We start from the raw sequence: 101,302 nt of genomic DNA on the forward strand, positions 1-101,302 counted from the left end.
TAGGTGAAAACATCTGGAGGGCTGAAGGTTGGGGATGCCTGCTTTTGAGCCTTCATGTGGTCTGAGTTATAGGGGATATGATGGGGCAAAGGTGGGCAGGGGAACCCCTTGATTTCCTCCCACCTCTTCCTCTACAAAGAGAGTTGTTCTTTTTCCAGTTGATTCTGAAACAAGCAGGGCATACCCAAGAGAGTTTGCCCATGCCCAACTTTAAAAAAAGAGGGTTAGTCCAAATCGCCCATCCATAGGAAGGCTGCTTGTGGCATCTGCCCGATTCTCTGGACTGGCCTCCTTGCCATCTGGGGATGGATCCTGCCCCAACCCTATAGTATAGGTTATAGTATAGTGAGGTTACAGGGAACCATGCAGAGGGCCTTCTCGGTAGTGGCCCCTGCCCTTTGGAACGCCCTCCCAGCAGATGTCAAGGCAACAAACAACTATTTTACTTTTAAAAGACAACTGAGGGCAGCCCTGTTTAGGGAAGTTTTTAATGTCTGGTGCTGTATTGTTTTTAATATTTGGTTGGAAGCCGCCCAGAGTGGCTGGGGAAACCCAGCCAGATAGGCGGGGTATAAATAATAAATTGTTATTATATTGTTGTTGTAGGGGTGGACAGGACTTTAAATCCCTGAAAATGTGGGTGTGCAACATAATTAAGTTTCCACCAAAGTGGAACTCCCATGGGGCTTAAAAACAAACCACTACTCTAAGGCATGCTGTGTCCCTTTGCAAGATGCAACTTCCTCTTTAAGGCATGGGGGTGTGCCAAGTTTCTGTGGCGTCCAGATGGCCTTCTGCACTCTTGAGCATGTGCAGCCTGTGTTGCCTTTGAGGGGCAGATCATCCTTACTCGAAACATGTTTGAGTGCAACTGAATTGGACCTGCAACTTTAATTTGGGAAGTTTTAGCAGAGATTTGAGAAAACGGCTCTAGCACTTAGGTTTGCTGAGCTCAACCAAGATCAGGTCTGGAGCCCGGTGGTGCTTCTAAGTTAAGCATGACTTGAACACTATTTCAGTGGGACTTGGCCCTAGCCAACACCTGCTAGATTATAGGGGTTTTTTGTGCCGTTGTGCTAATTCTTGCTGTGTACGTTACTCTGGCTTTGCGACCTCTCCAGTTAGCCCAACCTTGGCCAGTTTAATTCCCTCCAGATGTTTTGGGCTACAACTCACAACAGTCTCAGCCAGCACTATGCCTGTCACTTGGAAAAAGGGGAATATGCCGGGTGGCTTCTCTCCCATAAGCTCTGCTGGTTGCACTTCAAGAACATAGGAGGAGCCTGGCTGCTGGGTCAACCTAATGGGATCTCATCTAGTCCAGGATCCTGTTCTCACAGTGGCCAACCAGGTGCCCCTTCTGGGAACTCCACAAGCAAGACCTGAGCCCCAGAGCCCTCCCTCCCTCGTGTATTCAGAAGCATTTCCTGCCTTCAGCTGTGGAGACAGAACAGAGCCGCTGCTAGTAGCCATCCTTAGCCTTCTCCCTGAACTTGCCTGATCCTCATTTAAAGCCTTCTAGGTTGCTGACCATTACTGTGGCAGAGAGTTCCACAGGTTACGTGCTGTGTGAAGAATTCCTTTTATCCATCCTGAATTTTCCAACATTCTACTTCATTGGATGTCCACGAGCTGTGGTCATAAGAAGGGTAAAAATAATAATAATCCTCTATCGACCTTCTCCATGACATCCATTATTTTATAAATTTCTATCATGTTGCCTCTTCCTTGCCTTTTCTCTAAATTTAAAAGTCCCAACACTTGGGTCGCTTTTTCCCTCTTGCAAGATTTTGCTCCGAAGCTGGTCTGAAGCCTGCCTTTTTACAATGAGCTCTCTCAGCGCTGAGCTCCACGCCTTGCTGTGATGCCCTTAAATCACTTACTTAGCCTCTGTGACCACTGCAGAACGCCACAGCCGTCTCCCCAGTCAACTGACCCAGATCGCACAACAATAGCAGAAAGAGGCTTTTGTGTTACCTTTTTTGTCAAAAACATCTTCCAACCTCCTTCGAAGGGAGCTGGTTGTGAATTCTGGGTCAGGGCTGCGTTCCACAGACATTTTGTTCAGTGCGGAATTTTTTTAAAAGGGATTTCTTCTCCCACCCCTTTGAAAATCCTTAATTGCCCCTACGGCAGAAATGCGAAGCCAGTCTCACCCTTCACCCTAAGTCCCTGAGATGGGTTGCAATATTAGAACACACATTTAAAACAGTTCAAAACAACTTGTTGGCGTCCATGTGCCTCCAGGGGTGAAGTCAAACTGCTCCATTAGCAGCACCAAAATGAGGGTGCAAGCCTGGGAAGTGTGCGTGGTGGTCCAGGACTGCCTAGATGACAAGACCCCCCCCCCCCCGTCTTCCCCATGTGGTCCAAAGGAAAGCAGAGCGGTACTCCCACTCCCAGTACTCCCACTGCACTGGCTAGGAGTAACAATAATAGTTACTATTTTTAATTACAATTACAGTTATATAATCTGAGACATTTTGGATTGGAGAGTTCCAGTCCTCAGTTAACGCCCGCCTTATTTCAGTGGAAACTGTCTCTCAAAATTCAAAAATCTGGAAGCAGGAATTTTGGGTCACTTCAGAAAGTGCAAAAGGCTCTCAGCTTGACACCTGGTTGTGTAACTCTGGGACCTCCCGAAATGCGCTCCCCCCACAACCTAACCCCCAAAAACGAATGTCCTCAAGGAACCTGCTGTGGCTCACATCTCCCCCCCTCCCTCCACACTCCAGCTGCAGATCCCCTGTTTAAAAAGACACGTTAGGTTTCTGCCTTTTAGGAGGGAGGAATAATGAGGGCTCTTTTATTGCATTTCTGGCTCCTGATGGTGGTGGCTTCTGCGAAGAGAGAGAGGCCCATTTCTTCCCCTTCCGCCCATAAACTCCAGCCAACGGGGAGGGCGGCCTGGCGCTCCGCCACCAGAACTGGCAAGGAATGTAGCTTAGAGAAGAAGACGGCGGGGGGAGTAAAAACTAAGGGGGGAAAAACAGAAACACACTGAGCTCGCTTGGAGCCCGGGCTGCAGGCCCCGCAACTCGGACAAGATGGAGTGCTGGTAGCGGTTCATTGGGGGGTCTGCCCCGCAGGGTCCGTCCTCTCTGGAGCAGGTAACTGCTTGCAAGCTGGCAGCCTCCTCGGCCTCCTTGCCTGCCTTTCATTCTTCTCGCCTGGGCGGTGGTTTCCTTCCTTGCTTCCTTCCTGCTGTGCCAGCTGTTGAGTTATTTTAAAAAACAACAACTAACTTTTGAGCTTGCCTTGGTCAAAAGTTTTTCAGGATGCAGCTGAAAATCTTTCCGGGCGCATCGATGTGCCTGGTCCTCACAGCCTTGGCACTCTGGACCCAGTGGATCTCAGCCTGAGGTTGGATGGCTGTCTATCAGGGATTTATTAGCTGTGATTGCAGGGGTTGGGCTAGATGACCCCTGGGGTCCTTTTCTTCTCTACAGTTCTATGATTCTGGCCTTAAGGTCCTGGCGTAGCCAGGCATTATCTCAAGAAGCAGGACTTTAGCAGGCAGAGTTGAGAAAAAGGAGGAGGAGGATCAAGCCGCCTGCTCTGCACCAGCCTGGTCCTGCGTCCATTCCTTAGCAGAGAGCCTCAGTTTACTCAGCTCTAAAATGGGCTTAAATTTGAAGACAGTGCAACTTTTGGGGAGGAGAGGGAGATTGGGATTTTTTCTGTACAAATCAGTGCAGCTGTGCCCAGCTCAGGAGAGAGGGAACCTACATCCCCAGAATGTCTTATCCACAGCTGCTAAGCTTTCAGTATCCCTTTTAGGTGGACCAATGGAATTAGATATAGGACTTAACTGTGCCCCTTTTGACTGCTGGTACTGAATTTGGATTTATCCGAGCTTTTTTGGTCCATTAGCTGTGAGTCCCTGATGTGATTCCTCTAGCATTAAAATTTCAAAACTAGTGTGTCTTGTTCTGGTCATCCCATAGATGGGATGGGGTTCGAGCAGTTCCCCTGTGTGGAGAGTCTAAGGCTATTGGGGGCTTTTTAGATTGGGGGGGGGGAGAAAGATAACTGGGGGTGGAGGAGTGGCCGGCATGAAAGAAATTTATAAATCAATGGTGTGATTGATCTATGTGACTGATCCACAATTTCAGACAACTGCATAGTTAAATGTGATGATAGCAGTGGGGTTTTTTTAAAGTGGGGGGTTGGACAACTCACGGGGGAGCAGATAACTGTTCATAGTTATCACCTACGAGAGCCAGGGGTGGAGAAGTGACTAGGACTTGGAAGACCTGGGTTCAAATCCCCACTCAGCTACGAAGCTCAATGGGCGACCATGGACCAGCCACTATTCCTCTCAGCCTCACCTCGCAGGGTTGTTGTGGGGATTAAATTGAGAAAGGGGAGAAAAATACGGGCTACAAAGGCAATAAAAATGAATGATAGGGAAATGGAATCTCCATGTTCAGCCCTGAAGGCCAGATGCTGAGGACAAATGATAAGGGGTGGTACGTCATCCCTATGCCCTGCTTGGGAACTGCCAGAACCAGCCTTCACTCCTTATCTCATAAAGAAGAGGAAAGTGAGGGTTGGAGTCAAAAATCAGATTTTCTAGGCATGAGAAGCCAGTGTGTATGGAGAATGCCAGTGCCATCACTCAGGAGGGACTTGGGGTCAACTCAAGGTAAGCATCTGAGGGAAATATCCACATTGGATGTTTGTGTTCTGTTCTGCGCAGCTATTAGGCTTCCTTTGTCTTTACTCAAGATGGACTAGAAACTTGGGGTGGGAGGACGACTTGCTTCCAGCTCAGCATGGCAGGAATGAAAAGCAGTGTGGTAAGCAAAACTGTTGACTTGCCTTTACCATTGAAAAAGAGGTCCTTGGGTCTTCCACCCAAATGCCAGCTAGCAGCATCGGCGATTCCTAGGAGAAGCTGGGAGGCTTGGGGATCTGGGGCTGTGGACCAACTGTTGAGGATCACCAGGTATTTCATATACCCATGTGTGTTTGTATGACATGTATGACATGAGAACATGGAATTTGTGACAGCTATAAAAGCAGATTTGCGCAGGGGGTTGGATTTAGATGACCCTTGGATGATTGAAACCTGGGAGTGGGGGGTCCTAGGTGGCTTTAGGAGAGGATTAGACACATTTGTGGAGGAGACGGCCAGTGCTTTTGTTCCTGGGGGTGTGCAGGGGTACGCACACCCCTAAACGTTTTGTGAATCTTTGTACTTTTGTCCATTTACTGTACAGTGGTACCTTGGGTTACAAACACTTCGGGTTACAGACTCCGCTAACCTGGAAGCAGTACCTTGGGTTAAGAACTTTACCTCAGGATGAGAACAGAAATTGTGTGGCGGCAGCGGGAGGCCCCATTAGCTAAAGTGGTACCTCGGTTAAGAACAGTTTCAGGTTAAGAACGGACCTCCAGAATGAATTAAGTTCTTAACCCAAGGTACCACTGTAATTACTTCTAAATTTGCATCTAACACACACACACACACACACACACACACACACACACACACGAAGCCTCATACCCAGTGGAATTCTAAGACAGTGTTTCCCAACCTTTTTTGGGCAAAGGCACACTTGTTTCATGAAAAAAATCTCGAGGCACACCACCATTACAGCCCCGTGACGTCAGCGCACAGCGTCACGCCGGGAGGGACATGAATTGCTAGCAAATTACATAATCACCTCCTTGAGGGCTGGCTCATCTTCTCCGAAGGCAGAACCCCATTAATTAACAGCACAGACTCACACCATAGCCAAGACGAGGGGGAAAAACCTCAGTCATGCACAGTCATGCACATGTGGGGGCTAAATGAGGACGAAGACCGGGCAGAGAGCAGGGTTCAAATCACCCCACCTGGCCAGGACAATCCCTGGGTGCTCCCTTGGGCCACTCGCCTGACCCACCTCACAGGGCTGTTGTTGCGAGGATAACACGGGGAGAACCACACGCGCCCCCGGGAGCTCCTTGGAGGAGAAAGCGGGCGATGAATGCAATGCACGAAATATATGAGAGGCGACCAGGTTTTGCAGGTGAGGGGCCCCCGCCAGCCTCCGCTTCCCACACCCGGCGCAACGACGCCGAAGTTTCCCCCCGGGCTCGACTCGGGGAGCAGCGCTGCTCCCCCCCGGCTCCCCTTCGCCCTCCCGGCTCTCTCTGCCGCCCACTGGGGACCCCCCTCACCTGCCAAGTCCGGAGCGCCGGTGGAAGTTGCATGCATGCATGCAGGGCGCCGCGTTGCCATTGCATTGCACTGCACTCCATGCAACGCCTGCACGCATGCATTGCCTTGCACGTCCGCCAAGGGGTCTCCCCGCGGTCCGATGCGTCCCCTCCGGCGCGGATGCAGCATTGCAAAAATACACACACACCCCGACGCAGCCCTACCTGGGGGGCAGCCTCCGCCTCCGCCGCTCCGCCTCCGCGGGGATCCCCGGGCTCCATCCTGCCGCCCGATCTCCGTGGGGGCGCAGGCAGGCTGCGCGGGGTCTGCGCGGAAGAGCCCCTGCCCGCCCGGCCGCCGCCGCCACGCTCATTCCATGGCCGGTAGAAGAGCGCTTCAAACAAAACGCCCGGCCCGCCAGGCCACGCTGGGAAACGTAGTTTGCGCACCCCGCGCGGGCGCGGAGCCCAAGGGCGAGGGGACTACGGATCCCGGCAGCCCCCGCGCCGGGGACGGAGGGGGAGAGGCCGGGTGCAGGGATGGAGGGACGGGTGGGCGAGCGAGTGAGTGAGTGGCAGCCGCCAAGCCTTGGCCGAGAGCCAGGAAGGGCCTCCCCGGAGGAGGAGGAGGAGGGAGGCGCAGAGCGGGAGGGAGGGAGGGAACCCCAGGGGTCATCTAGTGACGGCGCCCCAATCGAAAATTTGACTTAAAAAAAAAATCTTTCGAATTTTTTAATTTTTCCCGCGGCACACCAGGCAACATCTCGCGGCACACTAGTGTGCCGCGGAACAGTGGTTGGGAAACACTGTTCTAAGAAACCAAATAGCTTCCTCTGCTTCCATCTTGATTCAAAATGACATCCAATTTTATCCAACCTTGCAACCTTGGCATTATCAACACAATGTTCTAACCAACTATCTTATGTTTCTGTTTAAATGACGGTATAGGTGGTACCTCGGGTTACAGATACTTCAGGTTACAGACTCCGCTAACCAAGAAATAGTACCTCAGGTTAAGAACTTTGCTTCAGGATGAGAAGAGAAATTGTGTGGTGGCAGCAGGAGGCCCCATTAGCTAAAGTGGTGCCTTAGGTTAAGAACGGTTTCAGGTTAAGAATGGAACAAATATGGTTTGTAACCAGAGGTACCACTGTATTTATTTTTCCCAATTTGAACTATAAAATGGTGATTTTCTTTAGTCAAAATGAGAATACCCCTAAACATTTTTTAAGGGGAATAAAGCACTGGGGAGGGCTATCAATGTCTGCCTCCACAGTTGGAGGCAGAAATGCTTCTTGAAGCCTGGGAGCTGCAGGAGGGGAGAGGACTCTTGCGCCTGGGTCCTGCTTGCGAGTTTCCTACAAGCATCTTGTTAGCTGCTGTGAGAAAAGGATGCTGCAATAGCTGGGCCCATTGGCCTGATCCAGCAGGCCCTTCTTACCAATGCAGAATTTGGAGCCCACAGCATCATTTGCAATGATTACCTTGGAGGAAGGGGATTTGTTTTGTTCTTCAAAGGAAGGCGGGTGGCTTCAATTAGCTAATGTCTGCTAAGTGCTTTTGAATATGGAAAATCTCTTAAGCGCTAAAAAAGCTTTTGCTGCCTGAGAAAGCCGGCTTTATTATATTTTTCAAGGTTTGTTGTTGTTTTTTAATTGCCAAATACCTCCTTAAAACCTTGCCTGTGGCAGATGCGTGTATTGGGTAAATCCAGGAGAAAAATGAAGCTCATTGTTGGGTTTCAAAGCAACTGCTGTTTTCCACAGGGGTGTTAGGGCTTGGGGATAATTTTGTTGGGGTTCTTTAAGTGCATGGCTCCACTAGATGCGATGTGTGGGGAGGGGTCTCAGGCCTTGAGCACTACTAGTGGGGACTATTTATTTAACAAAATTCATATACTTCTGGTTTGTGAAGCAGGGCGAATCAACAGTAGGTAAACAGAAATAAAGCACATGCCACTTCTACGTGTCTGGATGGGCTTTACCTAAACCAGTGTTTCCCAGACTTGGGTCTCCAGCTGCTTTTGAACTATTTAGTAAGTTTAAATGCTTTACTTACAAACTCCAAAGGTCACATTCATACGCTATTCCATGCGGCAGCAATAAGAACACAGGTAGAAAGTTATTGGGTTGTAAAATACCAAAAAATACGGTACTTCTGAGCATGTGGTCTGGGCTTGAAGCGGTCAAGCTCATACACGTTGCCTGGTGAGCTTCACATAGTACAAGAGAGTAAACAAAGGAAGCTTCACTTCCTTCTTCAATGGAGGTGAAGCGGTATGACCTGAGTCTAGGAATACAGTTCCATGGTCTTAACCCCTTCATGCGTTAACTAGCCCTAAGCTTTCTAGTTATATTTGACTGCAATATCCCACAGCGAAGAGCTCCAAAAGGACCTCCCCAAAGTGGGTGAATGGTAAATGATGTTCACTGTGAAGTGATGCATGTTGTGGCAAAAATAATAATCTTAATTTCAAATATGCACTCATGGGATCTAAACTGGTGGGGACTGACCAGGAACGAGACCTTGGGGTCATAGTGGACAGCTCAGTGAAGATGTTGACCCAATGTGCCGCGGTTGTAGAAAAGACAGATTCCATGCTAGGGATCATTAGAAAAGGAATTGAAAGCAAAATTTGCCAGTATCATAATGCCGTTATAGAAATCTATGGTGTGACCGCATTTGGAATATTGTGTGCAGTTCTGGCCTCCTCACCTCAAAAAGGATCTTGTAGAGTTGGAAGAAGGTTCAGAAATGGCCAAGCAAAATGACTGAGGGGATGAAGCGACTCCCTTCTTGTGAGGAATAGTTGCAGCCTTTGGCAAGAGAAAAGGCGAGCAGGAGGTGACATGGTAGAAGTTTATAGAATTATGCTTGGCATGGAGAAAGAGGATAGAAAAAAGGGTTTTCTCCCTCTCTCATAACAATATAATTTGTGGAAATCCAATGAACTGGAACATTGGAAGATGCAGAACAGAGAAAATAGTTAAACTATGGAACTCCCTGCCACAGGAGGCAGCGACAGCTACCAGCTTGGATGGCTTTAAGAGAGGACTGGACAAATTCATGGCTGTCCTCCACAGTCAGAGGCAGGAGTGCTTCTGAATCCCAGTTGCTGGAAACCACAGGAAAGGAAAGTCCTCTTGTGCCCAAATCCTGCTAGACAGGCATCTAGTTGGCCACTGTGAGAACAGGATGCTGGACTAAGTGAGTCACTGGCCTGATCCAGCAGGGATCTCTTTATGTTCATTTTCCCTTCTGCTCCCAGCTCCCAAACCCACCACGCCTTCGAGACCGCGCTTCAAAAAAACATTGCTAGAACGATGGAAAGGGTGATTTTATCTCCCAAGAATTCAGCCTTGGCTTGGGTCTTTTTCAGCAAGAAGGGAGCCCAGTGCTGGTTGGCACACACCGGACAGAAAGCAGGAAGGGAGAGAGGCAGGGCCAGGGTGGAAGAAGAGGAGGAGTGTTTGGGATGATGGGGTGACGGGGAAGCACAACTGGTGATTTTTATTGGATGCAACATTTTGCCAAACTGGAAAAATGGATAATGAGATGGTGGGGGAGGGAACCTCTTCTGACCTTTGAGCTTTGGGTGCCCTCCCATCTTTCCGGCGGGTTTTTCCTCAGAATCTTTTTTGTCTGGGTTGGTTACAAAGAAGTAATTAATCTTTTATTTCCATCCCTGCCGAAAGCCTTCATCGTTTTGCCTTGACTCCTCTGTGGTCAACCATGTGACTCAGAGGGCCTTCAGCTGTCAATGGTGGCCTTGTGCGAAGGAACAAAAGAGAACTTGATTTCTAGTTTGGGGGGAAATGGGGGGGAGAGAGAGATTTCTTCCCCCACCCCTGTGCATGAAAGGTCTCCTTGGTTGAAAGGGAAAAGATTCTGGAGGGAGAACTGGGGGACAACTCCCATGTCCCACTCCTCTCCCCCCCCCCATTGTCAAAATAGAGATGGTCACCGCTTTACATGGACCAGAACTGTGGAACTCCTTGCCTCATGAGGTTCGTTGCGTTCTTCTCTTGCTGTTCTTTGCTGGCTCAAGCTTTTTTTAAAAAAAAAACAAACCAGCAGGCTTTTGTTTTAGCGGATGCCTATTGTTTTTCTGTCTGATTTTTCTGTTTTATCATTGGGTCCAATTTTTGAGGGAGGCCTGGAAGGGGATGGCAAGGGAGAGGGCCTTTTCAGGGGCCCCTCCCCATCTGTGGAAAGCTCTCCCATAACCCTCTAACATTTCTCCGATGAAAATAGGGACGTCCCATTCCATAATGATAATTTTACTATTTATACCCCACAGCAATCTGGGCAGCTTCCAAAATAGATAAAAACACAATAGAACATTAAAGCCTCTTTTTTAAAAAAAAAAATGCTTCCCTATACAATATTGCCTTCAGACGGCTCAGGGGTTGGATAACTCCATACCCTCCAACATTTCTCTGATGAAAATAGGGACGTCCTAAGGAAAAGCAGGACATTCTGGGATCCAGTCAGAAACTGGGACGGCTTCTCTAAATCAGGGACATTCCTGGAAAATAGGGACACTTGGAGGGTCTGCTCTCTGCCAGTAAGGTAAGCCTGGGTCCTTCGTTTGCATTTTTTCAGGGCCAGATAAAAAAACTTTCTCCCCCCCAACCCCCGCCAGATTTTTGGGAGACTCCAATGATGATGCTTTTAGGCAGAGCCACACATTGAAAGTGCATGATTTCCCCCCAGAGAATCCTGGGAACTGTAGTTCCCCTCAGAGACCTACAATTCTTAGTACCCTCAACAAACTTCAGTTTCCATAATTATTTGGGATTTAAATGTATGCTGTGACTCTGTGTCCTATGCTGTTTGTGGGTGGCCAAAACTTCCTGCTGCTATGGCAGATGAAAAGAGTGATGTTTTGTATATATTTTTCTGAACTGCATTTGTCAATGTGTCAGCATTATAATGCATTGATGTTCATGTTTTTAAACACACTGTAAGTCACTAGGAGACCTTTGTGCAACAACTCAAGTACTATGACTAAATAATCATCTGATGAGCCTGTCTCTGTTTTATCACATCTTGTGGTTTTATGATGTGTTCTTGCATGATGCATCTGGCTTCAGTTAATTTATTTCCAATATTTCTCCGCCTCTCCATAACTCTGAGCTTCTCCAGGGGGGCACACACATGACAGAGTTTAAAGCACAATATGGTATAAATGCATTTCCTGTCTAAATTGTGCCGCAGCAGAGATAAAAGCAGTAAAACCAACCAATTCCATGCTGTTAGGGTGTCAAAAATTGAAGCTCATACACAGAATTGGGCCTGGAAATGGACCAGAAGCTGTTTTGTTGCTGGTGTGATCAGACCAGGACATCCTGCCCCTGTCAACAACCCTATTTTGGATGCTACCCCCTTCTGCACACAATAGATCACTGCAGTCTGCCAGAGAGTCTCTCTTGCAAGTTCCAAACTTCTAGGGTGGCTACGCCTGTCCTGTGGAACAGCACCCCACACTTTCAGGAAACAGTCAAAGATATTGCTGTTCTGGCAGGTTTTCCCAGCAGGAAAAATGGGTCTTTACCAGAAGTCGCACAATAAAGGAGAAACAGATCCAATGTGACTTGAAAAGTTTTATGAAGCTTAGAAAATGATAAGTTAAGGACTCATTTGTGGGCCATTGCGACCTAACACATGAACACACACTTCAGAAGCTTCTGGCCATTGCGCTGAATGGGGGACGAAGACTGACACACCCAGCAGCAAACCCTGACCAAAATATCTCTAAACTAGACATACCGGTATATCAGTGTTTCTGTTCTGTGAATCAGGAAACCCTCAGAGAACCCTTGGTCTCCGTCATGACCTCGTAAACAACTATTCCCCTGGGCTTGGCTTTCTGGCGTTTGCTGGCTGGGGGGTCGTGTTGCTGGCCTGCCTTACTGGGCTGTTTTAGAGCTTGCAGCAAGATAATGCCTAAGAAGTGCTTTTGAAGCTCTCCCAGGTGCTGAATTGCCAGAAAATAGGAACAGCTGGAAGGCCTCTAGGTGGTCCCCTGGCAGAGTGAGTTTGGCAGTCCCTGGAGCTGGAAGGGAAGGGGGTCCCACAGCCTTCTGGAATCACCCCCCCCCCCATTCTGAGGTGCATCAGGCTGCTGCCGTTTTTGCATTCAGATTGACAGGTCTGGACACAATTCTCTGCCCCATGATGGCGGCGGCACTTTATATAAGCTGTTCACCAGTGAAAGGGACTCCCTCGGAAGGCGGTGGACTCTGCTTCATTGGAGGTTTTTAAACAGAGGGTGGATGGCCACCTGTCAGGGATCCTTTAGCTGTGCATTGCAGGGGGTTGGATTGGATGACCCTTGGGGGTCCCTCCCAACCCTACGATTCTAATGATTCTATTTCTGCTTCTGCTCCCTGTTTTATTTGTGGCTGCTTATTCATTTTATGATGTCGGTTTATTTTGTTTTATTTATCGATTTATCGACAACTTCTTAATATACCTAAAAGACCACTGTAGACTGTTAAAATCATTAGCAGGGATACAATGACACTTGTAATGTGAAATGAATTCTGGTAACTCTGATTATATAATAGATGGATAATGGTAAAAAATGCAGGAGAAAAAAGAAAAAAGATTTATTTTTTAATGGAACCCATGGAGGGAGGGGAGGAGGTCCAAAGGTTCAAAAGAGCCTTTTTATTTTTATGTTGGGGAACGTTAAAGTTGTTGTGTATAAATATATTCAGGTAGGTAGCCATGTTGGTCTGACGCAGTTGAAAATTGATTCTGTGTATCTGAAGAAGTGTGCAAGCACACTAAAGCTTATACCAAGAACAAACTTAGTTGGTCTCTAAGGTGCTACTGGGCATACATATATCCCCCGGACCCATCCTCCTTTTTCCTTTGTCATTTTAGGACACAAATGTTGACCCCCTTCCCCATCTCCAGAGCTACCTGGAGGAAGGGGGTTGTGGACTGCAGCTGCCCAGGACCACTTGGCAAAATCTCTCCCCACAAGCAGAGTTGCCTTTAAAAACACATCTCCAAGAGAATCCCGTGCGCTGTGACTGGAAATGCTTACAATAAAGCTGCCTCAGATCTTCAGGGTCCACCAAGTACCTCGTGTGAGTAAATTATCCTTCCAGTTTTTACGATGTAGGGGCCATCTCCCCCCAACCCAATCCCACTATGCATGGTTCTGTCCAGGAGGGTCTCTTAAAATCAACACACCAGGGTGGCTAATCAGTCAAGGAAACTGCACCAGTTGAATTTCTGCCACAGGGTGGTTCTCTGTTTGAAGGCTGGCTGTTCCAAGTCGCGCTTAAAAGAGCATGAACTCTCTAAGCATTTTCACGTTACATGCGAACGCAGCCTAACAAGTTGAAAGCCTCCTGTTTGGATCGTTTCTCTGCTTATAGACTCTGGGAATGGGATAGAAGGTCGTTATTGGCCAGGGGTGTTTTGTTAAAATGTGAAATAGGGAAGATATAAAATGAGAGTCTTTGGAGCCAGTGGGGCCCATTAGGAATTTGGAGAGTATGCCGTGGGCGCCAGCCACAAAATGGCTGCTCTGCAGGAGTGGCATAACACAAAATGGCTGCCGTGGGGCCGTAGCATTATGGCTGCTACATTTGAATGAGCAGAAAGAGAAGCAGGAGGACCACAACATGGTGTGGCTGTGCCCTCCTGTCAGTGGGGAGAAAGACCCCTACAGCAGTCACTGCCACCTTCACTCTTAGAGACAAGCTCTTTGTACCTCTCCTCTGTTCAGAACGGGAGGGAGGGAGGGCGTCCATTCTTGGCACCCAAAGAAATGTGAGCTTATATAGGGGGACATGTTCAATGCAGGAGAGGCTGAGCAAACAGAAGCAGTTGTGGATTTTTGAGGGGATATCTACTGAAACCTTTTGTGGGTGCCAAAGGGGGTCCTGGTGGTCACACTGGTGACCTTTGACCTCCCAAATGTTGCTGAACTACAACTCCCATCACCCTTCCACACTGACCATGCTTGCTAGGGCTGATGGGAGTTGTAGTTCAGCAACATCTGGAGGGCCAAAGGTTCCCTACCTCTGAACTAACAGAACTAAAGTTAAGGAGAGTTTGTTGCTGCAGGTGGAGTTATAGTGACGCGACACTTCAATAAAGCTTTTCATGCAGGCCTGAGATATACTCAGAGTCACAGAGTGATTTCATGCTCTTTATTCAGCTCATAGTGGTGAGGAGGAATGAATGAAAGTCCCCTCAAAGTATCTGCTTTATATACATTATTTACACAATGGGCTGCACATGATTGGTTAATTCTGGAATTCTACTGTAAGCCAATCAGGTTGTGGATTCACTTATATCTGGAGCATGATTGGGTGGTTCCTGCCAACCAATCATACTGCTGCATTGTTCTTGGACCAATCAGACTGCTGCATTCTGAATCCTATTGTTCTAGGACCAATCAGACTGCTGCAATTTGGATCCTATTGTTCTAGGACCAATCAGACTGCTGCAGTTTGGATCCTATTCAACTAAGTACATAACACCGCCTCACTTCTGCTAAATTTCTGTCTTGGCAACTCAAAAGTGTCTCATTGGGCAAATCCTGTCCTGTAGATCTTCTGGGAAGATGGGATCATCTCTGGCTACCGTCACCCCAAAAGCTCTGCCTTGGATTGCGTCCTCAGCTCTTTTCAGCTGAACAACGAAACCATCAACATTTGGACACATTTTTTGCCGACGTGGTAAGTCTGCAGCGTCTTTCAGCCGCGTTCTGTGTAGTTACTTATCTCCTTGGCTTGCGGGTCACATAACTCCATACCTTCCAACATTTCTCTGATGAAAATAGGGACATCCTAAGGAAAAGCAGGACATTCGGGATTGAATCAGAAACCAGGATGGCTTTTGTAAATCCAGGACTGTCCTTGGAAAACAGGGACGCTTGGAGGGTCTGTAAATGACTTTGGAAAGCTGGTACCACAGGATCAACTTCATCAATTTTGTTGAATCGATTAAATAGTTTCACTTGGATTTTGAATAAAGGATGCAGTTTAATTGTTCCTGTTTCGGATTTCATTGTGTTGTTACCTTCCTTACTGGGTTGTGCAAACTACTATTCTGAACAATGCTTTTTAGATAAGGTCACTGGGGATGTGTTTATGGAACCAAGGGGACTATGGGCTGAAAAGGTTTGGGAACCTCTGTCCCGTTGTCCTTCTCCTGGATGCCCTTTGCCCCTTGCAGGTATTTTCTGTGGCGCTTCCTGATGCTCTCCCACAGCCTGGACTTCTGGTGTGACACCTACAGCTGGCCTTTCCTGGCCTACATGGTGCTGGTGTGCCTCTACCCCTTCACCTCCAGCTGTGCCCACACGTTCAGCACCATGTCCACCCATGCCAGGCACATCTGCTACTTCTTGGACTACGGAGCGCTCAGCCTCTACAGTTTGGGTGAGGCAGCTTTCAAGTTGCTGGTGGGAGGGAGTTCCGTAGGTTAACTATGTGCTGCATTTAGGACTCCCTTTAATCTGTCTTGAATTTTCCAACAGAGGTTGCGCAAGTTTCTTCTCTGTTTATTATAGGCTGCGCTATCACGTACGGAGCCTACGCAATGCCTGACGTCTGGGTAGATGGCCCTTTCCACCACTGCTTTGTCCCCCTGGCGGCCCTGAATTCCTTTATCTGCACCAGCCTGTCTTGTTACTCCCGGTAAGTAAGGCCAGTGCTTTTATTTTATTTTATTTTTAAGGAAAAAGAAGGAGCCGTTCCTCACCATGAAGTTTGTACTGTTATTGCCACACTTTAAACATTTGTGGGGGTGGGGGTGGGGAGAAGGTGCTGTTATTTCATAGCCTTGGGTGCCCCCAGAGGAAAAAAAGCACTGGGTAAGGCTTTTGTGCCGTGCCGAGGTCAGAGCTGAAATGAAAACAGTGTATCTTGCACAGATGTGAAGCTGTGGCATATCAGATTTCAAAAAAGGCTGCATTTTGGAGCTCAGTTTATTTTAAAGCTCTTATTGCCAGCAAGGCAACCGTGGGCCAACTATGGCTTCAGATCCAGCGCTTTCTATAATTCGGAACCTTGTCAAAAATCAAACAGGGAGTGAGACTATGCAGTTGATGTTTGCTAGCAAATATGAGTCAAAAAGCTTCACTCTTTCCCCAAAACCACTTCAGCTCAAACCAAGAACTTTGCTAAATCATCCTCGCAGGATGTCTGTAGATTCACCTGCCACCAGATCATTAAATAACCTTCAACCGCAAATAGTTTTGTATGTAGATTTAAAAACACAGAAGTTTCCGCTTATGTGACAGGAGGGATTTGTGGCAGGTGGGGGTGGATGGGAAGAGAACAAGGGGAAACGGAGATGTCCTGTCCTACCACCAACCATATACCTGGGATGGGGGGGGTCCCTTTGCTGTTAAAAAAGAAGGAAAGAATGCAAAATAAATAAACAATAAATCACCAGGTGAAAGAAGCCTGGGGCAAGGGTCCATTAAGGTGGACATTACAAGTCCCTGGCCTCATATCTGAGTTGCAGAAGTGCAACCCATCCACCCTGATTTCAGGTGAGGGTGGAGTTCTAGGACTGAAAGTGCTGGGGTTAGGATTCCTCCAGCGAGTTTGTGGCTAAGAGGGCCTTTTGGCTCACACATTTGCAGGGGGCTGGACTAGATGACCACGGGTTTCTTCCAAATCTACAATTCAATGGCTCTATGACCGCAGAGGTCCCAGAGCTTACTCCTGTGCAAACGCACTGAGGTTTATAGAAGACTCCTACACACGTCTGCTCAGAAGTGAGCCCCATTGACTTCAGTGGGGTTTACTTTTAGGTTAAGTGGCAGCCTAAGTCGTCCTGGCCCTGAGTTTGCTGCGTGGCTGCAGGCCTCCATTTTCTTAATCAATGCCTATCTTCAGAATGTAGATTAAAAATAATAATGATAATGATAATAATAATAATAATAATAATAATAATAATAATAATAATAATAATAATAAACAACTACACCTCTCAAGGAGCCCCAGGTAGCAAACAGATACACAGTTTAAAAAAACAAAGCCAAAGCTTTCTAAAACAGATCAAGATGTTCTTAAAGCAATTACAATATGAAACCATTACAAGCAATTACATTTGAAAACATCCTTCTGCCCGCTGATCTTGAGGTTGCTAGGAGCAGTATCTTTCAGCCACCAAGTGTCAAGGCAAACAGGAATGTTTTCAAATTCCTCTTGCAAGTTATATTTATTCATTCATTGTTTCTGAAGGCAGTCCTGTTTTAAGAAGCTTTTAATGTTATTTATTTATTGAAATATACTCTGAGTTGAGAGTGGATTTCATGCTCTTTATTCAGCTCATAGTGGTGAGGAGGAATGGAAGTTCCCCCACAATATCTGCTTTATATACATTATTTACACAATGAGCTGCATGTGATTGGCTAATTCTGGGATTCTCCTGTAGGCTAATCAGGTTGTGGGTTCACTTCCACCTGGAGCTGGATTGGGTGGCTCCTGCGGACCAATCATACTGCTGCATTGTTCTAGGACCAATCAGACTGTTGCATTCTGAATCCTATTGTTCTAGGACCAATCAGACTGCTGCATTTTGGATCCTATTCAACTCAGTACATAACATTTATTATTTATTTATTTATTTATTTATTTATTTATTTATTTATTTATTTCCCACCCACCTTTTTCCCCACAGAGCTCAAGGTGGCTTTCATGGTTCTCCCTCTCATTTAATCTCCACAACAACTACCCTGTGAGGTAGGCTAGGCTGAGAGTTAGTGCCTGTCCCAAGACCACTCAATTAACTTTATAGCGGAGCGGGGGATTCGAACCCTGGTTTCCCAGATCCTGGTCCAACACTCCAGCAACTACGCCACACTGAGTGATGGAGACAGACACATTGTGCTGGGAAGGACATTCCGCACCTGGGGAACTCAGACGGGTAACTGGGGGGGGGGGGCAGGCGGGCACAGTGGCTTGGGCGCCTGCAGGCTCCACACTGACCGAAACAGCAGCGTGGGACTTGCGTCCTGTGGAGGCTCCGCACCGCATGCTCTGCCCTGATTTGCCCCGGCCCATGGGCAGCTTGCTCCACCCCCATGGGCGGCTTACCCTGCCCCCAGATGCAGGGTGTGTGCGCCGCCCCGGGCGCCCGAGCAGCTAGCTACGTCGCTGGGGGAACTACCACTGAAAAGTCCCCCGTCACGAGGCCAGTGCCAACTGGGCAGCTGCCCTCTTACAAGGTTGTTGTAGATGAAGTGCCAGGGGGCTGTTTAAAAGCCCAATCTAGATGCTCTGTTTCAAGCCAGAGATTCAAAACTGATAATAATAATAATAATAATAATAATAATAATAATAATAATAATAATAATTTATACCCCGCCCATCTGGCTGGGTTTCCCCAGCCACTCTGGGAGGCTTCCAACAAAATATTAAAATACAGAGGTCTGTTAAACATTAAAAGCTTCCCTAAACAGGGCTGCTTTCAGATCTCTTCTAAAAGTCTGGCAGTTGTTGTTCTCTTTGACATCTGGTGGGAGGGTGTTCCACAGGGTGGGTGCCACTACCGAGAAGGCCCTCTGCCTGGTTCCCTGTAACTTGGCTTCTCGCAGTGAGGAAACCGCCAGAACCACTACTCCACCCTACCCTGACTTTTTTCCTTCATAGGCTGTTTTCACCACCTTTTAATTGGAACTCCTCCTCCCCCCCCCCTTTGGTCTCCTGGTCTAGATTCCTGGAACTGGAGTATCCTTCTTTGTGCAAGATCTTGAGGACTACAGCCTTCGCTTACCCTTTCCTCTTCGACAACATTCCATTGTTCTACAGGGTAGGATGACGGTGGGGGCAATGTAGCCACGGGGGGGGGGGGGCTGTGCTAGGAGAGGGTTGTCAATGGCTGCTAACCACAAGGGCTAGGCCAGGGGTCTGCAACCCGTGGCTCCGGAGCCACATGTGGCTCTTTTACACCTTTGCCACGGCTCCGGGGCAGATACTAGCGAGGGGAGGAGGTGCATTGTGCGCCCCGACACTCCCCACTGTGGCGGGCGCTGTACTGGCTGTGATGTCGCATGGGGGTGGTACGTGCGTTAGTCACGCACCGTCCCGACGTCACCTTCCTGCCCGCCCGCCAGCTACATTGTAAGGGGCATGTACGCTGGTCACTGTTTTGAAGGGGAGTGAAGAACACACACACACACAAAGGTAACTTGTTAATTTAACATTTATTTCTATGAGGAGGAGTAATTCTGAGGAGTCAAACAAAGAAATAATAAAAAAGTGACAAAAAGTTATTTTTATAATGATGAGTTTTGCGGCTCCCAGGTTTTTTTTTCCTTCGGAAACGGTTCCAAGTGGCTCTTTTTGTCTTAAAGGTTGCAGACCCCTGGGCTAGGCTTTGCCCTCCCAGTCAGAGGCAACACTGCATCTGAACAGCAGATGCTGGAACCGCAGGAGGGGCGAGTGTGGCTCTTATGCTCAGCTCCTGTTTGCTGGGTTCCCTGGTTGGCCACTGTGAGAACAGGATGCTGGACTAGATGGGCCACTGGCCTGATCCTGCAGGGCTGTTCTTGCTTTCATATATTTTTTCACTTTGGCCTCTAAGGACTGAATGTGTAGTTTCCCCTACCTTTGCAACTGCATACCAATAATCCAGATTAGTCCTGATAGTTTTTGGGGTGAGCCTCCCCACACCCAAGTCTTGCTGTGCCATGCAGATGCAAATTCCTGCCTTCATTTCTTTCCTCTCCTCATGGTGCCACAGGAAGCAGGTGGCTCCACAGGAAGCGCCCTTCAGCATGGAGTCTGATGTTCCTCCCCTCCAGGGCCACCCTTCCTGGCTGACTCATGACACTTCCTTACCTTTCAGCTCTTGTTCTGCTTTGGCGAAGACTGTGCCTGGAATGACTCCGTCCCTGGTTACTTCTACCACCTTATTTTCGCAGCCCTCACTGGCTTCCTCTTCGCTTCCCACCTGCCGGAGCGCCTGGCCCCTGGGCGCTTCGATTACATTGGTAAGAGAAGGGGGGATGGGGTGGGCCGGGGTGGAGATATTTGAATCCCTGCAATGGGGTTGCTCTGTCCCAGCTCCTGCCAACCTAGCAGTTCGAAAGCACACCAGTGCAAATAGATAAATAGGTACCACTGCGGTCTGTGGACAAACGCTGGCTCCCTCGGCCTGAAAGCAAGATGAATGCCGCAACCCCATAGTCACCTTTGACTGGACATAACTGTCCAGGGGTCCTTTACCTTTACCTTAAAGGTAAAGGTAAAGGTACCCCTGCCCGAACGGGCCAGTCTTGACAGACTCTGGGGTTTGTGCGCCCATCTCACATCTATTGGCCGGGGGCCAGCGCTGTCCGAAGACACTTCCGGGTCACGTGGCCAGCGTGACAACGCTGCTCTGGCGAGCCAGAGCCGCACACGGAACGCCGTTTACCTTCCCGCTGGTAAGCGGTACCTATTTATGTACTTGCCCCCGGGGGTGCTTTCGAACTGCTAGGTGGGCAGGCGCTGGGACCGAGCAGCGGGAGCGCACCCCGCCGCGGGGATTCGAACCGCCGACCTTTCGATCGGCAAGCCCTAGGCGCTGAGGCTTTAGCCCACAGCGCCACCCGCGTCCCTTTACCTTAATCAAGTCCAAAGTCAGAAGCAGGAGATGCTTCTGAATACCACTTGCCGTAAATCACAGGAGGAGAGAGTGCTCTTGGGCTTAACTGATAAAGGCATCTGGTTGGCCACTGTGAGAACAGACTGGGTGGGCCATTGGCTTTATCCAGCCCCGGCTCTTCTTCTTCCTCCCCACGGAGGACCTTAAGGTCCACAAATGACAACATTTTGAAGGTCCCAGGTCGCAGAGTGGTTAGATTGGTCTCAACTAGGGCCAGGGCCTTTTCAGTACTGGCCCCAATTTGGTGGAACGCTCTGTCACAAGAGACTAGGACCCTGCGGGACTTGACATCTTTCCACAGGGCCTGCAAGACAGAGCTGTTCCGCCTGGCCTTTGGTTTGGACTCAGTCTGACCCTTATGTTTCTCCCCCCTTATGGTCTTGATTTACCGGCTTCTTTTAAAATGAGGCTGCATTTTAACCTGTATTTTAATTTTTTTCTTTTTCCCCTATTATGATTTTATTGGTGTTAGCCTCCCTGAGCCCGGCTCTGGCCGGGGAGGGCAGGGTATAAATAAATTATTATTATTATTATTATTATTATTATTATTATTATTATTATTATTATTAGGTTACAACCATTTTCTCTCTCTTGAGCTTCTCTTATCGCCCCATCTCTTCTCTCTCCCACCTCCCTTCCTCCCGCCACAGGACACAGCCATCAGCTCTTCCACATCTGCGCTGTCGTGGGCACCCATTTCCAACTGGAATCTGTTTTATGGGACTTGCATTCACGCCGGGCCTGGCTGAGCGCTCACGCCCCGGCGGCCACCTTCACCCGGACTTTTGCCATCCTTGGAGCTGCCCTACTGGGCAACCTCGCACTCGTGGCTGCCTTCACCATGGCCCTGCTCCGGTCCTCCGGCACGACGCTGATTCTGCAGAGCAACGTCCCCGAGGTGGAGCGGCCCAAGGAGCAGTGATGGAGCCCTTTCTGGCGGTGCTCTGTGGCTTTGGTTTCTCTGAGGGACCTTCGTTCCACCTCCCTCGGGCGGCAACTCCTTTGGGAGCCCCTGGGGTGAGCGTTTTCTCCACTGTCGCACTTTATACCTCAGTGTTCTGTGTTCCAGAGGAATGTGGCGCGTGCGTCAGAAGGGGGGGGGGACCCTTTTGAATGTTCCTTCTAAGTTTGAGCACTTTAAACATTTGGTTGGGACTCAGCTGTTCGTGGGTGTGCAGCGTGGAGACCCACAACTGAATGCCTCCCCCCACAGTATGTCAGAGAAGTGGACTTGGGTTTCTGCCGGGACGGCCATTGCTGGCTCTCTCTCCTCCTACACAGAGCCTGATTTCCACTTTCCATTCAGCTCTGCTTCCAGGGGTGCTAAATTCTAAATATCTGGGCACCACGTCCTTTCTCTTCAGATCTTCTCCTCAGGAGAGTTGCTGTTGCACTGAGAGTACTGCTCATGGGCTTCCTGTTGTGGGTATCTGGTCAGCCATTTTGAGGACAGGATGCTGGGCTAGAATGGGCCTTCAACCTGATCCGGCTCCAGGCCTCCTCTGATGTTCTTACATAACTCTTGTCTCCAACAATGGCAAGCAGATACCTCCAGGGAGAGGGTGAAGGCACCCTGTATTTTGAGGGAGGCTTCCCAGAACATGGAGCCTAGACCTGCTCTGCATCCATTTCTCTCACCCCCTTTTAAACCGCCCACACTATCACCACACCTCAGGGCAACAAATTTCCATCCATTAATCCTGAATCGTACGAGGAAGGCCTTCCTTTTTATTCGTCTACCGCCAACCCAGTTTTCTTGAGCGACTTTCCTCAAACTTCTTGCATTCTGTCTCAGATTCTCCGGCTGTGGCTCCTGCGTTGCAGGGACACGGACTAGATGAGAAGGTCCCTTCCGATTCTACGATCCTGTGATTCTCATGTGACACAAGAGGGTGGAGGCATCCTCTGTGGGCCAAAACCCCAGAAAGAGAGGATTCTCTCCGCAAGAGAATTGCACCGCCCACAAGAGAACTAAGCGTGTGTGCCTTTCTTTTGGATTGCACGAAAACCCGAAAGGCATCTCTCCCCACCCCAAGTTGCACTCATTAATTGTTAACCAATTATTGGGAAGTTCCCCTGGGAAAGCCCTGTCAAGAGAGAGGAGATATGCAAGAAGGGCCCAGCCTAAATCCATTTGCTGTAAGAAAGGAGAGCAACAGCAGGATGAGAATTCTCTGTGCCTCCTGTAAGCAAGATTAGACAAAGAAAGGGCTCAGATTGCAAAAGACGGTTGGATGCTGGGACGATCCATAAAGGTGCACAACTGCGATGGATTAAGCCAGCGGTTCCCAAACATATTTGGTCCATGCCCCCTTGGCTCTATAAACTCATCCCCAGAGGCCCCCCCTCCATTAAAAATATCCTTCAGAATAGCAGTTTGCACAGCCCACAAAGGAAGATCATAACACAATAAAAATCAAAGCAGCAGCTATTAATTGCGTATTTATTCAAAATCCTATTGAAACTATTTACGTAGTTCATTTGAATCAACAACAACAGCAACAAAATCATCATCATCATCATCATTTAATTTATATCCTGTCCAGCCATTCTGGGCGGCTTACAGCATATATAATCAAACAGAATATACTATACAGGCAACAAACAAACCAATAAATCAATAGAAACCAATAATAACAATAATAGCAACAATAGTAAACAGTTTACAGTTATACCCAAATTAAAATAACTGCCAACCCGAACTAAACATTTCCAGTGAGACCAGCTTTTCACAGTCTGATAGTCATTTACACCTCCAGCACCCTCTGCCACATGCTTGTTTCTTAGCCCCCCCCCCAAGTAATCCCCCTACCCCACCCCCCACAAAGGGGGTGTACCATCCACTTTGGAAACCATTGTCTAAGACACCTGTTTTGCAACTAGTGGGTTGGGATGACCTACAGACCTAGTTGGGTTGCACCAGCAGCACAATCGTGATAACCAGTTGCTGGCAGGGGCTTATGGGAGTTGTAGTCCAAAACAGTCAGCAGGCGGAAGATTGAGGGGAAAGCTGCAATATACAATTATTATTTTTAAAATACTAATAATTAAGAAGTGGGGTCTCCCAATGTATGTCTGGGCTAAAGATGGGTTCTGGGTCTGAGAAGGTTGGAGACTGCTGAACTCAAAGTATTGTGGTCTCTCCATCGCTAGAGATCTTTAAGCGCAAGTTGAGGAAACATTTGGCTGAGTGGCGCTGACGTGGATCTGATTCATGAGGCAAGATGGGTAGCTGGATGAGGCCAAGACTCACTTCCGTTCCTGTCTTTTCAGGCTGCCCATCAGTAGGGATGAAAGATGGAGATGTTGCCAAGACCAGCAGAATCTGAAGGCCACAATGCTTAGCTTGTGGCTGGTCTAGGATGACGACTAAAGGAAACTAGTTTCTGCAAACTCATTCCTTTCACTACAGAAACCCCAAGATGTCCCATATTTTGTACGAGGAATGAGATCCAAACCAAGGAAACCCCAGACTTGCAAATCTGAGGATGTAGAATTGCAGATCCTTAGCTGTCCTAGCAAGCTTATAAGGAACACAACCCTGGTGGGACATTGTGTCTGGACATTCCCAAACCTGATAGGAAATTCTGTCCAGATGTTCCCAGAAAAATGAAAGTCCAAAGGATGTAGTGGGTGATATACTTTTGAGCGTTTGAGGCTGTTTTTAGTGTGTTCTTGAAGAGGGTGGAGCCTGGATAAGGCCAGTGGCTCATTAGCTGATGGCGCTAATTGTTTGACTGTTAATTATCAGAGCCGGGGTGGCTGAGAGGCATGAGGGTCCTGATGATGGAGATGGAGTTTTAATACGGTTTCCTGGAGGTGTTTTTAAGAAGGATCTAGCGTTGGAGCAAATAGTTGTGGTATCCAATATGGAAAGTGGGGCCCTGTCTTCACTTAGCTTGTTCCTTGCATTACACCCAGTTCAACCAACCTGGGCGATGGACATTTGCAGGCTGAACTTGAGTGACCGTGAACTGGATTTTCTAGATTGATCAGAATCAGCATTTGTGGCTTTGGGCTGGTAGTGGTATAAATTGTCCAAAGCCTTCCATTATCCACTTTACTGCTAACTAACAATTACCGTATTTTTCGCTCCATAAGACGCACCAGACCATAAGATGCACCTAGTTTTTGGAGGAGGAAAACAAGAAAAAAAAAATCTGAATCCCAGAAGCCAGAACAGCAAGAGGGATTGTTGCTTTCGCTGCGATCCCTCTTGCCGTTCTGGCTTCTGGGATAGCTGCGCAGCCTGCATTCGCTCCATAAGACGCACACACATTTCCCCTTACTTTTTAGGAGGGGGAAAGTGCGTCTTATAGAGCGAAAAATATGGTAGGTAGCATGCAAACTCAACAAGCACAGTTTTTGTGGATGGCAGCAGGCAGGGGTGAAAGCCACAGGAATAGAGAGAATTGCTTTTGTGTTCAGGTCCTTCTTCCCAATTTCACCACAAGCATTTGGTTGGCCACTGTGAGAACAGGATACTGCACTGAAGGAGCCTGGACTAGATGATCCTTGGGGTCCCTTCCGACTCTGCAATTCTATGATTCTATGGCTAGATGGGCCTGATCCAGCAAGCTCTTGTTATGCTCTTATGTTGCCTTAACAGCAATGCCACTGCTAATGGTGTGGAGCAGTTCTGTGGTTGGGAGAGAAGCCAGGCAGAGGAAGAGATCTCTTTCTAGAACTCTCTGTGCCTCCTTGAGTGATAAGCAGAGAGCAACTCCTTAATTGTGATAAGTGAGGCCTTCTCTTTTACTCTGTAAAACAAACTACCCAAATCAGACAGAGATAAGAGCACAACCCTGCTCCTCTGGGTTTTAGGACCTTGGAAAGAAAGTTCATTGAACCCTTGTAAGTTCAATGGCAAACAAAAAAGGCCAGTAACAGATTACTCTTGGTCACCTCTCTTTCCCAGCAGCGGCAGAGCAAGCCAATCGGGCGCCTGGGGTGAGCCGGGGCAGGACGCTCCGTGGGGCCTCTAGTGTCTGTCTGCCTCTTCCCACTCAGCTGCCCTACAGCTGGGGGGGAGGCAGCGGGCGGACCATTTGGGGCAGCACGGAGCCTGCAGGTGCCCAAGCAACCACATCACTCCCAGGAGAGATGTGTTGCTTAGGCATGCTGCCGGCTCCGTGGTGAATGCCGCCCAGCATACCGCCCCCACCTTACCCCCTTCCTCCACCCCTGCTTCCCAGAGATGTCCAGTTACTACTTGCTTGAATATTGCAAGCTGAAGCCCTGCATTAAGGAATGATCAAAACAGGCTCCAGCCCTCAAGCACCAGATTGAGACCTTTAGAGGCCCTGAGCACTGAAAAGGGGCTGCCACTACGTAATTCAAAATAAAAATGGCATGGGGGAGGACTATATAACTCTTGGGGTCCCTTCTAACTCTACAATTCTTCTGGTTGTTTTGTGTGTGAGGGAGTGCTTTGCTGGTGCCTGATTGTGCCTACACTGTTTACTAGGGAGCTGAGGTCAGTGGGCCTTACTTCTGAGTAAACATGCAGAGCTTTGCGCTGTTAATGTCTCAGTAGGAGGGGGAGGCCCAGGAACAACTGGACTAAAAGGGCTCTACTTTTTGACAGCCACACTCACCCTTTTTAAAAAAAAAACCAGTTCTGTTTATGTTTACAACATTAGTCATTGTTCTTGCTTTCTGTTTTTCACAAAGCTTTTCATAGACATTGCTGCTTTGGTGGGTTAACATTTAAATGTCCCCCACCTTCTTTTTGTATTAACATTAAAAACACATATATGTTTGCTTTGGAGGGGGTGGTCTGTTGTACTGGGCAGAGTGCAAGTAGGGAGGGAAAGCTTAATTAATATTATTTGTTCTTGAAGAGGCTTCAGATTGCTCATCTGGGTGTTCTTTTCTGCTCCTAGACTGTGCCTGAGGGCTGCCATTCCTGTGCCTTTAGATACATGCAATGGACAGAAATTCACCAGGTGCATCACCTGTTGGATTTCAGCCTGCTGTGCAAGGGAAAAGTGCCTGAGGGTTGCCACCCTTATTCCTGGCAAAGTTCCTGTGCCTTAGATGCATGCAGCAGACAGAAATTCTGCCAGTCATGAAAGAGGAGAGGTGGGGAGAAATAGCAATTTTTTAAAAAATGTTTCCTTTGAGGATAGGGGATGTCCCGAAACCTTAGTCTTCGCTGACATGTGCCTTTTACTGTGTTTTGAATGTGTTTTGAAATATTTTATTGACCTCTCCTTGTTCACGTAACCTTAACAAATCTGTGCTTGCTGCTAGGAAAATCCTGAATTCCGCAGAAACGAGAGATGCCAAAATTACATATTTATTCCCTGTCCGAGAGAAACCACTTTTTATGGAAAAGCTGTATAAAATGTTTTGCTTCCTTAACTGAATGATGCTGTCTCTTGGTTTTCTGTTTTGTTTTTTTAAATAATAATAATAATACCTGTATTTGAAATAAAACAGCTTTAATTCAAAACTGGAATGACAGAACGATAAACTCTGAAACCAACAATGCCCTGCTTGTCTGCTGTTCTGTTCTTTGATTAAGATATTTAGGTGCTTCCAAGATGGAGCATAATACTACAAACAAGTAAATCAGATATTACAAACAGATGACAACTGGTTTGGTTTTTTAACAGACTGGCTTTCCCCTAGAAAGGGTAAATACAAATTAAAATAGCGGGGGGGGGGAGTGTCAGCTGGCAGTTTGATGCCAACATTGCGGATTCCACTTCTGCCACCAGTGCTGCGTGTACCTCAATTTCCAAACAGTGACACCTGTGTGTGCAGCAAAAAATGGGGGGGGGGCCTTTAATAGTGTCCCTGAAAATCTGCCTGAATCAGTCTAGTTCTCGGAAAACCAAGGAGGTTTTTTCAAATACAACTATACCTTGTATTCTCAGACACAGAGCTCTTGGCCTTCTTTTAACACCATGTTTGAAAAACTGAGGTGTTGAAGGGCACCAAGAGGTCTGAGCTGTCACAGGTGGGGACTATTTAAACTCTTCCAATGTTCAAAACTCCCATTGTACTAGGCGCATTTTGCATCAGGGTATTTCATTGGCGCGAGCAGTTTCTGGGCTCTGGGTGCAGTACTGAGCCTAAGATTTCAGATTAAAACTGCAGAATAGAAGGAAAGGAGGGCCTTTTTCTGCCTCCCCTCTTCCAACTACTTTCTGAAGACTGGAGAAGAGACCCTCTTAAGAATACTAGGGGGGTGGGCAGGGGAATGACTAGACCATGTGAAAAATGAACATAACATTTTAGCCGCAGTTCGTTCATTTTCATCTTTGCATTCTTGTTATAAAAAAGCGCACCTAGACATTCTGTGGTTGGGCCCATAACCTAGGCTTAAGGTGCCATTTAGCTCCTAGCTTTCATATCTCAGTTTCTAACACTGAACTCTTCCATCTATGATCTATTATCCACGAACACTTGTACATAAAAGGGGTTCTGTCTAGCTCTGGAGCTTGTTGGTTCCAGAGTTTTGAATACTATTGGGCTTGACATGGGGCTGGCTAACCACCCCGTTTAGGGGCCTGATCATAGGCGCCGACTCCATGGGGCTTGAGGGGGCCCGAGCCCCCTCAAAAATTTTATTGGGGGGGCAGAGCCCCCCAATAATCTCGGGCGCCCCTCCAGCAGAGCGCCGCCGCCGCGCTGGCTCTGCCTGTCGACGCTTGGCGCGTCCGCGGCTTTTATAGGGCGCCCGGCGCGCACCAGCTCGATAACGGGCACCGGCGCGGCGGGGGGCGCCGGGCCGGGGGCGGGGGGCGGGCGGCCTGTCTCCTTGGCAACCCCATTGAGCAGCGCCGGCTCCCCCGGGAGGGCCATCCCCCCGCGCCGCCGATCGCCAACACCGCCGACGCTGTGGCTGCCCAAGCCGGAGCCCGAGCCGGAGCCCGTCAGTCAGTCAGGAAGGAAGGAGAGAGAAATGGGGAGGGAGACGAGGGAGGAAAATTGCGCGCAGGGTGAAGAAAGGAGAAGGGCGAACGAGACAGCTTCCAACCCAAAAAAGGGCTGGAAGACTCGGAGGATGAAGGATCGGGAAAGAAAGCGACGCCTTCCCCGCCCGCGACGTCGCCCACTTGTCATTGGCAGCGCAGTGGGCGCCCAGAGGGGCTGGGCACTGGCGCAGGGCCGCTCCGCAGCCGCGGAGGACAGCTGCACGGCTAGCAAGGTGCGCCGCGTAGAGCGCGGCCCTTGTGTGGCCCGGTGGCCAGGCAAGCTCGGGCGGGGACCCCCATGCGAATCTAAGACGGGAGAAGAGGGCAGAGCAAAGGGGGTCCCTTCCCCAACCTCCGGCTCTGAGACTTCCCTGCGCCCCAGAAAAGCGAAAGGATTTTCTCTTCTTCTTTTTTTATAAATATTTTATTAAGTTTTCAAATACAAAGTTAGAAACATACACTGAAGAAAAAAGTAAAAGAACAAGAAAAAGAAAAAAAGAAAAAGAAGAAAAGAAAACCAACCATTCAACACATTTTTTATATAACTAACTGGACTTCCTCGCATCTCCCTTATCCTGCATTCTTTATAATAAAGATATCAGCAAATTATTACCTTGTTTCGTACCTTATTTTGTACTTTTCAAATACTATACCTCTAAATTTAACATACTTTTCATCAGTTACTTATATCTTAAATTAAACATAGTATTACCTTAGATTTTGACCTTTTCTTACTTAAAATATAATTTCCTGTTTCCCAAATCTAATTGCTGAAGCTATAGTTTCCGAATCGTGTAAATTTTTAACATTCATACAACTTATATTGTTTTTGTAAATAGTCCTTAATTTTTTTCCAGTCCTCTTCCATTGTTTCTTCTCCCAAATCTCAGATTCTGCCAGTCATTTCAGCCAGTTCCATGTAGTCCATCAATTGCGTCTGCCACTCTTCCAGTGTGGGCAAATCTTGTGTCTTCCAATATCTTGCGATAAGTATTCTTGCTGCTGTAGTTGCATACATAAAGAAAGTTCTATCCTTCTTTAACCCTTTCTGGCCAACAATGCCCAAGAGGAAGGCCTCTGGTTTCTTGGGAAAGGTATACTTAAATACATTTTTTAACTCATTATAGATCATTTCCCAGAAGGCCTTCACTTTTGGACAAGTCCACCGGAGGTGAAAGAATGTCCCTTCAGCCTCCTTACATTTCCAACATTTATTATCAGACAGGTGATATATTTTTGCAAGCTTGACTGGGGTCATGTACCACCTATAAATCATTTTCATAATATTTTCCTTCAAGGCATTACATGCCGTGAATTTCATTCCGGTGGTCCATAACCTTTCCCAGTCCTCAAACATGATGTTATACCCAATATCCTGAGCCCATTTTATCATGGCTGATTTGACTGTCTCATCCTGAGTGATTTTCTCTTCAACCTGCCCTCCATCCTCTTGCGGAAAACTCTTTGTCTGCCCTGCCCGTATCTCGTTTTTGCTTTTTAATTCCACACACGCACCCTTCGGACTTCGTGGCAATCGGGCGCGCGGGCGCGTTTCCTAAGAGAGTGAGGACCTCCGCCTCCTCCCCACCTGCTCCCTCGCCAGCCAGCCAGCCGCGCGCCCTAGCCGGAGAGCCCCGGCCGTCCCCGTCGCGCAATCGGCTGGATCTCCCTTCCGCAGGTCGTGCTCACAACTCGGCCCAGGGACCCCCCAGTAGCGGATCTCCGGCCCAGCTGAAGAATCCGACAACAAGCCCCCTCCTCCCCAATCGCTCCGCCGAAATACGCTCCAAAACCCCCCAGATAGGCCGCCGGCCGCCAAGTCTCGTGGCGCCCTGAGCGAGGGTCTCTCCCCAACACCGCCACCTCGAACTGCGTTCTCCCGGCTACCTGAGCGAACCAGCGGCAGGACCCCTGTATGGGCCCCCCCAATATTTTTTATAAGTCGGCGCCCCTGGGCCTGATCTGCCCACCCCCCACCCCAAGCAAAGGTCACACTGCTTTCAAAATAAAGGAAGCCACAGCCTGTCTCCTTTTTAAGGTGGAACGGAAATATCCTAACAGGGACCCCATGGGGATGCAAATGTATATAGGCATTTCTTTCCCACCCTTTTCACCAAGGAGCTCAAGGTGACATACATGGTTCTCCTCCCCATACTGATTTAATCCCCACAACCACCCTGTGAGGTAGGTTAGGCTGAGAGGCAGCAACTGAGCTTCATGGTCAAGTGGGCATTCGAACCCTTGTCTCCCAGGTACTAGTCTGACTCTTAAGCACTAAAGGTAAAAAAGGAAAAGGACGCCTGGACAGTTAAATCCAGTCAAAGGTGACGATGGGGTTGCAGCGCTCATCTCGCTTTCAGTCCGAGGGAGCCGGCGTTTATCCACAGACAGCTTTCTAAGTCATGTGACCAGCATGACTAAACCGCTTCTGGTGCAATAGAATGCTGTGACGGAAACCAGAGCGCACGGAAACCCCGTTTACCTTCCCTCCGCAGCGGTACCTATTTATCTACTTGCACTGGTGTGCTTTTGAACTGCTAGGTAAGCAGGAGCTGGGACGGAGCAACAGGAGCTCACCCCGTTGTGCGGATTTGAACCACCAACCTTCTGATCAGCAAGAGGCTCAGTGGTTTAGATCACAGTGCCACTCACTACACCTAACTGGCTTACAACAACTCTGGGGCAAGTGACATTGAAGCTGAGTCCAAAAGGGGTTGCAGGTACCATGGATGGGCAGGGCCTGCGAGGCACTTGAAAGCCCCATCAGCTGGTTGTCGGGCCTTCAAAGCGCAGCAGAGGGCTCTCTGCAAACATCCATCTGCTTAGTTTGGCTGCAGTCTTCATGATTAGTTCAGGACTCCCATGCAAGGGAAGTTGCCTGCACATGTGACATTTTAAATGTACCAGATGCTCTTTGCATAATCCATTAAACCACATGACACTCAGAACAACCTATTCATTAAAATCTAGTCAAGGCTGGCTTTTGTGAACCTGTCACTTCGTGCTTTTTACACAACCACCAATGCTCTCAGTAACTACTGATCAACATACCCGGAAAGGGGTTGTATTTTTTGTGGGTTTTTTACACCCTTTATTACCTTGATTTATGAACTCTTCTTTCTTAGAACCAGGATCTGATCAGGAATTCTATCTTTAAATAAATAAATGAGTATTTGACTTGGGTCCCCCCCCACACACAGAAAAGCACTGTAATATATATTTTAGTGATCCAATATGCAAATATTTTTTCTCCTAACCTAACCAAAGATTTTATTTTGTTTGGATTTCATTTTCCTCATTATCCTGGCACTGTTTCCATGTTGCACAATATGCAAACACATTTATGTCTGCAGAGGACTTTCCCCCTTTTTTGCCACAGCAATGTTGTTCATTGAATGTGCGCATGGGGCTATAGCAGAGCTCTCCAAACTTTTCATGTTGGCGACACACTTTTTAGACATGCATCAATTTCGCGACACAGCAATTCAGTTTTAATAGCAACTGGAGGTTAAACTAACCCCTTGTAAGAGATACAGACGCATACATAAACTGCAATGACAAAATGTACGGGGACACAGTTACACACCACAACTGGCACACAGCTGGCAGAGTTTGGAAAGCTCTGGGATATCAGGTCCCTGACATTTCCACACTTAATGTAAAGCTGTAGATAAAAGAGTACAGGCCACTAAGTGATGGAAGTAGGAAGTGCAGGGGATAACATTGCGCCCAAACCCAAGCCTGCTGCAGGTCTGTTTCACGCTGAATAGAGTTGCAATATAGCTACTGGAATAAGTTACTGGACAGATAGATGGATGCCTGGGCCATTTGTACCTCATTGTCAGCTAGCTCCTTGGCACCCAAACAGTGTGGCTGCTGGCTCACCCCAAGAAAAACTGTCTCTGGATTAGGTGTTCTTGGTGGGCATAGGCACCAACCCCCAGGGGCTGAGGCAGTTTCAGCCCTCCCCCACTCCATGTATTTTTTTGAGCCCCTCCATTGTGCCAGGCCACCTCAATCTTCTGGAGAAGTTGTAGCCTCTGGTGGTGGGGATTTTCTTATAGTGAAAGAGGGAAGACTGCAGGGGTTAAGTAGTTTTGCACAATCCTGTTTTAGAGCGGCAGGTTCCAAGCTTTTCTGAGCTTCCACCCCACTGCATAGATTTATACCCAGTGGCCCCCTACCCTAACTCTATAAAAAGAGTTAGCGGTTTGGAAAACCCACTAAGAAAGTTTAATTCAACAAAATTAATGAACTTGATTTAGTGAGACCAGCCTTTCAGAATCTGAGAGTCGTTTACACCTCCAGCACCACCCCGGCTAGCAAAAGACCCTAAACCTCTTAGTAGCATGTGTAGGAAGACACTTGGGTCAGCTTCTGGTTTATCATGTCTGACAAAGTTCCCCCAAAGACAGGGCTGCAACTGAACACATAGCAGGAGGCCAGTGATATTGTTTTGGAGGTTTCTAGGTGCAATTTTAATTTCAGTGATATGCAACTCTGGAATGCAAGGCATCCAGTAACTTTCACTTCTGCACCTTCTGTTGCAAAAAGTCTTGACTTCCCACCCAACTAGAAAGTCAGGCTTGCAGGGGATGCCCCATGTCTGAAAATGAAGTCTTTTCCCGGAAACATTGCTGAAACTGTGAAACCCTTCATCTGCTGCTCGGCAAACTCACCCTGCTCTTTGTACAAACAATTCTGGAGTCTGATAGTTCCTTGATGTTATCCCCCTGGCTGTTGACTTTTGTCAGCAAGCTGCTAATAAAAGGCAGGACAGAGGCGACCTCTGCACATCAGAAGACCAGAACATCGACATCTCCTAACCAGGTGAGCCAGGAACTTTCCTTCAAAGCATAATAGTGTGATAGAATATGGAGGGAACAAGTCACACTCCCTTTGAACACAGAGAACCCACCACTGTAGAGCAGTAGGATTCAGCGGTTGCTGTGTTGATATCAGTTTTGGACAAACTTGAAGACCCAAAGGGAGACAAGAGGGTTGTGGTGTATCAGTGACTGGTCTCTTTGCATTGCGGCAAATAGCAGCTGCGGGTGGGTGATGTTCCTGGCCGCTGCTGCTGGTGGTAACAAGAATAACAGTGGTGGTCCTGGTTGATGGGGTGGAGTGTTACTACTACTAGGTTGGTATCAGTGCTTCCGACTGGTACTGTTGCACAATACCCCAACCTTCAAGTGGTGCAAGATCCCGTGGGTTACAGGGAATGAGGCACAGCAGAGACTACGGTGTCTTTAGGATATATGGTTTATGTACAACCTGAGCCTACAAGGGAGGGATTCACAGCATCAGCACCACCAAAGGGGCTTGTTTCTCCCATAGCTGCAGCCTGGATTCAAGCAGAAATCAAACATCGTGGTCTCGATCTCTCTCCGCCTTTTCCAGCCAGCAACTTTCCCCAGCCTTCTTATCACACATCACAGCCAATTCTCAGCTCTAGTTAGGAGGAGCTGAAGGAGGGTCCCCCCCCCATTTGCCTCTGGCAAAGGGCCCCCTCTCATTTCCTGCAGGCTGTCAGATAACGCCACGTCTGGCCCCAGGCTAGGATCCGCACCTGTGGGCAGAATATTCAGAGCAGACGTCCTTTGGTCTTGCAGTTATGGCTGTGATCGTGGAAGAGCAGACATACAACGCTGCTCGACTTCAGTCATGGAAAACTTCAGATGGTCTCAAATGCAGGGGCCAGATTACTGATTTGGGTTCCTATTAGATCTTATATAACCCATTGTTTCAAAACAGCGGCACTGGTTGCCCGTTCATTCCCGGACCCAAGTCAAGGTGCTCATGTTAGCACTCAAAGCCCTAAATGACTCAGGCCCCAAATATCTGAAAGACTGTCTCCTTCCCTGCAGACGCTCCAGGAGGTGGTGTGGTTAAGATCAGCAGGGGGGGGGGTGTCCTCTTGGTAGTTCCTTCGCCCTCAGATGATCAGGGGTGCGGGTGGCCCAAGGAGAGAGGGCTTTCTCTGTGGTGGCCCCTAAGTTGTGGAAGTCCCTGCAAAAGCACATCTGGCACCTTCATCCTACAGCTTTCGGAGGATGCTGAAGACGCACCGCTTTGCCCTGGCTTTTGATGCTTGAGGGATATATTATTAGGACCCACCATATTTTTATGGTTGTAAACTGTTTTTTTATTGTTTTTAATATTGTTTTTAATGCTGTAACCCACCATGGGACCTTAGGGTGAAGGGAGGGGAATGGATGGATGGATGGATGGATGGATGGATGGATGGATGAATGAAGGTTGGTGTGGATGGGCCATGGATAGCTCAGTCAGTAGAGCAGGAGACTCTTGATCTCAGGGTTGTGAGTTCAAGGCCCACGGTGGGCAAAAGATTCCTCATTGCAGGGGGTTGGACTAGATGACCCTCGTGGTCCCTTCCAACTCTACAATTCTAAAGCAAGTGATGAATCGTGTTGATTGTGGGGCGCTGGATTAAGAGAGATGAATTGTTCAGTCCTTTGACTAAGACCACTGCTTTTCTTTCTGGGGGGATGCATAACCTTAAACATTTTGTGAATCTTTGTACTTTTGTCCATTTATTGTATTTCTTTTTCCCGATTTGAACTATAAAATAGTGATTTTCTTGAGTCAAAAGAGAGTACCCCTAAACATTTTTTTTTATTTTTTAGGGGGGGGAGCACTGATTAAGGCCCACCAGTTCCTATGGGTGAGCCACCCCTGTCATTGACTCACCAGCCCTCTCATTTTCACCCACAGAAAGAGCCCACCATGAAGCGATTTGCTCTCCTCCTTTTACTCTTGGCTGACCTCCCAAAGGGGGACCTGTGTGGTAAGTATATGCTGGTGCCGGGGGGGGGGGACACTGTGCCAGGATGTTGTGCTTTTCTTTGGTCTTTTTTGGGGGGGGCAAGGGGCCTTTCCATACACATTTGGCAAATCTCGGGGCAAACTCTTGGAACCTTTGTGTTGGAAGGGCACCTCCAAAGGACATCTAGCCGAGCCCCCTGCCAATGAAGAAGATGCACACCTGCAGCACCCAGTGATAAGTACCTATCCAGCCTCCGCTTAAAAGCCACTAGTGACTGAAGAGCCTCTCACCTTCCAGGACTCTGTGTTCCACGGCTGGACACCTTGTGCCATCAGGAAGTTCTCCCTGCTATTGAGTCAAAATCCTATTTCTCGTAAATCGAAACTCCTGGTTTCAGCCCTCCCCTTCGGAGGAACATAAATCAGATCTGCTCTCTGTGAGTGCTCTTCAGATGTTTGAAGGCGGTGGTTGTATCTTAAGAACATAACAAACATCTCCTGGGTCAGGCGGCCAACCACCCGTCTAGTCCAGCATCCTGTTCTCACAGGGGCCAAACAATTGCCAGTGGGAAGCCCGCAATCAGGATCCGAATGCAAGAGCCCCCTCCCTCCTGTGGCTTCCAGCAACTGCTAGTAGCCATTGATAGTCTCCTCCTCCTCCTCCTCCTCCATGAATTTGCCCAATCCTCTTTGAAAACCATCCAAGCTGGTGGCCACCACTGCCCCCTGTGGTAGGGAGTTCCATAGTTTAACTACCGGTATGTACTACGTGAAGAAGCCCTTTTGTTTCTCCATCCTGACTCTTCCAATATTCCACTTCATTAGATGTCCCCCGGGTTCTAGTGTCAGGAGAGTGGTCGGTGTGTGTGTGTGTGTGTGTGTGTGTGTGTGTGTGTGTGTGTGTGTCTCAGCCTTTGGTCTCTTCTCCAGATTGAACAAAGCTTCTTAAACCTTTTCTCAAAGGATTGGCTTCCCAGGCCCTTGACTGCCCCCATTTCCAGTTTGTTAATATCCCTTCCTGACAACCAGAACTGGAAACAGTATTCAGGTGAAATCTGACCAAAGTAGAATGGAGCAGTACCAGTGCTGTTGGGTTGTGTGTTTTTTTAAAGGGTACTCACGGGTACACAGTACTGGCACCTCTTTTTTGTTGTTAAAAAGTGTGGCACTTACTGTAACAACTTCATGGTGAGTAAGGTAAAGGTAAAGGGACTCCTGACCGTTAGGTCCAGTCACGGACGACTCTGGGATTGCGGCGTTCACCTTGCTTTATTGGCCGAGGGAGCCGGCGTACAGCTTCCGGGTCATGTGGCCAGCATGACTAAGCCACTTCTGGTGAGCCAGAGCAGCGCATGGAAACACCATTTACCTTCCCGCCGGAGTGGTACCTATTTATCTACTTGCACTTCGTGCTTTCGAACTGCTACGTGGGTAGGAGCAGGGACCGAGCAACGGGAGCTTCCTCCTGTCGTGGGGATTCAAACTGCCAACCTTCTGACCTATTTTTCCAGGGAAAAAAGTACTGACCATTACTTCTCACATTCTGGACACTATACTTCTTTTGATACAACCTAGAATTGCACTGGCCCATTTTGCTGCCATACTACACTGCTGGCTCATGTTTTGCTTATCCATTAAAACCCTGGAAGCCTTTTCCTAGGTTCTGCTCTCAAGCCAAGTTGTCACCCTTCCTGTATTTTGTCCCTGTGAGTCTGCCTACGTAAGTGCATTGATCTCTGTTGAAATTCATGTTGTTAGTTCTGGCCCAGTTCCCCGTCCTGCCAAGGTCACCCTGGATCCTGCTTCCGTCTTCCAACCTGGGCAACTCCCTCTCCATATGTCTGGGTAACTCAGCCTGTTCACACCTATTGTCCTGCATGCAGATAGCAGCTGCTGCCTCAGCTCCGCAAAGAAAGATGTCCTCGGTCTGCTGCAGAAGTGGGAAGAGGCGTCATCCTGCAGCACAAGCAATCCACACGGTCTTCACAAGCTTCCAAGGAGCTGCAAAGAAATCAAGAGCTCCTCACCAGGGTGCACAGGTGAGGAAATAAGCAGCTGTTCCGTGGACTACAACTCCCATCATCCCTAGCTAACAAAGACCTGTGGTCAGGGATGATGGGAATTGTAGTCCGTAAACAGACCCAAGTTTGGGAAACACTGATCTAAAGGTAGCCAAGTCTTCTTAAGACCACCCAATTGCTTGATCCTGTATTGATCCTGAAGGAGTTAAGACAGTTATGATTAAATGGGCGCAAGATTTTGATCACAATATTGAATTAGAGATGTGGGAAAGATTATGGACAAAAACAATTAAATTCACTGCATGTACGGCATTAAAAGACAATTTAATGAAGATGATGTATAGGTGGTATTTGATGCTGACTAGCTAAAATGTATAGAATTTAAGATAAGGTATGTTGGAAATGTAAGGAGAAGGAAGGGAATTTATTTCATATGTGGTGGGTGTGTCCTAAGATTAAAGCCTACTGGGGTATGATATATAATGAACTGAAAAAGATTTTCAAAAATACCTTTAGTAAAAAAACCAGAGGCTTTCTTATTAGGGATAATAGGTAAAGAAATTCCCAAAAAAGACATAAATATATTTATGTATGCTACCACGGCAGCAAGGATACTTTTAGCCCAGAAATGGAAGCAACAAGAACTTCCAACGTCGGAAGAATGGCAGACAAAGATGATTGAATAGGTTAAGCTGGCGAGATTGACGGGGAAAATCCGAAACCAGTGCAACTGTTTGAAAAGGACTGGAATAAATTTGTACAATATATGAAGGAACATTGCAAACATTTGAAAACATTTCCAGGATTGATTTAAAATATTTTGTAAGGTTATGATTTGATACCTGTTTATAAATATTAGAAGTAAGTCTTTTAAGTATGAAGATAAGGTAAATAGGGTGATGATTTAGAAATGCGAAGATAAAACTGATTACATATAGAAGTCAGGGAGGGGGAGGGGAGGAAGTCAAAGCTCAATTTGAGCAAAGATATATGTGATGAAGAAATTTTATTTGGTTGTTATAAAGGAAAAAAGAAAATTTAATAAACATTATATTAAGGGGCGGGGGAAAGGTCCTGTCTTGATCCTGTCTTTTGAGCAGATGGGTTGTATTTCCTGGCCACGGAAGACGGAGAGATCTACCAGACCTTCTGTGACATGACCACCAACGGAGGAGGCTGGACTCTGGTGGCCAGCGTCCACGAAAACAACATGTATGGGAAATGCACCGTGGGGGACCGCTGGTCCAGCCAGCAAGGCAGTAACGCCAACTACGCTACAGGAGATGGAAACTGGTCCAACAACTCCACCTTTGGGTCAGCTATAGCCTCAACCAGTGATGACTACAAGGTGAGACTGTCTTTGTAGTGGCGCAATAGGTGAACGATACCCTTTGTCTGCCTATTCAGAAGTCCACTGCTACTGAGTTCAGCAGAGCTTGGCCCCAGCAGTAATGTAAAGCATGTGAAAGGTTAAAATAACAAGAGATGGAAACAAATTAAAATCCGCGTCAACTTTCTAAACATCTGGGGAGGGTTGTCTAAACTGGAGGCTCCGAGGAAAGGTACAATGACAGCACTGGCTGATATCAAGAGGCAGGGAGTTCCAAGGTTTCACCATATTAAATGACTGAGTTCTTACAAATGTGGGTCTTATGCGGCACCTGTATGAGAATGGCAATTCTGCCAATTGAAGGTACATCGGGAAATGTTTCAAAGACATCCCCCTAAAAGGCAAAAACAGGGACAAAAATAGACTGCCTGTACAGGCCACAAATATACCATATTTTTCGCTCTATAGGACGCACCGGACCATAGAACACACCTTGTTTTAGAGGGGGAGAACAAGAAAAAAAATTATCCCCCTCTCTGCTCAGCGCCCCTTCAGCGAAGTGGCAAGAGAAACGGAGCCCCTTCCATTTCTCCTCCTGCTTGGCTGAAGGGGCGCTGCGCAGCTCTCCCTCTCTGCTGAAGCCAGGAGAGTCTTGCTCTCCTGGCTTCAGCAAAAGGAACCTGAAGCCTGCAGAGCACAGCGGGAACTCACGCTGCGCTCCGGAGGCTTCAGGCGGCTATCCCTGAAGCCTGGAGAGCGAGAGGGGTCAATGCACACCGACCCCTCTTGCTCTCCAGGCTTCAGCGAGAGCAACACAAAGCCTCCGGAGCGCGGAGGGAGCGCTCCCTCTGCGCTTCGGAGGCTTCGCGTTGCTATCGCTGAAGCCAAGGAGCCTGCATTAGCTCTATAGGACACACACACATTTCCCCTTAATTTTTGGAGGGGGAAAAGTGCATCCTATAGAGCGAAAAATACGGTAATCAGTGGAACTTGCAAGGGGGGGAAATACAGAGGAAGAGGCTCTTTCTCGACAGTGTCTCCTGTTACTGTAAAAGACACACACACACCCCAATTTAACAACCAAACCCTCCTCCCCCTCTAACACCCCTGATTCTCTTTCTTTCCAGAATCCTGGCTATTATGACCTTGAAGCAGCAGACATGGCCATATGGCACGTCCCCAACAACACCCCCATGAAGAAATGGCGCGAGTCTTCGCTCCTGAGATACCGCACCGAAACCGGGTTCTTGTCTGAGCTTGGAGGGAACCTTCTCAGGCTCTACCAGGTAAGCAAGTCAGGACTCAGGATTTCTGCCGGCTGACTCGGCATTTGGGATTTGGGTGGTTGAGCGGGGCAGGAGACCTCCCCCCCTTTTTTTTTAGTAATCGGGACCCAGGAAGCTCCCTCAAAACCATCTACACTGACAGACAGCAATGGCTCTCCAGGATTTTAGACAGGAGTGTCCCTCTAACCTCACCTGGGGAGGCCATCAGCAGGGATTGAACCTGGGACCTTCTGCTTTCAAGGCAGACCCTCTGCCACTGAGCTACAAGGGCCCTTCCCCAGGCCTCCAGGTTTCCCTAGGAAAGCCCTGCTGTGGCGGAGACCCCAGATCAGGGCCCCATCTGAGCCTGGGGCCTCCAGCAAGCCCACAAGCAGGGCAGGAAGGCACCCCCTGGTCACATACTGGGGTCTCACGGACCCTCCAAGTGCCCCCATTTTCAATGGACAGTCCCAGATTTACAGAAGCCATCCCAGTTTCTGATTTGGTCCTGGAATGTTCTTGCTTTTACTTAGGTAAAGGTAAAGGGACCCCTGACCATTAGGTCCAGTCATGACCGACTCTGGGGTTGCAGAGCTCATCTCGCTTTATTGGCCGAGGGAGCCGGCGAACAGCTTCCAGGTCATGTGGCCAGCATGACTAAGCCGCTTCTGGCGAACCAGAGCAGCGCACGGAAACGCTGTTTACCTTCCCACCGAAGCGGTACCTATTTCTCTACTTGCGCTTTGACGTGCTTTTGAACTGCTAGGTTGGCAGGAGCAGGGAGCAACAGGAGCTCACCCCATTGCAGGGATTTGAACCGTCGACCTTCTGATCGGCAAGTCCTAGGCTCTGTGGTTTAACCCACAGCGCCACCCGCATCCCATCGCTTTTGCTTAGGACGTCCCTGTTTTCATCAGAGAAACACTGGAGAATATGGAATAGTGTGTCCCTAATTTCATCCAAGTCTGGGATGAGGCTGGGTGGGAGATTTGGGGGGTCTCTCTGAGGCAGAGGAGACAGAAAAAGTGGGAGCAGCTCCACCCTAGAAGGGGCCCAATTCACCCGCTGTCTTTTTGTACTGGGGCTCCCGTCCCCTTGGCCTGTGTCACATTCCTGTGCTGAGAGTAATTAGATGTTCTGGATCTCCTTTCCTCCCTTATGGATCTTTTCTGCATGAGCATGAGGAACCCCACAAGCCCAAAGCGAGCCTCAGATCCCTTCCTGCTTCTCTTTTCAGAAATACCCCGTGACCTATGGGATTGGCACCTGCCAGACCAACAACGGCCCAGCCGTCCCCGTCACCTACGATGCAGGGAGTGCCCAGAATACCTCGGACTACTATTCTCCAAACGGGCGAAGTAAGTCTTGCTTCCTTTGACCAGACTATGGCTGAGCATAAATAAGAAATGGGGGGGGGCAGATGAGGGCTCTGGTGAGGTCTCTCCTCGACCTGCTGCTCAACTCACTCAGGTACCTAACTTGACTGCCTGCCTAACTATTTGCCAAGATGCTTTGTTGCAAGGCCTGAGACACATTTATTGAAAAACTGGGTTTACTGAAGAACCGGGTTCCCTCGCATTCTCACCTTACCTGGCTTATTTTTAAAAAAATACTGTATTTTTCGCTCTATAGGACACACTTTTTCCCCTCCAAAAATGAAGGGGAAATGTGTGTGCGTCCTATGGAGCGAATGCAGGCTGCGCACCCCGGGCTTCAGGCAGCTATCCGCAAGCCTTTGGAGCCCGGTGGGAGTTCCACGGCTAAAAACGAAGCCAAGACAGCGAGCGGGATCCATCCCGCTCGCTGTCTTGGCTTCTGCCAAAGCCGCGCGCAGCCTCTCCCGGATGGAGAGGTTGCGTGCGGCTAAAGAGGAAGCCAAGACAGCCAGCAGGATGGATCCCGCTTGCTGTCTTGGCTTCTTTGCTCTTTGGGGCTGGGGGGGGGAAATAATAATTCCCCCCTTTATTTCCCCCCTCCCTAAAATCTAGGTGCACCCTATGGTCCGGTGCGCCCTATAGAGCGAAAAATACGGTAAATAACAAATTATGTATCTCTTCAACAAGGGTTTAGGATGCGGCAGTGCGACTGAGGCTCAAGTTACGCAGTTATGTGTGGCACGGAGAAAGCAAATAGAGAAGTTTTTGTCCCTCTCTTGTTTAACACTAGAACTCATGCACATCCCATGAAGCTGAATGTTGGAAGATTCAGGACAGACCAAAAAATGAGGGCTTCTTCAGGAAGTGCATAGATAAATTATTGTAGAATTTGCTCCAACTTGGATGGCTTTAAAAGAGGATTAGACAAATTCATTGGGGGTATTGGTTTGTGGTTTTGGTGTTGTTTCTATCATGTGTTTTGTGCTTTCATATTGTATTTTTATGTCGTGAACCACTCTGAGTTCTGCTGATGAAGGGCGGTACACAGATTTTAATAGTAGTAATACTAGATGGCTATCCTCTGTCTCCATGCTCAGAGGCAGTAATGCTTCTAAATAGCAGTTCTTGGAAACCACAGGAGGAGAGAGGGGCTGTTCTGCTCTGGTCCTGCTTTTGGACTTCCCAGAAGGGGCATCTGGTTGGGCCCTGTGAGAACAGGATGCTGGGCCATAGCTGTCAACTGTCCCTTATTTGGCGGGAAACTCCTTTATCCCAGCGCCGTGTCCCGCTGCTGTCCCTTATTGATGATGTCCCTTAAATTTCCTGGGTTTCAAAGGAAGCAGCTCATCTCCCTCCCTCCCTGCTGGCCAGGGAAGAGGGGGACGCCAAGTGTGTTGCTTGGCTGCGTTGCTCACCCAATAAGGAGTCTAAGAACGACTGGGGGGGTGGAGCTTGAATGCCTTGTGCCAATCAAATCGGCCGCGCTGCCTGGGGACTCGCCTTTGCTCAGCCCTTCCCAGCGGAGAGGCGACGGTGGTTTTCCTTGCTGCGTCCCCTTTGCCGGGTTGCTGCGAGGGGAACCACCGCTTCAGGCTTCGTTTGGCTGCTGGCTGGGCTTTCTGCCTTTGGCTCGGAGGGGCTCAGAAGTTGAACATACCTGTGCCCGGAAAATCCCTTGTTTTGGCTGCTGTTCCCTTATTTTCAAATCTGTAAGTTGACAACTATGTGCTGGGCTAGGTGGGCTCCTGGCTTGATCCAGCTGGCTTTTCTGATGTCGTTACACCCAGCTGCTGGCCAAGGTTTTCCACCAGAGGGACTAAAGACACTTCTGCTATTTCTCCTTTCTTTTTCTCAGCCGAATTTGTCGCTGGCTTTGTGCAGTTCCGAGTGTTTAATCACGAGAAAGCCGCCATGGCTCTGTGCCCTGGTGTTAAAGTCACAGGATGCAACACAGAACACGTGAGTCTCCTCACCAGCCTTGAATCCACAGCAAGACGCCCTCTTGTCTCTTCTTGGCTTCTGCTAGTTTCCCCTCCCAACAGCCACTTTTAAAGGATTTGAGTAGTCTCTGCATGTCCTCCACTTTTAACTTAGGATACTGAGGGTTTCCTGTATCCCCTGAAGTTCCTTTTGCCAGCTGAGGCCCTCCTCTTCCACAAAACCCTCAACTCTTGCTTGCCTTCTGTTATAAAACTGCTCCTTTTCCCTTATGGGGTACCCAAGAGTCCATATAGAGTCCTTATGTAGGTTCTCTATCGGTAGGAGAAAATAACAGAGGCCAACCAGAGAATATTGAGAAGCAAAGCAGCTAGTAAGCCTGATCTTTATTAAACTGTTGCAACAGGGTGCTCCCCCCCCCCCACAGGAGGGAGGAGGAACCCAGAACAATGATGTGCAAGCCCTTATACAGTGGTACCTCAGGTTACATACGCTTCAGGTTACAGACTCCGATAACCCAGATATAGTGCTTCAGGTTAAGAACTTTGCTTCAGGATAAGAACAGAAATCATGCTCCGGCGGCGTGGTGGCAGTGGGATGCCCCATTAGCTAAAGTGGTGCTTCAGGTTAAGAACAGTTTCAGGTTAAGAACGGACCTCCGGAACAAATTAAGTACTTAACCCGAGGTACCACTGTATAGACTTTTGAAATTGCCACCCTGTAGATCAAGACACGGGTGACGCTGTGGTTTAAACCACTGAGCCTAGGGCTTGCAGATCGGAAGGTCGGCGGTTCGAATCCCCACGACGGAGGTCCCAGCTCCTGCCAACCTAGCAGTTCAAAAGCACGTCAAAGTGCAAGTAGATAAATAAATGTTGCATTCCAAAAGCAAGGAAGGATTGGATTAATAAAACACACACGAGGCTTGCCCAGCAAGACTCTGGGAGGAAGTGCCAATAATAATTTGTGCACCCCTTGGCCCAGGTCGTTTTATTCACAAAAGAACTTTTTACACAGTGTTCGTAAGAACCAATCAGATTTCCTCTGAGCATTTCAAAAACCCCATGTGGGACAAAGTCAGATCAGAAGAAATCCTTTTAACTACAAAGAAACTATTTCCTACTTGAGCATGCATACATGGTTAAGCTAAATAAACAGGAACCAAGGAGGAATGCATTTAGTACCCCACCGGAGGTCATAAACCCATAGGAAAGAAAGACACATTTACCATCTCCATGTAAACTCTGTTCCTGGCTCTTAAGATCTATCTAAAGATTAACAAAACTAACAAAAGCTACATAAAAGCTACCTTCTACCTTTATGGCTCAGGATGCCTGGTGAACAACTGGCCTGTGTTTAGAATGCTTTTACTTGCCTGTCAGGCGTAGAGAAAGAAAATGGCAGAGGTGCAGAGGCTTGTGGGATTCGATCAGAAATTACTGTCAATGACTCAAACCCAGTCAAGCAATGCTTTCATTGCGACACAATGGCTTGTTCCATTTTTCATAATTCCTCATAGCAATCCCACCTGACCCCCACATACCGCTCCGGCGGGAAGGTAAACAGTGTTTCCGTGCACTGCTCTGGTTCGCCAGAAGCAGCTTAGTCATGCTGGCCACATGACCTGGAAGCTGCCTGCAGACAAACGCTGGCTCCCTCGGCCAGTAAAGCCAGATGAGCGCTGCAACCCCAGAGTTGTTCGCGACTGGACTTAACTGTTGGGGTCCTTTACCTTTTAGATCAAGACCACCCCACAATACATCATACATACATCACAGACGGGACAGTCTACAGCAGAATCCTGCCTGGCAGAAAACTTGTTAATGGGTTTACCTGGACAGCTTGGCCATTCTTTTGTGATGATATATACTTACAATAATTCCTGAGTCCAGGTCACAGGCTCACCCTATTCATACCCAAATGTGCCCTTAAGGCAGGATTTGTGAGCACAGAGACAATGGCAAGGCTTTTCCCATTTCCATCCAAACTGCGGAGGAATATTTGAGGTCACTGAAAGAGTCAAAATGGCTTTCAGACATGTTGTTTATATATTTATGTATGTGTTTGCCTGGTATATTTATGAACATTTATTTTATATCTTAGACCTTATAATTCTCACAACACCTTCCTTGTTATAAACAAACTGGGGGTGACCAAAGACTGGGCAGTCAGTGCATTTAGTAATGCAGCTCAAAAGTGCCACCACCTTGGGTGGTTTTTGCTGTTGCAAAAACTATCCCATTGCTGGCTGGCTAACAAGTGGCCTGATCACATTCTGATCCCTAAGTCCATCTCTCAGCAGAGTTCACAAGACTAGGTGTATTTTGTATGTGCCCCCTGAGTTTCTTTTTCTCCTTTGCTGCTGAGCTCTGCAATCCATCAAGCGCATTTCAAACTGCTATCCCATCCTCTCCGTAGGGCTTGCATCCCCTCCCAATTTGTCCCACCTCTCTGCCCTTGTTCTTTCTTCCCTTTCCTAGCATTGCATTGGGGGAGGAGGTTTCTTCCCAGAAGCCAGCCCTCGGCAGTGCGGTGACTTTGCCAGCTTCGACTGGGATGGCTACGGGACTCACAAAGGCTGGAGCGCTTCCAAAGAGATAACGGAGTCTTCCGTGCTGATCTTTTACCACTGATTCCAGCAGAGGCCGGTGCTGCAGAAACAGATGCGTCAGAGCCACAACTCTGAAGACGAGAAACTTCTATTTGGGGGGTGCAGCGGGGTTGGGGAACCTGGAGCCTTCTGGGGGCTGTTGACCAGCATGGCCAGTGATCAGGAATGCTGGGAGCTGCTGCAGTCCAACAACAGGCCCCCCCTTAAAATAATGTTTATTCATTTTCCATAAAAAACCAACCAATTATTAACAAATCAAATTCCCAACCTTGAATACCGAAACCTCAAAGGCAATAAAATTGTAAAAGCACTGCATTGAGATAGTCCCTGTGGGGTTTGTTGTCTGTGTGACCTAAGGAGATGCATTCCTTTGGAGAGGGCTTCCGGGTGAACATCGCCCTAACCTAAGAACATAAGAACAGCTTGGCTGCTGGATCATGTCCAGCCTCCTGTTCTCACAGTGGCCAAGCATCAATGGGAAACCCACAGGCAATTCTCTTTTAAAGCCATCAAGGTGGCGAGCACCCCTTCCTCCTGTGGGAGGGAGTTCCATAGTTCAACGGTGTGCTGTGTGAAGGACTTCCTTTTCTCTGTCCTGAATCTTCCAGCACTCAGCTGCATTGGATGTCCACGAGTTCTAGTGTTACAAGAGAGGGAGAGAAACTTTTATCCATCCACTGTCTCCACGCCATGAATAACTTTAGACACTTCTATCGCATTGCTTCTTACTTACCTTTTCTCTAAACTAAAAAGTCCCACATGCTTTTCTTCATATCAATCCCTGGATATCCACACAGGAATTTTATCTGCTGATCCCAGCTAGACTTAGTGAAGGGTGTAAGAATCACATCATCATCATCATCATCATCATCATCATCATCATCATTATTAATGTTGCACTTCTGACACCAGTGTTGCATGTAGCCCAAACTCTGAGTAGCCAGACTCTAGGTGTGCCTGCATTCACCCAAGGTCCAGTTTCCTTAGAATGAAACCATATAGAGACCATGGTATCTTTGGGATATATAGTTTTATTTACAGTACACATATACAATATATAACCTGCTCTCAGTGTTAACACCTCAACAGATCTTTCTTCCATGTTAGGGTTCCAGGGAAGCCCCAAGCCACAGCTTGGGGTCCAGGAGAGAGCAAGACAATATCTCTGTCTCTTCATATTCCAGCATCAACCCAACTCACACACAATTCCCCACTTTGTCCTATTGGTCTCCATATTAGGGTGACGGTGGCATCCAGCCAGGTGGAGTGGGAAAAGCCCACTCATTTGTCTCTATGGCAACAGAGCTCACTTGGTTAAGATGCAAATGACAAGTACTGTACTTAGCTTTCCTGACAAAGATACTCATAGACAGAGGATCACAGAGGCTAGCTTTCCTGACAAAGATACTCATAGACAGAGGATCACAGAGGCCCAGGGTATCATTCAGACTGACCCCCCTCACTCTAGCTAAATGAGGGGTGTGTATTTGGGTTAAATGTGGGTCTGGAATGGTGGGAGGTGACTGGCTCCCACTGGCAGCAGCTCTCCAGAGTTTCAGGCAGGGAGTCTCTCACAGCCCTAACTGGCAATGTCAGAATTTGAACCTGGTGCCTTCTGCAATGCAATGGGGAAGCGCCACCACTGAGCTATGGCTCTTCCCCTAAACTTGGGAGATATGAGTTCTCGACTGTATTTAAAAGGGCGGGATAGGTTCTCAGTAGAAACATTGCTTAAAGGGGAACCGCCTGGGAGAAGCTTAAGCTTCTCAAAGTGGAATGAAAGTGGAAGAGAGATGTTTCAGCCAGCTGCCAGACAGAATGGCAGGAGCCTCAAAGTTCCAAAGAAGCGTCAAGACGCAGGAGGCGCAGGATTGGCCCAGGGCACAAGTGGGTGGGTTGTCAGGGTAACAGTGACCCACCCTCCTTTGTGACATCTTATTTTTCTGCTCAGGGTGGGAGTTAGAAGCGAGGTAGTTAGTATGGGAGAGAATAGAAGAGGCTCTTGGTTTTGATGTTTACATATATATATATATATATATATATATATATATATATATGCAGGTTTTGGTGTCTTCGGGTGTCTTCCCGTGTAAGAGTCGGGGTGTCTGTGCGACGTTTCGACGAGGTCTCACTCGTCATCTTCAGGCTGGTGCCTTCGGCCTCTTGTTACCCCGGCGCGCACGTGCGGGCGCTCCAGCCGCTTCCCGGCTCGGCTCAGCCCGATTATCCATAGTGAATTGTATTTTGGGGTGTAGGCTGTTGAGATGTGTGAGGAAGCTATCTAGTTTTTCTTTCCCGTGTGGCCAAATTACAAAGGTGTCGTCAACATATCTGAGCCAAAGTTTGGGTTTGTGTTCTGACTTGTCTAAAGCATTGGTTTCAAAGTTTCCTCACACATCTCAACAGCCTACACCCCAAAATACAATTCACTATGGAAATAGAAGACAACAACCAACTCCCCTTTCTTGACGTCCTAATCTACAAAAAACCTGATGGCTCCCTAGGACACACTATCTACCGGAAAAAAACACACACCAACCGCTACTTACATGCACAATCACACCACCACCCTGCACAAATAAACTCCGTAGCCAAGACTCTCATCTCCAGAACCAAACGCCTGGCTGACAAAGACCACTTGACAACTGAGTTACAGAATCTCTCAAATGTGTTAATCGCCAATGGATACCAGAAAAACAAGGTTACGAAGCTAATCCAAAAAGAAACACCCCCCAAAAACCAAGACACAGAAGAAAACAATGGCATGGCCCTCCTTCCTTATATCAAGGGCACTACAGACAAAATTAGCAAAATCCTCCATAAACACAATATCAAAACAGCCTTCTGCACCAACCAAAAAATAGCCAATATCCTCAGAAACCCAAAAGACAAAATCCAGCTCGAAAACCAAGGGGTCTATGAAATACCCTGCAAAGTCTGCCCAGCCACGTACATTGGACAAACAAACAGACGAATTTTGGCACAAGGCACAAAATTACAGCTCGCCCCTATACACGAAGCCAAGCCAGAGCACAACTAAATGCAGCACAGCCATCTTCTCAGAAAAACTCTTCACAAGCTCAAGAGGTCAAGACACGAAAGCTTTAGCAACTAATCTACACTTAATGACCCACCCAGTGGTATTCAGAATATCACTCATGAAATCACTCAAGATATCCCTCAAGTAATTAAGGAACAAAAGAAGAAAAGGCACACTAATCTAGGAACTTCCTCTCTGCCCAGAACGTTGGAGGCTATACACCACACCCCTCAACAATATTTATAGGAACTCAAACACCAGATTCTGCTCTGTTCCAGTAACAAGAAGCCGAAAGCACCAGCCTGAAGATGACGAGTGAGACCTCGTCGAAACGTCGCCCAGACACCCCGACTCTTACACGGGAAGACACCCGAAGACACCAAAACCTGCATTCCTGTACCCGTGTGTCAGGGGTTCAGGAGCAGAGACGCAGAGAAGGAAGGAAACAGAGAGCGAGGGGGAGGAATCCGAAGGGAGAATGAGTGATGATGACGACCCGAGATCTCCAAGCCTAAGCAGTGAGTCAGAGGACTCCCAAAAGGGAGCCCCAGTGAGCAGAGCAAGGGGGGGATCCGGGGGGGACACCCCAGGAGGAAGGGAACAGAGGAGATTCAGAGAGCAGCAGCTGGAGGTCGGGACCCACGCTCATAACTGAGAGCGGCAGCAGCTGGAAGTCGGGACCCACGCTCAAGACTGAGAGCAGCAGGGAGGAAGGTAGCCAGGCATCGGGTTCCGGAGGCTGTCAGCAGGAGGGAGGGCACGAGTCAGGGGTGGTCACGCCCTCCTCAGAGAGCGAGGCAACGGTTAAGAGGAAGGCAGGGAGTTGGGCGCGCGCGCCAAGTTCAAATGCAGAGGAAGCTGGCGCAGCAAGCAGCCCGGAGAGGGAGCCGGGTCCCAAAGCCCGCCGAAAGGAGGAGGAAGGAAGTGGGGGGTCTTCAGCGTCGGAGGAGTCTAGGAGGGAGGAGACTAGGAGGAGCAGTGGGACCCAGAGACGCAGGGAGAGGCGTAGGAGGTGGAGCAAGGCTAGGGTATTAAGCTGGTGCACAGGGGGCGGAGAGTCAGACGAGACTTCGTCGACCTAGAATGGAAGGTGTAGAGCTGCACGCTGCAGTTCGGACATGAAACTTGTAACTCAATAAAGACTCTTATAAAGTGAACGTTGGCTAGCGTGGTCCTGTGTGAGCGGGGACCTGGTGGCAGCTCTGACAGTAAGTCTCGTCTCTCCTACAAAGAAGTTCCAGGCGCCTGAAACACCGCAGCGGGAGAAGGCGCAGCGAGGGGTGAAGAGGGGTGCCTGGACTCAAGCTCACAAAATCGGCAGGCATGACGGCTGAACAGCGAATCGCAAATCTGCAAGAGGCAGTGACACAATTAAACACAGAGATATTAGCATCCCGAAAGAGGGAGGAGGAAGCAGCGCTCGCCTACAGAGATCTCCAAGCCAGGTTTGAAGCGTTTGCCAAGCAGGTACAAACGGGACCCAAGCCGGAGGGAGTTGGGTTGGCAAGGAGATCAGGCGGTCTTGTGCAGCATTTTGATGGGAACCTGCAACAGTACCCCAATTTTCGAGCAGATGTACTGTGTGCACTGCAACTGCTGGCAAAGGACTTTAGAGATGAGGAAGAGAAGGTGGGGTTTATCCTATCCCATTTGCATGGAGATGCTAAAGCTTGGCTGCGCAATTTGTGGAGGGATAAGGATCCAGCGCTTCAAAGTGCGGATGCCTTCATCAAAGCGATGGATGCATGCTTTTTATCTAGCATAGATGTGGATCTTGCGCGACGGGAGATACATGGACTTAAACAAGGCAGGGCCACGGTACGACAGTACCACGCACGCTTTTTCGCACTCGTCAGCGCTTTAGAATGGGACCGAGATTCGCCTCCAGTAAGAGATCTCTTCTGGGAGGGTCTCAGCAACCCAGTTAAGGACGAAATTGCGAGAGGGGAGAGACCCAAGAGCACGCAGGAGGTGGTCCAGAGGGCGCTATCTGCGGGAGTGCGGCTAGAAGAACGCCCATGGGCCAGGGAGGAGGGGCGTAGTGGGCGCGAAGCAGCGAGAAGTTTTTCCTTCGTTCCCAGAGAAGCAGAGCGTGCGCAATCCACGCCTCCGCCAGGAGGGGGAGCAGAACCTATGGAGGTGGGAGGTGCCAGGGCTCAGTCAGCAACCAGAGCCCTAGCACCAGGAGCAGGCAAATCTAAGACTCCTAGAGGGACCCGGAAGTGCTACATCTGCGAAAGTCCGCAACACTTGGCGAAAGAGTGTCCCCAGAGGAGCCTGAAGCACACTGCAGCCGCTGCTAAAGTGGAGACAGCTACACAGCACAAAGAACCTCTGCAGGGAAACGACGATGTCTGGCTGGAGACGGAAGTACTGGGGCCCAGCCAGACGTATCAGTGAAGCAGTCCCCAGAGATCTTGCAACCCACAGACCCCCTCCCGCCCAAACCGGTCGTGCAACTGACCGCATCGCTCCAGCTGCCCAATGGACTCACAATAGACGTCCCGATCACTGTGGACTCTGGGAGTAATGCAGATTTTATGGCGCAGGATTTTGTGAAGCGACACGCTATACAGCTACTGCCTGCCACTCTGCCCCTGCAAGTCGTCACGGTGGATGGGAGAGAGTTACTAGGGGGGCAAGTGGTGCAGCAAACGCCGCCAATGGTGATGCGATTAGGTAACCACAGAGAAGTCATCAGCTTTAATGTCACTCAGTTGTCGGACACTCCCATCGTCTTGGGCATGAGCTGGCTGGACAGGCACAGTCCGACACTGGCGTGGTACCAGAGACAGCTGATCTTCGGTTCTTCTTATTGCGCTGAACACTGCATTATACCCAGAAGGGAGGGGGAAGAGGAAGAATCGCAACTACAGTTGGGGACGCTGCACACAGTTCCCCACAAATACGCGGACTTTTTGGAGGTCTTCTGCGAGAAGGAGGCGGACAAGCTACCCCCTCACCGGCCATATGACTGCAAGATTGACCTCCTGCCAGGGGCGACGCTGCCTAAGGGGAGGCTATACTCCATGTCTGAGGACGAAATGCAGGAACTCAAACAGTTCATTGATCATAATCTGGAGCGTGGCTTCATCAGAGAGTCCAAGGCAGTGGGGGGCAGTCCCGTTTTCTTCGTGAAAAAGAAAGACACGCCCCAAAAAAGACTCGTTGTGGACTACCGCCTCTTGAACCAGATGACCAAGCCGTCTGATTACCCCATGCCCAGGATTGACGACCTCCTCGCGACGGTGCGCAAGGGACGCGTGTTCACCAAGTTGGACCTACGAGGGGCGTACAATCTCATCCGCATACGGGAGGGCGATGAGTGGAAAACGGCCATGTTCACGCCCCTGGGCACCTACGAGTACAGAGTTATGCCCTTTGGATTACAAAATGGCTCTCACTGTTTTCAAGCTTTCATGCATCACGTATTGGCGGGGCTCCTCTACAAGAAGTGCGTCTGCTTCCTGGATGACATCCTGATATTCTCTGAATCGCAGCAAGCTCACGACCAAGACGTGAGGGAGGTGCTGAGGAGGTTGCAACAACATAGACTGTACGCCAAGCTAGAGAAGTGCCAGTTCGACACGACGGAGGTGGATTTCCTGGGATACAAGTTGTCGGACAAGGGACTAGCCATGGACAGCACCAAGGTTCGCGCGGTGTTGGATTGGAAGAGCCCGCGAAACCGGAAGGAGGTACAGCGGTTTGTCGGCTTTGCCAACTTCTATCGCAAATTTATCAAGGGGTTCGCGATGCAGACGGCGGCCATTACGGACACGCTCAGCTCCAAGAAAAAGAAATTCATCTGGACGGAGCAGGCGGAGCAGTCCTTTCAAGCGCTCAAGCGTCTCTTCGCGTCGGAAAAGCAACTGCTGCATATCGACCCCAGTAAACCGTTGAGGGTAGAGACAGATGCGTCAGACAGAGCCGTGGGAGCCGTCCTGCTGCAGCGAGACCCGCAGGGGGTCTGGAGGCCGGGAGCGTTCTACTCCAGGAAGCTCAGCAAGTCGGAGCAGAACTACACCATCTGGGACAGGGAGTTGCTGGCCATTCATGCAGCGTTCAAGGCGTGGAGGCATTTCCTGATCGGCGCCAAGCATACAGTGCAGGTTTGCACGGACCACAAAAATCTGGAGCACTGGCGCACGGCGCAGTTCCTGAACCAGAGGCAGATACGTTGGGCAGAGTTCTTTGCGGACTTCGATTTCCGAATAGAGTACGTCCCAGGAGACACCAACATCATGGCGGATGCACTGTCCCGGAAACCGCAATACCTAGAAGAGGTGACGCCAGCGGCGGCCATGCACATCTTCGCACCGACGGCGTGGGCGTGTGCCTCAGCTACGGTAGACCTGGATGCGGTGCGGCGTGCGTTGCGGGACGACTCATTCGCGCAAGAGAAGATGGCAGAAGTGCACAGAGGCACGGCTAACACAGACGAGTTCCAGGTGCGGGACGGCTTGCTCCTACATAAAGGGGCCGTCTATGTGCCTGGAGACGAACTTCGAGCCAAGGTACTGCAACAGTTGCACGACGCACCCACGGCCGGTCACTTTGGCACAGAAAAAACGGTGGAATTAGTCGCGAGAGACTTCTGGTGGCCCAGGCTGAGAGGGGAGGTCGCGGACTACGTCGCGAGGTGCGACACCTGCCAGAGGGCCAAGCCGGTACACAGACCGCCGGCGGGACTGTTAGAACCGCTGCAAACGCCGTTTGAACCGTGGGAGAGGGTGGCCCTAGACTTTGTCACGGATTTACCCAGCTCGAGGGGCAAGACAGCTGTACTAGTGGTGGTGGACTTGTTCACCAAGATGGCACATTTCATTCCGTGTGCGAAGGTGGCCACGGCGGAACAAACCGCCAAACTGTTCATAGATCACGTGTTCAAAGTGCATGGTCTGCCGCGGTCTATACTGTCCGACCGCGGACGCCAGTTCATCTCGAATTTCTGGCAGAAGCTGATGGGTTTTCTACATGTCAAGGTCAATCTGGCATCGGCAAGACACCCGCAGACCAACGGGCAAGCAGAGAGGGTCAATGCCATCATGCAGCAGTACCTGAGATGCTATGCCAATCAACAGCCTGCGACGTGGGTGGATTACCTGCCGCTCGCCGAGTTCGCTTACAACAACACGAAGCACGTGTCCACAGGGGTGACGCCGTTCTTCGCCAACAATGGGAGGAATCCCAGAACCTTCCCGGGACTGGAGAGAGTGGGGGAAGGAGAACCACAGACGGCGGACGCGTTCGCGTCAGAGTTGCAGGCGGTCCACGATCAACTCAGACGGCAGCTGGAGCTAGCTAAGCACGCCTACAAGGTGCAAGCTGACAAGCACAGGCGGGTTGGCGAAGAGATCCACGTAGGAGACTGGGTCTGGTTGGCAGCCCACGCAGTGCCGACCAGGTCACTAGCCAAGAAGAAGTTGGGGCACAAGCAAATTGGTCCGTACCAAGTCGAAGCACAGATCAACCCGGTAGCTTTCCGGCTGGCGCTGCCGGAGGGTTCCAGAATGCATCCGGTGTTCCACAGGTCGGTGCTCACTCCCTACAAGGCACCTCACAGATTCCAGGAGCCCGGGACGGCACCGAGTCCGTTCCGGGAGCGGACGGAGACGCGGGGGTGGCGCAGCAGGACCCCATCAACGAGGTCACGGAGATTTTGGACTCCAGATGGGGGGAAGAGGGAGTCGAATACCTCCTAGCCAGAGAGGGCACCCGGGCCAGCGCCAATAGCTGGGTGCCAGACTACGCTTTGGAGGAACCCCTGCTCAAGGACGAGTTTCATGCCCTTTTCCCACACAGACCCATGCCAGCGAGCTTCTTCGACGACTGGCTGTTCACGCCCACACTTTCTTCCAGCACGTTCCATGGATTCGACTCGGACGGGGAACCCGCACTGAGCACCCGTTCCCCAGAAGGATCACCGGCGGGTTCGGCGTCAGACACCTCGTATTGGTGGGACGATCGACCAGAGGAGCAATGGCGCCGGAAGTGGCTGGAGATGCCAGGTCGAGCGACCGACGCAGAGACTGACACGGACGTGTTCGGGGAGGACCTTGGGTTCGAGCACGGCGGTACAGAGATGGAAGCGGAACAGGTCAACGTCGACGACCGCGAGGAGGAAGAATCGGAGGTCTTCAGTTGGCGGCCAACCACGGGGAGCGAACTGTATCCGGCATTCCCTCCCATGATGATGGAGCACCCAGCACCCACACCTGAAAGCGGGGAGGGGGGAAGGGGGGGCTTCGAGGGGGGGATGGATGTCAGGGGTTCAGGAGCAGAGACGCAGAGAAGGAAGGAAACAGAGAGCGAGGGGGAGGAATCCGAAGGGAGAATGAGTGATGATGACGACCCGAGATCTCCAAGCCTAAGCAGTGAGTCAGAGGACTCCCAAAAGGGAGCCCCAGTGAGCAGAGCAAGGGGGGGATCCGGGGGGACACCCCAGGAGGAAGGGAACAGAGGAGATTCAGAGAGCAGCAGCTGGAGGTCGGGACCCACGCTCATAACTGAGAGCGGCAGCAGCTGGAAGTCGGGACCCACGCTCAAGACTGAGAGCAGCAGGGAGGAAGGTAGCCAGGCATCGGGTTCCGGAGGCTGTCAGCAGGAGGGAGGGCACGAGTCAGGGGTGGTCACGCCCTCCTCAGAGAGCGAGGCAACGGTTAAGAGGAAGGCAGGGAGTTGGGCGCGCGCGCCAAGTTCAAATGCAGAGGAAGCTGGCGCAGCAAGCAGCCCGGAGAGGGAGCCGGGTCCCAAAGCCCGCCGAAAGGAGGAGGAAGGAAGTGGGGGGTCTTCAGCGTCGGAGGAGTCTAGGAGGGAGGAGACTAGGAGGAGCAGTGGGACCCAGAGACGCAGGGAGAGGCGTAGGAGGTGGAGCAAGGCTAGGGTATTAAGCTGGTGCACAGGGGGCGGAGAGTCAGACGAGACTTCGTCGACCTAGAATGGAAGGTGTAGAGCTGCACGCTGCAGTTCGGACATGAAACTTGTAACTCAATAAAGACTCTTATAAAGTGAACGTTGGCTAGCGTGGTCCTGTGTGAGCGGGGACCTGGTGGCAGCTCTGACACCGTGAAAATCTACGAAAGCATATATATATAATATTTATACATTTGCTTGCTTTTAAAATGCCCTGTTCTTCATTTCCAACATGCTAAGAAAGATATTCTGCATCTCTCAAGGTGCCTCCAGGCTAATGCATCAACACCCCCACCTGCCACCCAGATCTGTTCCCCCGCCCTTGCACTTTTAAGAGCATAAGGTGAGCCTGTTGGGTCAGGCTAAGTGGCCCACCTTGTCCAGCATCCTGTTTTCACAGAGGCCAACCAGGTGCCTTATTGAGAAACCCTAATCCTCTTTTAGTGACACGGGTGGTGCTGTGGGTTAAACCACAGCGCCTAAGACTTGCTGATCAGAAGGTCGGCAGGAAGGTAAACGGCGTTTCCGTACGCTGCTCTGATTTGCCAGAAGCGGCTTAGTCATGCTGGCCACATGACCCGGAAGCTGTACGCCGGCTCCCTCGGCCAATAAAGCGAGATGAGTGCCGCAACTCCAGAGTCGGTCACGACTGGACCTAATGGTCAGGGGTCCCTTTACCTTTTAATCCTCTTTTAAAGCCAGGTTGGTGGCTTTCACTGCCAACTGCGGGAGGGAGTTCCACAGTTTAACCGGGCGTTGCATAGTGTTTTTCCTTCGCGAGGGCAACTGTCCAGCCCCTTGCATGGCGCTGTTGGGAAATGTTTATATCTACCGTTGTTCCATTGCAAAGAGAATCATCGAAGGAGCGCGCTTCAAAGCAGCCGCGAGAGGGCTCTCTCTAGCTTTGCCGGCGACGCCTTTTTGCAAAGGTTTCAACCCCTCCCAGCAGAAATTGCATTTCCTCCCGCAGCAGCTTCCTGGGGCTGCCCTTAGCCGGGAGTCGGCTTCACTTCCTGCCTGAAACTTACAAGCCCCTAAAACAAGGGATCGTGCAATGCACAGGTTGCAACAGCCTTTGCAAGGGGGGGGAAAACTGGTCTCCTGTTCCTTTGCAACCTCTGCGTGCAAATGCCGCGGAGCCTTTTGCAGCGTAGAGGCAGCATGTTTCAATTTTTCATGATAGTGAATTTCCTCCAAGCAGCCAGGCTGAAAAGCCTCTGAAAAGCCTCGCTCCGATGCTGGCTAGGAGAGCGAACATGAAGAGCATCACCAGGGTGGTGGTTTACCTGTCCAAAGAGAACAGCTGCCCGCAGCGCGCCAGGTTCCAGCAGGTAGCGACGAAAACTGTGTGCGGGTCTGTCACTTGCTGTCCTCTCTTGGAGTTTTGTGATCCTGGGGTGATTCCCTAAAGGCCACGGCAATGGATTAAGCCAGGGGTTCCCCAACATCTGGGTGGCCTCTTGGTTCCATAAACTCGCCCCCAGTGCCCCCTACCTTATAAAAAGAACAATTCAGAATTGCAGATTGCAGGACTCCCTAAAGAAAATAATAGCACAAGAAAATTGAACACAGTAACAAGTATTTCCACACTGGTTCAAAATTTAGTTCAACAAATCGATTAACTTGACCCAACAACAGCAGCTTTTTATTATTATCATTATTTGAATTTATATATCACCCTATACCCCAAGGTCTCAGAGTGGTTCGCAGAAAAGATCAACATAAAAACCACAATATATATATATAATCAAAATAAGAACAACAACCCAATAACACCTCCCTCACAAAAAGAGCTACTTTTCAAAAGGGTATAGGATGTCAATCAGGTGAACCAAAGGCCTTTTAAAAGTCTAATAGTAATTTACACCCCCGGAACTGCAGCATTAGCTACAGTCTTAATTGGACACCGCCCCCCACCCTAAAAAATCTTGTATATTATGAAATGGTTACTAGGGTTTTGTTTTGTTTTTTGTCTGCTTCTCCCAGAGCATCGTTGGCCACTTTTGCACAGGCGACGAAGACAGCTGGATGGTGAACTGCGCTTTGGACCAGCGCCGGTTCCTGATTTCTGACAGGGAGTTTGCTGGCTCCAACAGGGTCCTCTTGCAGGTTGGTGGGGGAGATGGAGGGAGATGGATGGGGTTTCCAGAACTGAAACACTCTTTAAAATAAAAAAAATTCCTTCCAGTGGCACCATGGTTTTAAGAGACCTGGTCTGAACAAAGACATTGGATTCTTATCCCATTATACATGACTAAGCCATTTTTCACCTTCTCACCCCTTGCCTTTTCCTGTAAGACCTATTGCAGTCGTTAAGAGTCGTCAACAGGCTCATCTCAGCTATCTGCCAATCTCCCATTCCCACCACCCTTCTGAGTAATACCCCTCCCCACCTTCTCACTATATAGAAGGATCTGGCAACTTCTGTTTCAGTGTATCTGAAGAAGTGTGCATGCACACGAAAGCTCATACCAAGAACTAACTTAGTTGGTCTTTAAGGTGCCACTGGAAGGAATTTTTTTATTTTGACTATGGCAGACCAACACGGCTACCTATCTGTAACTCTTTAAAATGTTCAGTTCTGCTTCTTTTTTTTAAAGACTCCTTCTTCCATTTATTCTCACCCAAGTTGCTAACTGTGACCCTCTTTCTTTCTTTCTTTTTTTGAAGGAGAGAATAAAAATATAAAACCAAAACATTTGTTAAATTACCTCCTTATTGCTGCCGGCCTATTGATTGCCCAAAGATGGAAAACTTTGTCTCAAATCAACACCTCCCTATGGTGGAGTAACATATGGAAAATAGCATTACACCTGTTTTTGCAAAAAAAATTAAAAATTACAGTTGTCTCTTCCACACGTCTCTAGAAATTTGTGATAAGTAACATCCAATTGGTTGCGGGGGGGACAGGACATTGATGTAATTTAGAGCCTTTTATTCTTGGTACTCCTTGTGTCTCTGGTGGTTCCAGTTATAGGTTTATGTTTCTGTATACCTGGCAAATCATCTCTGATTCCCTCATTTCTTATGCTGCTGCTCTCCACTTACCTGTCACAGGTATCTAAGGATAACCAGCTTTTATCGTTCTTCTTGCAAATGTAGCATCCCATGCTAACCTTTGTTCGGTTCTGTTTATTTGTTTGTCTCACGAAGAAAGGAAAAGATAAAAAAAGAAACCTTCTTCCACAGAGACCGCCTTTCTGCCCCATCAAACACCTGACGGAGGCGCAAGCTTCTTCCCTCCCTGTGGAGACCCAGGAGCGAGGGGTGGATGTGGGCGTGGCCATCCTCCTGCAGTCGGCCAATCAGAAAGTGTTGCTGACAAGGCGGTCCAAGACTCTGAGCAGCTTCCCCAACATTTGGGTCCCTCCAGGTGAGATTTGGAGGTGAGGCAAGGGAAGGGAATGTGTTTTTGACACACAGAGAAATTAGAAGTGGAGAAGGGATGGGGAAAGCTGCCATGCTGCAAAGGCAGGAGAATACACAGTCATCCTACAGCCAGACCCTACAGGTGGTCCACAGGAAGGTTGAGAACACCTGTATTTCCCCCTGCAGTTTGTATCCCCACCCCACCCCAGGTAACTGGGATTGAGGCTCTTTAGACTAAGCCTGCATGCTTGAACAGGCCAGCCAAGGACCTTACTTGGGATGTCTGATTTTCATAATAAAGTGCTTTGAGGGGTTTTTTTCTTCTTCTTAAAACCAACAGTATATAAATTTTACGAAATAAATAAAAGAAATAATACCACATTGGCTTTGAGTTGGATCCAGGGGCTGAAGGATTTTTTAATTCCCCCCACCTGAAAAAAAAGTACCTGCTTTTTTGTGAAACAAAAGTTTATTAAGCGGACACACACCCCCCCCCGCACACAATTTTTCAGTCGGCCTGGGGGGGGGGTGTGTGTGGCAGAGGAGAAGCTTGACAACACCCTCCCAAAGTTACAAATAACTTTGCAATTATCATTTATTTAAAACATTTAAAATGCAGTTCCAGAGTGTGTTATGATCTAAAACAAGGGCTAGGAACAAGGGGGTCAGGTGAAGCACCCTGGACCCTGGGAACTAAAGTCCACCCAACATCCAGATTACAAGCTGAGCGCAAGTGTGGTATTAGCTTTATTATTATTATTTTTAAAGCAAGCTCTTAGTCCTCAAGACAGGAAAGAGAGGCTTAGAGGCATTGGGGCAATACTGGTAGAATATCAGGGCAGGTCAACGCCTTTGCAGAATCAACTGCAGCATTCAGAGTGTACTCCTTCAGTAATCCTTACAAAGAGCCCAGTAGGGTAAGGTAAAGGTAAAGGGACCCCTGACCATTAGGTCCAGTCTTGGCCGCCTCTGGGGTTGTGGTGCTCATCTCGCTTTACTGGCCGAGGGAGCCGGCATACAGCTTCCGGGTCATTTGGCCAGCATGACTAAGCCGCTTCTGGCGAACCAGAGCAGCGCACAGAAACGCCGTTTACCTTCCCGCCGGAGTGGTACCTGTTTATCTACTTGCACTTTGACGTGCTTTTGAACTGCTAGGTGGGCAGGAGCAGGGGTAGTATTATCTTTATCCCCATCGTGCATGCCGGTGGGGCAGGTAGGCCAAAAGAGAAATTGTTTGCATACGTCCTGTGGAAAGCTGCCCCCCCAACGTTACAGCCCCTTTCCTTTGTGTCCAAGAGCTGAGCCGGCAACTCCAAGAATGAAACGCTGAGCTGAGCGGGGGGCTTAGAGGGGGATTGAGCCTGTCAGAAATAAATTGGCATGGCGGGAACCTGGATCTTTCTTTTCCTTTGCAGGTGGCCACATCGAACAGGACGAACAGGTAACGAAACAGCTTGCTGTGCTCTGGAAGGAGAGGAAGTACAGAGGCAACCTGTGTCAGGGGAAACCAGGCTAGGAGGAAATAAGTTTATTTATACCAGGGAGGGTCAATGTGGTTCCTTCTGCATGTTGCTGGACTACGCCACCCATCAGCCTTGCCAAGGAGTCAGGGGCCGATGGGAGTTGTAGTCCAGCAGCATCTTCATGTTGGCTACCTGCAGTTTATACAGAGATTTCTTTCCCGTCCTTCTTGTACTTCAGAGTGACTTCTATCAATCTGAATTTGTGTTCTCCTTTAAAAAAAAAAAAGGAGTTTCAGGATCTGCTGCAAACCTGCTTTTTCTGCTCCTGTAGTTGCTGGACGCTGGGCTGAGGGAACTGGGGGAAGAGACGGGCCTGTGGCTTCAGGACGGGGAGTTTTCCTGGCGCCCGCTGGCCCTGTGGGAGGTAAGAGTCATTCAAGCACCCCAAAAGAGCTGAGGTGAATTATGGGGTGCCCAGAAGGGCTGGGAGGGACTGGGGTTCAAAGTCCAGTCCGCATGAGGCAGGGGCAGCCATGTTAGTTGTGCATGACTTTGCCCTCTTCATATCTAAAATGCACAAGTGTGAATTATTTACGTACTATTAGTTGTGCAGAGTCGCCCATGAGAGACTCTTTGGTTTAGCAATCTGGTTAAGACTGAGGAGACACCAGTTCTGATTCCCACTTGGATGCAGTTTGCCAGGTGACCTTGTCATCATCTCTCAAACCTGGCCTACCTCACAGAGTTGAGGATAGGATTGGGGTGGGGAAGAGCCATGCCACCCTAATCTCCTTGGAGCTATTAATTTTCAAGAATAGATAAAAGAGAGTTATGAAACATGGCAATACTTGAGACCGATTGCTCTAGTTACCTCAGAATTGTCTACACTGACTGGCAGCAGTGGCTGTTCGTGGTTTTCAGTGGGACCTTCCCAGCCCTAACTGGAGATGCCAGGGGGGATTGAATTTGGGACCTTCTGCATGCCAAGCAACTGCTCTGCCCATTGAGATAGGGCCCTTCCCCCAGTGTTCAAAGCAGTTCACTTCCAGCCTGCTCCTTACAACAACCCTGTGAGGAGGAGTCGGTCTTCTCGCACAGCCTAGGGGTTTCCTCACGGGTGCTGCCTTCTCTCGCCCCCTGCAGTCAGTGTACCCTCCCATGCTGAGCAGAGGCCTGCCAAAGCGTCACCACGTCGTCGTCTACCTCCATTTGCTTTCCCGCGAGAGTCACCAGCAGCTCCAGGTGAGGTGGTTGGTGCCATTCAGGGTCACGGGAAGCCTAACCGGGTGTCCAAGCGACCCCCCAGAAGAGAAGATCAGAAGCACACACACCCCTCCTGGTTTTAAACTATGCACAGCATCCATATGTCAAGAATGCTCTAGTTGTGATTCCTGCATTGCAGGGGGTTGGAATAGATGACCTTTGGTGTCCCTACAATTCTGATTCGCTCTTATGGGCAAGCTCTGGTGACTCGATGGTTTCTTGGAACTCTAGTTCAGGGAAGGAGGGAGGCCTTTTTCCGCCCGAGGGCTGAATTCCCCGATGGGCAGCCTGCCTAGTTCCTAGAGTGGTTTAACAATCTATCTCTCCACAGTGAACTCTGGGAGCTGCAGCTCTAGGAGGGCATTAAGGGGGTCTCCTAGGAACTCTCAGCACCCTTCACAAACTACAGCTCCCAGAATTCTTTGGGGCAATTTAAAGTGGCATCCTAGGACTTTAAATATATGTGGCCTCTTCCTCTTACATCCAACCAGCCTTTTAACTGGGAAGGGCAAACCCCAGATATTTCATGGGCAAAGATGGGGGGGGGGATACTTTTGTACTGGCGATAACCTTGTTTACACACCCAGCTTTGCCTACTTAAAATGATCATAACAGGTTTTTTTTAAAAGAAAATGGAAATTTATTAGAATATTTCATCTTAAACAACAGAGCGTCTTGTGGCAAAAGCTGAGAAGGATGGGGAAGCTTTTATGATCAGTGGGCCAGATATCCTGACCCCTGGCGGGCAAAATTTCACAGGTGGGTGGGGCATTACCTGCCAATCGCCCTAGGTCATGGTGACATCAGGTGATGCCGCACTCTAAAGTGAAGCCCTGATTGTCGGGATTTCAAAGCCTGGTGTGGGGCTGTTTGGAAGCCCTTTTGCAAGGAGACACGGACTGCTTTCAAACCTCTGAAAACCTGTTTGCAAAAGGGCTTTAAACAGCCCCACATTGCTCTTTGAATCACCAATTTTCTTTTAAAATAATATTCCACTGTACTTGACATGCCTAGAGCAGTTTTGGTTGCTTGGCTGTGCTTACTTTTGTGTCACATTTCAGGTGAGACTGAAGCCCAATGAAGCAGAAGTGAGCGCTTACGCCTGGCTGGACGAGCCGGTCTTGGCATCCATTGCTGCTACGCAGAATGAGATTGGGGCCACCAGTGCGATGGCAGGCGATCTCCCACCAGCTGTCAGGTATGTGGATGGTTAGGCGATGAGGAAAATGGGGGAGCGGGGAGCACCCCACTCTTGTTCAGCACCTAGGTCAAAAGTGTGCTGGCAGCTCTTTGGGCTAACTGGGCATCTTCTTTGCTTCCCCGAACAGCATCACCGAACTGCAGCACGGCTCAGCCAAGACAGTGGCCATCCCCACCACAATGTTCCTCAGCTCCGCTCCACTACAGGGGGAAGACGTGGAAAGAGTGAGCACCGGGACAAAGTTTGCCCTGAGGCTCTGGCTGGACACTTTAGCGGTGCAAGCAGAGTGAAAGGATCAAAACTGGGAAGGAAGAGAAAGAAAGAGGTGGCAAGCCACATGGGGTATGATGCGGACTCAGCCACTGGATTCAGTCCTAGTTTTATGCTGGTGCCAGTTGGCTCTCTCGATACCACTAAGGTTAATCAGGCTTCCCTTTTTGGGGTGTGTGTGTGTGGGGGGGGGGAAGGACTGATCTCATGGGGGAATTGTATTTTCACATTTTATTGTTCAGTGACCAAGGAGCAACAAGAGTTTCACTTCTTGCCTGAGCTTTCAGAGATGTAGGCACACTCCACATTAACAGGGGCAGGAAAGCAAATGAGGGCTTTTAAAAGTTTGGGTGTATTGTTTTTTAGCAGAACCTGTCATTGTACATACTTAAAAGAGGCAGTCCACTGGGTAGCAGGGAAGAAATAAACAAATGCAAATGATAGGACGCATCTGAATTTAATACCATGAGTTCCAGAATTTTCTTTCATGTGCTTATCTGGTTCCTGTTCAAAGGACTAGCACATATGGGTTCCCTTCGCATTCAAAATGACAGAGAATAACCCGTGGAAGTGGGGTGGATTTGAAGCCCTGTCTTCTTGCTCAAAAGTCTTACAACTTGTTCACTGTGCCAACATGGCCCATGTCTAGCAACCACTGCCATGCTTTTTAGGAAGGGGCAACACATCTTTTGTAATCAACTATGGCTATTCTTATTTTTAAAATATTGTTTTGTTTTGAAAACCCCAACAAAAATAAAGTTGCTGCTCTGCTCAGATTGGCAGCCATATCCTGTACCAGCCACGGCTTCCAGCCTGCCTGCCAACTCTACAATTCAAGGGTAGCCCTGGGTGCAGCATGTTGCAGTAGTCCAGCCAGGACTGCCAACCAGGTTCTCTTGGTCCAGGGACAGCCATAGCAGGTGAACCAGCTGAGGCTGGAAATTGGCACTAATGAAGTTAGAACTCCACAACAGTTCTTTTGCCAAGAATTTATTTTATCTAAAAGGTACTTTTTGCATATACACAATGGCTCCAAGCTGATAAAACAAAGAGATTCAATGGACAGAAAAAGGAGACCCAAAAGTGTGAAGTGAAGCAGTCCTCTTTTTTGCTATTGGGGGTGCAGATCAAATGTTTTATGATGTTAGTGAGATGGAGCAGGGTGTGTGTTCTGTCTGCAGACACATTATTTTAAAGCAGTTGATAATGGCATTGAAAGAAAAACCAGAACCCCTGACCTTTCTTTGTCCCCAAATGCTCATTGTTAATGTACAAAACATATATGCCTGTAGAGCCTGGTGATTCTTTATGTGGCTGCCTGGTCTTAACCCCCACTTGATAAACAGCCGCAAGGCTGCATGCCAAGGGGGGGGGGTAGGAACCTTGGGGGACACCTGCCCCCAAGTTCCAAGAAAGTGGCTTCCTGAAAGCTCCCCACACCCATCCTTGAAAGTCAAATTAGGTCAGCGCAAATAGATGCATGTGTTGTTGGAAGAGAAATTTGCAGTATCGTTTACCAAGATTTCATACTTCGAAGGAGCTGGAATGTTGGCAATGCTCAGGAGGAATTGGGGGGGGGGGAAGGTGTACCAAGCATGGAGATTTGAGGTTGGAAGAGAAGACTGCAGCTGTAATATAGAGCAGGAGCTCCCTTCCCACCCCTAGCTCTTTATTTCTAGCTTCAAACTTTGCTCAAAGAATAGCCTCACATCACAACGCTTCTCCTCCAAAGGACTAGAGACTTGAGTTTTTGCATAAACAGAAGTGGAGTTTTCAGGAGACAAATGCCTAGGGCTGGGTGACAGGAGTCGGCGCGTTTTGCAGTCTAGCGTTATAGATTTATGTCAGCTAGAAAAGTGGCGCCCCACCCACCCTGAAGGCGTAAATCTCTCGGCGTTTGACCGTTCTAAGCAGATACCTTGAAAAACAACCCCCTAGATGGAAATGACTAGGGGACACCCAAGTCACACACCTAATGGCACATAATGAAGAACATAACAAAGGCCTGCTGGATGAGGCCAGTGGCCCATCTAGTCCACCATCCTGTTCTCAGTGGTCAGTGGTGGCCACCCGGATGCCCATGGGAAACCTGGAAAGCAGGATTTGAGCACACAAGTGCCCTCTCCCACCCTGTGGTTTCCAGCACGACATTCCTGGAGGCAGCGATGAGCAGCTACTGATAGCCCTCTCCTCCATGAATCTGCCTAATCTTTTAAAGCCATGGAGATTGGTGGCCATTGCTGCTTCCTGTAGGAGGGAGTTCCACCGTTTCAACTCTTCATTACCTTTCCGATTCAAAATATCCCCCCAGCCGCAGATCACCAATGCAGATTAATACTGCTTGCCCACCAAAGGATGCTCTGAAGAAATGGTGTAGCGTATTTGCATCCATTCAAGCGTCCTCTCAAATGTTAGTGAAATGATATATTGGGGTGGGGTGAGGTGAGGAAGCTACTCTGCGTTAAAGCAAAAGTTGGATGACCTCCAAGGCACCAACCCTTACGCTGTAGTCTGGCAGACATAAGCGCTGCTGAAACGTAAGACATTCCCTACAGTGGGAACTTCCAACAAACTTAAATTTGGATCGCCGTGAAGTACCGTATTTTTTGCTCTATAAGACTCACTTTTCCCCTCCTAAAAAGTAAGGGGGAATGTGTGTGCATCTTATGGAGCGAATGCAGGCTGCGCAGCTATCACAGAAGCCGGAACAGCAAGAGGGATTGCTGCTTTTACTGTGCAGCGATCCCTCTTACTGTTCTGGCTTCTGAGATTCAGAATATGTTTTTTCTTGTTTTCCTCCTCCAAAAACTAGGTGCGTCTTGTGGTCTGGTGCATCTTATAGAGCGAAACATACGGTATGCGGATTTTATGTGTTGATACTTGGAAGCAAAGCGGTTCAAGGCGGCTTTGGCCCAGTGATGCTAGGAAGTTTTCGGGCTGCTTTATTTTGACTTCCACCTCACTTTGCCAGCTGATCCTTTCGGCTGAATCCTTTTGGTGGGGTTGGGGTTTGGGTTTGCACCTTCTGCATGTAATGGAAGGGCTCTACGACTCAACTATGGTCCCAACGCAGGGAGCGAATGTCTCCTATTTAAGGTTACCTTCAGGAACCTTAAATAAGCTTCCAAGGAAGCCCAGGATTCATCAAAACCTCTTTCTTGTTCCAAACTCAGATTTAAAACAAAACTTGAAAGGACTTATCGAAGCAAAGTTCTCCGCGGAGTGGGAGATCTGGGTAATGGGCTATGCCAAACGGAATTAACAGCTCTGATCAAAATGCGTTGGAACATTTCCTGCCCTGAAATTGGGCATTTCTGGCTTTTTGATCTGCACACCGTGGAGTCTTTGTCGAGTGATTAAAAAAAATAAAGTTGAAAAGAGGCAAAAGCTTCCTCATAAGGCTGTCACTGCTTTGCTGCATCTGGCTTAGTGCTCCTGTTGCTTTCAAGCAGGGAGAGATTTTATTATTTAAATTCTAAACTGCCTTTCAGGGCAGAACCACTCCACTCAAGGCTTGTTCTTGTTGTTGAAAGCAACAGGATTTGTTAGAAAAGGGAAAAGTGCTTAGCTTTCCAGAACACTGTCTGTCTTTCTCACCGCATCGTCTGGCTTGGAAAGGGCGAGACGGGCAGGTGCAGGAAGCGGAAAATGCAGAAACAGCGGCTATGAACTTAAAACACACACACATACGCAAAACAATTATACACTTAAATACATAAATAAAGTTTGTGCAATGGACGATGCGCTGCCCCCACCTGGGCAGGGAGGGAAGTGCAGCCTTCATTTCGTCCTCGGAAGAGAGGGTGGGGGGAAAAACACAGAAAAGATCTTTGGAGTTTCTTATGTACAAAAACTGAAAATATAGATTATAATAATTATATATATCTATATATATATATCTATATATATATCCTTTGTTCTCTGTACAAGATTGGCAGGAAATATTTTAAGAGGAGTGGGGATGGGAACCCTAGATCTACAGCTTTAGAAAAATACACTGTGGTAACAACAGTCTTGAGGATGGGCAGGTCCGCAGTGGATGTTGGTGATGGAGGGGAGGAGGACAGAGACACAGGGGCGCAAATCACGGGACTTTTAAGGGCATGCTGGTTTCGGAAGCGTCCCCCGGGGCTGCATTGTTAGCGTAAGTCCGAATCTCAAGGAAGCACAGCTAAGGAGGTACCTATGACAAAGAGTCAAGACAGTGTTGCCTGCGATGGGTCAGGTTTTGTGGTCAGTGGGGGGGGGCACAGACCCAGACGTCACAGCCCATTGCTCTGTAGAGGGCACAAGCTCTCCACCCACCCACTCCTGTCAAGTGCGCACGCAGCCCAGGGGAAGAGGAGAAAACAGTCACAGAAGTCCCCAATGCGGGAAAGTCAGCAGGGAAGTGGAATCTCTGTTTCCAAGTCCTTTTGAGTCCTTGAGCTGCTCCAAAGCTCATCCCGGGCTTCTACTTCATCTTCATTATGAGTAAAAGAACTTTTTTTGCTTGCCGTCAGGCTCTCTCGAGTACAATAATCTTGAGAAGTTTGGGCACGTGGAGGATCTCTGAGAAATCTGTTTTTATTTGTGGCAAAACTCACTCAGCTGGAACCGGCCACTCCTTACTGTGGAAGTGAGTTTCCTGTTATGCCCTCACCGGATGAGCCTGTAAAAATCTGCTGGGGGGGGGGGTGGCTTTGGTTTTGGCAAATTAGTACACTGCTTTCAAGTCTCACTTTAGCCCTTCATCGGGCACATAATGTCCTTCCCTAACAAAGAATTCTATCAAACTTCCACTTTTTTGTTTTTTTAATGCCAGTCTGAAATAGTCCATTATAACCTGCCTGGGATCTCTGGTCATTTGTTGCAGAGCTCTGCCCAAAGACCAAATTTATTCGTGCTTACGATAAAGTTGCCTTGATTTCACTGGCATTCTGCATTCACTGAGGATTCTGCATTCAAATCCCGGACAGAAGAAACCCAGGTTTCTTGCTCCAAAACACAAAAAAGGGGGAATTCTGCAACTCGGATTACATGTTGATGAGTCTTCATTTGCCTCATTTTGCATAAATAATCCTGCTTCCATTAGGCTGTGGGGACCTGGAACTCGGCCCTCCCATGATTGAAATTAAATCTTGTTTCCCCAGTTCTTCAGGGCTTTCTGGCTTCCACCAGCTCAAAACTCCCAAGCAGCTCCAAGGCCAAATGAAAAGGCGAGATTCTTTGGGCCCCCCAAACTGTTCCGAGTCAATGCCATCATTTTTCAAACCTTGAGCGGAATTGCAGAATGAAAAAAAGAGCCCTGAAGGAAAACAAGATAAAGATCTTTGCCCGATTTGTCTCTTTCTAAGAAACAGGCTTGACGGAATTCTGTCTTTTCCTTGTTTCACTCCAGTGGGGGAACGATGATTCCACCTCCTGCCCTCCTGTAGGGAAAGGGTATCTTCCACGCCGCAAGCTTTTAGTCTAGAGAGATGATATCTGGCCGGCATCCCGGCAAGATGGGGCTGCCCCCCACGGTGCCACTGCGCACGTGGCTTTCCCGCAAGGCCGTGGTGGGCGAAGAGACAACACTGTTCATGCGGCTGCTGCTGCTGGTGGGGGAGCCCACGGTGCCATGGGACCCCACCACCACAGGGGCCAGGGGGTTCATAAAATGGGGTGAGGTGCCACGATACTGGAAGAAGTGGCTCAGGGTGTCTTGCTCATCCAGGGAGGTGATCACGGAAGGGCTGTAATGCTGTCAGGGAAGGAGACAATCAGTTATTTGATGCAAAACAAACAACAAGAACAACAACAATGAGTTAAAAGGTATTAACCAAGGCTGTGAGCCGGCATGATCCATTATGTCAGAGGAGAGGGGTGGGAAAACCTCAGGGAAAACACTTAAAAACAAAACCCCTAGAACTCCCATGATCTTGTCTGCTGCCAAATAGACATGGACGTTAAATTAAAGGAAGTCTGATGTAAGAGCTTGACCCACGGAAACGAACAAACCCCCAAGTCTGGCACACAGACAAATAAACCAGAGCTTATTTCTCCAAAGTTTGGTTTCTTGCCTGGTGAGCGTGTGGAGTAGCCCCAAAACTTCCTAGTTGAAGAAGAGCCCTGGGTTCCTGCACAATCGCAAGCCACAGTTAACAAGGAGCCATGGTCTGTAAGCATCAACAAAACTCTGGATTGCGGGCAGTGAAACAAAAGCACAATTAATCTGCTAGGCTGGGTTCAGACAATCAAACCAACCAGAGTTTCATACGATGGTTTAATAAGCTGTGGCTGGCATTATGAGCGAAGGATATCCCCATGAAAAGGGTAAGAGGAACTGTCAATTTACCAAGTCCGGCCAGACAGGCTCCCTGCTTCCCCACCCAAATCCGACAGGCAGCAACAGCTTTAAGAAGTCCCAGGAAAATCAAAACTCCTTTCTCTAAAGGCAGATAAAGGAGATGACTCTTGATTTGCAGAGTCTTGCAGTTCATGAGGATTTCCTCGGAGTGGGAAGAAGGTGAGGCAACTACCACTAAGACCAATTAACATGCCTCTCACAAACATTTTTTGCTTGGGGACAGTTTGGAAAGGAGGAGGTGGGCCAAGTCCAGCGGAGAAAGAGAAACTGCCCCCTCCCTACCCCTGCTTCAAAATCCAACTTTGTTCTCATCAGGTTAAGTTCCCTCGAAGTTTCTCAGATTGTTACTGGCAATCTCAGGAGCTGAGCTCGCTAGATCAAAGCAGAACATTTTGCAAGACAAGAGTGACTCTTTTGCAAAGATTTTTATAGGAGCTCATTGCACAACCTGAACTGCTAGCTCCAAGCCAGCCTCTCTGCAAGAGCTTCAGTGCAACAGCTCAGCTCTAAGGTCCCAGAAATATGACCCCAGACAAACGCAATTTGCTTTCCACAGAGACGAGGGCTGTTAAGCTGTTCTTATTTCTCAGAACAGTTCTAGGAATTCACACGGTGAATGCACTTTGAAAGGAAGGTGCGGGGGGGGGGGCAGCAGCCTGCCACCCACTGTGAAAACAGACAGAGCGAAGCAAGGAGGTAGGAATTTGCAAGAGGCAGGGAAAAGACTGATTTCCCCCAGCCTGTGTTTGCTGGGTTAGCTCAGTGGCAAGAGAAAGGCTAGGTGTGCTCAAGGGTGAAGGGTGGAGAGAAAGCTCACTGGGTGACTATGTTGCTGAATACACGGAGAAATGAAGACTGGGGAAGGGAGGATGGGGAGATGAAGGAAAAGGGGGGGGGGAAACATACCTGATTTTCACTTTGAAGGAAGGAAAACAAATCCAGACCTAGAAAAATGAAAAGGTGAAAAAATAATCTTAATGGTAAAATGAACATATTGGAGAAGAGGAAGGGATTACTAAAAAAAAATATTGTAAAGTTGGGAGGGGTGCAGGAAAAGATATTTTGGTCATGGCAGGAGGGCCGGTCTCCATGGACACCGCAAAGGCTTCAGTGTCCTGGGAAGGCCTGAGGAGCACTCCTGAGATGGGTGACCCACCTGCCTCCATGCCCCCCCCCCACTGCCTGCAGTGGCAGAGGGGTCCTCCTGTGAGCAACATCCCCACTGCAAGGAGAAAACGCTGCCCCCTCCCTGCCGCACAGCTGAGGAAAAGGGATGTTGCAACACACCCAGTCAAAAAACTGGCATTGTCATTTCGGCTGGAGCAGTATTGATTGGCCTGGGGGGCACAGGGCACTGGGGTTTGCTTGGTATGGAGGCACCTAGGTTGGGGGCAGCCGGGAGAGAGACCAGTGGGGGGGGGGAAAGCTTCCTGGACTTATGGCTGGTGTGCAGAGAGGGAGCTGTGCCACACAGCAGCTGGCCCATGACATGCCAAAGCGCCTGACATCCTCTCTGGGCCAGGTTTGGGTGGGTATTGAGCTGGCAGCTTTAGCGACCGCAGTTACAACAGCATTTCCTGTCTGTCTGTTTGTCTTCAGAGCCTTCACCTTTTTTTACTTTTCGGACTCTGCCTTCTCTCCTCTCCTCTCTTGCACTGCCAAATCCCCAGGCCACAATTCCTTTGGACACAAACATACAAGCATCACAACAGGAATGAGGCTTATCAATCAGAAGGGGCAGGGAGCATCTGGCGGGATGGGGAGCGGCTCACTTTATACCAGGCGAGAGTGAGACTGTGTATTCTGCCAACTGAGCAACAATGGCACGCTGACACACACCAGATCCTGGGGGCTTTGCACAGCGTACAGCATCTCTGCCAACTCTTAACATTTCTAGTTCTCATGGTTTCGAAAACGCGCCAGGAAGGATGTGGGGTGGTCTTAAGGAGAAAATTTTAAAAAGTTTGCAAATAAGCTTACTCTGCTTATATCCAGGCAGGTCACAAATATGCTTTCTAGGGTGTATTTTGGCATGGACAATCCCGAGCAAGCCATACGTTCTAACAGAGTTCATGCCTCTCATTCCTGCTCCATCCCACCACACCCTGAAAGCCAGGAGTAAGGTCGATTTGCCTCCCTGCCTGGTTCTGACCAGCAACCCTCAGCTCTCTTTCTCCGCAGGGCTCTGTGTCCACAGCTGCATCCTTCAGAGGTATACACTGGGATTGTGTAAGAAGCATTAGCTTGGCTGTGGTTCTTCACAGCCTCTCTCATTTCTGAGGCTGTCCCTAGGCGCATTTGCATTCCAATAAAGGCCTCTCTTTTCACTTGGAGCCTGCATCCTTTTCTGCGAGGTATACTTCAGACCATTTAAATTTATCCAACATACGTAGAGGGCACAGGGGAACAGTTTATGGAACTGGGGGGGGGCAATATCCCCCAAAAGTTTGGGAACCACTGGTCTAAGCCTTCACAGCGCAGAGAGTCCTGTGAAAACACTGTTTGGTTCTGACGGAATTAAGTTACCCTGCTCCTATGGGGATACAAAACAGAGCAACAAGGAACTAAACGCAAGCTTTGGCCCTGTGCTGAGCGATGCAGCCCAAATTACCTTGGATGTCCGAGGGGACCTGGTAAGGGTGGTAGTCGGGGATCGGAAGGCTGGAGAGGTAGTCGCTCCCCACAGTGGCCATCGGGGGGCTGCGCAGCACCGAGGAGGGCTGGTGGTCAGGGCTTAATACTCTGAAATTAAACAGAAGGACTAGGCTTGGAGAAGGAAAATAAAGGGGGCGCACATGGCAGACAGGTATCAAATCATATGCATGGTGTACTGACAGAAGTCTTTCTCCCTCTCTCGTAATACTAGAACCCAACGGGGTCATCCAATGAAGCTGAACGTGGGAAGACTCAGGACAGACAAAACAAAGTCCTTCTTCATGGAGCACACGATCTAAAACTATAGAACTTGCTCCAGCAGGAAGCAGTGAGGGCGACCAACCTGGTTAGCTTTTAAAGGGTGGGGGGTAAGCGAATCCAGTAAAACTATTGATGGCTACTGGTGATGACGGCTACACTGCCTCCATGGCTGGAGACAGCAATGCTTCCAAATACAGTGGTGCCCCGCAAGACAAATGCCTTGCAAGACGAAAAACTCGCTAGACAAAAGCGTTTTGCGGTTTTTGAGCTGCTTCGCAAGACGAATTTCCCTATGGACTTCCTTCGCAAGACGAAAACATCTTGCGTTTTTTGCAAGTTTGTTTCCTTTTTCTTAACACCGTTAATACAGTTGCGACTTGACTTCAAGGAGCAACTCATAGAACGCAGTGTGATAGCCATTTTTGAGGTTTTTGGTGATTTTTGAAGCTTTTCCAAAACTTTTCCGACACCGTGCTTCGCAAGACGAAAAATTCGCTAGACGAAAAAACTCACGGAACGAATTAATTTTGTCTTGCGAGGCACCACTGTACCACTTGCTAGAAACCACAGGAGGGAACACAGCTCTTGTGTTTGGGTCCTACCTGTGGGTTTCCCACTGACCTCTGGTTGGTCCCTGTGAGAAAAGGATGCTGGGCAAGATGACCCCCCTTTGACCTGATCCAGCAGGGCTCTCCTTATTGTTCTCTGCTCTTCCCCATTCTGATTAACCCGCTTAATCTGGACCTGGAGCATTCCGCACAAGAGAGTGGGTTTGATGAAACTATTGATGGCTACAGTAAGGATTCTGAATCCCAGTTGCTGGAGGACAGCACAGTCGTGGTCTAGCATGCTCACGTCCTGCTAGCCGATTTCCAATGGGCACCTGGCTGACCACTGTGAGAACAGGATGCTGGATAAGATGGATCCCCCTTGGGCCTAATCCAGGCTCTTCTCAGGCTCCTACACTCCCTTCTTTCCACACAAGAAGGTTTAACCCAACCGAGGAAACACAAAGCGAGCCCCACCCCTTGGGTCCCGCTGCAGATGGGATGGCCGCAGTGGTGAGTGGGAATGGCTTCTTGGCGGGGGGCTCCTCCTCGTCCGAAGAGCTGTCCAGCGTGAGGTCGATGACCTCCACTTTCTTCTTGCCTTCGGCCAGCTGCTTCCCGTCAGAGCCCACTGTGTACAGCGAGGCTGCGAAGAGAAGGAGAAGAGAGGTTAGGGTAGGCGAAGACAGACAGCCCTGCCGTAAAACAGCAGCAGGGCTCCGATCTTGAAACTCGTCAGCACTCAGGTTAGCACAGACAGCAGGGAGTTCCCTGTCCGCCTGTCAGGAAGGTGTGCAGTTGGGCTCCCTGATCCCTTCATCCCTGATCACTAGCTGTGTCAACCAGGAGTGATGGAAGTTGGGAGTCGAGTAACATCAAAGGATGTAAGCGAGGCTGACTTAGGAAGGAGGAGCAGGAGGCGCTGCAGGGGTCTCAGGACTTCACTTCCGAAGCTCTTGTATATTGCCCCTGCCATACAGACACGTAGGCAAGACTTGAAGAGCTTCTTCCTCTTCAAGGCTGCCTTTAACTGAGATCATGATGAGCTAGGATGTCTGAAGAGGAAGAGAGGGGCTGTGGCTCTGCCTTGCCTTGCCTTGCCCTGCCCTCTCCTCAACTGCTTATGCCTGGCTTGGCTGTGCCCTTGCACCGTGACTATAATACCCCTTGCCTGCTTAAATGCAGGAGGGGTGTGAGCGCAAATCCCAAATTTTGCACAACTACAATATCACATGCTGCAGAAAGGTGACATCAGTTGCTAGACAAAAAGCGGCAAAAGTGTGCCAATGCAGGAATTTACAGCCCTTGGGCTGGTCAAGAACTGTGTTTTCCTTGCTAACTTGGCTACTGTATCTTTATCTCTTGCCTTGCTCTTGTCTGTCTGTCGTGAGGATCTGTCCCAAAATGCCACTCTAAAGTATTTTGGCTCTTCATCAATCTGCCATTAGCCATGACACTGCTAGACCCAGACTAAAGGGCACCAGTCAAGGGCCCCATGAAGGCCAGAAGAACTCAAAGATGTCTCATTCTCTTCTAAAGCCACCAAGTTGGCAGCCGTCATTGCTGCCTCATGTGGGAGGGAGTTCCACAGTTTAACTCAGTGTTGCATGAAGAAGGGGACTTTGAATCTTCCTCCATTCAGTTTCAATCACACAACGGCCAACTAACATGCACAGGGAGGTGCCAGGCCTCCCTAGTTCCTCCTACCTTCCAGCCCATTGTAAGCAGATGGCTGGCAAACCTCCTGGTTCTCTTTCTTGGGCTTCATGGGGCACCAGGAGCCATCCTCCATGAATTGGATCTCATCGCAGTCTGTGACAGAGTTGAGGATTTCCATGAACAACCTGGGGGGAAGGAGGGGAAACAGAAGAAAATGTAGGGGCAATTCAACATCTGGACAGTGGCTGAAGTGCTGTAGTCCTAACCACCTGGAGGGCACCACTTTGGTGGAGTTTGTGATTACTATGATCGATCTACAGTCAGTCATAATCTTACATAGTCCCTACAACCTTCTTCTCTTCTTTGTGCACAAAGAGGAGGAGAGGAAGCGTCCTCATTCCTTTAGAATAGGGGTAGCCAATGTGGTTCCCCTCCAAAGGCTTTTGGACTACAACTCCCATCATCCCTGACAACTGCAATGCTGGCTGGGGCTGATGGGAGCTGCAGTTCAAAAACATCTGGAGGGTTCCAGGTTGGCTGCTTTGGAACTCGCCACAGTTCAAACTCCAGAAACCGTGACTCGTTTTAACAAACGTTGGATAGAACCAACCACAGGTCCAAGTTTGTACGTGGCATAGCACTGTGGTTTGTCCTTAAAGCAAAAGCAGGTGTCTGCATGGAGGAAAAGTGGAGGAGGGCAATGCCAAGCCAGACGGTCATCATGGTTTGTTCGCCAACAGGCCACACAAAAGATGGACAAAACTGTAAGTATGGCTGCAATTCTTGAAGAACAAAGATGGCGGACAGAATGTGGCTTCTGGAGAATCCCATCTTGTACTAAATCATTTACTAATTTACAGAGGTTGTGGAACCATTGATTTCTAGGTAATAAAACAGAACATCTATGCAGCCCTAAAGATAGACAACACCACCATCCCTCCAGAATTTAGTAAGTCTGACGGCAAAAGCTGTGGGCTTTGGGGGGGTCATGTGGGTAGAGGGAGCCTGACCTCCGAGCCTCCCCCAGCATTACCCGTCAATGATCAAGGCCTCGTAGGGGGCCTTCTTGTCACAGACAGGGCAGGTCCAGGTGGGCTTCTTCTCATTCATCTGAAGGTAAAGGGCTGCGTCGAAGCACTGCAGGTGGGTGCAGGTGAAAGCTCGGCAGGGGACGATGAGCCTCATCTTGCCCAGCTGAAAGAAAGAGAGATTTTATTTATCATAATCTATTTACTGCGTTTATATCCCACCACTCTTGAGAGTTAAGAAATCCTTGATGGTTTACTTCAAATTATCCAGAGATCTCAATCCACCTTCCGCCCACTCTGGTCCAGATCGCAGACTGGGAGCCCTTTGCAGATAACACTGGTATTGGTGAAATTTCACTGACAGAAGCTTCACATAGAAACTCCCTATGCTCACATACCCTACCATTAAGCTTTCATGGGGGCTGCAAGCTTTAGTGTAACTAAAGCTTCTAGCGGCTGCCAGATTAGTAATTGCCCGTTATTGGGAGCGTCCTGAAGTTTTACTGTTTTGAGTCTGGAACGTCGCTTTGTTGGAACGCCTGACCAGACACAGATGGGAGAGGCTGAATCTGACAACTTCAATGCAGAATGATTTCCCTTCTTTGAACGTCCCTCCAGTTTCTCATTCTTTGTTATGAGGGGTATTCAAATACCATCTGATACTCAGTGAAGCAATATTGTACACTGGTTTGCTGTTATTATTTTATTCCGCAGCTCTGTATTGCTTTTTCTCTGTCTACCTATTCTGTGTGTGTGTCTACGTATTCTTGTATAAGCATAATTAAAAGAAGAAGAGAACTTTAGTATAACTATTTCAACCTAAATGTAATCACAGATGAAGAGGGACTCTTATTCAGGGCCTTGACATCAGATGCCTCCTGTTCAGCGAAGCACAGAGCGGCATGGAAGCTTCGTTTTCTGCAGCACCCTGGAAGCAGGCTCTGCTGCAGTGCTTGGGAGTCCCCAACTGGGGCCTCACACTGAATACAATGAGCAAAAGTGCTGGAATGGGATTTTCCTTGTGCTCAGGGAAGGGCTGCTGATCCAGTGGAGCCACTCACTAACGGAAGAGGAGGGAATTGGGTTGATTCTCCCTGCAGTTCCCAGGCTTATTTTCCACCCTGTTCTCTCAACGCTCTGAAGTAGGCTTGAGAGAGAGAGTTGCAAGGGGAGAGGGAAAGCCCTTCAGGTCTCTATGCTCAGGGTAGAATTTGTGACCAGCACAAAGACCTAAGAAGAGCCCTGGCAGATTACGCCAATGGCCCATCTTAGCCCAGCATCCTGATCTCAGTGGCCAACCAGATGCCCCAATGGGAAAGCAGAAGGCAGGACCCCAGCACAAGAGCAACTCTCTCTGAAGAGAAGCCAGAGTATATATATCCCCTGCTGTGGTTTCCAGCAAGTGGTATTGCTGCCTCCAACTGTGGAGGCAGAGCAGAGCCATCATGGCTAGAAGCCATTGATAGCTCTCTCCTCCTCCATGAATTAGTCCAATTTCTTTTTAAGCTATTTAGGGTGCTGGCCATGACTGCCTCCTGAGGGAGCGGGTTCCACAGTTTATCTAGGAACTGCGTGAAGGACTTTATTTGCCCTGAATCATCCAACATTCAGCTTCTCTGCATGTCCCTGAGCTCTAGTGTTAGGAGAGAGGGAGAAAACCTTTTCTTTATCCACCTCCTCCATACTCGCCTTTTCTCCAAGCAAAAAAAAATCCAAATTCTGCAGCCTTTCTCCATAAGGGGATTTGCTTCACCCCTCTTGATTTTTTTGCTGTCCCTTTCCTGAACCTTTTCCAACTCTACAATATCCTCTTTTGTACACAATATTCCGAGGACAGTTGCAGTACAGATTGGCATGACAGCATTATATCAGCAGTTTTATCTTCAGATCCTTTCCCAATGATCCCTAGCATGATATTTGCCTTTTCCATGGCCACTGGGTCCACAACCCAAGGCCTGTCTCTTCCTGGTCAGTCGCTGCCATTTCAGACCCCATGAGAGTAAATGGAAAGTTAAGGGGGGAGGGTTTTGCCCCCAATGCATCTGAGATTAATTATCTTTGGTTCAGCTTACAGCTGCCTTCACTAACCCCGTGCCCTCCAAATTTTCTGGATTACAGCTCCCAACTCAGCAATGGCTGCTGTAATCCAAGACACATGGAGGGCACCAGCTTCGTGAAGGCTGGCTTGCAGCATTATACAAAATCAAAGCGGAAACAACAACGGGAGAAAGGCGATTTTTGTGCATAACGAGCTAATCATCAGTTGCAGGTTCCAAATACATATTTATGAGCTTGCACTGGAACGTGCTCCTCATCTGTTTTTGGACAGATTTGGTTTAATTCTCAAGGCAGATTTAGAGTGTTCTGGTGGTTCTTCATGTATTTACATATATACGGCTTCATGTGAAATAAAGAGATAAAAGGAGAAACCCGACATACCGGACACATGAGAGAAACTCGTAAGCTCGTTGTCGCTATCTCGCTGTCGGGATCGGCTGTCAGTTTTTCTTTGACTGTGAGGTGTGGGGAGAGAAAGCAAAGAGCCCACTCAGTATTAGGAACACACAATGAGGCACACTGTGTGGGAACAGCCATGGCTCCGGGGTGAAGCATCGGCTGGCATGCAGAAGGGAAATGGTTCATCTCCAGGGGCAGCTGGGGAAGACCCCTGCCTGAAACTTGGGAAAGGTGATGCTTGTCAGGGTAGACCTGAGCTAGATGGACCAAGGGTCCAACTCCGTACAAGGCAGCTTCCAATTCCCCCCGAAACACCTGGTGTGCGAGGGCGAGACTCCACTCTGCAATCTTTTTTTACACTGGGACTTTTAAAAAATATGATCTGGAGTAAAGCTCTGCTCTACATTTAGCCTGGAACAATTTGCTGCAGGCTGGAGGGCAAACAGATCATAGAACTGTAAATCAGAAGGGACTTGAACCACCAACCTTCTGGTTAACAGTCAGACATTTTGACCCATTGAACCATCCAGTTCTGTGAGTAGTATTCAATTCTTTGCACTAGTGGGCAGCACTTCTGCTCATGAGAGATGAAGCACATGACTTTCACCAGTCCCCAATACACAGCACAAGAGCTGCAGTAAGCCAAGATGATAGTAAAAAGGTGCTTTGCCTTGTGCGACTAAGAGAGCTTTTCACTAGTGCTAACCTACCACCTGGAGGTAATTGCAAGAAAAAAGCACACACATCCCTGATGCAGAATCACAAAGTTGGAAGGGACCCTGAGGGTCACATACTCCAACTCCCTGCAATGCAGAAACCACAACTAAAGCATCCTTGACAGATGCAGACAAGATTTCAAAGGACAGAGAACTTACTCAGGGCTCGTGAGTGGTCTGGGTTTCGGATGCCCTTGGCTCTCAGTTTCTGTAGCAATGTCACCGATGTCAACTGTTTCACCAAATAAACTGATAGGGAGTAATTCTAGGCAGAAGGAAACCAATAATTATTCACTGTTGTACAGAGGAATTAATGTATTCGCTGATCTAAGTAACAGGCTAAACCCCGGCTCTCGTCCATTGGCTGCAGGTCTCCCTGCCCTTCTTCAACCATTGGTTGAACTTTGCTGATGTCATGGAATGTTCACAAATGTTTAGCTGCCAAACTGGAGAGGCTGCTCACAGGATGTTCAGTTTATTTATTGCCGATCATCTAATTGGGACAGGCGCTTTCATACACACAGTTGCAAGAGTGGACAGGAAACTGGAATAATTCTGTTCACACATGGGGAGAAAAGAGCAACATAAACCACAAAGCTTCTCCTTACCCTGCCAAACTCAGAAGACCAGTTCACGACGATTGTATTAGGGACGGTGGCCGAAAGCCGCACCAAAGGGGTGATGTTGATGGGTCGACTGGGCCGCTTGGGCTCTGCCCCATTTTTGGTGGGGGGAAGATAACCCTGCAGAGGCAGAAGAGGACATCTGAGGTCAGGCCCCTTGACCCTTTGCCAAGGCGGGACATACAGGGAACCAAGAATAAGGATTGTGGGTGAGTCATCAAGGGGCTGCAGTCACTAGTGTGCATTCCAGAACACCACCACTAATAATAATAATAATTGTTTATTACCTGCCCTTTACCTTAAGGTTCCAGGGCAGGTTACAACATTATTATACTGTCATGTTTAGGGTCCTGACACCCCCAGAACTTTCCTGATATGCATGCCTGGTCTCTCAGACCCCAGGGCATGTACAGAGTTCAGCGGAGTAACTCAGCAGAGTGTTGGCAGCAAATGAATCACACGAACAGCTCACTCCATCGGCAAATACGCTTTACTGAAGCATTTTGATAAGCATTGCGGTTGTGAGTCCTCAGCCAGATCCCTGACTGGCTGCATAGCTCAAAAAACAGTTACAAAGAGATGCCGGCAAACTGCATAGCTTGAAAACAAAAGACTGACTGACTCTCACACCTGCATGCAACTATACAAGGAAGGCTCAGACAGCCTGGAACCTTCCGGTCAGCAATGAATACGAATGAGAAAGGACTGCTGAGTCACATGTGCAATATTTAAAGCCGTTTAAAACAATCACAAAAATAAGGGAGATGTAATAAGTAAAGTGCTTCTTTGAGACACTATATAAACTATACATCAACTATATGGTGTTTGACAATGGGTAAACATAGATGGACAGATCGTGAAGCTGAGGCTCCAATACTTTGGCCACCTCATGAGAAGAGAAGACTCCCTGGAAAAGACCCTGATGTTGGGAAAGATGGAGGGCACAAGGAGAAGGGGATGACAGAGGACGAGATGGTTGGATAGTGTTCTCGAAGCTACCAGCATGAGTTTGACCAAACTGCGGGAGGCAGTGGAAGACAGGAGTGCCTGGCGTGCTCTGGTCCATGGGGTCACGAAGAGTGAGACACGACTAAATGACTAAACAACAACAAACATAGATGGACTCACCACACCTTTTACTTCTGCAAAAAAGACTCCTATTAATTCATTGGAAAAGATGAATGGTGGTGGAGACTGTTGCCTGGTGTATATTGTACTACAGGCCATGTACTGTTGCAGGGTTGTTTGATTGTACTATAACATTAAAACATTTATTTGAAAAGTACAACTTGGGAGATCAGGATGTTCTGCATGCAAAGGGTGCACTTTTGCCACTGAGTCGTGGACCCTTCTGATGGAACCGAGGAGCGGGTGGGAGGAGGGGCTTACTCACCGGAAGAGGGCAGAGCTTCCCATTGATCTTGACAAACAAATTGGGTGGGAAATAGTCCTCTTGCGGGCAACTGGTTTCACACAAACAAAACCTGCAGAGAGGCAAAGAGACCGGAAAGGTGAGGGGAAGACTACCCCAAGGACAAAATGGTAACTAGAGAGGAGGGGGAGTTTCCCAGAAACAAATTCTTTATTAAGAGAGATGGATAAATGAGAACACAGAATCACAGAATTATAGAGTTGGGACCCTGAGGGTCATCTAGTCCAACCCCCCTGTAATGCAGGAATCACAGCTAAACCACCATGCAGGCAGGGCCTCCTAAGTTGCTCGGAGCTCTTAAAGGGCAGGCCTCAGGGATTTTGCTCATTTGTAACTACACAAATGGGGAGGGGGGCAGGTTCAAGGGCAGGCCCACCTACAGCACTTTGCAATAATACAACCTGGAAGTCTCCAGAGTATGGAATACTTTGGCCAAATCATAGCTGGCTAACCAGCCTTGGCTAAGATTGAGCCAGGACTGCTTTATACAAAGGAAAAAGCACCCCAGCTGCCAATCTCTAAACAGTGTGAGATTTGTAGAGATGTATTTTTCCGATTTGTAAAAGTCCAAGAAAACATTAGGCTCTGCTTACCTCAGTTGTACCTGGACGGTGTAGTCACATTTGGCAGCAGGTAAGATATCGCTGGAAAAAGGAGGGGGGGGGGAGGAGAAATTCTTAAATTTCCCAGAACAGTCAAGCTACTTGGAAATACTGTCATTATAATACAATACGTAACAGGCTGAAACCTACTTTTCAGGTTAGATTTTTGTTTTGTTTTAAAAGAACACATACACAACAAAAACCAGCCCCCCACCCCCCACTGGCTGAGCTTCTGTGACATCACAGAGGGCTTGTGGGCTTTCTAACAGCAGAGGGGAAACAGCCTACCACAGATTGTTGCTGTGAGGGAAATGGGAGAATTGTTGACCTGCGTGGGGACAGGGAAGAACCTTCTCTTTGGCTTGTGTCTTGGAACATCAGAGACAGCCTACAGTTAGAAAATCAAAATTACAACAAACAGGGAGCAGAGGGCCGGCACTTCACGCAGCAGCAGCAGCAGCAGCAGCAGCCTGGAAGGGGTTCTCTGGTTTAAGAGCACAATAAGAGCACAATAAGAGCCTGCTGGATTAAGCCAATGGCCCCTCTAGTCCAGCATCCTGTTCTCACAGTAGCCAACCAGGTGCCTGTGGGAAACCTGCAAACAGGATCCAAGCACAAGACCACTCCTCTCCTGTGGTTTGCAGCAACTGGTATTCCAAAACACTGCTGCCTCCCACGCAGAGCCTAGCCATCAAGGCTAGTAGTCATCCACAGCCATCTCTCCCAGGAATTTGTCTCAGCCTCTAGGCTGGTGGCCATCCCTGCCTCCAGTGGGAGGGAGTTCCATAGTTTAACTATGTGCTGCATGACTTTCTTTCACCTGCCCCTGAATCTTCCAACCTTCAATTTCTATAGCAAGCAAGATGCTGTCATTTGCTGGTCCACAGCCCAGGCCTAGAACTGTGCCATTGTCTGGGAGCCAGTGGGAGATGTTTGGCTATGCTGCTGCATTTGCCCCTGACTGCTGCCAGTCTCCGCAGCAAGCAGCCCCCGTTCCTGCCCAAACTCCTGCTAACAAATGTGGTACCTAAGGCTTCGTTCCAACTTACCACAGTCAAATTATAGGTGGTTAATTAGTAGCATTTGACCAGCGTGCTAAGCCTGGTGGCCAAACTTCTAGTTTATTTTTAAAGTAACTCTTTATATATGAAGACTGCAGCAGGGAAGAGTAAAAACCTTCTGGAACGCCCATTTTGGTTGCATATATGTTTATGCGCAGCTGCCTCTGTTGGTGATACCCATGGCGGGGGGAGGGGGTTGAAGTTTGGGAGAGGGAAGTAGATTATATTAAGAAGCCACTTAAAGAGGATAAAAACTGATATGAGGGAACTTTAAAATGAAATTATATTACAGTTATAAACACCAAGGATGGGTGAGCAGGAAGTCATTAGTATTGCAGAACAGGATTATAATTATTGAGTGTTAAAATGTAATTTTGAATCTTGAAATCAGATAAAATATTGATATTGGGGGTGGGGGGAATGAGAGGCCATCTTTAACTATCCTCTGAACAAAGGAGCCAGCCTGGTTGCCTTGGTCTACTGTAGACTACCTACTTAGACTAGAACTAAAAAGTTACTCCCTAAATTGCGTATTTCCGACAATAAACATAGCTTCATTACTTTCTTACCTACAAACATCTCTCTCTCTCTGTATGTGTCAAAGTAACAGGAAAAGCCTGCTCTCTAAGCAAGACTCACTGGTTTAAACACAACTCATCCTGCATACTATCCCATTAGTTTGTTTGTGTGGGTGAATGCGTACATGTGAAAATTGATTTGAGGTGTGGACGTGTTAGTCGATGTGGAATTTGTGTGAGTTTTGAGTGAATGGAATTGTAAAGTTAAAGTCCTGCATTATGGTTTTTTCTTCATGTTTTATATACTGTATTTAATTTTGTTTTCCCCCCCTTTGTAAACCACTTTGTAGGCGTTTCTGGTGAAAAGGAGGATGCAATACTTGAAATAAACATCCTGGTTGTAGTATTGCTCTTATGTTGCTGGCTTGGTTCAGACACCACACCACAGTTTGTATCAATCATAGTTTAGAACAAACAAGCCAAACTAGGGTTTACCAGATGCTTATTTGATTTCATTTTCTGTCTGGCTGAGCACTCCTGTTTCGAGGCAAAGAACCGGTTGTCACTTTGGTTTGCCAATTCAGACACTGCACCAAATAACGATACTTAGTGTTAATGCGTAACTAAAATTTCCTGATGCTTAGTGCAAACCACGGTTTGCAGGCACACTTCAAACCAGCTTCCGATTCCAGTTTCTCAGGCAATCACAAACTATGGTTGTTAAGCTCAGACGTCACACCAGTTAAGCACCCTTGACTGTGGTTTCATACGATGTCTGCCCTCAGCCATTGCATTTTGTGTGTGTGTGTGTGTGTGTGTGTGTGTGTGCGCGCGCGCGTGCTGAAAGAGCTACAAATCCTAAACAGAAAATAAAATGGCCCTTACCGAGAGGCAAGGATCTGCTGCACCTGCTGAGGAGTCAGGGCAAAGGTGAAGTGAGCCTCCTCAAACCTCTGGCTGTTCACAGATGCTGCAAAGAGAAAAGGCCAGAGGCTAAGCAGTGATCAGACAAGGCCACAATCGGAAGCCCACAGGGGAGGCCCAACCAAGCGTTTTGCTATGCACAAAGGAATCCTGAAACAGAGGGAAGAGGATGAGGAGGGGGGAGCTCAGCAGGCTCCCTGGACCACCTATTTGCCCTCTCCATCATAGGTGGAATGGAAATGGGCTCCACATGCTTATTCCTGGCTCCTTAATGTCTAGCACAGGGATGGGGAAGATGCAGCTTTCCGGATATCCTTGGACTCCAACTCCCATCGCTCAGCCCTAGCAGTCAGCACAGCCAATGGTCAGGGATTATTAATACTATTATTACACTTAATTTATTAATTGCCTTCTAAACTGCCATCTCAACTAGGTTTACACATAAGGTAATTAAAAACAGTTCAAAACACCAGCTAACACATTGCAGCAACAGTATTGCATGGAGGTAGAGAGGAAATTGGTGAAGAATCACCAGTGTGCACTACCAGTTGGGAGGGAAGGAATGATTCAGTGGGGGACCATGTGCCCTGCATGCGGAAGGACCCAATCCACGGCATCAGAAGTTCAAAAACAGATCAATGTGCAGCAGGTGACAGTGAAGACCCTCCCACCCAAATCCAAAGCTGCCGACTGGCCGTCTGATCTGGCTGAAGGCAGCTTCCTATGCAAAATATAGATATTTTGGACTACAGCTCCCATCAGCCCCAGCAACTATGACCAGTCCCAAACATCTGGAGGGCCCTACGTTGGGGAGGTTTGGCCTGCACAATTCAGGTTCCTGCGCACAACTTGCAAAGCTAAAAAACCATCACACAAAATGGTCAGGGAAGGCAGAAGGCATTGTGCAACTTGCGCAATTGACACAGATAATGGAATTTTATTTTCTTTCAGTGCAGAATGCATAGTGCCTGGTGTATATGAGACTAGAATCTCTGTGTCTTCATACTGACTCTCTCTCCTACCATTACAGGGTGAGACGCAGGCAGCTCTGCCCCTCAGCAGAAAAATCTGAAAAATGCTAGCCCTGGGATAGAGAAATTCCCAGGCCCTGCAGGTGAAGCCAAGGCAAGAACTATCAGTTAAACATTCCTGCAGCACTTCATAGCCTCAGGAATGAGAAGAAGGGCCCTTTACCCTTACTCAGTCTCACTCTGGTTCTACTGCAAAACACATGCCACTCTATATTATTATTAAGCTGGCATTAGCTCACCAACACTCTTGCCATGACAAATCTCTAATTTTTTCATGTGCCATAAGACACATATAATTACTTTTGGCCATGACAATCAAACCAAAACCTCCAATGATTTGGCAATGGTCTCCCTATACCATCTCTTTCCATCTCCTTGGAGGCACACAAAGCACTAATGCTTTGTTAAATTCTCAGAAGAGTGTTTACTTTTTGGAATCTTGGGACTCAACAAAAATTGTCTCACTGAGAAGCTTCTTCATCTGTCCCCTGGTTTCAGTGGCTCATTTTCCACAGCACAATGAACCATGGCTTGCCCTAAGCATCATTTAGCACCCCACTCACAACAGACAAAAGGCAATCCCAGGTGTAGAACTCCTTGCCTCTTTCCATTTCCTTCTTCTGTTGATTATTGGACTGATTAAATAATTTAACCAGAACACAAACTCTGCCGCACAAACAGTACCCGCTCCATCCTGTAACATATGGTTGTATTAAAGTCTTCCTTAGACTGACATCGACTTTTGGACTCTCTCTACTTATACGAACCTGGCAAATATTATTTAGATCTGAGATCTGAACTATGCTTTCAGGATTGGGGGGGGGAGGGGAGGATGTTTTGTTTGTCTATTTTTCATTTTCTATCCCTTCAGCATTAAACTTTGTAAGTTCACCTCAATGTCTATGGCATAGAATACCTCCAGGGTCGAGCAACAGCATAACTAGGATTTAGGACCGTAGGGAGCTACCTTATTCTGAGCCAGGCCACTGGTCCATCTAGCTCAGTACTGCTTACACTGACTGGCAGCAGCAGTGGCTCTCCAGGGTTTCCACACAGGGGACACGGGCAGCCCTACCTGAAGATACCAGCAAGGATTGAACCCGAGACCTTTTGCAGGCAAAGCAGCTGCTCTATCGCCAAGGCTTGACCCTTCCCTTCCATTTGTTATCATGCCAAACTATAGCTAACCACAAACCCAGGTTTGCAAGCCCACTTCAAGCCAAGGCTTGCTGGTCAATTGCAAATCATGATTTGTCAATTCAGACATAATGGTTTCCTCTTGTGGCATCTTATTTCCCCTGGCTGGCGCCAATGTTTTGGCAGACAGTTTGTAAGCTTCTGGGTTCCACAGCACTCTTCTTCCCTAGCTATCTCAAATTCTAGAGTCAGTAGGGAGGAAAGGGCAAAAAGGAAGAAACAGCTTGGAGGACTCACCCAACGTGGTGGGCTTGATGAGCTCGTCGTATACATCGTAGAAGGGCAACCGCCGCATTTTCACGTCCGGGTGAACCGGGTGGATGGGGGGAGACAGGTGTGGGACGTCCGCCTCATGCTTGGGTCCCAACATAGGCACCGGGGGCATCATGCCAACCGGCACCCCAGAGGTCACTGACCCGTTGTCGTAGGGCAAGTGGCACATGGTGCCCTGGGTCAGCGTCGTGGTGGAGGGCAGCTGTCCCGCCTGGAGGTGCAGCATGGATAAGTCCGAGGGGGTGAGGATCTTCCGGGGGAACCGTCGCCGGTACAGCTCCTTGATTTTCATCTGAACGGCCGGGCTGCAGCCAGACTTCAGCAGCTGCAGGGCCTTGGTGAGCAGCTCATGCTTCCTCCCGCTCTTGTTTCTGCCCGCAAAACCCAGAAGCACCTGCAGCTCCGACACTCTAAAGCTCATAACCATGTGCTGGAAGGGGGTAGAGAGGGGAACAGAATATTTAGAGAAGTATACAGATTTTGAGATGGCACTCCCTGAACCCCAAATTTTAGTACTAGCCATCTCTGGCATGAAAACATCTGATATTGTACACATCTGGTACTGGTGACTGGGAATGGCCGCCGGGACCACATAACACCAGTCCTGAGAGATCTGCATTGGCTCCCAGTACGTTTCCGAACACAATTCAAAGTGTTGGTGCTGACCTTTAAAGCCCTAAACAGCCTCGGTCCTGTATACCTGAAGGAGCGTCTCCACCCCCACCGTCCAGCCCGGACACTGAGGTCCAGTGCCGAGGGCCTTCTGGCGGTTCCCTCATTGCGAGAAGTGAGGTTACAGGGAACCAGACAGAGGGCCTTCTCGGTAGTGGCGCCCACCCTGTGGAACACCCTCCCTTCAGATGTGAAGGAAATAAGCAGCTATCCTATCTTTAAAAGACATCTGAAGGCAGCCCTGTTTAGGGAAGTTTTTAATATTTTATGCTGTATTGTTTTTAACACTTGATTGGGAGCCGCCCAGAGTGGCTGGGGAGACTCAGCCAGATAGGCGGGGTATAAACAAATTATTATTATTATTATTATTATTATTATTATTACTACTCAGAATGAAGCACCTATCCCCAGCCCCTGATTCCATCTACACAAGAACCAAACTGACTCTGCAGGATTTCCAGTTGTGAGGGTGGAAGACGGGTGGGTGGGGGGTACTTCTAGACAAACGGAGGGGAGGGGGTGCTGCTTAGGGCACAGAGTTTGGGCTAGAGAAGCAAAAGCCTGTTGAGGAAGAAAAATTCAGGTTCACCTCACTCCATATAATCAAGAAAGAAATGGGAGGGGAATTGATTTTTTTTATGGTGAAATTGGTGGAAGAAAACCGTTTAAGAAGAGTTTTCTAGAACATAAGGAGGGCCTGCTGGGTTAGGCCAAGGGGGACCTATTTAATCCAGCATTCTGTCCTCACAGTGGCAAACCAGATGCCCCAATGGGAAACCTGCAAGCGGGATTCAAAAACAAAAGAGCGCGCTCCCCTCCTGTGGCTTGCAGCAACTCGTATTCAGAAGCATTCCTGCCTCCATCCATGGAGGCAGAGCAGAGCCATCATGCCTGGCACCCATCAATAGCCCTCTTGTCCATGAAATTGTTAATGAAATTAATAATAATGAATTTGTCCAATCCTTCTCTTTCAGATCTGCAAGTAAAATACTTTTTAAAGCAGAGTTTTAAAAATACTACTTACACAGCTAATTCATAGTCCTGCACACCTCCCAGTCAGATACAAGATTCAAAAGCAGTAATATCAGCAACTGCAGTGCTGATGTACTTGATTGGATGGCCAAGCAAGCAACAATTCTAGGATCTGGTGCTGGAAAAACGCTTTCAGATGTTGCCAAACGCAGACCATCTTCAGGTGCTTCATAAATGTGTGCAGCCTAAAAGGTAGGGCGTTTCAACCTTCTGGACCTGGGCCTTTAGCTCATGAAGTCGCCCGCAGGAACCCGAAACATTCTCTCTCTCATTTTTCCCAAATGGCAAAAAGCTCTTATCACTAGCTCCTAGATACATTCACGGTTGCCATTTCAATAAAACTAAGGCATGTATACTTTTAAAAATTGCATAGCTTTATCTTAAAAATAAAAAAGTCAAGCAGTGTGTAAATTGTGTGAAATAAATAAATACACAATACAACTGTGGGCACTAAGATATACCGTATTTTTCGCCCCATAGGGCGCACCGGCCCATAGGGAGCACCTAGTTTTTTTGGGGGGGCCTTAGTTTGCCTACCCATGGGTTAAACCATCCCAAAGAATTGAGGGGGAGCAGGACATAATCTACATTCAAGAGGCATTAGGTCATACTTGGAAACTTAGGAGTGGGGGGCAGGTTAACCATTAATGTCTCCCAAGATCTGGATCATGCCCCAGTGGTCACCTGAGCTCAGTGGCAGAGCACCTGCTTTGGGAAGAGAAGGCCCAGGTCTAATTCCTCTCAAATCCAGCTCAAAGGATCCAGTAGCCCGTTAACTCAGTAGAAAGTACCCGCTTTGCATGCAGAGAAGGGATACCAAAATTATCAAGGAGATGGAGTGACTCCCCTATGAGGAAAGGGACTTTACTTCCTCTCTACAGAAGCAAACACCTTTCCTCTCATTTCAAGATGGTAAAATGTGGGCTGGGGCAATACTACAGTTAGGCAACTGAACACCTGGTTGAGTGCTCATTATTGGCTCCATGTCAGCCTTCTCCAACCTGCTGTTCTTCAGATGTTTTGGACTACAACTCCCATCAGCCCTAGCCAGCACTACAGTTGGGTGGAAAGGGGCTAACAGGTGTGCAAGCAAGCGGTAAGGGGAATGGAAGCTTGCAGCATGTCCCCAATAGCTGATTTGAAAGATCACCTGAATTTAGGTAAAGGTAAAGGGACCCATGACCATTAGGTCCAGTCGTGGCTGACTCTGGGGTTGCGGTGCTCATCTCGCTTTATTGGCCGAGGGAGCCGGCATACAGCTTCCGGGTCATGTGGCCAGCATGACTAAGCCGCTTCTGGCGAACCAGAGCAGCGCACGGAAACGCCGTTTACCTTCCCGCCAGAGCGGTACCTATTTATCTACTTGCACTTTGACATGCTTTCGAACTGCTAGGTTCGCAGGAGCAGGGACCGAGCAACGGGAGCTCACCCCGTCACGGGGATTTGAACCGCTGACCTTCTGATCGGCAAGCCCTAGGCTCTGTGGTTTAACCCACAGTGCCACCCGCGCCCCACACCTGAATTTAGACACCCTTTAAATTGGTTTCTAGTCCTCACTGACTATCAAGATCAAAGAGAGAAAACTGACCAGCAACACATGTGAGGTTTGGAGGGAGAGGAGGAGGGGAGTCTTTCTTGCAGGGGTACTCACCTCCCACCCCTTCACCCAACTTCACAACTGCCAGCCACATTTCCTCACCTCAAACCCCCACAAGCTTCTCTCCCTGCTCAAAACACAAGAACAACCAATTCAGAAAATAAGGCAGGGCAACTCTGGTCCAGCAGATAAAGAACTGCTTTGGGGCCTAAGAGAAGATCAGTTGGGAGTCTCACCTCTATTGAGAGTGCAATCCCAGGAGGATGAGAACAACCACCTAACTCACAAGGCTGTTCTGAGGATGAATGTCATAATTATTTAAATCACTAAAAATTTGTAACATGGGAGGAGTTACTCAGAGATAGCACACAAATTATAGGACAACCTGAGAGAAAGGCTTACAGAGCATCACCCCAGGGGTTTTCAAAGCAAGATAAAATCCTTTCCCTTTAATCCTCAACAGCCTTCTAAATTTGGGGGTCTCAGAGCTGTTTGGTTTGTAAATGGGGCAGAGGGCTGCTCATTCCTGTTTTTATGCTATTTATCTGGTTCAGTCTGCTTTTAAGGTCTTGTTTGCTGCTTTTTTGTTTGTTTCTTGTTTAACAGAAAATAAATTGAGAAATGTTATGAACACAAACAACAAAACAGTCTATATAGGTTCACAGAGATACGGGGACAACGCGTGGTTTTCAATCTGCTTCTTGGATTTTCAGCGGGAGCTCTTGCCAGTGCAACAAACACAGAGAAGGTTGTCTTGAAGCCAAGAGCCTCTCTGGTTTCCAGGATGCAGCATCAAGAAGGCACTCTTACTCTCAAGAATTACAGGGATCTCTTACTAAGCTATCGTGGGTGTTTTGTTTTTGCTTCTGCAGCCCAGAGGATAGGCCACAGCAAAATGGTAGGGTCCCCCTCCGGCTGCCAATTGCTGGGAATCACAAGCGGGGCTGTTGTGCTCAAGGCCTGCTTTCGGGCTTCCCATAATGGGCACCTGGTTGGCCACTCTGAGAACAGGATGCTGCAGTGGCCAGGTCATTAGCTTGACCCAGAATGCTCTTCTTATGATAAACTTTGCACGCAGGAGATCCCAGGTTCATTCCCAGCATTTCCAGATGGGGCTCCTTTTTGAACATCCTGGAGATCAACTTCCATCAGCCTCAACCAGGATGGCCAATGGATGGAATGATGGGTGTGCTAACCCAACAACAACTGGAGGGTCACAGTCTCCTCGGTCTTTGGGCAGGCTCTACTGAGCGAGACCAACCCATCTTCTGTAAAAAGAGGTTTCCCATGTTCTAAGTCAAAATATCTGTGCAGCACCTGAGTTAAGCCCTGCAGATCCACAACTTCTCTGTGCAAAGATGGAGCATTGCTACCTGGGCCAAAGGATTTTGTATCATGACAATATTTTTCATTAATAAAAGAGGAAAGGCAAGTTCCTAGCCTCTGAAGATTAGATTGAAATCATGTGGGCAAAGGTGAAGGCGGAAGCTGGATAATGGCAGGAAACAGGGGGGGGGTGCTGCAGAAGATTTTAGTGCCCACCCAAGATCTAAATTCCCCCTTTGTTCCATGTGTACCTGACAAAGCATTGCAAGTTCTTGGGAGTCCTATATATATATAGTTATATATACAGTGGGGAATTGCCTAGTCTCTGCTTGCCTCAGAGTCTGGGAAATCTTTTATTTTTAAGCTGCCAAGTATGCAAAATTATCAGAGCTGGTCCTAAGTATACAACCGCTGAAAACAAACCCTTCATTTCTCTTTCCAAAGGAGCCCCTTCCTGGACACTGAAGCCCACCCCCACCCCGCCACCCCAGACAGACAGACAGACCTCCAAGGTGGGGAAACCAAATCTTTCTTGGTCTCAGTCAAATAAATATGGAACAAACGAAACAAAGCAGAACATGGAAAAAGGGTTGATGGGGGCGAGAAAAGAGAGACAAGAGGGGATACAGTTTGCCGGGAGGGAGCCTTCAGACTTCAAAGAGGTTAAGAAAGCCATCAAGGCAGCCAGCTGGGCAAATGCTCCAGCTCCATGGGTGGGCTAAATCAGCCTTTGAAAATGCAACGCTCTACACACACACACAACCAACCCTACACACACACACACAACCAACCCATGTGCTTAAACATTACTCTCCTCCAAGTGAAATGTCTTAGCTGAGGCCTTATTTGCAGAAGGGGGGATTGGCAGAAAAAGGGCCTGGAAAATTCCATCCTTTAAATGGAGGAGTTGGGGGTGGCAATGCAAGGCCCACAGGCGGCTCCCCACTGCTTGCCAGATCCGGCTCAAAAGTGGGAGGAGGCAGGGGAGAAGAAGGGAGTTTGTGTAGTTGTGCTATCTCCTTCGACCTGACCCACTGTATATGCCTGGCACTCCCCACACCTCTTACATTTTTGCAGTTACAGGATTTCCTACTTCTGCCTACGTTTACTCAAAAGTATGCACTGCAGAGTTCAACAGGACTTAATCTCAAGTAGGCATGTGTGCATAATATTGCCGCCTAAACCTTATATGCACATATTTGAGTTACTATTATTATTGCACTATTATTATTACCGTAATTAAAATTTATATACTGCCCATCATCTGTAGATCTCAAGGTGGCTCACAACATAAAGGTAACCCAGGGATAATAACAATGTACAGTAACTTAACTATACAGCGAGTCCTTAATGAGAGCCTGGTCTTTAGCTTCTCTTTGCAGTGTTTCTCTTTAGCTTCTATTTTGCATTTGCCATGGGCATGGGGGGGAATTCTCTAACATCCACCCACCCTTATTGCGCAGCAGGATTTGCAGAAAGATAACTTCTTCTAAGGAGTACCTGATCTCAGATAAACCCACAACATGAAATATGCCCCCCCACCTGTGGTGGGGAAACGTGGAAACTACAGAGATCCCAAGAACTAGAAAATACAACAGGAGCCAGACAAGAAGAAGCCCTGGGGTCCTGTCTGGTCTCCAAATAACTCAAATGGCAGTCACTGATCTTACTTCACTCAGGCTAAAAACACGTAAAGTTGGGAGCAGCCAGTTTGGCCCGTCTCACAAAAATGGCTTGGAAGAAGACCTGCACATTTTGCTTCATAACTTACTTTCAAGGAGAGCTATAGGCTTACTTTCTTAAAATAACAAAACAAACAAAACAAAAAACAGAACATTCAGAATCTTGGGCCCCTGCTGGCTATGGGACCAGTATACCAGGAGCTCCTCTGCCCACCTCTCCTGGTGTTAAAAGCAAAGTGTTCCAATTTAAATTCAGGAAAGGTGTGCTCTGGCTCTCAAAGGTTCAGCAAGTGACACCTTACATGTACAGAAGTGCTTCTTTCAGGGCTCTCCAGTTCAATCCTAATCCCAAAGAGATTCCGGCCATGAGGGGCAGGTACCCTGCACAATGCGCCTTGAATAGCTTGCTTGAGCCACCTGAAGCTATTTGGTATAAAGGTATCCTTTCAGTCACTGCTGGTGGCATTTGATCACCTGCTATTTAACCACAGTCAAACCTTCCACAGCCCTGAAGATGAAAAGGTGGCCTGTTGCTGCCAACTTAGCCTTTTAAAAAGTAACTTTTGTTCTTTTTGTTAGAATTGCTGTCCCTGAGCTTCATTTCTTCCTTTTAAGCAAACTGCAACTGCAGGCTGACCTTGCTGTTCCAAGATAAAAGGGAAAGAAAAGGAACTCTCCCGTGAATCCATTCACATTTGAAAAAAATCTCAACCAACATTGTAACTCTTAACTGTTCTTTATATATTTTTTTAAAGTTCATTTCATGGTTTCGCAATAAACAGTAACTAATTTGTTTCTTAGCCAGGAGTATCAAACTTGCAGGTAGCCATAGTTAGCTTCCACCCCTTTTTTTGTTCTAATCAAGCTAATGCTTTCAAAAGTCTTGACCATTAATTGAATCTTCCTTAACAAGTCAAATGCCCCAGAGTGTGGTCTGGATTGCCTGTCTGAGGGGGTGTGTTACACGCTAATGATTCTCTCTTGTTACACATTAAAGATTCTTTAGCCCTTTCCAAGGCTATGGCTCCTTCCAGTCTCTCAGCAGCATTCATACATTAGACCTAATTCCTAAAATGTCTAGTTCTGGCTCTTCATGTCCCCCTTCAGTTCAAAGGCATTATTTTATTTAAAACGTTTCTTACGCAATGACACAACCATTTCAGAGCAGGTCACAACTATAATATTAATGTTCTCAACATCATTCTTTTCTGCAACAGGTGTGATGGATGTGGTCTGGTTCACACAAATAGCAAGGGGAAGATTGTACTAATCTGGGCTGTAGGTATGGGAATCACAAGACTGACCCACATAATTTTAAAACAGAACAAAACTCAGATTCTGTGCACTTAGAAAACTAACACAGCGAGGAGAGGAGTTGTAACCTAGCCATTTCCCTGCTGCAGTACAGAGATTAGATTTTGCATAGAGGAACATTCTGTTGTGTGAACTCCCCCTCCCTTGCAAAGTGGTACACTGGAGAAACTGTTTTAACCACCTCCTCTGTTAATACAAATTAGACTTTTTTGGGCAAAGAAGCAGAGGGCATTATTCAAGGGCTGTGTTTATGTGTGAACAAGCTTTTAAGTCTGTACATGCGCACAGCCTATACGAAACGCCGCTAACACGTATTTGTTATAAATACTTTCAGAGACCTGCAGACAAAGCTCCCTTACCACTAAACAATGTGTGGCCACACCTGGCTGAAAGCCCCACGTGAGGTATTCACCAGTCAAGCCAGCTTGTCATTTTATTGACAGAAGCTGTCCAGTCTGTCAGCATTCTACGGCTGTCATCTTCCCCTACCTCCCCAAGCAGTTAAAACATGGTAATTCCTTGACAACACAGCCCCTTAAGCCAATGAGAGATGTAAAAAGGATCAGAGATAAGCAAGTGATGCTTAGGTAGATAAGTTTAAAAATGAAGGATTCACAATCCTCTCCTGCAATTTCAAGACCTAGATTTCCCAGCAAGCTCAATGTTGGGGGTTAGTAAAGATCTAAGAGACAATAAAGTTGTTTCATTAAAAATAAGATAGAAGGTAAGGAAAGACAAAAGCTGGAAAGTCTTAACAATTCTATGAATATTTAAAGATGTCCCCATGACTACTCCCAGCCAAGGTGAGTAGAACCTCAAGATTTATCCCCAGAAAAAGCCAGATAGGAACCCATGCAGGGGATTTTAACACACCAACGAGGACCCCAAATTGGTTTCAGAATTCGTTAGTTACCAGGGGCAACTGCATATTCCGGGGTCTGGAAGTGGGCAATGATGGCAGTGGGCACTCTGACTCCTAAAGATGAGAAAGAAAGAAAAAAACCATATATACAGGAGAGCAACCCCACACCAAATTCTCTAGCTATGGGATCATATCATGAAACAAGCTGCAGCACAGGGGAAACTGGAAGCTGCTTTTACCATACTTATTAGCCACGTGTTGTGGCTGTATTTGAGCAGATTATACTGAGTCAAGCCATTGGTTCAATTAGCTCAATATTCTCTACACTGACTGGCAGCAGTGGCTTTCCAAGGCTTTAGACAAATGTGGTCTCTCCCATCCCTACCTGGAGATGCCAGCAGGGATCGGACCTGGGACCTTCTGCATGCCAAGCAGACCACTGAGCCATGATCCTTCCTCAATGATCTTATCCCTCCTGAATCTGTACACCCCTCCCCCCTGCCCCACATCACAGCCCACCCTTCCACCTCTGGTTTTCATTGCACAAAACTGCACATACCCAATGTCCCTTTGGGTCTTCTATCAGCTTCACATCACCCCAAGTGTTCTGCCCCTACCCCAATATTATTTGTCTCCCCCCACCCTAATATCCTTTTTACGACACAGGTTTTCCCAACTCCTCACCTCCCCAATTCATCCTGAACCCACGTCTGATTCCCTCTGCTCTCTCTGTACCCCAAATACCTCCACCTCCCTATAGCTTCTCTCTCGCCAACATACCTCTCTTTCCACATCGCCACTGTACCCCATCTTCTGTTTTGCAGCCCCTCTTACCCACACTAATACCCCTCCCAGGCAAATTCTCTTCTCACCCTTTCACCCCCTCACTTTGAACTCCAACCCCCCACCCCTCATGATCTCCTGTAGGAGTCATTTCCCACCCCCTCCCTGACCCCATGTTCTTACTCCCCAAACCCTACCAAGGCTTCTCACTCTGCACATGTTCTTACTCACCCCCCACTATCAACCCCCCCACAGCTACTCACACCCTCTTTACACCCCTCACTAACCTAACCTATACCCCGTTGCCCCCCCACTCCCCCATTATTCCCTCCCCCATTTACCCTGGGCTTTACTGCACAGCTGCTTTCCACACCCACCTCTCTTCTCCCTCCCCCCCAACCTGCCAAAAAAATGTAGCATCAGGTACCCCCTTCCAGCCCTCCCCTCCTTTTCTACCATCCCCACTTATTTCATGCAATAAAGCGCTCTCATATCCCTCCCCCCCACACACACCTGGGGGGAGGATGTCCCTCTTTCTACCCCCCAATTATCCCAGGTACCTTCCCCATCTCTATTGCAGCCCCCCGTTTTCTACCCCCCATTTGTTTTGTATATATTCAAGGCTCTCTCATATTCTTCACACACCCAAATAGCGGGGGGGGGGGGTTCCCTTCTCCCCCCACAAAAAACGCGCCCCAACTACAGCCCCCGTCATCTTTACCCATTTGCTTCATGCAGCAGAGGCTCCCTCATCTTATTTGGGGGCTCCCTCCTTATACCCCCCCAAAAATGCACACCGGGTTTCTCCTCCTCCCCTATCCCCCCCTATTTTTCTATACATTTGCTTTATGCAATAAAAGCTCTCTCTTATTTTTTGTTATAATTCTCCTCCCCCTCCCTTTCCTGGGGGGCGCCCTCCTTCCCTCCCTCCCTCCCCCCCCGCCCCGCTTCCTCTTCCTACCTTCAGCTCGGCCGCCTCCGCCATCTTGAGGCATCGTAGCCGCCGCGGCCGAAAGCGGAGGGGGGCGGCCCAGGGAGCGGCGATAAACTCTGCCGCCGCCCGAAAGCCGCACGGAGAGCCAGAGGGGGCAGGAGGAGGGAAGACAATAGAGGGTTGGAGAGCTGGAGGAAGCCCCGCCCCCGTCGAGCTCCGCGGAGGGGCGGGGGTAGATGAGAGGGGGCGGAGGAAGCGCCGTAGAGAACAGCGGGGAGGGCCTAAGGGAGCGGCGCTAAATTCCTCTGCCCGTAGTCAGGCGCACCGTGCTCGTTTCAGCCGCTCTTTTTTGGGGGAGCAAAACCAAATTGTTTAGTTTGGGGGGGTCCTCCCCTCAAAAATAGTGATTTTACGCTTTCGGAGCTGTTTTTCCGTCGCGTTGCCATATAATCCGGGTTTTCCCTGCCAAAATTTCCCTGACAAAATCTGTATACCGCTTGGTTGTAAGGGGGTGGGGGTGGGAAAGCTCAAAGTGGTTTACAGAAAGAATAAACAATTTAAAATTGCCAGTTGAAAACAGCTTTAATCGACTATTTCAAACATTCAAAAACAATGATGTTTGACGATCAAGTAAAAACCATGCCTAACCATGCTAATCTCTGATGCAGCGGCCCTGAGGTTGTCATTTGATTGCAGCCCCCCCAGCCCATAATAATAAATGCTGTGACACCTTAATTATTAGCAGATTTATTGTGGCAAAAGCCTTCTCTGTTTGATGCATGTAGTGGCAACCACAATTTGGCAGAGACATGTCAGGGCCTGGGAGGGTAAAGATTAAAAATACTAGGTAGCCAGCCTTGTAGCTGGAGGGTCTAGGGCAGGGGTCAGCACACTTTTTCAGCAGGGGGCCAGTCCACTGTCCCTCAGACCTTGTGGGGGGCCGGACTATATTTTGAAGGGGGAAAATGAACGAATTCCTATGCCCCACAAATAACCCAGAGATGCATTTTAAATAAAAGCACACATTCTACTCATGTAAAAACACACTGATTCCCGGACCGTCCGCAGGCCGGATTTAGAAGGCGATTGGGCCGGATCCGGCCCCCAGGCCTTAGTTTGCCTACCCATGGTCTAGGGTAGAAGCAGGAGAAACAATCAGTACAGAGTACCTGCAACCGAAATGTTATTATTGTTGTATTAGATTTATTTATATCCCACTTTTTCCCCAGTCTGGGATTCAAGGCGGCTTACAAAGATAAAATATAACGAGCTAAAAGTATAGAAAAGACCATCACTAAAATGTAATTAAACACTAATAGAATTAAAATAGTATTTTTTTTAATCAATTAAATGTAGGCAGTTAACAATAAAAGCATCGCAGCACCAGCCCTTTCTTCAAAATACAGGTAGCCCTGATGCAGGAACCACCCTGGGCTCCTTTGTGAGGAAGGGCAGAATGTCAATTAGATAAATATGTTTCTATGAAAATTATACAGGAAAGTTGTATCCATGAGGTTTTAAAACAAAGGGCATGTGAGCTGCAAGTCAGCCCATGGACTACACACTCACTAACTGGAAGTTTCCTGCTTTTTTCAAGATCAAATGGGTACAAGTCACCTATTTGTACAAAATCAGGTCAGGAACAAGATGGGGAAAGGGTTTACACTTCCCCTGCTCCCCACTCATGCCATTTTCTTCATTAAACCCAACCACAAGCTTCTACAGAGGGAAACTCAGCTATCATAAATGCATAGCAATTTCTTTTTATATATATAAATGATTTTTATTAATTTTAACATATAAATTATAATACAAACCACAAAATTTCGCCACCTATACAATCTTTTTTTGGGGGGGCTTCCATCAGCAACTCTGATAATCCACCATTTTAATCACTTCTTATGCATTTCTTAACTTCATATTGCCTTAAATTATCATAACTAATCATCCTCCCCTATATCCATTTTTGCAATAGTTCCAATAATTCTCCTCACAAAACTTCTTGCAAACCTACAAACGTGGTCTGATCATCACAATTACTTTTCAAATAGTCTGCATAGCATTTTCAAACAACCAATCCATTAACGGATTAATTGGATGAAAAGCAGGCAATTGAAATCTTCTGGATGGCCGATGGCCTTCCAGCACAATCCAATATTTGTGTTTACTGAAAGCAGATCCATTTAAAGCATATCCAAGACATGCTTACAGCACTGTGGTCCATGAACGCTGATGATGTGACACGGAGCTCATGGCAGAGTCGCGATTTGAACCCAGGACTGTTTGGTTTGTTGCTCACCGTGCTAGCCTGTATGATGTGTGCTGTGCGACATGGGAGAGGGCCTTCTCGGTGGCTGCCCCAGCTTTGGAACTCCCTCCCTAGAGAAGCCACAATAAGATCCAAAGCACTGTCGACTGCACATTTATTCAAAATCCAGTTAAACCTATTCAGTTCAACGAATTCAACAAAACTGACGACCGTGATCCAGTGATACCAAAGCCCAGTACAGTGGTACCTTGGGTTAAGTACTTAATTCGTTCTGGAGGTCCTTTCTTAACCTGAAACTGTTCTTAACCTGAAGCACCACTTTAGCTAATGGGGCCTCCTGCTACTGCCGCACCGCCGGAGCACGATTGCTGTTCTCATCCTGAAGCAAAATTCTTAACCCGAGGTACTATTTCTGGGTTAGCGGAGTCTGTAACCTGAAGCGTATGTAACCTGAAGCGTATGTAACCGGAGGTACCACTGTATTCATTTGCCTCCAGAGCCCCTTGCCTCTTAGCCCATACACCCCTGGTTAATCCCACTGCCCCCCACAGGGAAGTGCTACCACCCACTGATTTGGGGGGGGGGTCAGGGCAGGAACTGGTGCTGATGGTCCCTGCCAAGGTGCTAATGCCAGGCCTGACCTCAGACCACACACTACGGTTGCCAGTTTCTACGTGGAAGTGAGTTCCGTGTACGAAATCTTGGCAGAGTTTGTCCCTGTGACTTTCACTTACCAAGTTTTTTTTTTTTAGAAGTGGTGTTTTCCCTGCCGGCTCAGGAGTCCCAGCTGTCTTCAGAGAAGTCCAGAAACGTTGTGGTCTTCTCTGCAGTTCCTGCAAAGGAGCGCTATGATCAAGGCTTTCTCGGTTGTGTGTGTGTGTGTTTTTCCCTTACTCTGCAGAAAAAGAAAGTATCAGACTCTCCCAAACAGTTCAAAACCACTCCTTCCCCGTCATCTGGGAGGTTTATCTTGGCAGTTGGAACCCGGAAACCCAAGTTAACAGACCCAGGCTGGTTAAAAAAATTTCATCACAGTTAAAAATAACTTATTTCTTTCTTTTTTTCTGCCAATGCTGTGCTGCCCCCTGTAGCTCAGCACTCCACAGCGCCAAGTAGAACTGAACCATCCTGCTCATTTATATGGCTCATATTTATCAGTGGTTTTCAAAGTGGTTCCCACCCCACCTGAGGGTGGTGGGGTTACCCAGGAGGGGCGCTAAGAGGCAAGGGAGGTGGCAGGGGGGCCCTGGAGGTGTAAATGACTCTCAGACTTTCAAAATCAATGTCTGGATCAAGTTCATCAAGCAATGTGCATGATTTGCATTTTCTAATACTCGCTTATTGCCTTTGCAATTTATTATTTAATGTGAAGTGTTTAGGCACACAGCTGATACAAGCACAGAGTGAGTGTCTTAAGAATGTAGATTGGCAAGTGAGTTGCTCTGTAAAACAAGGGCTCTTGCCACTCGCAGCAGTTGCAAAGCCCTCTCCGCAATTTCCTTGTCAGCCACAGTTCCTGGCATGGCTTGGAAGGACCCCAGTCGTGTAATTTTGCTCTGAAACCCATTGAGGAATTGTGGAAAGCATCTGAGAGGGCCTCACGCTCTCGAAACCCTCCTTTGGAAGTTAAAAAACAACAAAAACCACTGGACAGCTCGTGTGATTAAAGGTAAGTGGCTGTCACAACATCCTACAAAGGTTTCGGATGAAGACTTTGGAGGAATGCAAGCTTTCCCCCAAACCACCCTGAGAACGTTGTGGGTTTTTTTTGGGGGGGGAAGAAGAAAGAATATTCAATGCAGCACATTTTTTGAGTGCATAAATGCCCAGTTTGCACGTTCAGCAATAACAGGAAAAGCCAGATGGACAAAACCCACCTGAAGTGTGAGTGGAAGGAGAAACGTCGAGATGTTGGCTGAAAGTAATATTAGTTATTGTGATTATTCACC

General features: G+C 48.4%; 4 protein-coding genes across 13 annotated transcripts; 3 read left to right on the forward strand and 1 right to left on the reverse strand.

Annotated features, from left to right (window-relative positions):
- The first annotated feature begins 2,839 nt into the window (after positions 1 to 2,839).
- On the forward strand, positions 2,840 to 27,281 carry PAQR6 (progestin and adipoQ receptor family member 6). Of its 4 annotated transcripts, none has more exons than XM_082204328.1 (8): positions 2,840 to 3,110; positions 13,045 to 13,253; positions 14,731 to 14,858; positions 15,358 to 15,563; positions 15,695 to 15,821; positions 18,852 to 18,948; positions 19,987 to 20,131; positions 21,438 to 27,281. In XM_082204328.1, the coding sequence occupies exons 2-8, from the start codon at positions 13,203 to 13,205 to the stop codon at positions 21,707 to 21,709; spliced, it is 1,026 nt and encodes a 341-aa protein (XP_082060454.1). In that variant the 5' UTR covers positions 2,840 to 3,110; positions 13,045 to 13,202; the 3' UTR covers positions 21,710 to 27,281. The 4 variants fall into 4 exon arrangements, with proteins under 4 accessions (XP_082060454.1, XP_082060456.1, XP_082060455.1 ...); XM_082204330.1 differs by lacking the exon at positions 2,840 to 3,110 and adding an exon at positions 3,242 to 3,363; XM_082204329.1 differs by lacking the exon at positions 2,840 to 3,110 and adding an exon at positions 4,080 to 4,648.
- A 6,120-nt stretch (positions 27,282 to 33,401) lies between these two features.
- LOC309521617 (intelectin-1-like) lies at positions 33,402 to 46,360 on the forward strand. The gene is made up of 8 exons (XM_082204326.1): positions 33,402 to 33,545; positions 35,454 to 35,526; positions 37,388 to 37,543; positions 38,626 to 38,873; positions 39,983 to 40,141; positions 41,358 to 41,478; positions 43,352 to 43,455; positions 45,915 to 46,360. Exons 1-8 carry the CDS (start codon positions 33,438 to 33,440, stop codon positions 46,065 to 46,067), a joined length of 1,122 nt encoding a protein of 373 aa, XP_082060452.1. The 5' UTR covers positions 33,402 to 33,437; the 3' UTR covers positions 46,068 to 46,360.
- Positions 46,361 to 57,039: 10,679 nt separating this feature from the next.
- Positions 57,040 to 64,025, forward strand: NUDT17 (nudix hydrolase 17). Its single transcript, XM_082204336.1, has 9 exons — positions 57,040 to 57,062; positions 57,202 to 57,331; positions 57,987 to 58,109; positions 59,190 to 59,373; positions 60,785 to 60,810; positions 61,164 to 61,256; positions 61,976 to 62,074; positions 63,157 to 63,293; positions 63,424 to 64,025. The coding sequence occupies exons 1-9, from the start codon at positions 57,055 to 57,057 to the stop codon at positions 63,584 to 63,586; spliced, it is 963 nt and encodes a 320-aa protein (XP_082060462.1). The 5' UTR covers positions 57,040 to 57,054; the 3' UTR covers positions 63,587 to 64,025.
- A 515-nt stretch (positions 64,026 to 64,540) lies between these two features.
- Positions 64,541 to 100,255, reverse strand: PIAS3 (protein inhibitor of activated STAT 3). Of its 7 annotated transcripts, XR_014214738.1 has the most exons (17): positions 97,112 to 97,253; positions 95,419 to 95,481; positions 86,847 to 87,312; positions 84,343 to 84,427; positions 81,870 to 81,920; positions 81,238 to 81,328; positions 79,830 to 79,964; positions 79,381 to 79,486; positions 78,488 to 78,561; positions 76,054 to 76,214; positions 75,069 to 75,205; positions 73,839 to 74,007; positions 72,509 to 72,639; positions 71,506 to 71,577; positions 70,804 to 70,841; positions 64,961 to 69,291; positions 64,541 to 64,920 (listed from the first exon to the last, which is right to left on the reverse strand). XR_014214738.1 is itself a non-coding variant. In XM_082204284.1 (16 exons), exons 1-16 carry the CDS (start codon positions 97,133 to 97,135, stop codon positions 69,013 to 69,015), a joined length of 2,082 nt encoding a protein of 693 aa, XP_082060410.1. In that variant the 5' UTR covers positions 97,136 to 97,253; the 3' UTR covers positions 64,541 to 69,012. The 7 variants fall into 7 exon arrangements, 6 of the variants coding, with proteins under 6 accessions (XP_082060410.1, XP_082060413.1, XP_082060412.1 ...); XM_082204284.1 differs by having other exon boundaries at positions 64,541 to 69,291; XM_082204287.1 differs by lacking the exons at positions 95,419 to 95,481; positions 97,112 to 97,253 and adding an exon at positions 100,088 to 100,255 and having other exon boundaries at positions 64,541 to 69,291.
- Positions 100,256 to 101,302: the final 1,047 nt, after the last annotated feature.

The sequence above is a fragment of the Podarcis vaucheri genome (assembly GCF_965113315.1).
Source record: "Podarcis vaucheri genome assembly, chromosome: 16".
NCBI classification, from domain to species: Eukaryota; Metazoa; Chordata; class Lepidosauria; order Squamata; family Lacertidae; genus Podarcis; species Podarcis vaucheri.

What these genes read in the sequence shown, in the direction of transcription:
- PAQR6 (XM_082204328.1), top strand. Translation starts at nt 13,203, where the DNA reads ATGCTTACAATAAAGCTGCCTCAGATCTTCAGGGTCCACCAAGTACCT. An exon ending in GGGTCCACCAAGTACCTCGT is followed by an intron (nt 13,254 to 14,730) that starts GTGAGTAAATTA and finishes CCTGTCCTGTAG; the next exon opens with ATCTTCTGGGAAGATGGGAT. An exon ending in AGCCTGTCTTGTTACTCCCG is followed by an intron (nt 15,822 to 18,851) that starts GTAAGTAAGGCC and finishes CTCCTGGTCTAG; the next exon opens with ATTCCTGGAACTGGAGTATC.
- NUDT17 (XM_082204336.1), top strand. An exon ending in CAACATTTGGGTCCCTCCAG is followed by an intron (nt 59,374 to 60,784) that starts GTGAGATTTGGA and finishes TTTCCTTTGCAG; the next exon opens with GTGGCCACATCGAACAGGAC. An exon ending in GCCCGCTGGCCCTGTGGGAG is followed by an intron (nt 61,257 to 61,975) that starts GTAAGAGTCATT and finishes CGCCCCCTGCAG; the next exon opens with TCAGTGTACCCTCCCATGCT.
- LOC309521617 (XM_082204326.1), top strand. Translation starts at nt 33,438, where the DNA reads ATGTTATCCCCCTGGCTGTTGACTTTTGTCAGCAAGCTGCTAATAAAA. An exon ending in CAACCAGTGATGACTACAAG is followed by an intron (nt 38,874 to 39,982) that starts GTGAGACTGTCT and finishes CTTTCTTTCCAG; the next exon opens with AATCCTGGCTATTATGACCT. An exon ending in CTATTCTCCAAACGGGCGAA is followed by an intron (nt 41,479 to 43,351) that starts GTAAGTCTTGCT and finishes TCTTTTTCTCAG; the next exon opens with CCGAATTTGTCGCTGGCTTT.
- PIAS3 (XM_082204284.1), bottom strand. Translation starts at nt 97,135, where the DNA reads ATGGCGGAGGCGGCCGAGCTGAAG. An exon ending in CATCAAGCCCACCACGTTGG is followed by an intron (nt 84,428 to 86,846) that starts GTGAGTCCTCCA and finishes TTCTCTTTGCAG; the next exon opens with CATCTGTGAACAGCCAGAGG. An exon ending in GGAAGCTCTGCCCTCTTCCG is followed by an intron (nt 79,965 to 81,237) that starts GTGAGTAAGCCC and finishes CTGCCTCTGCAG; the next exon opens with GGTTATCTTCCCCCCACCAA.